The 144179-nt window shown below is 45.4% G+C and overlaps 8 protein-coding genes across 10 annotated transcripts; 3 read left to right on the top strand and 5 right to left on the bottom strand.

Annotated features, from left to right (window-relative positions):
* Positions 1 to 2553: 2553 nt before the first annotated feature.
* On the top strand, positions 2554 to 8831 carry LOC115133667 (grpE protein homolog 1, mitochondrial). Its single transcript, XM_029667150.2, has 4 exons — positions 2554 to 2661; positions 3711 to 3855; positions 5170 to 5251; positions 6398 to 8831. Exons 1-4 carry the CDS (start codon positions 2594 to 2596, stop codon positions 6748 to 6750), a joined length of 648 nt encoding a protein of 215 aa, XP_029523010.1. The 5' UTR covers positions 2554 to 2593; the 3' UTR covers positions 6751 to 8831.
* A 132-nt stretch (positions 8832 to 8963) lies between these two features.
* LOC115133662 (transcriptional adapter 2-beta) lies at positions 8964 to 13087 on the bottom strand. Its single transcript, XM_029667146.2, is given in 3 exon segments — positions 8964 to 12205; positions 12726 to 13009; positions 13012 to 13087. Coding segments are annotated over 3 exon segments (1515 nt in total). The 3' UTR covers positions 8964 to 11050.
* Positions 13088 to 13171: 84 nt separating this feature from the next.
* On the top strand, positions 13172 to 16247 carry cfap184 (cilia and flagella associated protein 184). The gene has a single exon (XM_029667145.2). The coding sequence runs from the start codon at positions 13337 to 13339 to the stop codon at positions 14861 to 14863; it is 1527 nt and encodes a 508-aa protein (XP_029523005.1). The 5' UTR covers positions 13172 to 13336; the 3' UTR covers positions 14864 to 16247.
* LOC115133666 (protein piccolo-like) lies at positions 16003 to 20625 on the bottom strand. The gene is made up of 8 exons (XM_029667149.1): positions 20388 to 20625; positions 19285 to 19458; positions 18737 to 18796; positions 18199 to 18349; positions 17955 to 18026; positions 17368 to 17667; positions 16832 to 16945; positions 16003 to 16466 (listed from the first exon to the last, which is right to left on the bottom strand). Exons 1-8 carry the CDS (start codon positions 20455 to 20457, stop codon positions 16346 to 16348), a joined length of 1062 nt encoding a protein of 353 aa, XP_029523009.1. The 5' UTR covers positions 20458 to 20625; the 3' UTR covers positions 16003 to 16345.
* A 6966-nt stretch (positions 20626 to 27591) lies between these two features.
* LOC115133664 (pepsin A-like) lies at positions 27592 to 32483 on the top strand. Its single transcript, XM_029667148.2, has 9 exons — positions 27592 to 27699; positions 27839 to 27980; positions 29140 to 29257; positions 29969 to 30087; positions 30415 to 30611; positions 30733 to 30849; positions 31101 to 31245; positions 31680 to 31778; positions 31998 to 32483. Exons 1-9 carry the CDS (start codon positions 27641 to 27643, stop codon positions 32133 to 32135), a joined length of 1134 nt encoding a protein of 377 aa, XP_029523008.1. The 5' UTR covers positions 27592 to 27640; the 3' UTR covers positions 32136 to 32483.
* A 17765-nt stretch (positions 32484 to 50248) lies between these two features.
* Positions 50249 to 52166, bottom strand: LOC115133669 (C-C motif chemokine 14-like). Its single transcript, XM_029667153.2, has 3 exons — positions 52018 to 52166; positions 50961 to 51072; positions 50249 to 50843 (listed from the first exon to the last, which is right to left on the bottom strand). The coding sequence occupies exons 1-3, from the start codon at positions 52085 to 52087 to the stop codon at positions 50750 to 50752; spliced, it is 276 nt and encodes a 91-aa protein (XP_029523013.1). The 5' UTR covers positions 52088 to 52166; the 3' UTR covers positions 50249 to 50749.
* A 364-nt stretch (positions 52167 to 52530) lies between these two features.
* On the bottom strand, positions 52531 to 119383 carry LOC115133658 (TBC1 domain family member 14). Its single transcript, XM_065021952.1, is given in 14 exon segments — positions 52531 to 55807; positions 56056 to 56314; positions 56996 to 57105; positions 67496 to 67624; positions 70356 to 70427; positions 74807 to 74901; positions 75146 to 75217; positions 75764 to 75988; positions 76781 to 76863; positions 82242 to 82369; positions 98698 to 98727; positions 98730 to 98835; positions 114264 to 114999; positions 118880 to 119383. Coding segments are annotated over 14 exon segments (2376 nt in total). The 5' UTR covers positions 119154 to 119383; the 3' UTR covers positions 52531 to 55750.
* Positions 119384 to 122366: 2983 nt separating this feature from the next.
* Positions 122367 to 134294, bottom strand: LOC115133655 (uncharacterized protein KIAA0232). Of its 3 annotated transcripts, XM_029667112.2 has the most exons (9): positions 134154 to 134294; positions 133746 to 133844; positions 130262 to 130822; positions 129857 to 129997; positions 127865 to 127934; positions 127697 to 127778; positions 124161 to 127518; positions 123941 to 124049; positions 122367 to 123217 (listed from the first exon to the last, which is right to left on the bottom strand). In XM_029667112.2, the coding sequence occupies exons 3-9, from the start codon at positions 130490 to 130492 to the stop codon at positions 123201 to 123203; spliced, it is 4008 nt and encodes a 1335-aa protein (XP_029522972.1). In that variant the 5' UTR covers positions 130493 to 130822; positions 133746 to 133844; positions 134154 to 134294; the 3' UTR covers positions 122367 to 123200. The 3 variants fall into 3 exon arrangements, with proteins under 3 accessions (XP_029522972.1, XP_029522971.1, XP_029522973.1); XM_029667111.2 differs by lacking the exon at positions 133746 to 133844; XM_029667113.2 differs by lacking the exons at positions 133746 to 133844; positions 134154 to 134294 and adding an exon at positions 132778 to 132904.
* Between the last annotated feature and the right edge of the window lie 9885 nt (positions 134295 to 144179).

Below are 144179 nucleotides of genomic sequence, written 5' to 3' on the forward strand. Positions count from 1 at the left end.
ATATACACATATAACTCGTTTATGGGTGTGTGGTATGTGGGTTGGAGACATGTTTATTTCGACATTACAAAGAATAACGTTTATAAGCAATGGCAACACTATTATGTTGCACTGAGCCCTGCAGTTAGAAAACCACATTAGTGTCCCACTTTCGGCTGTAGCAGATGCACGTCCTCGACTTCACTCCTCGGCTTTCGTCTGCAGTCGGTTGCTTCAGCCTCAAAGGATCTGCGTGGTCAATCCGATATCTAAAGTGGGTGGCCATACGGCCTCTGCAGTTAGGGCATGTATACTTCCTGCGCTTCGCTGAGCAGAGATGTTGTGAAGGAAGTGAGTTTGTGATTGATTATACTGGACCTCCCGCCCCCACCTACCATCAAATAAAATAACATGTTATTTGTCAAATGCGCCGAATACAACGGGTATAGTAGACCTTACCGTGAAATGCTTACTTACAAACCCTTAACCAACAGTGCAGTTCAAGAAATAGAGTTAAGAAAATATTTTCGAAATAAACTAAAGTATAAAATAACAATGTGGGCATCGGTACTGAGTCAATGTGAGGGGGTACAGGTTAGTCGGGGTACTGAGTCAATGTGAGGGGTACAGGTTAGTCGGGTACTGAGTCAATGTGTGTGGGTACAGGTTAGTTGAGTCAATGTGGGGGGTACTGAGTCAATGTGTGGGGGTACAGGTTAGTCGGGGTACTGAGTCAATGTGTGGGGGTACAGGTTAGTCGGGGTACTGAGTCAATGTGTGGGGGTACAGGTTAGTCGGGGTACTGAGTCAATGTGTGGGGGTACAGGTTAGTCGGGGTAATTTGTACATGTAGGTAGAGGTAAAGTGACTATGCATAGATAATAAACAGCAAGTAGCAGCAGTGTAAAAACAAGTGGCCATTTGATTAATTGTTCAGCAGTCTTATGGCTTGGTAGTATTTTGTATTTATTATGATCCCCATTAGTTTATACAATTTAAAAAATATTACAATACATTCACAGATTTCACCTCAGGCTCCTACTCCACCACTACCACATCTCTACAGTACTATATCCATGTGTATGTATAGTGCGTATGTTATCGTGTGTCTGTGTATGCACATGTCTGTGCCATTGTTTGTGTTGCTTCACAGTCCCCGCTGTTCCATAAGGTGTTTTTTAATTTGTTTTTGAAATCTAATTGTACTGTTTGCGTCAGTTACTTGATGTGGAATAGAGTTCCATGTAGTCATGGCTCTATGTAGTACTGTGGAATAGAGTTCCATGTCGTCATGGCTCTATGTAGTACTGTGGAATAGAGTTCCATGTCGTCATGGCTCTATGTAGTACTGTGGAATAGAGTTCCATGTAGTCATGGCTCTATGTAGTACTGTGGAATAGAGTTCCATGTGGGCTCTATGTAGTACTGTGGAATAGAGTTCCATGTCGTCATGGCTCTATGTACTGTGGACCATGTGGGCTCTAATAGTGGAATAGTTCCATGTCGTCATGGCTCTATGTAGTACTGTGGAATAGAGTTCCATGTAGTCATGGCTCTATGTAGTACTGTGTGCCTCCCATAGTCTGTTCTGGACTTGGGGACTGTGAAGAGACCTCTTGTGGCATGTCTTGTGGGGTATGCATGGGTGTGTGAGCTGTGTGCTAGTAGTTTAGACAGACAGCTCGGTGCATTCAACATAAATAAAAGTAGTGATGAAGTCAATCTCTCCTCCACTATCAGCCAGGAGAGATTGACATGCATATTATTAATATTAGCTCTCTGTGTACATCCAAGGGCCAGCCATGCTGCCCTGTTCTGAGCCAATTGCAATTTTCCTAAGTCCTTTTTTGTGGCACCTGACCACACGACTGAACAGTAGTGCGACAAAACTAGGGCCTGTAGGACCTGCCTTGTTGATAGTGTTGTTAAGGCAGAGCATCGCTTTATTAAAAAAGTTATACTGCTGCACATTAACATCTGCACTGTTAAGGAGCCTTTTGGACCTAGACTTGGCGATCCAGTACCGCTTGTCATGCGGTAGCAGAGAGAACAGTCTATGACTTGGGTGGCTGGAGTCTTTGACCATTTTTTGGGACTTCCTCTGACACCGCCTAGTATATAGGTCCTGGATGACAGTAAGCTTGGCCCCAGTGATGTACTGGGCCGTACGCACTACCCTCTGTGTAGCACTTTACGCAAATGGTCTGGATGCTCTAGATGGTGCAGCTGGAGAACTTTTTGAGGATCTGGGGATCTTGTCAGTCTCCTGAGGGGGAAAAAGTGTTGTCGTACCCTCTTCATGACTGTATTGGTGTGTTTGGACCATGATAGTTTGTTGGTGATGTGGACAGAGATGGGTTTGGTGATGATTCAATACTTAAAAAGTTACAAAAGAGAGATAACCTTCAGTTTACAAAAGGCACAAATTCTGTCCTTGGTCACGTGCCCAGTTTTCGACCTTTATCATCACCTCAACCAAACTACAGGAAGACGTCATACTCTATAACATCATTGATTGGACGCGACGACTAGGTGGATCTCTTTCTGATTGGTGATTGGCTCAACCTCCTGCCACTGGGGTACTCTGCTCCTTCAGCGTGTGTTATCAGTGAAAATGGCGAGCTGGTGTGTACGAGCTGTAAAACAGAGTTACTCTGTTGTAGCATCTTCTTCAATAATAAGGTAATACATTACGAGAGTACATGTTAATACGGTTGTTCAGAGCATTGTCTGTAATGTTGTGCCATCACCCTTGGCCGGGTGCTAACGAGTTAGGTAACGTTAGCTTGCTAACTAACGACCTGTCATATAACGTTAGTTATTGTACTGCTTTCGTAATGAGAGTTCAATAGCACATTTCTGATAGCAGAATCCCATTTAATTCAATTTCTATGCGCCTTGTTCAAAGCTGTTAGCCTATCAACTAATCCAATGCGAACTAGCTAACTACGGTACCGCAGGTTTTAATATTAAGCTATTTTGGGTGTAGTTTGTTGGCACACCATAGCAAAGGCAGTTGGCTTCGCTACTAAAATGCCACAATGTAGTTTACCTGTATCTGGGCCAAGGAGAGATTGCAGTCCGAGAGACTCTAATGTGTGTAACGTTACCGTAGATCATTACCTAGCCTCTTCGCTCCGGGAGACCTGTACACATCCGCGTCACCGAAGGCAAATCTGAAATGCCTTATCTGTCGGTACGGGCCAAATGTGTGAACTGTGGTAAAAATAAACGTTGAAATCCACATTTTTCCGACGCACACTTTCTAGTCAGCAATATTCTGTAATTGCCACACGAGCTTACCACGTGTTCCCAGATGGCAGCGCTATTTTATGGAGATTAGGCTATATGGTGTGAATTCTGTAAACTCCTGGAAAGTTTAATGTCAATGTTTCTTTTCACACATTGTATGGCCCGCACCGAAAGGTAAACCATTCTTGATTACATATTTTCTTTAGTTGACTTGGGAAAAGTTGATCTGAAATAGGTCATCCCAGAGGGCTTGTAAATATGTCTTCTGGGTATGGGATGTAGCCTTCAGCAACGGGATACCAGAGGCTGACCATTAACATGGTATTACCATGTTAATAAAATAAAAAAAACATGTACCATATACAAATTAAGTAATCATGTTTGGATACCAGTACAGTGCACTAAAGTGACCAATGCATTAACAGCTAAACCTATGTTGTGTATCTAACCCATTTCTCTGTCTCTCTCTGCTCTGTTAGGGCATCCCCACGGCTCCTATGCACAGCAGCCCAGCAGAAAAGCGGCCAGGGGTCGGAGGAGGACCAGAATGCTGAGCAGAGCGCAGCAGAGAAGGGCCTTGCTGAGGAGAAGGGCCAGCTGGAGGAGCAGCTCAAAGAGGTCACGGTGAGTCTGGCTCCAGGGTGCAGTTTCCATATCAATCAATCACATGTATTTATAAAGCCCTTCTTAGATCAGCTGATGTCACAAAGTGCTGTACAGAAACCCAGCGTAAAACCCCCAAACAGCAAGCAATGCAGGTGTAGAAGCACTGTGGCTAGGAAAAACTCCCTAGAAAGGTCAAAACCTAGGAAGAAACCTAGATAGGAACCAGGCTATGAGGGCTGGCCAGTCCTCTTCTGGCTGTGCCGGGTTGAGATAATAACAGAACATGGCCAAGATGTTAAAATGTCCATAGGTACAGATCTAGGATCACCCTCCCCTCACCCAATCCTAACCTTAACCATTACTAGGGGGAAGAAAAAAAACTGACCCAAGATCAGAATCTAGGGCAGGGTTAGGCAAACTTTTTGTCTCGAGGGCCACGTCAGGATTTTGCAATTCAATGGAGGGCCACATTGTTAGGGGGACAAATTGATTTTAACAAACAATTGTCGGGGGCTTCACAAGTGGTGCAGTGGTCTAAGGCACTGCATCGCAATGCTTGAGGCATCACTACAGACCCGGGTTCCATCCCAGGCTTTGTCAAAGCTGGCAGTGACTGGGAGACCCATGAGGCGGCGCACAATTGGCCCAGCGTTGTCCTGGTTAGCAGAGGGTTTGGCAGGCCGAGATTTCCTTGTCCCATCGCGGTTAGGATTGGGTGAGGGGAGGGTGATCCTAGATCTGTACCTATGGACATTTTAACATCTTGGCCATGTTCTGTTATTATCTCAACCCGTGGCGGGCCAAGCGCATGAACGCTGACACGGTGCCAAGTGTACAGCGTTTCTTCCGACACATTGGTGTGGCTGGCTTCCGGGTTAAGCGGGCATTGTGTCAACAAGCAGTGCGGCTTGGCTGGGTAGTGTTTTGTCTCTTGACCTTCGCCTCTTCTGAGTCCGTACGGGAGTTGCAGCGATGGGACAAGCCTGTAACTACCAGTGGGATACCATGAAATTGGGGAGAAAAAGGTCTTTATTTTTGTAAATATATTTTTTTTATAGCTCTCGGGGGTGCACTTTGCTGCCCCCCTCCCCTTGGTCTAGGGGCAACTTTACCCTAGTCCTAGGTCGCCACACCAGTCACTATAAATCTGTTCCAATATCCAAGCTAGAATACTACCTAGAATGAAACCAGTGTGTTAGGCATGGTTTCCTAGTGGTATACTAGTGTGGAATAGTATCTTGGTTAACCTCACCCTGTCTGAATCTCACTAGTCAGAAGAGCTTTGAGAACAGGATTGTCTCTTGGCCTCAGCTTTTCTGTCTGTGTCTACAGGACAAGTACAAGCGGGCCCTGGCAGACACGGAGAACCTGAGGACGAGGAGTCAAAAGATGGTGGAAGACTCAAAGTTATATGGTAATCTAACATTTGCATATTTATTTGATTCTCACCAGTGAGACAGACATACTTATAGGTGGTTTTTAAAACCATCCTTTTGGTTCATTGATGTCAAGCAACGTGCAATATAAAGTTAATCTGGAGGTACAGTGAGCTCTGTATGTTTTGGGACAGTGAGCTCTGTATGTATTGGTACAGTGAGCTCTGTATGTATTGGTACAGTGAGCTCTGTATGTATTGGTACAGTGAGCTCTGTATGTTTTGGGACAGTGAGCTCTGTATGTATTGGGACAGTGAGCTCTGTATGTATTGGGACAGTGAGCTCTGTATGTATTGGGACAGTGAGCTCTGTATGTATTGGGACAGTGAGCTCTGTATGTATTGGGACAGTGAGCTCTGTATGTATTGGGACAGTGAGCTCTGTATGTATTGGGACAGTGAGCTCTGTATGTATTGGGACAGTGCCATTTATTGTTGTTCTGGCTCTACTCCAGCACTTTGGATTTGAAGTGATACAATGACAGATGTTAAAGTGCAGACTCAGCTTTAATTTGAGGGTATTCTCATCCATGTCGGGGAACCGTTTAGAAATGACAGCACTTGTTGTACGTAGTCCGCCCATTTTAGGGAACAAATTTACTTATGTGTATTAAAGTAGCAAAAAATGTAGTGTTTGGTTCCATATTTCCAGCCACAATGACTACATCAAGGCTGTGACTCTACAAACATGTTGGATGCATTTGCTGTTTGTTTTGGTTTGTTTCAGATTATTTTGTGGCCAATAGAAATTAATGGTAAATAATGTATTGTAATTTTGGAGTCACTTTTATTGTAAATAAGAATAGAATGTGTTTCTAAACACCTCTACATTAACGATGCTACCATGATTATGGATAATCTTGAACTATGTAGAAATATTGCTGTCATTTCTAAACGGTTCATCCGATATGGATAAAAATACCCTGAAATTGAAAGATGACAGTGTGCGCTTTAACCTCCGTCATTGTGTAATTACAAATCCAAAGGGCTTGAGGACAGAGCCGAAACAACAATAAATGTGTCACTCTCCCAATACTTTTGGAACTGCATATTCAATGATGTTGTTCATTCTATGTTTTCTAAAAGAATACAAACTCATCTCTCCTTTATTTTCGCACATTTCAGGAATCCAAAGGTTGTGCAAAGACCTGCTGGAGGTGGCGGACATCTTGGAGAAGGCGACGGAGAGCGTGCCCAGTGAGGAGGTGTCCTCTCAGAAGAACCCCCACCTGAAGAACCTGTACGACGGCCTGGTGATGACAGATAAACAGATGCAGAAGGTGTTCGCCAAGCACGGCCTGGTCAAGCTTAACCCAGACGGAGGGCAGAAGTTCGACCCCTATGAGCACGAGGCTCTATTTCACGCCCCTGTGGAGGGTAAAGAGCCCGGCACGGTCGCCATAGTAACCAAGGTGGGCTACAAACTCCACGGGCGCACCCTCCGGCCGGCATTGGTGGGCGTGGCCAAAGCCCCTTGATTTACAAAAAAAAAAGGTTCAGTATGACCGTGATGTCATTGTTTTTGCCTGGGTGACAGATCACCTTGGCTACTGCAGGCTGGTCAAAGCGCCCCACCCAACCACCTAACATTGCCTCAAAGAGGCGGGAATCCAACTTGAACTAATATTATTACCATGGACGACATCACAGCCTGTTTTGACTTTGCATTCCGATTCTCCACCCTTCTCCCGAAGTGTGCACTTGCTCACTCCCTGTCATAAATTTAAAAGTATTGGATTGGCTGGAGGGAGTTTACGGCATTGTTAAGTCCATGACAGGAAGTGTGCAAGTGCATACTTTGCGGGGAAGGATGTCGAATTGGGACACAGCCCATGTATCTGCCAGGCGCAATTATGTTTGAGCAGAAGCAACACTTGTGATGGCACGTACAGCACAGAACCAGTTTGACAAGTCATTTCTGTCCTATTTCAGTCATCAGGATCAGATTCCTGTCCAGTCATTGTAATTGTTATGGATGGGAGAATGTAATGTACCTCATTATTATATACCAAACTGCTGTCATTGTTTTCATTGGACAAACATAGTACTTTCAATTAATTTAATTGGAATATATTTTCCCCCTGTAAGTAATGCGGTCTTTGGCACAATTTATCCCTGTGTATTGCCGTGTTTGTATAGCTTCCAGTGACAGCTTAACATGTAGTCCAGGCCTCTCCAACCCTCTTCCTGGAGAGCTGCTGTCCTGTAGGTTTTTGCTCCAACCTCTGTTGTAACTAACCTGACTCACCTCAACAACCAGCTAATTGTTATAATCAGGTGCGCTAGATTAAGGTTGGAGTGAAAACCTACAGGTCGGTAGCTCTCCAGGAACATGGTTGGAGTGAACCTACAGAATGGTAGCTCTCCAGGAACATGGTTGGAGTGTGAACCTATAGCTCTCCAGGAACAGGGTTGGAGTGAAAACCTACAGCTCTCCAGGAACAGGGTTGGAGTGAAAACCTACAGCTCTCCAGGAACAGGGTTGGAGTGAAAACCTACAGCTCTCCAGGAACAGGGTTGGAGTGAAAACCTACAGCTCTCCAGGAACAGGGTTGGAGTGAAAACCTACAGCTCTCCAGGAACAGGGTTGGAGTGAAAACCTACAGCTCTCCAGGAACAGGGTTGGAGTGAAAACCTACAGCTCTCCAGGAACAGGGTTGGAGTGAAAACCTACAGCTCTCCAGGAACAGGGTTGGAGTGAAAACCTACAGCTCTCCAGGAACAGGGTTGGAGTGAAAACCTACAGCTCTCCAGGAACAGGGTTGGAGTGAAAACCTACAGCTCTCCAGGAACAGGGTTGGAGTGAAAACCTACAGCTCTCCAGGAACAGGGTTGGAGTGAAAACCTACAGCTCTTCAGGAACAGGTTTGGAGAGCCCTGATGTAGTCTGTTTCATTTTCAGAAATAGTCTGGACAGTTTTAAGGGAATGGAGGTGAAATATGCAATATTACACAATACATTAATGTTGTATGTAAAAATACCTCAGAGGCAACACATAGTGTTCAGCTGCTGCACTACAGTAGGAGCCGGCAGAGAGTATGGTTGTCAAAATGAAAATACGCTCTAGATTCACCGGAGATACGCAATCATGCTGTTGAGGCTCTAATGTAATCATTCCAGACTTCATGACAGCAGAACACTAACTCGCCGCTATGGCAGATGTCGCCCTAGTGGTGTGGGACGTTGACAGTATAATGACGTTAATTAGTCTTAACTACTTAGACTGGATAGTCTGTGTGCCTGTAGCAGCTTCGGAGTCCCCAACAACAGGGGAAGGGGAAAGCGAGCCTGTGACATGTTAACAGAGACGGTACAATATGTTTAGAAACACTGTTAACCAGGAGACACTATAACTCCTCCTCCACATGTACTGGATTGGTTGAACAGTGCAGAAGAGAAACTCCCCCCAACAGTTTGTTTTTCTTCTCATCTAGATCCTCTACATACTGGTCTTGTTTCATGCGTTTCTTTTACGAATGCTATGTTAGATTTAGTGTGCCTGTGGACAGTTGTCCTGTTCAGTGGCACAGCAGCGTCTAATAAACAGATTCACTTGGACTCGCATGTCCATTGTTTTTTAATTGGCCCATTTCCCTGTATGTAGGATCATGAAGTGTAGGACACTGTAGGCAAATATTACCACATACTGAACTCACCAAATGTTGTGAAAATAAAACCAAGGAAGCCATACAGTATAAAGGATTTTCATTTTTAATACAGAACATACTAACACCCTTGAACAGTTGTTTTCGCCTTAAACCAGATAAGGAGATATGTAGTCTTTGATTGTGAACTATGCCAGTTTTTGGGACAAAAATAAAAATCTTCAAGTAGATGATGGGAGAACCAAGGGGCCTTGTCAGTGTCCGGATACTCAGAGGCTTATGGGGAAGAAAAATATAGCATTTTTATTTCCTCTGTGGTATGGTAAATGTACTATTATGGAATGCTAATATTAAGGCCTATACGAATGCAGTCACAACATTATTTCACAGTGTCTAATGTAATACTGTTTCTATACAACCCACCCCACATTTCTACTGAAGTTCACCTCTGTTTTAAACAGGCTAACTGGACATCGGAGGGAGAAGGTGCCACGGGACATTTTAAAGCACCCGTGCTTGGAACAAACACATTTCACATAAATGGAAAACCAGGTCTAAAACCAACTGTGGCAGTCCTTTTTCTCTTCTACCAGAATATTTCTGCCCTTTGATAGTGTTCTTGCAAGGCCATATGTGAACAGTAACCCAGTGGTTCTAAACATCAACAGGTATTTTCCCCATTCGGTTTCACGAGAACCACTTTGAGAACCACTGCACTAGCCTTAATTGAAAGATGTGACTGTAAAACAAGGAACCAGGAAGATAGATGGAGCAAATGTAGGTTTTTTTTTAACGATGACTTCACTCCCTTTGAATAGATGGAACAGTAGCAAACTAAACAGCAAGCAACAAGTCACAATACAATAATCATGCAGCGCGTATCCATGAAGAGGCTAAAACCAGTCTGGCAGGACGACACACCGTTAACCCCACAACGCCCCTCCAAACAAGGGGCAGGCAAACTTAACCGGGGGTGGAAAAAATAGATATGCAACATTTTTGATTTGTGCTTTAGGATCGCATGTCATTGGTTAATGCCGATATTTAAAGCTTTTTATTTTCTTTAGAAGTCGAGTAGAGTGAACCGCCTACTAGAATCAGAAAACGTGCAACAGAATAGTATGGAGGAGTTAGGCTTATCTACTCCCCTCACAGTGCCACATTCTGAGCCTGACAACACCACGAAGCTACAGCGTCATAATGGGGATTACAGCAGTGCTTTATGAAAGCGTTAGCTGCCAAATACTGACCCTTCTATGCTTAGCAGGCCATCTCTTCATGGTAAGAATGATGATGATAACCCCTGCTTTCCAACACAGTGCGGCTGTATTGCTGTTTGAATAGGCACTAACCTGTGCTCTCCAAGACAACATCCTAACCTAAAAGGAAGCTAGCCTGGTCCCAGATCTGTTTGTATCGTCTTGCCAATGACCATAAGAGTTGGCAAGATGGCACCAACTGATCTGGGACCATACTAACAGGAAGCTGAAGACAAACTACACAACTATTTATACTTTGAGAACCGCTTTGAAAAACAGTGTTGTCTGGTTTGCCCAGTAGTATTAGGTGATCCTTCACTGCAATAAAGAGAATGTATCACCTACCCATACATTATCATTCATATGGATGCAAATACAAAAATATAGATTTGTTCCACGTTCTCCAGTAAATGGTATCCAAACTTTTTTTTAAGAAAGAGGAAATCTTTTGCAATGTACATATTCACAAACAGTCCGGTGGTCGACGACTTGGGTCAGAACTTGACAAAAGGTGGTAAAATTCAGCTTGGTCCAATCTGGAACTTACGACATCTCACATTGTTTATAACAAGACACAGAGACGCAACAATCCAACAGAGAACAAGAGTCATTGTCCCTCTGCAATCCCACAAACTCCATACACATTGTTAGGATGTGTCCCAGTCTCTACAAACCCAATGGATTGTTAGGACGTGTCCCAATCCCTACAAACCCAATGGATTGTTAGGACCTGTCCCAATCCCTACAAACCCAATGGATTGTTAGGATGTGTCCCAGACCCTACAAACCCAATGGATTGTTAGGATGTGTCCCAGACCCTACAAACCCAATGGATTGTTAGGACCTGTCCCAGACCCTACAAACCCAATGGATTGTTAGAACGTGTCCCAGTCCCTACAAACCCAATGGATTGTTAGGATGTGTCCCGGGATATCCAGCCGCTCTCTGTGAGGAAGCTGAGGATGCGTTTCTTGAGCACCTTGTCTAGGTAGCTGGGCAGCCGGCTCTTGGAGGGAATGCCCTGGCTCTTCTGCAGGTGGTCCTTGATGATGATTGTCTTGACAGTCAGGTAGCGCGTGGGGCTGAGGTTAAGTGAATTGCACAGCACCTTCTCCCGGTCTGACAGCAGCTCGAAGCCCGCCAGGTTCTCTATGGCCGGGAACTCGCCATCCTTGCCCTCCTCTTTGATGACTCCGCCACCTCCTGTCCCTCCGCCGAGCCCTCCCCCTGTCCCTCCGCCCCGGCCCGTTTTCGAGGTAGCTACGCTCTTGTTCTCCTTGCGTTTCTCCCGTTTGTGCCTCGCCGCCTCGTACTCGGCCGCCTCGTCCAGTCGCGCGATACCGTTGCGGCGGTAGCGCTGCAGCTCCCGTACTTTGGCGCGCAGCACGCGCTCCTTGTGCATGTTGTGGAACAAGTCCTCAAACTCCCGCTGAGCCATGAACTGGCACATCCCCCGTAACTTGATCCGCTGCTCCTTCTCCTCCTTGGGGATCTTACGCTTCGGCACCGTCGGGACGGCTGGAGCTCCCGGCGTCACCGCGGGAGTGGTTGGCGTCGGAAGGCTCCCCACCGCTCCGACAACGACGCCACCACCACCTACAACTCCCAGCGTGCTTTGCTTCTCCTTCTTGTCGCGGCCTAGGAAGACGGGCACCAGGTTGTAGTCGCGGGCCACATTTTTGCGGCGCTGGCGCTCGCGGAGCTTGCGCACGTACATGTCCACGTGCGCGCGCTTCATCTCGATCTCCACGTCTTCATCGTCGTAGTTGACCGACAGGCCACTGATGAGCTTCTCCGCCTCCTGGTCGTACTCCATCTCATAGTCGTCGCGGAGCGGCATATAGCCCAGCTGTTGCTGCTCGCCCAGGGTCACATCCAGGGGAGGCAGGGGGGTGGTGAGGCTGGGGGACAGGGGGCCACCGCTGGGGCAGGTGTGATCCGTCACCCGGTTGGGGATGCTGTCGGGGACGCAGGCCTTTCCCAGGTTGCCATGGATGTACATGCCGATGTAGTGGTCCATGACGTCCTGGGGGGTCCGAGATGCCCCTACATGAGTGGCCATGTCCTCCTGAAAGACCAGCACACACACAGGCCAGTGTTACTGAGAGGGGGATTACATCCCTGCAAGCATTTAGGCTACACAGACACACACATAATGCATGCATTGCTATACGTTCACTATTAGCATAGACGTGTGTTGAATTCCATTGATAGGAGATCAACAGATCCATTGAAACAAGACTAGCCTACATTATACCAAACGTTTCCTGTATGTTCATAATGCATTGCACATTTGCAACATCGTGGATTGTAATGTGCGTTAGCATGGAAAAGTTGCATTCATCACGACTTAGCTAGCTAGCTGTATACAGGACTAAAGTACATTTCAAGTATTGCAGAGTTGATCGATATGGCCAACTCTCGACAGAACCTGGCTGTCAGTCTGAAGTTGTCAAATGTATACGGTCTATATTGCGTTATTTTTCAAGAGAGCAACTTTACTCATTCACATTTAGTCTACATATTTTTATACGCGTGCTTGTATTATATAGCTATCTGAAAAGTAGCTAGGCTATAAAGTGAAATACCCAGTTTCCAAAGCCATATTGCTCGATCGCGTCGAGGAGCGACTGCTCTTCCCTGCTAGTCCATCCTCCCTCCGCTTCGGGACCCCAGAGGGTGAAGCGCCCGCCGTCGACTTGCTGATACCCGTGCCATCGCCGGTGATTACCGATTTCTGCACCCGCGGAGAAGCACTCCGGACAAAGTTCGATATCTGGACAGTCAGTACAGCGAAGCCGCAGATTCGTAACGTCTGCAAGGCAGTTTACGCAGTACTTCTTTCCTAGGTCGGCCATGTTGCTGGCTTCTGCTTGTTGTTGGAAGCAGCAGTGCCGCGGAGGGAGGGCCTGCGTGCTGGAGTGTCTCTGGTCAGACTACTGCGTCTCATTAATATTAATGAACTTGGCGCAAAAGCCTGTGATTGGCTTACATGCCCAGTTTCCAGGACAACTCAAAACACAAATGGTTTCATTAAAGAACAGTTGCTTATGTGTGAAGTTCTCGTTTAGGATTTCTTGACCTCGTTTTATCCTAGAAAACATATATTTGAATGTTGCCTTACAACCGGGGACTTAATTGACACCTGATTTTCTAGCTTGTTTTTAGCCAGAAATACTTAAACTAAATTCCCATTCTCATGGATGGGAATGCAGAGCAGAAAGAGAATGACCCTGGGTCCAATCCCAACATTGAAAACACAGAGCTGAAGAACGATGAGCAACTCCAGCATACACCAGCTGAAGAGCCCTTAGAAGAGGGCAAATCCACTAATGCTGATTACAGTAAGAATAAAGCTGACACGGCTGCAGATGAGGCTGAGGAGGTGGTAGCAGTGGAGCAGAGTGGGCAAGAGTCTGAAAAAGCTTTAGGGGAACAGGCAACAGAGGGTATCTCAGCTGAGACAGAGGGAGGGAACCCAGCCGCTTCTGAGCCAGGAGAGGGCGCTGGAGATGAGTCACCCACAGGACCCAACCTACCAACGAGTGAGACATTCGAAGAGGGAGAGGTCCCGGAGATGAAGCCTCTAATAGGGGAGCGTCTCTCCCGCGAGGGTAGCCTCACACTCGAAGATGTCGACAACAACAATGATGATGAAGACGGACCACCAAAACTAGACCCAGGGACTCCCGAAGGGGAGAGTTCCGTGCAGGTTGAGGAAAAGGGTCCCTCTCTAACCAAAGAGACGGGCCCCAGCATCGACTACAAAGAGTACATGAACTTCCTTTATGAGTTGCAGGCGGAGAAGGACAAACTGAGCCAGGTCAACGGTCAGCTCCAGATCAAGCTGGTGGAGTACTTCCGGAAGAAGACAGGTGATGACGCACGTCCTGAGAAGGAGAAAGCCGTGTCGGACCAGGAGCAGCGCTACCAGAAGTACATGGCCATCATGGAGGACCTGAAGTGGCAGCACCGGCTGGACTCGGAGGCAGCCCAGCAGCAGGCAGAGGAGCTGAGGCAGCAGAGCCAGGAGAAGCTGGGCCAGCTGGAGACCGAGTGGAGCGCTTTCATGGCACTGAAGCGCGACGTGGCCGTGACAGCCCTGAGCCGGCGCCTTGGGAAACAGGCGGCGGCGGTCGAGGTAGAGCAGATCCAGGGGGCCGAGCAGCGGCGCCAGAAAGAGCTGGTCACCGTGCGCCTGGAGAATATCAAGCTAAAGAACAAGACGCGCAAGTTTGAGGCAACACTGCGTGCCAAGGAGATGCTCGCTGAGGGCCTGCACCTCATCGACTTCGAGCAGCTGAAGATAGAGAACCAGACGTATAATGAGAAGATAGAGGAGCGCAACGAGGAGCTCCTTAAACTGCGCAAGAAGATCACCAGCACAGTCCAGGTACTAACCCATGTGAAGGAGAAGCTCCAGTTCGTGCAGATGGAGAACCAGGCCAAGCGGGCCCAGTTGGCTGAGGTGGAGGTGGTGGTGGCCAGGAAGAGGGATGTGCTGACCAGGACCAAGCAGGCCAGGGATGGCCTCCGTATGGACAACCTGAAGCTGCGCCAGCGCTGCGGACTGCTGGGCAACGAGATCCTGCTGAGGGACTTTGAGGAGAAGGTCGACGCCTCAGACGACCTGGTGGAGAGGCTGGAGGGGCTGAAGAGGAGGCACGCAGAGCTCATACTGAAGTGTGCCGGGGTCAAGAAGAAACTGGAGTACACCAAACCCTAACCCAAACCCTAACCCAAACCTTAATCCTAACCCAAACCCTAACCCAAACCCTAATCCTAACCCAGACCCTAAGCCTATCTCAAACCCTAAGCCTATCTCAAACCCTAACCCAAACCCTAATCCTAACCCAGACCCTAAGCCTATCTCAAACCCTAAGCCTATCTCAAACCCTAATCCTAACCCAAACCCTAATCCTAACCCAGACCCTAAGCCTATCTCAAACCCTAAGCCTATCTCAAACCCTAATCCTAACCCAAACCCTAAGCCTATCTCAAACCCTAATCCTAACCCAAACCCTAATCCTATCTCAAACCCTAATCCTAACCCAAACCCTAAGCCTATCTCAAACCCTAATCCTAACCCAAACCCTAATCCTAACCCAGACCCTGAGCCTATCTCAAACCCTAAGCCAAACTGAAGTGTGGAAATCGAGGAGCGGAGGCGAGGAGAGGAAACGTGGAAACAATATGCTTGTAGGAAATGAGACTCCTTCTCCACTCACGCGTCATCAGGCAAATGACATTTACAGCGGTAGAATGAAACGTGTAAAGTGCTAAGGCTAGATGTGCAAGACATGTTATAGATTAAAAGAAAAGTAGCGTGTTGTTTTGAAATGTGTGCATGTAAGCAACAGTTGATTCAAAGGGGGAGTGGCAGATTTCAAAACTCCTCTGCAGAGCATACACAGAGGAGGCACTTCAGTATCCAACGCGAGAGGAGTTTAGAGGCAGGTAGGAGTCTTTGCGAAGTCTGGTGACATGATAAGTGAGGGTAGTAACCAAGGGGATGGAACTCGGAGGCAGGGTTGGAGGCGGGGACTACTTGGGGCAACTTCACGTCTGGTTGGCTGGGGGTTACTCCTCGGTTCACCTACTAACAAATTGACACTCTCCTCGACCACTTATTGGTTTCCGGGTCACGGAGGAAAGAAGGACTGAGGAGTCAAGGAGAGGACAGACCCTCCCAATTGAGAATCTCCCAAGGTCTATATGATCAGTCAGAAATCACCAACTGGTCATAGACGGAAAACATATGTATAATAAGTAGTCTGTTATTTTATTTGCTGACATGTTTTAGTTGTTTTGCATTTACAACCCCTGATAATATAATAACAGTTGTCATGAAGGAAATTGTCATACTCAAGGTTGGTGAGCGGTTTATTTGCAACTAGTTTAAGTTGTCATTAAAATGTGAAATTCAAATTACATTAGCAAATTTCCCTTTTCTCTCAGTGGTTTAGTTGTCCAGATAGCAGAAATCAGATGCCAAAAAAAACATTTCAATTTCCTGTCAAATCAAGTACAGGCCAGGGTGGAAAGAATTAGTCACTTATCAAACATCCTTATCAAAAAAGAAGTGTCAAACTGCTGACACATTTAGCACTTTGATAATCAGCAACATCTACTTACTAACAACTGTTGGGCCAAAGCAATACTGTGCTGAGCACACATCTTTCATGAAATATTTATTATCAGCCTAGCGTCATTCAGGAGGATGTGTTGAAGGGGAGTCTGGTTGTACTTTTAATTTCTCCAGGATTTTGCGTACCCAGAGTGCAGTGGCATCCAAGCAAAGCTGTTGACCTGACGTCTTCAGAGTTGCACTGTGCATAGGACAACAGGGGAGAGTCATAAGAAACAGCTATGTTAACTCAAAACATTCACAACAGGAAGTCGATGTTTTACCGTAAGAAGAAAATGTAAGTTTGGGCATAGATTAGGTTTAGGAACGAGGGTTATGGTTGGGGATAGATTTAAGATGTTAAAGTAGGGAAAGGCATGAAAGTTAACAATGTTTAGTGTACATTTATTTTCTGCCGGTTAAATATACACTGTCTTCACAATAATTCTCTCTCTCTCTCTCGGTGTGGTTGTAAAGCAAAACTACAAAAAAAGTACTGTGAAACAAAGAGTGTGGTGAGTAAATTATGTCCAATAATACAGTATAAAGTACAACAGTGAAGCTTACATAATCTCCACAACGTTGCAGCGTGAAGAGGGTGCGTTAAACTGTATTTTAGAGATGAACCTTCCTATCCTTCTGGCCTCCTTTTCGATGCACATGCATCTCTGCAGACCAGGCCTGCATGAGACAGAAACAGAGGAATACACTCGATCAAAGTCACTACTGATATACACTGAGTGAACAATACATTCAAAACACCTGCTCTTTCCATGACAGTCTGACCAGGTGAGTCCAGGTGAAAGCTATGATCCATTGTTGATGTCACTTGTTAAATCCACTTCAATTAGTGTAGATGAAGGAGAGGAGACACGTTTAAAATGGATTTTTAACACATTAAAGATGTGTTTTTACTGTAAATACTTCTTCCAGTATGAAAACAAGGATAAACCTTTAGACATTGAGTTTATTGTTGTTAATAGGTAGGTACAACAAGGCTGGAGGTAAAATAGCTATACTACTACCCACAACCCACCACAGTAAGACATAGAAACATAGTGATTGACCACTGTAAACTGAGAATAACAACTGTAGTTAGTTACCCCTTTTGTCCAAAGCGTCCTTTGGACCCATTGGGTCCTGGGGGTGCTGGGGGTCCCGGGGGTGCTGGGGGTCCCGGGGGTGCTGGGGGTCCCGGGGGTGCTGGGTGTCCCGGGGGTGCTGGGTGTGCTTGTCCCTGTTCACTAACTCCAAAGAAAAAGTCAAAAGAAAAGTCCCTGCTTAATTCCCTTGGTGGTGTCATGCTCATTTGTTCCTCTGTCTGTGTGGTTGGGGACGAGGATACTGCAGAGGTGTTTGGGCTGGGGGTTGTGGTCCCTTCCCAGTCTGGGTCAGTTGAAGGCCTGGGGAATGCGGAAAATATTGAAATATTACGGTTTGTTACATGCTCAGTTAAAATAACCACAAGGACACAGAGGAATAGGATGTCAGATCTTTACCACAATATGCAAGCGATGTAAAAAAACAACTGGAAACGAGTAAGAAAGAACAGTCCCCACTGATATGAGTAAGGATTCACAGCTAAGTGATTTTATCAGATGAAGAAAACAATGCACAAACAAGCTTCAATTGAGAAACTAAAGATGTAACTAAGACCTCATATTGTATTATATCTTACCCACAAACTCACCCAAACAGTGGTGCAAGGTATCTTGTGAGAGAGGTATTCACACAAACCTTCCTACCATCTGCCAGTGTCTCACTAGGAGAGAATAGCAGCAGTGGTTAATGGCTGATAGATACTGACCATTCAACTGGCCTTTGACCATTAACACATTGTCATAACCCTTTCACACGCACGCACGCACGCACGCACGCACGCACGCACGCACGCACGCACGCACGCACGCACGCACACACACACACACACTCACATGATCTCTGTGGAGTTACACACGTCCGTTGCAGGGAACCTGAAGTCTATGCTCCTGACAAGAGACCGGTCAGTTGTATGTTCTTGCCACGTCTTGCAGTGACACCCTTCCCTCTCTATCGGCCCCAGTTCCAAAAGGTCTGGTGGGATGCCTTAACAGTGACAAAGTCAATCGGTCATTGATAAACTGATAAACCGTTATTTGTATTGCTACTACAGCTTTACAACTACATTCTTAAAAGAACAGGTGCTATCTAGAACAGGTGCTATCTAGAACAGGTGCTATCTAGAGTCTAAAAGGGTTATTCGTTTGTCCCTATAGGAGAACCACTTTGAATAACCTTTTTTTTTAGTTCCAGGTAGAACCCTTTTGGGTTCCATATAGGACCCTTTCCACAGAGGGTTCTACGTGGAACCCAAAAGGGTTCTCCTATGGGGCCAGCCGAAGAACCCTTTTGGATCCCTTTTTTCTAAGAATGTAAACATTCAGCTTGTTGAACCGATTAAAATAGGCCTTTAGAATGAAATATGTAGCTTACCCATGAAGTTTGCCACAAGTGATGAAGAATTGACAGCCGGTTGACGAGTGGAGGTTATATCTGATAAAAGATATTAAAGTAGGATGTGATGGACTTCTCTGACCTGTATTAGCTTGTGATTTATGGATGAAGATGACTTGTGATGTCTTAAAGCTAGGGAGTGGCCTTGTCTTGCAGCGACACCCTTCCCTCTCTACCGGCCCCAGTTCACCACTGTCTGGTGGGAAGCCTTGAATAAGTACATCAGTTATTGATATTGTTGACTCACAACTGTATCACAATTCAGCACGATGAACTGATTAACATAGGCCTATAGTCTAAAATGACCTCAGCGCAAGTGATGAGGAATTGACAGGCATTTCTGACTCTGAGGGAAGAGTTGAGTTTGCAAGATACATGACTCAAATCTGTTATTAAAAGTAGGATGTGATGGATTGAATGTGTATAACCTCTAATCTATACTTTTGGTATGAGGTCTTGGTATGAGGATGGTATGAGGATGAGGATGAAGATATCTTGTTATACGTTTCAAAGCTCGAGTGACCCACCTTCCTTGTCATCCGACGGGGAAGACATTGCCAGTTGTCTGCTCTCAGCTGCCTCCTTGTTGATAACCGTTTGTCTGGGCTCTGGTTCAGCGGTTGTACAGTGCGAATCATCAGAGATTTTCAGACAAAACTCTTCGAATCTCACGGCCTCCACATCTGTATCTGGGCTCTCCACTGTGGTAAGGGCAGTGTGACAAGAACATAATGTACCAACAGCAGCAAATATACACAACATATTCATATGCAGATGGTTGAGAGAATATATTTAAAGCATGTGTCCTCAACAAAGTCAGTATAACAGAAAATGTGAAGTATTATTGCATAAATTCAACGACACACTATAGTATCATTTAACGTCATTAGCAATGTAATGAATGAAGTTGATATTAACAACACAATCAAAAAACAAAGCAGTATATCCACATTTTTATCTAATGAATTGTAACATTTACTCCGAAACAGCTGACATATTTCTATAAACATAGATGGTAAACTTCCTAAACATAGATGGTAAACCTATTAAACATAGATGGTAAACCTATTAAACATAGATGTAAACCTACTAAACATAGATGGTAAACCTACTAAACATAGATGGTAAACCTACTAAACATAGATGGTAAACTTACTAACCATAGATGGTAAACCTACTAAACATAGATGGTAAACTTACTAAACATAGATGGTAAACTTACTAAACATAGATGGTAAACTTACTAAACATAGATGGTAAACTTACTAAACATAATTGGTAAACTTACTAAACATAGATGGTAAACTTACTAAACATAGATGGTAAACTTACTAAACATAGATGTAAACCTACTAAACATAGATGGTAAACCTATTAAACATAGATGGTAAACCTACTAAACATAGATGGTAAACTTACTAAACATAGATGGTAAACTTACTAAACATAGATGGTAAACTTACTAAACATAGATGGTAAACCTATTAAACATAGATGGTGAACTTACTAAACATAGATGGTGAACTTACTAAACATAGATGGTAAACCTACTAAACATAGATGGTGAACTTACTAAACATAGATGTTAAACCTACTAAACATTGATGGTAAACCTACATGGTAAACTTACTCTGAGCTGCTGGAGGATGGAACTGTAGAATCACAAGTAGAACCCCGGTGATCACGAGACAACCCATCATCCACAGTCTCTCTGACTACAGCTTCATGGATAACTGTTGCTTGTCTGGATCCTTATAGTGAGTGATCTTCTCCTGAGAGACAGATGGTAAATAGTTGTGTCTGAAGATGTGTGTGGTGTTTAATGGGCGGATCAACTCATACACCCACTAAAGTGAAGTGAGTCAGAGGTCTATAGTAGTGTTTATCTAAACCTGACAACCCCTAATGTTTCAATGATGATCCTGCAACTGTGTGTCGTACTAGGTACTCGTTCCAGCCAAGCATGAGTAGTGTGTATTAAACCTGTTGGACACACTGGGGCGCTCCAAGACCGGAGATGGCCACACTTGCACTACAGACATACTGTCTGAATGTCAGAGGAGAGAAGTATGGGTAATCAAACATCACACAAATATAAAATAAACTAAATGCGTTCTCTGTTTTTAATTCAGTTGACCCAAACAGATATAAAGCTCCTCTGGGCTCCCGAGTGGTGCAGCAGTCTAAGCCACTGTATCTCAGTGCTAGAGGTGTCACTACAGACCCATGTTCAATTCAAGCCTTGATCATATCCGGCCGTGATTGGGAGTCCCATAGGGCAGTGCACAATTGGCCCATTGTCGTTCTGGTTTGGCCGGGGGTAGGCCGTCATTGTAAATAAGAATTTGTTCTAAACTGACTTTCCTGGTGAAATAAAGGACTACTACAGAATTGTAGACAACAGATGGTGCTATTTGAAAGATATTGCTAAAAGTGCATCCTGTAGTTTCATTTCTGCTTTGAGTGTCTCAGACTGTGGAGGAGGTAGGGTCTTAACCAGGGTAAGACACTGATTAGTTCATATGGAGCTTGGATCACTTTGATTGTTTGTGCAAAAAGTTATGAGCACAAAGTTACACATTGCACCTTTAATAATGAACATTTACATACAGTCTGTTTTCATTTTCTGTCATCTTTTACCCAATAAAACGTTGATGGCCCACTAGCTGCTGGAAGCAAATGTTAACTCGTTTGTTGTCTACAATTCAACATTTGATGTCTAATATTATACTGAACAAAAAAAATATAAAAGCAACATGCAACAGTTTAAAGATTTAGCTGAGTTGCAGCTCATATAAGGGCAGGGGCTCAGCCACGAGGGGGCCTGGAGAGGGCATAGGCCCAGCCAATCAGAAAAAAATGTACCCCACAAAAGGGTTTTATTACAGACAGAAATAATCCTCAGCTCCTCGATTGTTGCCCCCAGCACAAGGTGCACCTGTGTAATTATTATGCTGTTAAAACAGCTTCTTGATATGCCACACCTGTCAAGTGGATGGATTATCTCTACTTTAAAGGATCTTTGATTTGATATGAAACATGGGACCAAGACTTTACATGTTGTGATTATAAACTCAGCAAAAAAAAGAAATGTCCTCTCACTGCCAACTGCGTTTATTTTCAGCAAAAAAAAACATGTGTAAATATTTGTATGAACTTAAACAAGATTCAACAACTGAGACATGAACTGAACAAGTTCCACAGACATGTGACTAACAGAAATGGAATAACGTGTCCCTAAACAAAGGGGGGTTCAAAATCAAAAGTAACAGTCAGTAGCTGTGTGGCCACCAGCTGCATTAAGTACTACAGTGCATCTCCTCCTCATGGACTGCACCAGATTTGCCCGTTCCTGCTGTGAGATGTTGCCCCACTCTTCCACCAAGGCACCCGCAAGTTCCCAGACATTTCTGAGGGGAATGGCCTTAACCCTCACCCTCTGAACCAACAGATCCCAGACGTGCTCAATAGGATTGAGATCCGGGCTCTTTGCTGGCCATGGCAGAACACTGACAAATCTGCCTTGCAACAGCCTCTCTCAGCCTATTGCGGACAGTCTGAGCACTGATGGGGGGATTTTGCGTTCCTGGTGTATCTCGGGCAGTTGTTGTTGACGTCGTGTACCTGTCCCGCAGGTGTGATATTCGGATGTACCGATCCTGTGCAGGTGTTGTTACACGTGGTCTGCCACTGCAAGGGCGATCAGTCCATCCTGTCTCCCTGTAGCACTGTCTTAGGCATCTCACAGTACGGACATTGCAAATTGATTGCCCTGGCCTATCTGCAGTCCTCATGCCTCCTTGCAGCATGCCTAAGACACGTTCACGCAGGTGAGCAGGGACCCTGGGCATTTTTCTTTTGGTGTTATTCAGAGTAAGTAGAAAGGCCTCTTTAGTGTTCTGAAGATTTCATAACTGTGACACTAACAGCTTACAGAAGGTAGGCAATTAGGGTCACAGTTATGAAACCCTAATTGCCTACCATCTGTAAGCTGTTAGTGTGCATGTTCATTAATTCATTAATTGTTTATGGTTCATTGAACAAGCATGGGAAACAGTGTTCAAACCCTTTACAATGAAGATCTGTGAAGTTATTTGGATTTTTACGATTTATCTTTGAAGGACAGGGTCCTGAAAACGGGACATTTCTTTTTTTGCAGAGTTTATTCCCGTTCAGTACAAATCCTCTTTGTTTTACTTGAGTATCACGGGGCTGTAATCAGCCTCTTCAAAATTCTCCTGATGCCCTTGCCCTTTCTATGACTAAAATATGTTAAAATCAATGCCATATGAGGCCACAACAAAAGTTGTATTCAATATACAGTACCAGTCAAAAGTTTGGACACACCTACTGATTTTAGGGTTTTTCTTTATTTGTACTATTTTTTAGATTCTTCAAAGTAGCCACCCTTTGCCTGGGATAAAAATTGGGATAAAAATTCTCATGACATTGGCTCAAATGCATTAAGAAGGAAAGAAATTCCACGTATTAGCTTTTAACAAGGCACATCTGTTAATTTAAATGCATCCCAATTTACAGTAGCTATTACAGTGAAATATCACCATTCTATTGTTTGAGGAGGGTGCACAGTTATCATGAAAAGTTATTAATAAACAAATTAGGCAGTCTTTTTATTTATTTATTTTACTAGGCAAGTCAGTTAAGAACAAATTCTTATTTTCAATGACGGCCTAGGAACGACAGATTTTTACCTTGTCAGCTGGGGGATTTGATCTTGCAACCATTCAAGTACTAGGCCAACGCTCTAACCACTAGGCTACCTGCCGCCCCAATTGTTCTGAACAAAAATGCAATGGTTCATTGGATCAGTCTAAAACTTTGCTCATACACTGCTGCTATGTAGTGGCCAAAATCTAAATTGCACCTGGGCTGAATAATATATTATGGCCTTTCTCTTTCATTTCAAAGATCATGGTACACAAAAATACAAAGAAAACATCGTTTTTTTTTCAATGTAATATCTTTTACCAGATATATTGTGTTATATTCTACTACATTCCTACTACATTTCCACAAACTTCAAAGTGTATCCTTTCAAATGGTACCAAGAATATGCATATCCTTGCTATAGGGCCTGAGCTACAGGCAGTTAGATTTAATTATGTCATTCTAGGCAAAAATTGAAAATGACGGCCTACCAAAAGGCAAAAAGCCTCCTGCGGGGAGGATATTTAATTTTTTTTTTTTTTTAAATCAATATAAATATAGGATAAAACACACATCACAACAAGCGAGACAACACAACATGACATAAAGAGAGACACAAGACAACAACATAGCATGGCAGGAACACATGACAACACAGCATGGTAGCAACACAACATAACAACAACATGGTAGCAACACAACATATCAACAACATGGTAGCAACACAACATGGTAGCAGCACAACATGGTAGAAACACAACATAACAACAACATGGTAGCAACACAACATGGTAGCAACACAACATAACAACAACATGGTAGCAACACAGCATGGTAGCAACACAACATAACAACAACATGGTAGCAACACAACATAGTAGCAGCACAGCACCTCTTTTTCCTGTAGTCCACAATCATCTCCTTTGTCTTGATCATGAAGCTGGTTGGGAGAATGCCAAGAGTGTGCAAAGCTGTCTTCAAGGCAAAGTGTGGCTACTTAGAGGAAACTCAAATATAAAATATTTTTTGATTTGTTTAACACTGATTCCATATGTGTTATTTCATAGTTTTGATGTCTTTATTATAATTCTACAATGTAGAAAATTGTTCAAATATAGAAAAACCCTGGAATGAGTAGGTGTGTCCAAACTTTTGACTGGTACTGTATGTTGTGGGTATAGAAACACAATTGTGAACAATCTGAATGTAAAAACAAGTCATGACTGACTGAGAAAATAGTTCATAGCTGCCTTCTGATGTTTATTAATCAGTCATTTAGAAACCATCTTAGTGAGCCTTGTACTGTTCCTTATACGTTCATCATCATCATCATCATCATCACCATTATCATCACCATCATCATTATCAACAACATCATCATCAACAATAGCGGAGAGACAGATATTGGCACTCAAATAATGCAACTCAAACCCTATCAGTCTCCTGCAGGAGGAAGAAGACACTCAATCATGAAACTCAAAACCTGTCAGCCGTGTGCAACATTCAAGAGGGCATTGTGACAGATTGTGCTATACAGTGTACCAATATACTTCAGAATGATTTCATTACATAGCGCTGTAAACTCTATCATTCAGAAATAATATATCTACTGATGTTTTCTCATTCAGGTAAAAGATATTCCCAGTTAAATTAAGGTTTTATTTATCTGTATTGTGGAAGGTTCCAAACCGAAGCAGTAGATCTCCTTTCAAGAGTTTGAATTGTGTCCTGCATTGTGTCCTGAATTGTGTCCTGCATTGTGTCCTGAATTGTGTCCTGCATTGTGTCCTGAATTGTGTCCTGAATTGTGTCCTGCATTGTGTCCTGCATTGTGTCCTGCATTGTGTCCTGCATTGTGTCCTGAATTGTGTCCTGAATTGTGTCCTGCATTGTGTCCTGCATTGTGTCCTGCATTGTGTCCTGCATTGTGTCCTGAATTGTGTCCTGCATTGTGTCCTGCATTGTGTCCTGCATTGTGTCCTGCATTGTGTCCTGCATTGTGTCCTGCATTGTGTCCTGAATTGTGTCCTGCATTGTGTCCTGCATTGTGTCCTGCATTGTGTCCTGAATTGTGTCCTGCATCCTGCATTGTGTCCTGCATTGTGTCCTGAATTGTGTCCTGCATTGTGTCCTGCATTGTGTCCTGCATTGTGTCCTGCATTGTGTCCTGCATTGTGTCCTGCATTGTGTCCTGAATTGTGTCCTGCATTGTGTCCTGCATTGTGTCCTGCATTGTGTCCTGAATTGTGTCCTGAATTGTGTCCTGCATTGTGTCCTGCATTGTGTCCTGCATTGTGTCCTGAATTGTGTCCTGCATTGTGTCCTGCATTGTGTCCTGCATTGTGTCCTGCATTGTGTCCTGCAGGTCATCTTTATGTTAGAAAAATACCGGGTTAATAACAGGTTAAAAGACCTACACCTTCAGTCATTCCGTTTAATGTACTGATAAACAGCGCCTGATTACACACCATTTGTTCATTAATAATGTAGATAAACTTGTGTTGGATTGGTATTTAACCTTTTTCTTCATATGTTGCTGATGAATGCTGATATCAAATAACTTTGGCAACGCCACGCTACTCTACTTTCCAAATGGAAACATGGGACATTTTGATAAGATTGTGAAAAGGTACAGCAATGGATAATGCAATGCCATTCATTGAGTACTAGGGGAGAGTGGGGTATGTTGAGCCATTTTTGTACATTCAGCATAACTTAGTCCCAGATAGGTGCAGTGAAATATGTTGTTTTAGAGGGTCACTCATAGTAGTAAGGTGCCCCTGGAGCAAATTAGGGTTAACGGCAGATTAGTCTCCTTGTCTGCTTTTATGTTATTGGCCAATGCTCTAACCGTTAATTATTCTAACGAACAAAGATATCTACATATATTTCAGGATGTTGTGTATCCATGGGAATAATCAGAATTCATGTAAACATACCCTTTTTGAAAACATAGCAAAAAAAAGTGGTCTCTTGGCACAACTTGGCCCAGGTATGAATGGAGCATGTAGACAGGGTGAACACAGGAATACATTTCTAACACTTCGTACTTAAATAAAACCCACTTTTAACATCAGGCCCTGGTGTAACCTCATATCCCAGCGATAATACTTTGCATTACGCCTGGGAAGAAAACACTGGCCCTAGAGGGGGATCGAACCCAACTGAGGAAGACATTTTCCCTCATTTGAACTTGACTAAGCACACACGTGTTTATAAAAAGCAAAATTTTTCCAGTACAAAGAAAGGAGAAGAAACGTCTCTGATTATGCCTACTCAGACATGCTTTGTTTTCTCTAACAGAGATCGAGTTATATTACTAGCCTAAATTATGACTATGCAATCTTACTTATCACATTAGGAACGGTAGCCTATTTGAAATAAGTCTGAAAATGCGATGATAAATGCATGTCATCCTTTACTATAAAGATTTCATTTTATGGTAAAAAAAAAATTGCTTCTACCAACTTTGAAACTCACACTCCGCCTATGGATGTCCACATTTGAAGTCGGCCATGTTGTGACTTGATAGCCTGTTTTATGCATCTATTTCGCGACTCAATATTAGGTAGGTGTTCCTAATGTTTTGAATATGCCGTTCCACAGACCTTTAAACCTGATATTCGTCATTAATGGCTGACATCTTTTTTTGCTGTTGTTTTTTGCTGTTCTCCAAGTAGCATTTTAGAGTTTTTAAATTGTGTAGAAATGCAGTACATGAGCTTCAACTTCCCAATAATGTGTCCTTACCCCACTTTGCCGTACCCTAGGTTTATCTGAACTGACGCCGCAGTGGCACAGACTAGCATCCAGCTAGATTTTGTTTCCAAAGATTAGATAATGACAGACTGTTCAATTAACACTGTTCCAAAGTATATCTACTTTTGTTTCACAGGCATTTTGTATTTCTAACCACATCGCACTTTTCTTATCTGAAGTTGTGTTATCGTCTGTGTTTCAAATGGCACTTTATCCCCTATACAGTGCACTACTTTTGACAAGAGGCATATGGCCTTATTCAAAAGTAGTGCACTATATTGGGGATAGCATGCCATTTTGGGACACACAGATTGCTTGACATTGTATGCTGAAGGAGGGCATGACATGGTCGATTGGATGTGGATTGGGTCCTGGTGTCCAGGGTGACTGTATATAAGGCCTGGGTTCTCCTACTCTAACTTCACTCACTGTGTCCAAGAAGAACCAGAAGCAACCATGATGAAGTGGGCTGTCCTCCTGTGTGCCCTAGTGGCCCTCTCCGAGTGTAATACCAAGTCAGTCATGTTCTTTTCTTCGTTTTTCTTTCTTTTTTTCCGTCATATTCTGCTTATTGTTGTCAGCACCATTTCACCAGGTCAAATTCCTGGTACATGTAATTGGCGAATAATGGTGATTGCGATTGTGTGTTTTCAGAATCTCTCTGATCAAGGGGAAGACTGCCAGAGAGACCCTGATGGAGAAGGGTATATGGGAGGAGACCAGGCTGAAGTTCCCCTACAACCCTATGGCCAAGTTCTACCAGACCGGGGATGAGGCTATGACCAACGATGCTGATGTAAGGCACAGACAGAAGCAGTATGGTAATATACTGCATTAGCCTGGTGACTGATCCCAGATCTGTTTTTTCTATATTGCCAATGAACATGGGAGATGTCTACAGTGCATTCGGAAAGTATTCAGACCCCTTGACTTTTTCTACATTTTGTGACTTTACAGCCTTGTTCTTAAATGGATCATGTCTTTTTTATCATTATGGGATATTGTGTGTAGATTGATGAGGGACAAAAAACAATTTTATCCATTTTAGAATAAGACTAACTTAACAAAATGTGGGAAAAATCAAGGGGTCTGAATACTTTCCTAATGCACTGTAGACAACGCAAACAGACCTGGGACCAGACTATATTGGCTATATGATTATTGTTTCAAAAATGTCATTACATGTTGGATATTGTGACTGCATAGTTTGAACCCATTGGCGCTACTGTTTGTGTTCATGTCTTGCTTGAATTAAATGTACACTGGCATGATCAACTGAATTATGAGCTTAGAGCATATAGCCATGCTTATTGACTTGTAACTAGCTACATAGTTAGACAAATGCCTGTTTCCTCATAGTACTGTGAAATGTTCACCTGTGTGACCCTGACATCCAGTACATTTGGATTTATTTTACCTTTATTTAACTAGGCAAGTCAGTTAAGAACTAATTCTTATTTTCAATGACGGCCTAGGAACAGTGGGTTAACTGCCTGTTCAGGGGCAGAACGACAGATTTTGTACCTTGTCAGCTCAGGGATTTGAACTTGCAACCTTTCGGTTACTAGTCCAATGCTCTAACCACTAGGCTACCCTGCCGCCTCTACACTCTAACCACTAGGCTACCCTGCCACCTCTACACTCTAACCACTAGGCTACCCTGCCGCCCCTCCCCTCTAACCACTAGGCTACCCTGTTTCCCCGCCTCCTTGCAGTTGTCCTACTACGGCGTGATTTCTATTGGAACCCCTCCCCTCTAACCACTAGGCTACCCTGTTTCCCCGCCTCCTTGCAGTTGTCCTACTACGGCGTGATTTCTATTGGAACCCCTCCCCTCTAACCACTAGGCTACCCTGTTTCCCCGCCTCCTTGCAGTTGTCCTACTACGGCGTGATTTCTATTGGAACCCCTCCCCTCTAACCACTAGGCTACCCTGTTTCCCCGCCTCCTTGCAGTTGTCCTACTACGGCGTGATTTCTATTGGAACCCCTCCCCAGTCCTTCAACGTCATCTTTGACACGGGCTCCTCCAACCTGTGGGTTCCCTCTGTCTACTGCTCCAGCCAGGCCTGCCGTGAGTATACCGTAGGGGTATGAAGGATACTGCTGGAATTGAGGAATAGCTATATTTCCAATTGTTTCTGAGTAGTCTCTTGTGACAGAGTTGCAAAAAAAACGTTTCATATTGAGTACCTAGCCAGAGAATGAGAGACTTTGTTGTGGGTTGAGATGAGAGGATGAGGTGAGGATGAGGTGAGGATGAGGTGAGGGTGAGGTGAGGGTGAGGTGAGGGTGAGGTGAGGATGAGTTGAGGGTGAGGTGAGGATGAGGTGAGGATGAGGTGAGGATGAGGTGAGGATGAGGTGAGGGTGAGGTGAGGATGAGGTGAGGGTGAGGTGAGGATGAGGTGAGGATGAGGTGAGGGTGAGGTGAGGGTGAGGTGAGGATGAGGTGAGGGTGAGGTGAGGATGAGGTGAGGATGAGGTGAGGATGAGGTGAGGATGAGGTGAGGATGAGGAGAGGATGAGGTGAGGGTGAGGTGAGGATGAGGTGAGGGTGAGGTGAGGATGAGGTGAGGATGAGGTGAGGGTGAGCACCTTAAGGCTTACAGCATAACGGGATACTCTCAACACAATAAAAACATAGAATAGGATGAATGTGTTTTTATATTGTCCCATTTAGAGTGTGGATTGTAGAGGGTAACTCAATACCAATGAATAAATGAATGTTACATTTTTGCAATGGCACGGTATGTACTTAATGAACACGTTCATGTTTTGAATAGAGAACCATGCCGAGTTCAACCCTTCTCAGTCCAGCACCTTCACGTGGGCCAACAAGCCTGTTTCTATTCAGTACGGAACTGGCAGCATGACTGGGCAGCTGGCATACGACACTGTTTCGGTATGGAAATATAGCTCGCTACACATTATTATAATACATACAATTACATACTGTACATTACATACAATACAACCCCCAAATAATCTTCCAGTCAGCACCCGCCATCCCCTAGCAGTCCCATTTTATAACATCACATGCTAAAAAAATACACAAGTATATTAGTAACTGACTCCGGTGGAGTCAGCAAAGATTTATAATTACTATTTTAGGTACACTCAATATGGCCGCCGGTCCACACATCAACAATCAATTGAATGGGAAAACCTGTTCAAGTAGTTCTATTTCTATGGTGCCCAGTGACTGATGCCTGCTGTTCTGTTTTTCCAGGTGGGCGGTATCTCTGTGACTCAGCAGATCTTTGGTGCCAGTCAGACCGAGGCTCCCTTCATGGCCAACATGGTTGCCGACGGTATCCTGGGCCTGGCTTTCCCCAATCTGGCGGCCTCTGGGGCCACACCAGTCTTTGACAATATGATGAGTCAGGGCCTCGTTTCCCAGAACCTCTTCTCTGTCTACCTGAGCGGGTAACATAGTAACTGCACTGTACAAATATACCTGGATGGGAGGTGGCCTTTTCTCTTAGTTGTGATATTAATATATAAGAATGTAAGAACAACCTTGTTGACCTTTCTCCTCCTCCAATAGAAACTCAGCAGAGGGTAGTGTGGTGTCTTTCGGAGACATTGAGTCTAACTACTACACCGGACAGATCGCCTGGATCCCCCTGTCCTCTGAGACCTACTGGCAGATCAACATGGACAGGTAGGCCTATATCCTGGTCCATATCCATACCAATATTCATGTATCATCCTTTCATGCAATCACCCACAATTCATTGGAGCAGTACATCAAATGAACATAACTACTTCAAGTCTGGAGCCTATGACTACATCTTGCTGTGCACTTAGCAAGTTGAAGTTTATTCGCTAACGACGAAAACACAACAGCAATAAATGTGCATAGAACCAAAGCTAGGAAGAACAGTTAAACTCAACTAGTGTTTGTCTTTCCAGCGTTACCATCAACGGTAACACAGTGGCTTGCAGTGGTGGGTGTCAGGCTATCGTAGATACCGGCACCTCCCTGATCGTTGGGCCAACCACTGACATCAACAACATGAACAGCTGGGTCGGAGCCACCACTGACCAGTATGGAGACGTGAGTCACTCTCTCACACTCTCACACACACACACACACACACACACACACACACACACACACACACACACACACACACACACACACACACACACACACACACACACACACACACACACACACACACACACACACACACACACACACACACACACTCTGACTGGTACAGAGATGTCCAACTATAAGGCTTTTCACACTACTGAGCAGAACCAAGCCGAGCCAAACCAAGCTGCTCTAAGCTGCCCGGCCGTGTTAGTTGTTGGAACGACCGTGCTAAAAAGAATAAGTGGGAAGAGCAAATGTCTGAAACAGCATATTGTGGTTGGGACGGCATTGTAGTGTGAAAAGGGTATAAACCTTTTCTCTTGTTGTTGTTTTCCCCTCTGATTAACCACAGAATAAACTATACCATGATGTTATTGTTCCTCTCCTAGGCCTCCGTGAACTGCAACAACATCCCCAACATGCCCGATGTGACCTTCACCCTCAACGGAAACGCCTTCACCATCTCTGCCTCCGCCTACACCTCCCAGGTAGTCTACTGAAGCACATGTTGTTACATACAACTCATCAGACCTATCTGGCCTTTAATGCTGATGCAAGCTCCTTCTTCAGAGCACCTGTACATCTGAGACTTGACCTTTCTTTTAGATCCTAGGAGCAAAGGGCCACATATAACTGACTTTCCTCCTCTCTGTCTCTATCTCTGTCTTTCTCTCTCTCTATCTCTCTATTTCTCTCTCTCTCTGTAGAACTCCAACGGCTGCATGACTGGTTTTGGTAACGGTGGAACTCAGCAGCTCTGGATCCTTGGAGATGTCTTCATCAGGCAGTACTACGCCATCTTTGACAGGCAGAACAACTATGTCGGTCTGGCCCAGGCCGCGTAAGATATCCACCGAGAGATCCACTCGATCTACAGAGATCCCAAAAGATTCTTAATGGCTAGATTTAATCTGTATCGTGAAAGTACAGTGGGATTGAAATGTTAAAGTAATTTCTGATTGAGCCGACAGATGCAGCATTTACGGTGAATGCAGTCTCTGCAAACAACGGGACCATTGCCTTTAAATTTAAATTGTGCTATAGCACAGATCTTCCAAAGTCTGGATTGAATCGAGGAATAAATCTTCCAGTTATGTTATATAGGTGATTATATCACTTGGTTGGGGAAATTTTGTCAACGTACACAGCTGCCAATGAATAAAATAAAAATGTTGCCTTGCAAACAAACTGTGTTTGGTTGTCAACAGCTGTTTCTCCCTGAAGTGAAACTATTATCTTGTGGAACCTCTTGATGTAAGAAGAAGGATAGGAACAGAATAGAATACTATAGAATATTGACCTGAACATGGTGCAGGCAGGTAGGCCCAGAGTCATAGACCTGAACATGGTGCAGGCAGGTAGGCCCAGAGTCATAGACCTGAACATGGTGCAGGTAGGTAGGCCCAGAGTCATAGACCTGAACATGGTGCAGGTAGGTAGGCCCAGAGTCATAGACCTGAACATGGTGCAGGCAGGTAGGTCCAGAGTCATAGACCTGAACATGGTGCAGGTAGGTAGGCCCAGAGTCATAGACCTGAACATGGTGCAGGCAGGTAGGCCCAGAGTCATAGACCTGAACATGGTGCAGGCAGGTAGGCCCAGAGTCATAGACCTGAACATGGTGGAGGCAGGTAGGCCCAGAGTCATAGACCTGATCATGGTGCAGGCAGGTAGGCCCAGAGTCATAGACCTGAACATGGTGCAGGCAGGTAGGCCCAGAGTCATAGACCTGAACATGGTGCAGGCAGAGTCATAGACCTGAACATGGTGGAGGCAGGTAGGCCCAGAGTCATAGACCTGAACATGGTGCAGGTAGGTAGGCCCAGAGTCATAGACCTGAACATGGTGCAGGCAGGTAGGCCCAGAGTCATAGACCTGAACATGGTGCAGGCAGGTAGGCCCAGAGTCATAGACCTGAACATGGTGCAGGCAGGTAGGCAGGTAGGCCCAGAGTCATAGACCTGAACATGGTGGAGGCAGGTAGGCCCAGAAACATAGACCTGATCATGGTGCAGGCAGGTAGGCCCAGAGTCATAGACCTGAACATGGTGGAGGCAGGTAGGCCCAGAGTCATAGACCTGAGCATGGTGCAGGCAGGTAGGCCCAGAGTCATAGACCTGAACATGGTGCAGGCAGGTAGGCAGGTAGGCCCAGAGTCATAGACCTGAACATGGTGCAGGCAGGTAGGCCCAGAGTCATAGACCTGAACATGGTGCAGGCAGGTAGGCCCAGAGTCATAGACCTGAACATGGTGCAGGCAGGTAGGCCCAGAGTCATAGACCTGAACATGGTGCAGGCAGGTAGGCAGGTAGGCCCAGAGTCATAGACCTGAACATGGTGCAGGCAGGTAGGCCCAGAGTCATAGACCTGAACATGGTGCAGGCAGGTAGGCCCAGAGTCATAGACCTGATCATGGTGCAGGCAGGTAGGCCCAGAGTCATAGACCTGAACATGGTGCAGGCAGGTAGGCAGGTAGGCCCAGAGTCATAGACCTGAACATGGTGCAGGCAGGTAGGCCCAGAGTCATAGACCTGAACATGGTGGAGGCAGGTAGGCCCAGAGTCATAGACCTGAACATGGTGCAGGCAGGTAGGCCCAGAGTCATAGACCTGAACATGGTGGAGGCAGGTAGGCCCAGAGTCATAGACCTGAACATGGTGGAGGCAGGTAGGCAGGTAGGCCCAGAGTCATAGACCTGAACATGGTGCAGGCAGGTAGGCCCAGAGTCATAGACCTGAACATGGTGCAGGCAGGTAGGCCCAGAGTCATAGACCTGAACATGGTGCAGGCAGGTAGGCCCAGAGTCATAGACCTGAACATGGTGCAGGCAGGTAGGCCCAGTGTCATAGACCTGAACATGGTGCAGGCAGGTAGGCCGAGAGTCATAGACCTGAACATGCTGGAGGTAGGTAGGCCCAGAGTCATAGACCTGAACATGGTGCAGGCAGGTAGGCCCAGAGTCATAGACCTGAACATGGTGCAGGCAGGTAGGCCCAGAGTCATAGACCTGAACATGGTGCAGGCAGGTAGGCCCAGAGTCATAGACCTGAACATGGTGCAGGCAGGTAGGCCCAGAGTCATAGACCTGAACATGGTGCAGGCAGGTAGGCCCAGAGTCATAGACCTGAACATGCTGGAGGTAGGTAGGCCCAGAGTCATAGACCTGAACATGGTGCAGGCAGGTAGGCCGAGAGTCATAGACCTGAACATGCTGGAGGTAGGTAGGCCCAGAGTCATAGACCTGAACATGGTGCAGGCAGGTAGGCCCAGAGTCATAGACCTGAACATGGTGCAGGCAGGTAGGCCCAGAGTCATAGACCTGAACATGGTGCAGGCAGGTAGGCCCAGAGTCATAGACCTGAACATGGTGCAGGCAGGTAGGCCCAGAGTCATAGACCTGAACATGGTGCAGGCAGGTAGGCCCAGAGTCATAGACCTGAACATGGTGCAGGCAGGTAGGCCCAGAGTCATAGACCTGAACATGCTGGAGGCAGGTAGGCCCAGAGTCATAGACCTGAACATGCTGGAGGCAGGTAGGCCCAGAGTCATAGACCTGAACATGGTGCAGGCAGGTAGGCCCAGAGTCATAGACCTGAACATGGTGCAGGCAGGTAGGCCGAGAGTCATAGACCTGAACATGGTGGAGGGAGGTAGGCCGAGAGTCATAGACCTGAACATGGTGCAGGCAGGTAGGCCCAGAGTCATAGACCTGAACATGGTGCAGGCAGGTAGGCCCAGAGTCATAGACCTGAACATGGTGCAGGCAGGTAGGCCCAGAGTCATAGACCTGAACATGGTGCAGGCAGGTAGGCCGAGAGTCATAGACCTGAACATGGTGGAGGGAGGTAGGCCGAGAGTCATAGACCTGAACATGCTGGAGGCAGGTAGGCCCAGAGTCATAGACCTGAACATGGTGGAGGGAGGTAGGCCGAGAGTCATAGACCTGAACATGCTGGAGGCAGGTAGGCCCAGAGTCATAGACCTGAACATGGTGGAGGGAGGTAGGCAGGTAGGCCCAGAGTCATGGACCTGAACATGCTGGAGGCAGGTAGGCCGAGAGTCATAGACATGAACACAGTGGAGGGAGGTAGGCAGGTAGGCCCAGAGTCATAGACCTGAACATGGTGGAGGGAGGTAGGCAGGTAGGCCCAGAGTCATAGACCTGAACATGGTGCAGGCAGGTAGGCCCAGAGTCATAGACCTGAACATGGTGCAGGCAGGTAGGCCGAGAGTCATAGACCTGAACATGGTGGAGGGAGGTAGGCCGAGAGTCATAGACCTGAACATGCTGGAGGCAGGTAGGCCCAGAGTCATAGACCTGAACATGGTGGAGGGAGGTAGGCCGAGAGTCATAGACCTGAACATGCTCGAGGCAGGTAGGCCCAGAGTCATAGACCTGAACATGGTGGAGGGAGGTAGGCAGGTAGGCCCAGAGTCATGGACCTGAACATGCTGGAGGCAGGTAGGCCGAGAGTCATAGACATGAACACAGTGGAGGGAGGTAGGCAGGTAGGCCCAGAGTCATAGACCTGAACATGGTGGAGGGAGGTAGGCAGGTAGGCCCAGAGTCATAGACCTGAACATGCTGGAGGCAGGTAGGCCCAGAGTCATAGACCTGAACATGCTGGAGGCAGGTAGGCCCAGAGTCATAGACCTGAACATGCTGGAGGCAGGTAGGCCGAGAGTCATAGACATGAACACGGTAGAGGGAGGTAGGCAGGTAGGCCCAGAGTCATAGACCTGAACATGGTGGAGGGAGGTAGGCCGAGAGTCATAGACCTGAACATGCTGGAGGCAGGTAGGCCCAGAGTCATAGACATGAACACGGTGGAGGGAGGTAGGCAGGTAGGCCCAGAGTCATAGACCTGAACATGGTGGAGGGAGGTAGGCAGGTAGGCCGAGAGTCATAGACCTGAACATGCTGGAGGCAGGTAGGCCCAGAGTCATAGACCTGAACATGGTGTAGGCAGGTAGGCCCAGAGTCATAGACCTGAACATGCTGGAGGCAGGTAGGCCCAGAGTCATAGACCTGAACATGGTGCAGGCAGGTAGGCAGGTAGGCCCAGAGTCATAGACCTGAACATGGTGCAGGCAGGTAGGCCCAGAGTCATAGACCTGAACATGGTGCAGGCAGGTAGGCCCAGAGTCATAGACCTGAACATGGTGGAGGCAGGTAGGCAGGTAGGCCCAGAGTCATAGACCTGAACATGGTGCAGGCAGGTAGGCCCAGAGTCATAGACCTGAACATGGTGGGGGCAGGTAGGCCCAGAGTCATAGACCTGAACATGGTGGGGGCAGACAGGCCAAAATCAAATCAAACCAAATTTATGCTGTACAGAAACCCAGCCTAAAACCCCAAACAGCAAGCAATGCAGGTGTAGAAGCACGGTGGCTAAGAAAAACTCCCTAGAAAGTCCAAAACCTAGGAAGAAACTTAGAGAGGAACCAGGCTATGAGGGGTGGCCCAGAGTAATAGATAGCCATCTCTTATAGGATACTGACTAGTTTCCCAGTTCCTGCCGCTGAAAAACATCCCCACAGCATGATGCGGCCACCACCATGCTTCACCGTGTGGATGGAGCCAGGTTTCCTCCAGACGTGACGCTTGGCATTCAGGCCAAAGAGTTCATTCTTGGTTTCATCAGACCAGAGAATCTTGTTTCTCATGGTCTGAGAGTCCTTTAGATGCCTTTTGGCAAACTCAAAGAGGGCTGTCATGTGCCTTTTACTGAGTGTCTTCCGTCTGGCCACTCCACCATAAATGATTGATTGGTGGAGTGCTGCAGTGTTGTTGATCCATCCTCAGTTTTCTCCTGTCACAGCCATTAATCTCAGTAACTATTTTAAAGTCATCATTGGCCTCATGGTGAAATCCCTGATCGATTTCCTTCCTCTCCCGCAACTGAGTTAGGAAGAATGCCTGTATCTTTGTAGTGACTGGGTGCATTGATAAACTATCCAAAGTGTAATTAATAACTTCACCAGGCTCAAAGGGATATTCAATGTCTGCTATTTTACCAATAGGTGACCTTCTTTGCGAGGCACTGGAAAACCTCCCTGGTCTTTGTGGTTGAATCTGTGTTTGAAATGAACTGCTTGATTGAGGGACCTTAGAGCTAATTGAATGTGTGGTGTACAGAGATGAGGTAGTCATTCAAAAATCATCTTAAACACTATTATTACACACAGAGTGAGTCCATGCAACTTATTATGTGACTTAAGTGTCATCATGTGCCTCCTCAGGTCCTTCTTGTTCTTGGAGGCAAAGCTGACGCTTCCTGTTCTTGTGAGGTCTCAGGAAGGCATGTATGACCATGTGTGTCTGAGAAAGGAATGGGACAACCATGTGACGACATGCTTTGGAAGCAATTGTGGGTCACTACTAGGTCAACGCTGGTAACTGTCAAAGGTATTTTGATGTAGATCTTCTCTGTGTGTATTAGATCGTATGTTTAGAATAATGCTAATATCACTGACAAGTCATTTGGCAGTATGCCCAGAACATTACTCTGGGAACCTAAAGGAGTATCTCAGTTTCAAGGTCCTAGCTTTGACAGAAGAAGCCTCGTGAGGTATCAGTCAGTCACATGCAGTAACCAATGTTAAGAATGAATAATGAATCATGTAAATCATGCTTTTATGACTTGTTTGTGTAGCAGTATATAAGGACTGAAAGAGAAAGCCCTTTGCAGAGTTTTCATCCAGAGTCATTCATCCATTTCATTGCAGAGTTTTCATCCAGAGTCATTCATTCATTTTATTGCAGAGTTTTCATCCAGAGTCATTCATTCATTTTATTGCAGAGTTTTCATCCAGCTTGGATTGAACCTCTCCAGTTAACTGAAAATAAAGTGTACTTCATTTAATATTGACTTCAGGTGTACCTGGTGTTGAATTTCCACCAGTCTTCCTTCATCTCCTAGCCTCCTTCTGCACTCTCCTAGCCTCCTCGTGCCCTCTCCTAGCCTCCTCGTGCACTCTCCTAGCCTCCTCGTGCCCTCTCCTAGCCTCCTCGTGCCCTCTCCTAGCCTCCTCGTGCCCTCTCCTAGCCTTCTCGTGCCCTCTCCTAGCCTCCTCGTGCCCTCTCCTAGCCTCCTCGTGCCCTCTCCTAGCCTCCTCGTGCCCTCTCCTAGCCTCCTCGTGCCCTCTCCTAGCCTCCTCATGCCCTCTCCTAGCCTACCTTGTGCCCTCTCCTAGCCTACCTTGTGCCCTCTCTGCTAGCCTCGTTCTGAAAATGCATTGGAGGAGAACATTTCATCCCCTCTGACCTTCTCCTCAAGGAGGAAAGGAAAGAGGACAAGAGAAAATTGTTGTTGTTTTTCTCTTCGCCATCATAATTTTTGTCTAACATGCTGAGTGCTCATTGGCAGTAGAACTTGAGAGTTCACAGGATTTCACCCCGATCATGAAAATGTGTTTGGGACAGCAAAAACGTTAAAACACACGCACGCACCTGCCACCACCATGCTTCACCGTGTGGATGGAGCCAGGTTTCCTCCAGACGTGACGCTTGGCATTCAGGCCAAAGAGTTCATTCTTGGTTTCATCTGACCAGTTCCAACACACTGAATCCTTCTGCCACCTCGTAGGCCTGGATGGCCAGCTGGGTGATCTCTCCATTCTCATTGGTCCCTGCCTCATAACTCTCCTGCACCTCCTGGACCGAATGGATCATTATTTTGGTGATTTCACACCAATGAACAGCAACAAACAGAACAGACAACAAACCCAGTGAACACCACACAACGTCACATAAAGTAAAGGTTCAGCCCGTGATAAATCAAACACTGAAAAGAATCTGCACCACACCAAATATATAATATTACAAACTGGGTGGTTCGAGCCCTGAAGGCTAATTGGCTGACAGCTGTGGTATATCAGACCGTACATGTATTTTTAATGCTCTAATTACGTTAGTAACCAGTTCATAATAACAATAAGGCACCCCAGGGGTTATATTGCCAATATACCACGGCTAAGGGCTGTATCCAGGCACTCAGCTTTGCGACGTGCCTAAGAACAGCCCTTAACCATGGTAAATTGTCCACATACAGCACCCCCTCGGGCCTCACTGCTTAAATGTACCATAGTAATACATGTACCTCCTGCACCAGGGTCTCGCCAGTCTCAGACACGTGAAAGGTCACAACTTGTTGTTGTGTGAGTTTCCCAACAGCAGATCCAGAGCATTCTGGGCTGACAGGTCTGAGTTTCCCAACAGCAGATCCAGAGCATTCTGGGCTGACAGGTCTGAGTTTCCCAACAGCAGATCCAGAGCATTCTGGGCTGACAGGTCTGAGTTTCCCAACAGCAGATCCAGAGCATTCTGGGCTGACAGGTCTGAGTTTCCCAACAGCAGATCCAGAGCATTCTGGGCTGACAGGTCTGAGTTTCCCAACAGCAGATCCAGAGCATTCTGGGCTGACAGGTCTGAGTTTCCCAACAGCAGATCCAGAGCATTCTGGGCTGACAGGTCTGAGTTTCCGGCTGTGGAGATGTAGAGAGAGAGGCTCAGTTGTGCTTCAATCATGCCTTACACATAATATGCATTATATGTAAATGTTCTTATTGGGTTTGGTGGAGATCAACGGACGAATTTCTGTTGAGACAAACAATTTCATTTGAGCCATAAAAAGGCATGTATTTTTTTCATACATGTGATATCTGTCTGCCCTTTGTATGGCAGGAATCACTGACCCTGGTCGTAGATGATGGTGGTGCTTGGGAGACTGAGGCGTTCTGCATCGTCTGCATGGCTTGTAGTGTATCAGGATCCTGTAATGGCCGTTGGTGGAAGAAGGTGAGGACCAAGGTGCAGTAAGTGTTCATCATTTTAATGGTAAAACTGAACACTATCAAACAAGCAACAAAAGAACAACCGAAACAGCTCCGTCAGGTGCAAAACACACGAAACAGAAAATAATTAACCACAAACACCAGCTGGGAACAGGCTACCTAAGTATGGTTCTCAATCAGAGACAACGGTCGACAGCTGTCTCTGATTGAGAACCATACCAGGCCGAACACAGAAATACAACACAGAACAAAAACTAGAATGCCCACCCCAACTCACGCCCTGACAAAACCAAAAATAGAGACATAAAAAAAGGAACTAAGGTCAGAACGTGACAGATCCACTGCAAGCTAACAGAGTCACAGGCCTGCAGCTTTATAGCTGTATAGCTCTTCAAGCCTGTTTCCAGATCAGTTTGGGATGTCTTTCCAACTGCTATGGTCATTGTCATGCCACAGATCATAGGAGTCATAGGCCAGTCAACCCTAACAGGTCTGGGACCAGGATATGCCTCTAATCAACCCTAACAGGTCTGGGACCAGGCTATGCCTCTAATCAACCCTAACAGGTCTGGGACCAGGCTATGCCTCTAATCAACCCTAACAGGTCTGGGACCAGGCTATGCCTCTAATCAACCCTAACAGATCTGGGACCAGGCTATGCCTCTAATCAACCCTAACAGGTCTGGGACCAGGCTATGCCTCTAATCAACCCTAACAGGTCTGGGACCAGGCTATGCCTCTAATCAACCCTAACAGATCTGGGACCAGGCTATGCCTCTAATCAACCCTAACAGGTCTGGGACCAGGCTATGCCTCTAATCAACCATAACAGGTCTGGGACCAGGCTCTCCAGACGTTCGATGTAGGCCCGATGTGTTGTTGTGTTGCTGTTTGAGTTCCTCTATCTGCTGCTGGGTAAAGAAGGGTCTCCTCCTCTGTCTGATGGGCCTCTCAGGGTGCATTGCGCGCCACTCCTCAAACGCCTCCGGGTGGTGACACTGGCACATCACACAGGAGAACGGTATCTCTCCTGGGAGGAAGAAATATTCAAACACGAAAACACACATTAGCCACTGAGAGGCACAGGGTCAGTCTCAGTGCAACACCTCTGGAGGTAGAGCAATTAAGGGGTTGAGTGCCGTAATCAAAGGCACAATGACAGGATATCAGAGACCAGCAGCTATTTCGTTGCCAGTTCAGTTCCCAATTTGTACGCCAGGTCCGCGGTTTAAACCAGTAACCTTTTGACTGCTTGCTCCGTCTCACTAACCTCTAGGCTACCTACTATCACCAAATCATAGGTGACTCACCTGTGTGTTTGATGGCCAGGTGAGAGACCAGGAAGTCCTCTTTAGAGGTGGAGTATTTACAGTAGTCACGTTTAAAGGGCCCGTAGTTGGTGTGGTACAGCTGGTGGTTGAGCAGGAGCTTCTTGTTGTCACAGTCATAGTCATAGAACTCACACATGAACCTGGAACAAAAACATGCATTAGAATACAGGTCTTGAATCTAAAAATGTTGGCTGGGTCGTGTACGGTAGATAAAAGGTTTTGAAACAAGGTGAATTCGAGGTACTAGAGTTTTTTTCTTTCACGGTGCAAATGTATTTTTCTACAGTGTGTACTGAACACCACCTATCACGTTTCAGGTAAGACCCAAGTGCAGACTGTTTTGAAGTAACAACGTTTATTACAACAACAGGGGCAGACAAACGACAGGTCAAGGCAGGTAGGGGTCGATAATCCAGAGTTGTGGGGCAAAGGTACAGAACGGCAGGCAGACACAGGGTCGGGTAGGCAGGCAGAGTGGTCAGGCAGGCAGGCTCAGAGTCAGGACAGGCAGGCGGGCTCAGAGTCAGGACAGGCAAGGGTCAAAACCAGGAGGGCGATAAAAAGAGAGACTGGGAAAAGCAGAGGCTGAGATCAAAAACACTGGTTGACTTGAAAGACAAGACGAACTGGAAACAGACAAACAGAGAACACAGGTATAAATACACAGGGGATAATGGCGAATATGGGCGACACCTGGATGGGGGTGGACACAAGCACAAGGACAGGTGAAACAGATCAGGGCGTGACACCCCCTTGGCCTCACAAGAATGATGTTTATGTTCTGCTAAGATGCTATGTATGATGAAAACGGCACTGCATCCTGTACTGACCTGCTGTTGTCAACACTCCGGATGTGTGTGAGATGCATCTTGAACGTATATCTCTTCTTGAAGGACTTCTCACAGTGATGGCAAAGCAAAGACAGAGATTTGTAAAGATTTGAAAAGAAAACCTGAGATTTAAACTGGAAACATGATTGATTGAGTGGATTATTGGAATGCTTAATGATGACAATTATTAACCATTCTAATAATACACAGGTCTCCTCCTTCACATTTAAAAACAAATAGTTGATTTGCAAATGATAATTAATAATAATTAATTGAATTTACTTTCTTGTACATGTGTGTGTATATACACTACTGTTCAGAAGTTTTGGGTCACTTAGAAATGTCCTTGTTTTTGAAAGAATTGCATATTTTTTGTTCATTAAAATAACATCAAATTGATCAGAAATACAGTGTAGACATTGCTAATGTTGTAAATGACTATTGTAGCTGTAAACGGCTGATTTTTAATGGAATATCTACATAGGAGTACAGAGGCCCATTATCAGCAACCATCACTTCTGTGTTCCAATGTCATGTTGTGTTAGCTAATCCAAGTTTATCATTTTAAAAGGTTAATTGATCATTAGTAAACTCTTTCACAATTATTATAGCAAAGCTGAAAACTGTTGTCCTGATTAAAGAAGCAATAAAACTGGCCTTCTTTAGACTAGTTGAGTATCTGGAGCATCAGTATTTGTGGGTTCAATTACAGGCTCAAAATGGCCACAAACAAAGCACTTTCTTATGAAACTCGTCAGTCTTTTCTTGTTCTGAGAAACGAAGGCTATTCCATGAGAGAAATTGCCATGTACCTGAAGATCTCGTACAACGCTGTGTACTACTCCCTTCAAAGAACAGCGCAAACTGGCTCTAACCAGAATAGAAAAAGAAGTGGGAGGCCCCGGTGCACAACTGAGCAAGAGGACAAGTACATTAGAGTGTGTCGTTTTCTCAAACTAGACAATCTAATGTACTTGTCCTCTTGCTCAGTTGTGCACCGGGGCCTCCAACTCCTCTTTCTATTCTAGTTAGGGCCAGTTTGCGCTGTTCTGTGAATAGGAACCACAACACCTTAGATACCTGCTGAGAGTCAGAGAGATCACACTGGACATAGGAACCACAACACCTTAGATACCTGCTGAGAGTCAGACAGACCACACTGGACACGGGAACCACAACACCTTAGATACCTGCTGAGAGTCAGACAGACCACACTGGAGATGGAAACAACACCTTAGATACCTGCTGAGAGTCAGACAGACCACACTGGACACGGGAACAACACCTTAGATACCTGCTGAGAGTCAGACAGACCACACTGGACACGGGAACAACACTTTAGATACCTGCTGAGAGTCAGACAGACCACACTGGACACGGGAACAACACCTTAGATACCTGCTGAGAGTCAGACCACACTGGACAGACCACACTGGAGTCAGACAGACCACACTGGGGGAACAACACCTTAGATACCTGCTGAGAGTCAGACAGACCACACTGGACATGGGAACAACACCTTAGATACCTGCTGAGAGTCAGACAGACCACACTGGACATGGGAACAACACCTTAGATACCTGCTGAGAGTCAGACAGACCACACTGGACATGGGAACAACACCTTAGATACCTGCTGAGAGTCAGACAGACCACACTGGACATGGGAACAACACCTTAGATACCTGCTGAGAGTCAGACAGACCACACTGGACATGGGAACAACACCTTAGATACCTGCTGAGAGTCAGACAGACCACACTGGACATGGGAACAACACCTTAGATACCTGCTGAGAGTCAGACAGACCACACTGGACATGGGAACAACACCTTAGATACCTGCTGAGAGTCAGACAGGCCACACTGGACACGGGGACAACAGCCTTTGTCCTATTGTGATTATGTACCCAAAACATATTGTGACATACGATTCTATCGCCCTTATTGATCATCCCCACCAACTCATCTAAAATGACAGTTGAGCTGTAGCGCAAATCAAATGCAGCTGGACGCATCATGACCAAATATGTTTTCTGGCAAGGGATAGTAATGGCAAATATTTTCTAATAATAATTTCTGGTAGAGGAGCAGAACAGGTATGTGTGTGTCAGTGTCTGTGTGGCACACGTATGACTGTCTGATGAGGAACAGTGTGTCTCACCGTAGTGAGCTAGGGTTATAGGACTACATCATGATGGACCAGTCTGTCTCACCGTAGTGAGCTAGGTTATAGGACTACATCATGATGGACCAGTCTGTCTCACCGTAGTGAGCTAGGTTATAGTAGATGAGCTAGGTTACAGGCCTACATCATGATGGACCAGTCTGTCTCACCGTAGTTATAGAGCTGAGGACCAGTTGTCTCACCGTAGTGAGCTAGGACTACATCATGATGGACCAGTCTGTCTCACCGTAGTGAGCTAGGTTATAGGACTACATCATGATGGACCAGTCTGTCTCACCGTAGTGAGCTAGGTTACAGGCCTACATCATGATGGACCAGTCTGTCTCACCGTAGTGAGCTAGGTTATAGGACTACATCATGATGGACCAGTCTGTCTCACCGTAGTGAGCTAGGTTATAGGACTACATCATGATGGACCAGTCTGTCTCACCGTAGTGAGCTAGGTTATAGGACTACATCATGATGGACCAGTCTGTCTCACCGTAGTGAGCTAGGTTATAGGACTACATCATGATGGACCAGTCTGTCTCACCGTAGTGAGCTAGGTTATAGGACTACATCATGATGGACCAGTCTGTCTCACCGTAGTGAGCTAGGTTCATGATGAACCAGGACCGTACATCATGATGGACCAGTCTGTCTCACCGTAGTGAGCTAGGTTATAGGACTACATCATGATGGACCAGTCTGTCTCACCGTAGTGAGCTAGGTTACCGTAGTGAGCCTATAGGACATCATGATGGACCAGTCTGTCTCACCGTAGTGAGCTAGGTTATAGGACTACATCATGATGGACCAGTCTGTCTCACCGTAGTGAGCTAGGTTATAGGACTACATCATGATGGACCAGTCTGTCTCACCGTAGTGAGCTAGGTTATAGGACTACATCATGATGGACCAGTCTGTCTCACCGTAGTGAGCTAGGTTATAGGGTTACTACATCATGATGGACCAGTCTGTCTCACATCATGATGGACCAGTCTGTCTCACCGTAGTGAGCTAGGTTATAGGACTACATCATGATGGACCAGTCTGTCTCACCGTAGTGAGCTAGGTTATAGGACTACATCATGATGGACCAGTCTGTCTCACCGTAGTGAGCTAGGTTATAGGACTACATCATGATGGACCAGTCTGTCTCACTGTAGTGAGCTAGGTTATAGGACTACATCATGATGGACCAGTCTGTCTCACCGTAGTGAGCTAGGTTATAGGACTACATCATGATGAACCAGTCTGTCTCACCGTAGTGAGCTAGGTTACAGGCCTACATCATGATGAGGAACAGGCTGTCTCACCATAGTGAGCTAGGTTATAGGACTACATCATGATGTACCAGTCTGTCTCACCGTAGTGAGCTAGGTTATAGGACTACATCATGATGGACCAGTCTGTCTCACTGTAGTGAGCTAGGTTATAGGACTACATCATGATGGACCAGTCTGTCTCACCGTAGTGAGCTAGGTTATAGGACTACATCATGATGAACCAGTCTGTCTCACCGTAGTGAGCTAGGTTACAGGCCTACATCATGATGAGGAACAGGCTGTCTCACCATAGTGAGCTAGGTTATAGGACTACATCATGGTCTGGATAGAAGCAGTCTACCGTCTTCACAACTGGTTAATAATAGCTTTGCCTCGTAAAATAATAGAAAAATAAATAATCTTGTTTGTTCTATCTGTCATTAAACTGTGATTGAGAATATCTTACGCCTTCTTCTTGTTCTCCTTCTTGTTCTTCTTTTTGTTCTTCTTCTTGTTCTCCTTCTTGTTCTTATTGTTCTTGTTTTTTTTTAACGCCACAACTTTAGGACGACACCTTTGTAGGCTAGAATATTTTGGAAATGAGCTATTGTTGATAACATTATGTTGTATTAAAAATGTTTATGATAGGCCAGTAGGAGGAATGAAGATAGATTATGGGCCATTTGGTTTTCAAGCTCGCATGCGAGGACCCATCCAGCCGCATGGATCATTTCTTTATTTATTTTATTTAACTAGACAAGTCAGTGAAGAATGAATATTATTTACAAAGACGGCCTACCAAAAGGCAAAAGGCCTCCTGCGGGGACGATGGCTGGGATAAAAATAATAATAATAAAAATAAAAAATAAATATATATATAGGACAACACACACACAACTACACACAGAGAGACACCCCAACACTACATAAAGAGAGATACTACAACACTACATAAAGAGAGACACCACAAAACTACACACAGAGAGACAACATAAAGAGAGGCACCATAACACTACATAAAGAGAGACAACACAACACTACATAAAGAGAGACCACACAACATAAGAGACCACACAACATAAAGAGAGACAACACAACATAAAGAGAGGCACCATAACACTACATAAACAGAGACAACACAACACTACATAAAGAGAGACCACACAACACTACATAAAGAGAGACCACACAACACTACATAAAGAGAGACCACACAACATAAGAGACAACACAACACTACATAAATAGAGACAACACAACACTACATAAAGAGAGACCACACAACACTACATAAAGAGAGACAACACAACACAACATAAAGAGAGACCACACAACATAAAGAGAGACAACACTACATAAAGAGGGACAACACTACATAAGAGACAACACTACATAAGAGACAACACTACATAAAGAGAGACAACACAACACTACATAAAGAGAGACCACACAACATAAAGAGAGACAACACAACACTCCATAAAGAGAGACCACACAACACTACATAAAGAGAGACCACACAATATAAGAGACACCACAACACCACATAAATAGAGACAACACAACACCACATAAATAGAGACCACACAACACTACATAAAGAGAGATACTATAACACTACATAAAGAGAGACCACACAACATAAAGAGAGACCACACAACATACGAGACAACACAACACTACATAAAGAGAGACCACACAACATACGAGACAACACAACACTACATAAAGAGAGACAACACAAAGCTACACACAGAGACACTCCAACACAACATAAAGAGAGGCACCATAACACTACATAAAGAGAGACAACACAACACTACATAAAGAGAGACCACACAACATAGAGACAACACAACACTACATAAAGAGACACCCCAACACAACATAAAGAGAGACAACACAACACTATGACCAGGGATAACTCAACACTACATAAAGAGTCCACCAGATCAGACAGTAGAGATGACTAGGTATGTTCTACTGTTTAAGAGAGTCCACCAGATCAGGGGCAACAGGGATGACCAGGGATATTCTCCGTTTAGTGAGTCCACCAGATCAGAGGCAGTAGGGATGACTAGGTATGTTCTCTGTTTAGTGAGTCCACCAGATCAGAGGCAGTAGGGATGACCAGGGATGTTCTCTGTTTAGTGAGTCCACCAGATCAGAGGCAGTAGGGATGACCAGGGATGTTCTCTGTTTAGTGAGTCCACCAGATCAGAGGCAGTAGGGATGACCAGGGATGTTCTCTTGATAAGTGCGTGACTGGACCATTTTCCTGTCCTGCTAAGCATTCAAAATGTAATGAGTACTTTTGGGTCACTGAAAATGTATGGAGTAAAAAAGTACATTATTTTCTTTAGGAATGTAGTGAAATAAGAGTTGTCAGAAATATAAATAGTAAAGTAAAAATACACATATCCCCCGAAGGTCTGGTACTGTTTTATATGGAGATCACAGGGGAATGACCCACATGGTGGAAGGAGAGAACACACTGGTCCTGCTTGTGGACTGCAGAGTATCGGTTCACATTCTCTGTGTCTAAAATACTTATCCTTGGTGTGTATTGCAAAGTGTCTAATGACATCCTGTTTGTGTGTGTACATACTTATCCTTGGTGTGTATTGCAGAGTGTCTAATGACATCCTTGGTGTGTATTGCAAAGTGTCTAATGACATCCTGTGTGTGTGTGTGTACATACTTATCCTTGGTGTGTATTGCAGAGTGTCTCATGACATCCTGTGTGTGTGTGTACATACTTATCCTTGGTGTGTATTGCAGTGTCTAATGACATCCTGTGTGTGTGTGTACATACTTATCCGTGGTGTGTATTGCAGTGTCTCATGACATCCTGTGTGTGTGTGTGTGTATTGCAGTGTCTCATGACATCCTGTGTGTGTGTGTGTGTGTATTGCAGTGTCTAATGACATCCTGTGTGTGTGTGTGTATTGCAGAGTGTCTCATGACATCCTGTGTGTGTGTGTGTATTGCAGAGTGTCTCATGACATCCTGTGTGTGTGTGTGTGTGTGTACATACTTATCCTTGGTGTGTATTGCAGTGTCTCATGACATCCTGTGTGTGTGTGTACATACTTATCCTTGGTGTGTATTGCAGAGTGTCTCATGACATCCTGTGTGTGTGTGTGTGTACATACTTATCCTTGGTGTGTATTGCAGTGTCTCATGACATCCTGTGTGTGTGTGTGTATTGCAGAGTGTCTCATGACATCCTGTGTGTGTGTACATACTTATCCTTGGTGTGTATTGCAGAGTGGCTCATGACATCCTGTGTGTGTGTGTGTGTGTGTGTGTGTGTGTGTGTATTGCAGAGTGTCTCATGACATCCTGTGTGTGTGTGTGTATTGCAGAGTGTCTCATGACATCCTGTGTGTGTGTGTGTGTGTATTGCAGAGTGTCTCATGACATCCTGTGTGTGTGTGTATTGCAGAGTGTCTCATGACATCCTGTGTGTGTGTGTGTATTGCAGAGTGTCTCATGACATCCTGTGTGTGTGTGTGTGTGTTTGCAGTGTCTCATGACATCCTTCGTATACACACTGCTGTAGTCACGCTCCTCACACTTCATGATCGAAGGGTCCAGCTAAAAAGCCTATTGTGTGTTTATTGTCTTTATATGTGTGGTATGACCTAACTAAACAGGGCGGGACTTCGCAGATACTTCAGATGGCACACTAATGGTGGATATAAACAAGAGAAAGAGAACTAACATAACTTAGCCGCCAGTGTCCGTCAAATTGAGCATAGCAGACTGTATAAAAAAACAAGCCCATAAAAGTGGTATTATTTTATTGTTCCAGACAAAAGACAGCCAGTACATGCCGTATTATAATGTTTGTGATAGAAGAAAATGACAGCTTCTAACCAAGGGATGAAGTATAGATAAGAGATCAGGAAGGCTTCTGCCCTACAGCACAACACAAAGGGAGAAGTATAGATACGAGATCAGGAAGGCTTCTGCCCTACAGCACAACACAAAGGGAGAAGTATAGATAAGAGATCAGGAAGGCTTCTGCCCTACAGCACAACACAAAGGGAGAAGTATAGATAAGAGATCAGGAAGGCTTCTGCCCTACAGCACAACACAAAGGGAGAAGTATAGATAAGAGATCAGGAAGGCTTCTGCCCTACAGCACAACACAAAGGGAGAAGTATAGATACGAGATCAGGAAGGCTTCTGCCCTACAGCACAACACAAAGGGAGAAGGGAAGATTGACAATGATGAATAAAACAAATAAAAAAAGGCTTACCAAGAAAAAGTTCCAAAAGGACTCATTTGAGGCAGAAAACATTTGGAAAACTCAACAACAAAAAAAGGCAGAGATTAATTTATTATTTGCTCACTTTAATCTGTTGTTCAGGATGAGTACAGGGGACTGACGTTTCGACGTCAAGTTGACCTCTTACTCAGAGTGACCTGAACATTGCACTTAACTATTACCTATTTATAGCCTAGTCACCTATTGAGAGACAACAGTGTAAAAAAATAACATGATTCAAGGTTTGGGTTTTTCTAAATGTAGTTGCCTTGATTTTTGGGGTCTCTTGTGCCACACTTTCCACAGACACTCAAATACCCCCAAGGTAGATCATTGATTTTTATATGACCGATTGGTCAACAACAAGAAACCGTATTTGTTTTATTATTACTATTATTACTTAGTGCCACTATTTTCCATTGACCTGATTTGTATTTTCATGGTATGCTATAAATAGGAGTTAAGTGAAATTGTCAGGTCACTGAGGTAAACGTCAGTCACCTGTACTCATGCAAGTAAGAAATTCCTCTCTGCCTTTTTTTGTGAAGTGAGTCAAATGAGTCCTTTTATCAGTAAACCCTTTTGTTGAGTGATAAAATGAATTTCCTGTTCATAACATGATCATTATATCTGATACACGTGTTACACATTTACTAAATTATCACTATGATTGCTAGCATATCAATTGACACTTTGTCACTACATGTAAAAAAAAAGCAGTTATTTTACGCAGAGCTGAAAAGGAAGTAGGAGCAGGAGTTGACCGTTTAGCCTTCTTCCTGGGAAGTGGTTCTAGAATTTACTCTCGTCGATGGACTTCATGATCTTCTCAATCGTAGGGTCGTCTGGATTGGCACAGAAGCGGAAGTTCTTTTTTGTGAACAAGCTGGAAGAGAGCAGACAATATCCGAGTAAACATCCCTGTGTGTTTGTGTGTATGTATGTGTGTGTGTGTGTGTGTGTGTGTGTGCGCGAGTGAGTGTGCGTTTAATACTATACTTACATGACTCCCCTCTTAGAGCAGTCAGATCTTGTCATTTCATATTCCCTGATGGATTGTCTGGGGATTTTTCTTGTGTAATACTTGAAACAGCATTCTTCAGGAAGATTTGCATCTGTATAAAGAGACTATCTGTAATTGTTCTATCATTTTTCTGACACACTATGGACCACAGGAGGTTGGTGGCACCTTAATTAGGGAGGACGGACTCGTGGTAATGGCTGGAGCGGAATCAGGGGAATGGCATCTAATACAGTACATCAAAGACATGGTTTCCATGGTTTCCAGGCGTTTGATGCCATTCCATCTGCTCCGTTCCAGTCTTTGTTACGAGCCGTCCTTCCCTCAGCAGCCTCCTGTGCTACAGACGGGTTAGCTGACGTCGTCAGGGGAACAATGGCCGCTCTTCAAAGGGGCCAAAGGCGGTGTGTTATGATTCTGGTGATCAGATGGCAGCAATGACAACAAGCAGCCATGTGGGGTTTCGTAAGTGGCTTGTTTCAGTCAATCTTTAATATATTGTTCTTGACTGATGTCACACGTCTTTGCTAATATGGCAAAAACCATCTAGCTAGCTAACCAATAAGTGTACCAATGCATTTAAAAAAAAACACATTGTTTCACTCGATTGAATAAACATTGGAGACTAAATATAATTTACATGTCAACAACCTAAGCGAACCCCATTGTTGTGCACATGTCGGTCGTGTTGCTAAACAACCAACCTGTCCTGAAGTCAGAAATTAAAACATGGAACCTTTCATTTGAGGTCACAATGCAACAATTCAGAGTAGGAGTGCTGATCTAGAAGCAGTTTTGCTTTTTAGATCACAATGAATAAGATTGCATAAACAAGGGGGGGGGAACTGATCCTAGATCAGTACAGCCCCATATCTCTTCCATACATCCTTAACCCTAATTACTCCTGTAAGTCACTCTGGATAAGAGCGTCTGCCAAATGACTCAAAATGTAAATACGTAACACTCAATATTAAGACAATTTTCTGAAGAGAAGGATCGATAGTAGTTAAGAATCGATTCCGAAGCAGGGATAACTTACTGTTGGCCAACGCGCCGGACCACAGGGCTGCTCCCAGGACGCACAGCAGAAGGATCAGAGCAGACCGCATGATTGGTTGGATGATGAGCAGAGGATGACCAACAGTGTTAACACCTCAGCAACTGTAAAGAGTTCTAAACTCAGGACAGAGTGTTTAGTCCTTTATGATCAGAGGAGGTGTGTGGTTTCGGTGGGGAGAGGGGGGGGGAGCAGAGTGTGTAGGTGACAAATGTTTCCACTTCATCTCAAAAGTAGAGAAGAATAAAAAAAACCTGAGCAATAGCGGGGTGTTCACAGGAAATGCACGTGGGGTTAGCCCACCACAGCGGATGGCTTGCACAGGTCTTTGTAGCATTAACTCAAAAACTAAGCATCAGTGTGAAACATAAATGTCGGACGTTATTGAACCCCCACTCCCTCTTCTTGGAAATGATTTCCTGGAAATGATTTGTTCTACAACTATGGAAAAACAATTGAGAAGTTGAACAGATAAAGATGCGTTCACGCTGTTCATCAGGTTGTATATGTACACGTCTTTATTTAGTAAAACAGTAGCTACACACCGAGTACACAAAACATTAAGAACACCTGCTCCTTCCATCAGACTGACCAGGTCAAAGCTATGATCCCTTATTGATGTCACTTGTTAAATCAAAAATCAGTGTAGATGAAGGGGAGGAGACGGGTTAAAGAAGGATTTTTAAGCCTTGAGACATGTATTGTGTCTGTGTGCCATTCAGAGGGTGAATGGATAAGACAAAAGATTGAAGTGGCCTTGAAGGGGTATGGTAGTAAGTGCCAGGCGCACCGCTTTGTGTCAAGAACTGCAACGCTGCTGGGTTTATCACGCTCAACAGTGTGTATCAAGAATGTTCCACCACCCAAAGGACATCCAGACAACTTGAAAAAAAAAAACTGTGGGAAGCACTGTAGTCAACATGAGCCAGCATCACGCTTTCGACATCCATAACAAATTGTGGCTGTTCTGAGGTCAAAAGGGGTGCAATTCAATTTTTTAGGAAGGTGTTCCTAATGTTTGGTATACTCCGTGTACACTTCAAGTGAGATCCATTTCCAGTTTTGACCCTGATGCCCTCCCACCCATGTAACACTCCAGTTCTCTGCAACCAAAAAGGGTGACTTGGAAATGTCACAGAGACAAATCAAACTGACAATACAAAACAAAGCTTAAAAGAAAATCAGGTAACGTGGAAAGAGTACAAATCATATGGCCTTCATTATTACATTTAATGGTGAGGTCTTTCATTTCTGTATTTAAAATGAATCTACAACAGGAGACCAGTGACATACCGTAATTTATACTTCCCAGGGCGCACTTCTGTGATTAAAGGGGTGAGTCTACTTCCTGTAGTTCTTACTGATTGATTATTGTGGCTGGGTAAGGCCATGTCGGACACACATTCCTCAACCCTGTAACATTCACACAGTCACTAACAGGGGATGTCTTTTTGTTGTTAAGAAATGTCACTTCAAATCACACACACAAACACACGGTCCTCAATCAGTTGTGAGGGACACCAATATAGTGAGAGAATGTACTCAACAAGCCAAAAAAACCCAACAAAAACAAAACTGGTGTGAAACTGCAGATGGTGATAAACAAAAAGAAGGTGATTGTGCAGAATGCAGTACTGTGGTATTCACCACATAGGCAGAGCAGGGGGAAGGAGTGCGTCGGTCTTCATAGTGATCAGAATGACTACGTGCACAGGGGGGGTGAGGAGGTGAAAAGACAAGGGGTATTGTCTGACATCCTGTTGCTACGGCTTCCTGAATAACGCACACTTCTCAGCGTGCACTTCGATGTGTGCCAAACACCCAAAGGGATCACTAAATGCTTGAGGGCTCTGGAGTATGAAGGGTTTTAGTACGGTATCTGCATTTGAAACGAGCATCACATTCAGAACCATCTACTGAGGTCGTCTCTTTTTGGCAGGTGATGGTGGCCGGCAGACATGAAAGTAGTAGTAGAATCTGTGAACTGAACACCAAACCAAAGCCTCTTTCTGAACGACACCCTCCCATTGAGCTCACACATCTAAACCAAGGCTGGTGTGTTCAGAAACATGAAAACAAGAGCAAACATGACTCAGGTCCTTTATCTACATTAATAAAAGCATTATGGGAGAAGAGAAAAAGAGTAACACCTCTGAGCTACACTCTGCTCATCACCATGAAGTATGACAGCTTCTGATTGGGTTACAGCACTTACCGAGTGAGCACATCCAATAGGGAAAGGGCATTCTGAGGACAACAGGGATACCAGCAATGCCTCATTATTGATAGAAGGGATAATAAAATCATCAACAATCTGTTTTCCTTTCTGGAGTCTTCTAAGCAGCTTCTCAACCAAACGGGTACAAATGGTTTGGGGGAGGGGGTGACTGAAGTGGATAATATCAAATGGGACGATACCAGTGAGGTTTGTTGTGTTAGCCTAACTTTTTCTTCTTCATTATAACATAACAACAAATCAAGAGATTGTCTCCATGTTAAGAGATGACACTTAAATGAGAAACAAAGACAACAGAAAATCATTACCATGAAAAATGAAAAAGGAGGCAGGTGATATACTGTAGTATATTGATCCTCCTAATCTACCTTTGCTGTTCCACTTTAACCACCTTTGGGGATGTATAAGACATTAACTATCACTTCATTCATTTTTTTCAGGCAGCTTATTTCCTCTTTGAAGAGTAAAACACTAATTTAAAAAAGTAAACCTTTAACGGCACGACACGCAAAAAATACAATCTGTTGTATTTCAGTTGAATCTTCATAAGAATACACATTTATTGACTACCCCCCCCCTCTCATTTTAAGTCAATGAACCATTCTCCCCAAATCAACAAAACGCCCACGTCTTCTCCCTGGGAGCCTTTCCTTCATTGGATGGTACAGAAACAAAGGGAACCAACTAAGACAAACTAATTAGAAACACACGGAAACCACATCAGTCCAAACAAAACAAAAAAGCCTCATGATAAAAAAATCGCAGCTGACTTGCAGGAATGACCAACGACAACGGAGGCTTGGAGTAGAGGTAGGAGAGAGAGAGAGAGAGTGTAGAGAGAGAGAGAGAGAGAGAGAGAGAGAGAGAGAGAGAGAGAGAGAGAGAGAGAGAGAGAGAAGAGAGAGAGAGAGAGAGAGTAGAGAGAGAGAGAAGAGAGAGATAGAAGAGAGAGATAGAAGAGAGAGATAGAAGAGAGAGATAGAAGAGAGAGATAGAAGAGAGAGATAGAAGAGAGAGATAGAGAGGTAGAAGAGAGAGATAGAGAGGTAGAAGAGAGAAAATAGTGGGAAAGTTATAAAGAGAAAAAGAGGAGTGAGAAAGAGAGGAGGTCCAGTTGGGTAACTAGTATCCCTGCTATAGACATGTGGCAGAATACAGTACATTCGAGAGCATCTTTCTGCCTGGTTTAATTCTGGGACAGGGGGCACAGCATGTATAATAAGGCCTAGTCACCCCTCACCCCAGTCTGTTCCAGACCTCCAGGGTCTCTGCTCCATGACTCACATCTAGGGGGACCACAGTGGCTGGTTGTCCCCAGCCCAGAGTGCTCTGAGCCTGGGGTAGGCTCCATCCCAGGGAGGGCAGCTCCTTCACACAGCCTGACCTGGGCTAGGGTCCAGTGTTTCACGGGGTCAGGTAGAGTACTGTGTTAGAGAATGAGCTACAGTCTGTTGTTTTGCTCCTGGATGACCGTTGTTCTCAGCGCTTTAGAACTGGACTGATCCACTCCTGCTCCTTCTGTAAGGCCTGAAGAACCTGAGGAGAAACAAGGGGCCATGGTATGAAACACAGCATGATCATCATTGGAGTTATATAGTTATACTGTACACAAAGGACCAGGCCAAGATTCTAGTAGTTCCATCACTTGAGCCTTGAGACTTAAGTTGAAAAACCACTGATGCCAACTCTGTTTCCCTCGAACTGAAGAAATGTCTGTTTTCCAAAAAGTAATGTCAGCTGACTTTGGGAGGGGGGGCAGTTACATCCAAACAGTCTCATCTCACCTGTGCCCATTTCCTGTTCTTGCTGGTCATGTGGACAGCGTGGATGTGCGAGAACAGCTGGTCGGGGGGGATGTGATCGGGTAAGCGGGTGAGGAACTGGGCGTTGTGGATGAAGTCCATGCGGGTCAACACGTCCTCGTACAGGCGCAGGATTCCCAGGGCCACCCGGAACAGGAACTCATCTCCGTCACGACAGAACACATCCCACACCCGACATGCCAGGTCCAATGGCAGTGACTTACTGTACAGGGTGAAGATCCTACAGGAATATGAGTGAGTGAGTGAGTGAGTGAGTAGACATTTGGATACAACTTTCCATACTGAAACATTGAGGTACAAAGGATTGAAATGTTTGGGAGATTACAGACGCCTGGTGTTATTTTCACACATCCATGGACGTGCGTAGTCCACGGAGACAAACACACCAAGCATACACAGATAAGCACAGTTATATGCAAAACACTTAACAACGAGCCATAGAGTCTGGTCTGAGAAACAGACTAATGGAATCAGCACATTTCCAAAATATCTGTAACTGTCTCCTGGGACACTTTAGTTTGTATATGGGGTCACTAGATTATGATATTTCTGATGTGCAGGGCTGCTATCTTGACTTCCACCTCCCCTCATCTCTCCATCCGTGTATAAATAACTGATGTGTGAAAACAGGGCGCTCTTCACTGCGCTGTGGTGAGAGTAGAGGGGGTTGAGGTGACCATCTATACAACCCACTTACACATCCTGTCTTCTCAGTAACACGGCAACAATCTAAAGAGCACAAATACAACAGGAAGAAGAGCACCTACAAAGTGTCAATATTGTAATCATATTGTTTTTCACGTTCGTAATTGGTACCAGATCTTTGATTTCATTCAGTCTATACCCATTAGTTACCTGAGAAAAACAATTGAGAGAGGGAGAGAAAGAGAGGGAGGCTCACCAGTCGATTAAATAAATATCGGGGGTCAATTTGTTTTCCTTGAAATGTGCAAACAGCTTAGGTAGGTTTTCATCAAAGAACACATCAAAAGCCGCAAAGTAGGTCAACATCTGAGGAGAGAGAAGAAACAACAGAGTCAGATATAGACCACAATCAGTCAGATATACAGACCACACCGCCCTGACACCACTATCAGCCAGATATATAGACCATACCACTATCAGCCAGATATAGACTACACCACCCTGACACCACTATCAGCCAGATATATAGACCACACCACCCTGACACCACTATCAGCCAGATATATAGACCACTATCAGCCAGATATATAGACCACATCTCCCTGACACCACTATCAGCCAGATATATAGACCACTATCAGCCAGATATATAGACCACACCGCCCTGACACCACTATCAGCCAGATATATAGACCACTATCAGCCAGATATATAGACCACACCGCCCTGACACCACTATCAACCAGATATACAGACCACACCGCCCTGACACCACTATCAGCCAGATATACAGACCACACCGCCCTGACACCACTATCAGCCAGATATATAGACCACACCGCTCTGACACCACTATCAGCCAGATATACAGACCACACCTCCCTGACACCACTATCAACCAGATATATAGACCACACCGCCCTGACACCACTATCAGCCAGATATATAGACCACATCGCCCTGACACCACTATCAGCCAGATATATAGACCACACCGCCCTGACACCACTATCAGCCAGATATATAGACCACTATCAGCCAGATATATAGACCACATCGCCCTGACACCACTATCAGCTAGATATACAGACCACATCGCCCTGACACCACTATCAGCCAGATATATAGACCACTATCAGCCAGATATACAGACCACATCGCCCTGACACAACTATCAACCAGATATACAGACCACACCGACCTGACACCACTATCAGCCAGATATATAGACCACTATCAGCCAGATATATATAGACCACATCGCCCTGACACCACTATCAGCCAGATATATAGACCACATCGCCTTGACACCACTATCAACCAGATATACAGACCACACCGACCTGACACCACTATCAGCCAGATATACAGACCACATTGCCCTGACACCACTATCAGCCAGATATATAGACCACTATCAGCCAGATATATAGACCACTATCAACCAGATATAGACCACACCTCCCTGACACCACTATCAACCAGATATATACAGACCACATCGCCCTGACACCACTATCAGCCAGATATATAGACCACTATCAGCCAGATATACAGACCACATCGACCTGACACCACTATCAGCCAGATATATAGACCACTATCAGCCAGATATATAGACCACACCTCCCTGACACCACTATCAGCCAGATATACAGACCACACCTCCCTGACACCACTATCAGCCAGATATATAGACCACACCGCCCTGACACCACTATCAGCCAGATAGACCACATCGCCCTGACAACACTATCAGCCAGATATATAGACCACACCGCCCTGACACCACTATCAGCCAGATATATAGACCACACCGCCCTGACACCACTATCAGTCAGATATATAGACCACATCGCCCTGACACCACTATCAACCAGATATATAGACCACATCTCCCTGACACCACTATCAGCCAGATATATAGACCACATCGCCCTGACACCACTATCAGCCAGATATATAGACCACATTGCCCTGACACCACTATCAGCCAGATATATAGACCACATCGCCCTGACACCACTATCAGCCAGATATACAGACAACACCTCCCTGACACCACTATCAGCCAGATATACAGACCACACCGCCCTGACACCACTATCAGCCAGATCTATAGACCACACTTCCCTGACACCACTATCAGCCAGATATATAGACCACTATCAGCCAGATATACAGACCACACCTCCCTGACACCACTATCAGCCAGATAGACCACATCGCCCTGACAACACTATCAGCCAGATATATAGACCACACCGCCCTGACACCACTATCAGCCAGATAGACCACATCGCCCTGACAACACTATCAGCCAGATATATAGACCACACCGCCCTGACACCACTATCAGCCAGATATATAGACCACATCGCCCTGACACAACTATCAACCAGATATATAGACCACTATCAGCTAGATATACAGACCACATCGCCCTGACACCACTATCAGCCAGATATATAGACCACTATCAGCCAGATATACAGACCACATCGCCCTGACACAACTATCAACCAGATATACAGACCACACCGACCTGACACCACTATCAGCCAGATATATAGACCACTATCAGCCAGATATAGACCACACCTCCCTGACACCACTATCAGCCAGATATATAGACCACTATCAGCCAGATATATAGACCACATCGCCTTGACACCACTATCAACCAGATATATAGACCACTATCAGCCAGATATATAGACCACACCTCCCTGACACCACTATCAGCCAGATATATAGACCACTATCAGCCAGATATACAGACCACATCGACCTGACACCACTATCAGCCAGATATATAGACCACTATCAGCCAGATATATAGACCACACCTCCCTGACACCACTATCAGCCAGATATATAGACCACATCTCCCTGACACCACTATAAGCTAGATATACAGACCACATCGCCCTAACACCACTATCAGCCAGATATATAGACCACTATCAACCAGATATACAGACCACACCGACCTGACACCACTATCAGCCAGATATATAGACCACTATCAGCCAGATATATATAGACCACATCGCCCTGACACCACTATCAGCCAGATATAGACCACACCTCCCTGACACCACTATCAGCCAGATATATAGACCACTATCAGCCAGATATATAGACCACATCGCCTTGACACCACTATCAACCAGATATACAGACCACACCGACCTGACACCACTATCAGCCAGATATACAGACCACATTGCCCTGACACCACTATCAGCCAGATATATAGACCACTATCAGCCAGAGATATAGACCACTATCAACCAGATATAGACCACACCTCCCTGACACCACTATCAACCAGATATAGACCACCCCTCCCTGACACCACTATCAACCAGATATATAGACCACACCTCCCTGACACCACTATCAGCCAGATATATAGACCACACCTCCCTGACACCTATCAACCAGATATATACAGACCACATCGCCCTGACACCACTATCAGCCAGATATATAGACCACTATCAGCCAGATATACAGACCACATCGACCTGACACCACTATCAGCCAGATATATAGACCACTATCAACCAGATATATAGACCACACCGCCCTGACACCACTATCAGCCAGATATATAGACCACACCTCCCTGACACCTATCAACCAGATATATACAGACCACATCCCCCTGACACCACTATCAGCCAGATATATAGACCACTATCAGCCAGATATACAGACCACATCGACCTGACACCACTATCAGCCAGATATATAGACCACTATCAGCCAGATATATAGACCACACCTCCCTGACACCACTATCAACCAGATATACAGACCACATCGCCCTGACACCACTATCAGCCAGATATATAGACCACACCACTATCAGCCAGATATATAGACCACACCGCCCTGACACCACTATCAGCCAGATATAGACCACACCGCCCTGACACCACTATCAACCAGATATATAGACCACATCTCCCTGACAACACTATCAGCCAGATATATAGACCACATCGCCCTGACACCACTATCAGCCAGATATATAGACCACATTGCCCTGACACCACTATCAGCCAGATATATAGACCACATCGCCCTGACACCACTATCAGCCAGATATACAGACAACACCTCCCTGACACCACTATCAGCCAGATATACAGACCACACCGCCCTGACACCACTATCAGCCAGATATACAGACCACACCGCCCTGACACCACTATCAGCCAGATCTATAGACCACACTGCCCTGACACCACTATCAGCCAGATATATAGACCACACCGCCCTGACACCACTATCAGCCAGATATATAGACCACACTGCCCTGACACCACTATCAGCCAGATATACAGACCACACCTCCCTGACACCACTATAAGCCAGATATATAGACCACTATCAGCCAGATATATATAGACCACATCGCCCTGACACCACTATCAGCCAGATATACAGACCACATCGCCCTGACACAACTATCAACCAGATATATAGACCACTATCAGCTAGATATAAAGACCACATCGCCCTGACACCACTATCAGCCAGATATATAGACCACTATCAGCCAGATATACAGACCACATCGCCCTGACACAACTATCAACCAGATATACAGACCACACCGACCTGACACCACTATCAGCCAGATATATAGACCACTATCAGCCAGATATATAGACCACATCGCCTTGACACCACTATCAACCAGATATATAGACCACTATCAGCCAGATATATAGACCACATCTCCCTGACACCACTATCAGCCAGATATAGACCACATTGCCCTGACACCACTATCAGCCAGATATATAGACCACTATCAGCCAGATATACAGACCACTATCAGCCAGATATACAGACCACATCGCCCTGACACCACTATCAACCAGATATACAGACCACACCGACCTGACACCACTATCAGCCAGATGTATAGACCACTATCAGCCAGATATAGACCACACCTCCCTGACACCACTATCAGCCAGATATACAGACCACACCTCCCTGACACCTATCAACCAGATATACAGACCACATTGCCCTGACACCACTATCAGCCAGATATATAGACCACTATCAGCCAGATATATAGACCACATCGCCCTGACACCACTATCAGCTAGATATACAGACCACATCGCCCTGACACCACTATCAGCCAGATATATAGACCACTATCAGCCAGATATATAGACCACATCGCCCTGACACCACTATCAGCTAGATATACAGACCACATCGCCCTGACACCACTATCAGCCAGATATATAGACCACACCACTATCAGCCAGATATATAGACCACACCGCCCTGACACCACTATCAGCCAGATATATAGACCACACCGCCCTGACACCACTATCAGCCAGATATATAGACCACACCGCCCTGACACCACTATCAACCAGATATATAGACCACATCTCCCTGACACCACTATCAGCCAGATATATAGACCACATCGCCCTGACACCACTATCAGCCAGATATACAGACAACACCTCCCTGACACCACTATCAGCCAGATATACAGACCACACCGCCCTGACACCACTATCAGCCAGATCTATAGACCACACTGCCCTGACACCACTATCAGCCAGATATATAGACCACACCGCCCTGACACCACTATCAGCCAGATATATAGACCACACTGCCCTGACACCACTATCAGCCAGATATACAGACCACACCTCCCTGACACCACTATAAGCCAGATATATAGACCACTATCAGCCAGATATATATAGACCACATCGCCCTGACACCACTATCAGCCAGATATACAGACCACATCGCCCTGACACAACTATCAACCAGATATATAGACCACTATCACACATACACCATTATCAGCCAGATATATAGACCACTATCAGCCAGATATATAGACCACATCGCCTTGACACCACTATCAACCAGATATACAGACCACACCGACCTGACACCACTATCAGCCAGATACATAGACCACTATCAGCCAGATATATAGACCACATCGCCTTGACACCACTATCAACCAGATATATAGACCACTATCAGCCAGATATATAGACCACATCTCCCTGACACCACTATCAGCCAGATATATAGACCACATTGCCCTGACACCACTATCAGCCAGATATATAGACCACTATCAGCCAGATATACAGACCACTATCAGCCAGATATACAGACCACATCGCCCTGACACCACTATCAACCAGATATACAGACCACACCGACCTGACACCACTATCAGCCAGATGTATAGACCACTATCAGCCAGATATAGACCACACCTCCCTGACACCTATCAACCAGATATACAGACCACATTGCCCTGACACCACTATCAGCCAGATATATAGACCACTATCAGCCAGATATATAGACCACACCACTATCAGCTAGATATACAGACCACATCGCCTGACACCACTATCAGCTAGATATACAGACCACATCACACCATCTATCAGCCAGATATATAGACCACTATCAGATATATAGACCACATCGCCCTGACACCACTATCAGCTAGATATACAGACCACACACCACTATCAGCCAGATATATAGACCACTATCAGCCAGATATACAGACCACTATCAGCCAGATATACAGACCACACGCCCCTGACACCACTATCAACCAGATATACAGACCACACCGACCTGACACCACTATCAGCCAGATATATAGACCACTATCAGCCAGATATAGACCACACCTCCCTGACACCACTATCAGCCAGATATATAGACCACACGCCCTGACACCACTATCAGCCAGATATATAGACCACTATCAGCCAGATATATAGACCACATCGCCTGACACCACTATCAGCTCAGACCACATCGCCTGACACCACTATCAGCCAGATATATAGACCACTATCAGCCAGATATACAGACCACATCACCCTGACACCACTATCAACCAGATATACAGACCACACCGACCTGACACCACTATCAGCCAGATATATAGACCACTATCAGCCAGATATAGACCACACCCCCTGACACCACTATCAGCCAGATATATAGACCACATCGCCCTGACACCACTATCAGCCAGATATATAGACCACTATCAGCCAGATATACAGACCACATCGACCTGACACCACTATCAGCCAGATATATAGACCACTATCAGCCAGATATATAGACCACATCGCCCTGACACCACTATCAGCTAGATATACAGACCACATCGCCTGACACCACTATCAGCCAGATATATAGACCACTATCAGCCAGATATATAGACCACATCGCCTGACACCACTATCAGCCAGATATACAGACCACACGCCCTGACACCACTATCAGCCAGATATATAGACCACCCTGACACCACTATCAGCCAGATATATAGAACACATCACCCTGACACCACTATCAGCCAGATATACAGACCACACCTCCCTGACACCACTATCAGCCAGATATACAGACCACACCGCCCTGACACCACTATCAGCCAGATACATAGACCACACCTCCCTGACACCACTATCAGCCAGATATACAGACCACACCGCCTACACCACTATCAGCCAGATCTATAGACCACACTTCCCTGACACCACTATCAGCCAGATATACAGACCACACCTCCCTGACACCACTATCAGCCAGATATATAGACCACACCGCCCTGACACCACTATCAACCAGATATATAGACCACATCTCCCTGACACCACTATCAGCCAGATATATAGACCACACGCCCTGACACCACTATCAGCCAGATATACAGACACACCTCCTGACACCACTATCAGCCAGATATACAGACCACACCGCCCTGACACCACTATCAGCCAGATCTATAGACCACACTGCCCTGACACCACTATCAGCCAGATATATAGACCACACCGCCCTGACACCACTATCAGCCAGATATATAGACCACACTGCCCTGACACCACTATCAGCCAGATATACAGACCACACCTCCCTGACACCACTATAAGCCAGATATATAGACCACTATCAGCCAGATATATATAGACCACATCGCCCTGACACCACTATCAGCCAGATATACAGACCACACTATCAACCAGATATATAGACCACACTGACACCATTATCAGCCAGATATATAGACACTATCAGCCAGATATATAGACCACATCGCCTTGACACCACTATCAACCAGATATACAGACCACACCGACCTGACACCACTATCAGCCAGATACATAGACCACTATCAGCCAGATATATAGACCACATCGCCTGACACCACTATCAACCAGATATATAGACCACTATCAGACCACATCTCCCTGACACCACTATCAGCCAGATATATAGACCACATTGCCCTGACACCACTATCAGCCAGATATATAGACCACTATCAGCCAGATATACAGACCACTATCAGCCAGATATACAGACCACCACACCACTATCAACCAGATATACAGACCACACCGACCTGACACCACTATCAGCCAGATGTATAGACCACTATCAGCCAGATATAGACCACCACTCAACCAGATATACAGACCAGATATCAGCCAGATATATAGACCACTATCAGCCAGATATATAGACCACACCCCTGACACCACTATCAGCTAGATATACACCACACCACTATCAGCCAGATATACAGACCACATCGCCCTGACACCACTATCAGCCAGATATATAGACCACTATCAGCCAGATATATAGACCACACGACACCACTATCAGCTAGATATACAGACCACATCGCCCTGACACCACTATCAGCCAGATATATAGACCACTATCAGCCAGATATACAGACCACTATCAGCCAGATATACAGACCACATCGCCCTGACACCACTATCAACCAGATATACAGACCACACCGACCTGACACCACTATCAGCCAGATATATAGACCACTATCAGCCAGATATAGACCACACCTCCCTGACACCACTATCAGCCAGATATATAGACCACATCGCCCTGACACCACTATCAGCCAGATATATAGACCACTATCAGCCAGATATATAGACCACATCGCCCTGACACCACTATCAGCTAGATATACAGACCACATCGCCCTGACACCACTATCAGCCAGATATATAGACCACTATCAGCCAGATATACAGACCACATCACCCTGACACCACTATCAACCAGATATACAGACCACACCGACCTGACACCACTATCAGCCAGATATATAGACCACTATCAGCCAGATATAGACCACACCCCCCTGACACCACTATCAGCCAGATATATAGACCACATCGCCCTGACACCACTATCAGCCAGATATATAGACCACTATCAGCCAGATATACAGACCACATCGACCTGACACCACTATCAGCCAGATATATAGACCACTATCAGCCAGATATATAGACCACATCGCCCTGACACCACTATCAGCTAGATATACAGACCACATCGCCCTGACACCACTATCAGCCAGATATATAGACCACTATCAGCCAGATATATAGACCACATCGCCCTGACACCACTATCAGCTAGATATACAGACCACATCGCCCTGACACCACTATCAGCCAGATATATAGACCACATTTCCCTGACACCACTATCAGCCAGATATATAGAACACATCGCCCTGACACCACTATCAGCCAGATATACAGACCACACCTCCCTGACACCACTATCAGCCAGATATACAGACCACACCGCCCTGACACCACTATCAGCCAGATACATAGACCACACCTCCCTGACACCACTATCAGCCAGATATACAGACCACACCGCCTTGACACCACTATCAGCCAGATCTATAGACCACACTTCCCTGACACCACTATCAGCCAGATATACAGACCACACCTCCCTGACACCACTATCAGCCAGATATATAGACCACACCTCCCTGACACCACTATCAGCCAGATATACAGACCACATCGACCTGACACCACTATCAGCCAGATATATAGACCACTATCAGCCAGATCTATAGACCACACTTCCCTGACACCACTATCAGCCAGATATACAGACCACACCTCCCTGACAGCACTATCAGCCAGATATATAGACCACACCGCCCTGACACCACTATCAGCCAGATATATAGACCACACCGCCCTGACACCACATCGCCCTGACAACACTATCAGCCAGATATATAGACCACACCGCCCTGACACCACTATCAGCCAGATATATAGACCACATTGCCCTGACACCACTATCAGCCAGATATATAGACCACATCGCCCTGACACCACTATCAGCCAGATATACAGACCACACCTCCCTGACACCACTATCAGCCAGATATATAGACCACACTGCCCTGACACCACTATCAGCCAGATATACAGACCACACCTCCCTGACACCACTATCAGCCAGATATATAGACCACACTTCCCTGACACCACTATCAGCCAGATATACAGACCACACCTCCCTGACACCACTATCAACCAGATATATAGACCACACCGCCCTGACACCACTATCAGCCAGATATACAGACCACACTGACCTGACACCACTATCAGCCAGATATATAGACCACACTGCCCTGACACCACTATGACACCACCAGTCAGATGTTGTAGCAACATAGTAACACATGGTTACAGTTGTGAACAGGGTGCTAAGTGCTATGAGTGCAGTGGTGTATTGTGAAAATCTCTGCTAACAGGGTGTGCAGGCTTTTATTCCAGCACAAACACAAAGAACTGTCTGTCTGTGTCTGTGTCTGCACTGTACTCACAAGGCTGTGGTCCACTCTGAAGAAGGCCATCTGACAGGGCTTGTTCAGGAGGTTGGCGAAAGCTATGAAGGCGTCTGCCGTGTCCAGGTTGAGGATCAGCACCGCCGCGATGAACGACATACCCTGAACCTGAACACACCGGGACTGATGTTAACTATGAAAGTAGTGATGTTAACTGTTACCTGCTACGGTACCCTAGCCGCGTTGACCCCTGCTACGGTACCCTAGCAGCGTTGACCCCTGCTACGGTACCCTAGCCGCGTTGACCCCTGCTACGGTACCCTAGCCGCGTTGACCCCTGCTACGGTACCCTAGCCGCGTTGACCCCTGCTACTGTACCCTAGCCGCGTTGACCCCTGCTACTGTACCCTAGCCGCGTTGACTCCTGCTACTGTACCCTAGCCGCGTTGACTCCTGCTACTGTACCCTAGCCGCGTTGACCCCTGCTACTGTACCCTAGCCGCGTTGACCCCTGCTACGGTACCCTAGCCGCGTTGACCCCTGCTACGGTACCCTAGCCGCGTTGATCAACTGCATGTCAGTACTGTGAACACAAGAGGGAGGAGAGAGAGTGAGTGAGGTTTATTATTAGTAGTGGGGTGGTGTTGGGGGGCATTTACTGGTTACCGGCTGGTGCTACAAGGACGAGTACTGATGCGAAGGGAATTTTGTTTTCCATAATAACACTTACAAAGGTAGACTCCGCGAGATGATGTAGATGCAACGTAAACAGCAGCATTGGGTCAATTTCCATAACTACTAAGAGCGTTGAAGCACGAGGCTAAACTGTTTTGGTCGGGTAGCTACCACGTAGCAGGGTGAAGCACGAGGCTAAACTGTTTTGGTTGGGTAGCTACCACGTTGTAGTAGGGTGAAGCACGAGGCTAAACTGTTTTGGTTGGGTAGCTACCACGTTGTAGCAGGGTGAAGCACGAGGCTAAACTGTTTTGGTCGGGTAGCTACCACGTTGTAGCAGGGTGAAGCACGAGGCTAAACTGTTTTGGTCGGGTAGCTACCACGTTGTAGCAGGGTGAAGCACGAGGCTAAACTGTTTTGGTTGGGTAGCTACCACGTTGTAGCAGGGTGAAGCACGAGGCTAAACTGTTTTGGTTGGGTAGCTACCACGTTGTAGCAGGGTGAAGCACGAGGCTAAACTGTTTTGGTCGGGTAGCTACCACGTTGTAGCAGGGTGAAGCACACCTGTGCACACGTTAGAATACTCTGTGACTGTTAGAGAGCAAAGTCATGCATCGCGCTCATCTCAATATCTGTGGTGCTTCCTGCTGCAACGTCATTTCTCAGTCTACCTTTTACTCTCCATCTGTCAGTATTCCTTGGTTAGTCCAGGAAGTGGAGACATTTCTCTATAAACACACTGTGGGCTGTTTCTCAGCATGGCTGTGGTGAGGTGGAGGTGTAAAAGCCACAGTATATCTCCAGCAGAGCACACTGACACCACATCCTGGAAATTCATTTCATCAGACTCAAAGATGATAATCAAACCAGCCAAAGTGGATGTTAGTAATGCAGTAGTTGTACTGTGTTCAAGGTTCAGAGAGAATGAAGACGGATGGAAGCAAAAGAGAAAACTGGTTACGTCAGTGCTGCATTGGAATACACAGAAGTAAGCACACAAACACCCACAAAAACACCCCCACACACACAAACACACAAACACCCACACACAAGCACCCACACACACACAGACACCCACAAACACAAACACCCACAAACCAGCAAAAGTGCCAGGTGGGGTGGTCAAATGTATGAGTCATCCTGATGGAGTAATGGAGGCCTGCCGCCAGTCTCTCTCCCCCTGCCCGGAGGCCGGGCAGGGGGAGAGGCCTGCCCGGCCTATGGAGGCCTGCCGCCCGTCTCTCTATGGAGGCCTGCCGCCCGCCGTCTCTCCCCCTCTATGGAGGCCTGCCGCCCGCCGTCTCTCCCCCTCTATGGAGGCCTGCCGCCCGCCGTCTCTCCCCCTCTATGGAGGCCTGCCGCCCGCCGTCTCTCCCCCTCTATGGAGGCCTGCCGCCCGTCTCTCCCCCTCTATGGAGGCCTGCCGCCCGTCTCTCCCCCTCTATGGAGGCCTGCCGCCCGTCTCTCCCCCTCTATGGAGGCCTGCCGCCCGTCTCTCCCCTCTATGGAGGCCTGCCGCCCGTCTCTCCCCTCTATGGAGGCCTGCCGCCCGTCCTCTCCCCCTCTATGGAGGCCTGCCGCCCCCTCCCCCCCTCTATGGAGGCCTGCCGCCCGTCTCTCCCCCTCTCCCCCTGGAGGCCTGCCGCCCGTCTCTCCCCCCCTCTATGGAGGCCTGCCGCCCGTCTCTCCCCCTCTATGGAGGCCTGCCGCCCGTCTCTCCCCCTCTATGGAGGCCTACCGCCCGTCTCTCCCTCTCTATGGAGGCCTGCTGCTCGTCTCTCCCACACTACACATAATGGCTGTTTACATAGAGCAGTGTCCCAAATGGCATTCTATTCCCTAGACAGTGCACTACTTTGACCAGTACCCATATGGCTCTAGATGAAAGTAGTGCACTGTCTAGGGAATAGGGCACCATTTGGAACTCACACCGTAGACTAACGTAGGACTCCGAGCCAGTCCGTTTATAGCTTAAGGTCCAATGTGTTTCTATCACCTTCCACCATAGGACAGAGAGAAGCAATGGTTTCTGATAAAACGGTCATCATTCGGCCTTAAGGACCCTTGTGCTTCCAAAGAAAAGCACCAATATACATCACTATTCAGGGCCATTACCACTGATACACTATACAGATACACACGAAGGCTGACGAGGAATTCATCATCAAGTGTGTGAGCTTATGTTATGAAGTAGGAACGTACGTGTCTGTGTGCTACTACTTACGTAGCCCACGTCTGGCCTATAGCAGGTGTATGCTCCTAGAATGCTGTGCAGCACGTCGTAGTACGGACCTCCCTGTCGAAACACAGGTGATACTTTAACTATTACAACACGTACATTTTAGTCATTTAGCAGACGTTCTTATCCAGGGCCACTTACAGTTGGTGCATCTTAAGACAGCTAGGTGAGACAACCACATATCAGTCATAAAAAGTACATGTTCCCTCTAAATAGCTATCAGCAAAGTCAGTGCAAGTAGGAAAAGACAAGTGCATATATATATATATATATATATATATATATATATATACACACTGCTCAAAAAAATAAAGGGAACACTAAAATAACATCCTAGATCTGAATGAATGAAATAATCTTAAATACTTTTTTCTTTACATAGTTGAATGTGCCGACAACAAAATCACACAAAAATTATCAATGGAAATCAAATTTATCAACCCATGGAGTTCTGGATTTGGAGTCACACTCAAAATTAAAGTGGAAAACCACACTACAGGCTGATCCAACTTTGATGTAATGTCCTTAAAACAAGTCAATATGAGGCTCAGTAGTGTGTGTGGCCTCCACGTGCCTGTATGACCTCCCTACAACGCCTGGGCATGCTCCTGATGAGGTGGCGGATGGTCTCCTGAGGGATCTCCTCCCAGACCTGGACTAAAGCATCCGCCAACTCCTGGACAGTCTGTGGTGCAACGTGGCGTTGGTGGATGGAGCGAGACATGATGTCCCAGATGTGCTCAATTGGATTCAGGTCTGGGGAACGGGCGGGCCAGTCCATAGCATCAATGCCTTCCTCTTGCAGGAACTGCTGACACACTCCAGCCACATGAGGTCTAGCATTGTCTTGCATTAGGAGGAACCCAGGGCCAACCGCACCAGCATATGGTCTCACAAGGGGTCTCATCTCCGTACCTAATGGCAGTCAGGCTACCTCTGGCGAGCACATGGAGGGCTGTGCAGCCCCCCAAAGAAATGCCACCCCACACCATGACTGACCCACCGCCAAACCGGTCATGCTGGAGGATGTTGCAGGCAGCAGAACGTTCTCCACGGCATCTCCAGACTCTGTCACGTCTGTCACATGCTCAGTGTGAACCTGCTTTCATCTGTGAAGAGCACAGGGCGCCAGTGGCGAATTTGCCAATCAAACGTCCTGCACGGTGTTGGGCTGTAAGCACAAACCCCACCTGTGGACGTCGGGCCCTCATACCAACCTCATGGAGTCTGTTTCTGACCGTTTCTGACCGTTTGAGCATAGGCCCTTTGTGCACGATACAAGTAATTTTCCCAACAATTGTTTACAGAGAGATTATTTCACTGTATCACAATTCCAGTGGGTCAGAAGTTTACATACACTATGTTGACTGTGCCTTTAAACAGCTTGGAAAATTCCAGAAAATGATGTCATGGCTTTAGAAGCTTCTGATAGGATAATTTACATCATTTCAGTCAATTGGAGGTGTACCTGTGGATGTATTTCAAGGACTCCCTTCAAACTCAGTGCCTCTTTCCTTGACATCATGGGAAAATCAAAAGAAGTCGGCCAAGACCTCAGAAAAAAATTGTAGACCCCCACAAGCCTGGTTCATCCTTGGGAGCAATTTCCAAACGCCTGAAGGTACCACGTTCATCTGTACAAACAATAGTATGCAAGTATAAACACCATGGGACCATGCAGCCGTCATACCGCTCAGGAAGGGGACACGTTCTGTCTCCTAGAGATGAACGTACTTTGGTGCGAAAAGTGCAACTCAATCCCAGAACAACAGCAAAGGAATTTGTGAAGATGCTGGAGGAAACGGGTACAAAAGTATCTATATCCACAGTAAAATGAGTCTTATATGGACATAACCTGGGCGGTGTGTCACAGCATCATCAGACAGAGCTTGCAGGCAATCTCAACGCTGTGCGTTACAAGGAAGACATCCTCCTCCCTCATGTGGTACCCTTCTTGCAGGCTCATCCTGACATGACCCTCCAGCATGACAATGCCACCAGCCATACTGCTCGTTCTGTGTGTGATTTCCTAAAAGACAGGAATTCACGGTGGAAACTACACATGCAGAGATCATCCGTTCAACTACTCAGTGTCGAACAAAGACATGGCGGTTGGAACCAAAAAAAATCTAATTTGAACCCATCCGACCAACGGACATATTTATACTGGTCTAATGTCCATTGCTCGTGTTTCTTGGCCCGAGCAAGTGACTTCTTATTATTGGTGTCCTTTAGTAGTGGTTTCTTTGCAGCAATTCGACCATGGAGGCCTGATTTACTCAGTCTCCTCTGAACAGTTGATGTTGAGATGTGTCTGTTACTTGATCTCTGAAGAATGTATTTGGTCTGCAATTTATGAGGCTGGTAACTCTAATGAACGTATCCTCTGCAGCAGAGGTAACTCTGGGTCTTCCTTTCCTGTGGCGGTCCTCATGAGAGACAGTTAACTCTAATGAACGTATCCTCTGCAGCAGAGGTAACTCTGGGTCTTCCTTTCCTGTGGCAGTCCTCATGAGAGCCAGTTTCATCATCACTTGATGGTTTTTGCGACTGCATTTGAAGAAACTTTTAAAGTTGTTAATGTTCTGGATTGACTGACCTTAAAAGTAATGATGACTGTCATTTCTCTTTGCTAATTTGAGCTGTTCTTGCCATAATGTGAACTTGGTATTTTACCAAATAAGGCTATCTTCTGTATAACACCCCTACCTTGTCACAACACAATTGATCGGCTCAAACACATTAAGAAGGAAATAAATTCCATAAATTAACTTTTCACAAGGTACAGCTGTTAATTGAAATGCATTCCAGGTGACTAACTCATGAAGCTGGTTGAGAGAATGTCAAGAGTGTGCAAAGCTGTCAAGGAAAAGGGTGGCTACTTTGAAGAATCTCAAATATAAAATGTTTAGATTTTTGTAATACTTTTTTGGTTACTACATTATTCCATATGTGTTATTTCATAGTTTTGATGTCTTCACTATTATTCTACAATGTAGAAAATAGTAAGAATAAAGAAAAACCTTTGAATGAGTAGGTGTGTTCAAACTTTTGACTGGTACTTTGAGATACCGGAGTTGGCAGAACGAAGTACTCTGGTTGGGATGTAGGGTTTGAGCCTGAAGGTGAGGAGGGGAAGTTCCCCTACATTGACTGTTGCAACACAACAACAGTCCCACCCACACACCGAGATATGTGAACTTCACCTAACCACTTACGAGAGGAAGGTATACTGACCAAAAATATAAAACGCAACAATTTCAACAATTTTACTGAATTAGTTGCTAAAAGGAAATCAGTCAATTGAAATAAATGAATTTGGCCCTTATCTTAATACACTGCATATAGACTTTTCTATTGTTATTTGACTGTACGTTTGTTTATTCCACGTGTAACTCAGTGTTGTTTTTTGTCGCACTGCTTTGCTTTATCTTGGCCAGGTCGCAGTTGTAAATGAGATCTTGTTCTCAACTGACTTACCTGGTTAAATAAAAAATGTTTAAAAAAAATCTTTGGATTTCACATGATTGGGCATTGGTGCAGCCATGGGTGAGCCTGGGAGGGCATAGGCCCACCAACTTGGGAGCCAGGGCCAGCCAATCAGAACGAGTTTTTCCCCTACAAAATGATTTTTTTTTTTATTACAGACAGAAATACTACTCAGTTTCATCAGCTGTCCGGATGGCCGGGCTCAGACGATCCCACAGGTGAAGAATCCGGATGTGGTGTCCTTGGCTGGCATGGTAACACGTGGTCTGCGGTTGTGAGGCCGTTAGACGCACTGCCAAATTCTCTAAAACAACATTGGAGGCGGCTTATGGTAGAGAAATGAATATGACATTTTCTGGCAACAGTTCTGGTGGACATCCCTGCAGTCAGCATGCCAATGGAATGCCCCCTCAAAATGTGAGATGTCTGTGGCATTGTGTTGTGACAAAAAACTGCACATTTTAGAGTGGCCTTTTATTGTCCCCAGCACAAGGTGCACCTGTGTAATGATCATGCGGTGTAATCAACTTCTTGATATGCCACAACTGTCATGTGGATGGGGAAATGCTCACTAACAGGGATGTAAACAAATTTGTGCACAAAATTTGAAAGAAATATTCGTGGGAGCTTCGATTTGAGCTCATGAAACATGGGACCAACACTTTACATGTTGCGTTTTATATATATTTTTTGTTCAGTATAGAGATAGATTCATTTAGTCGACTATATTAATAATAAAAACCATTTAGCAAATGCTTTTATCCAAAAGTAATTTACAGTTATGCGTGCATACAGTTTATGTACAGGTGGTCCCGGGAATTGAACTCACTACCCTGGTGTTGCAAGCGCCATGCTCACCAACTGAGCTACAGAGGACCACAACTGAATTCAGAGTGGACACAGAGATCCTCGATGATGTCGTAAATAGTTGTTGTCCTGCCACTGACCTGTTGGAAGATACAGAGATGGGGAAAGGTTCTGGAGATGTCCAGCTTGATCAGCTCCAGACTGGCCTCTCTGTCCGCCAGCGATGAACCTGCATCTACACACACACACACACACACACACAAAACATTAGAAACAATCAACATCACACACTTCCTTTAGCCAACTCTCATGTTTCCAAACCTTCTGTAGGATTTATTTTTTTGATTCAAAGCGATTCGGATTTCAATTCTCACCCCTTTGTGAGTGAGGTCAAACGTTTTCAATAGCACTTCAGAGAAAGAAGGGGATAAAGATGGAGAGACGAAGGGAGACGAAAGAGAAGAGAGTCTGTCCTCTACCTTCAGTCACTGGTTCTGTAGGCATAGACTTCCACTTGTCCCTGGCCCTGGCCAGACAGATGTTGTAGAGCTCTGTGGAAGAATACATCACAACACTGATCACCATGTGCACGCACACACACACACACACACACACAAACAAAAACCTGCCATTGAACACTCCGTTGCGACAATTAACATGGAAGTAAACCACAGCATTACTGTCATAGTCCCTCTATCTAAAAGCCTTCCACTGCAGCACATCAGGCCTGGACAGCCTCAAGGTCTTCTCTCCAGTACCAACGAGCTATTCAGTGTCTCAGTGGTGCTGTGCTTATCTACCAGCCTTGTCCTAGACCCTGCTGCTCTCTAGTGAGAATAACTGAGGAGAGAGAGAGAGGTGTGTGTGAGATACATGATCCCATTTGGTTTGGATGTAACTGGCAAAATGGGCCACCAGGGGGGGGTGTTTTTTCGCTGAGTCATGCTGAAATTGAGACCTCTGGTATCTACAGTCCTCTTTTTCCCCCACACACACACACACACACACACACACACACACACACACACACACACACACACACAATGGGGTGTGTATAATTCAGTAGTCTCAGACCTACAGTGAGGTGTGTGTCCTACCGTGAGTGATGTTGAGCTCGTTGCCCACCGCCAGGCTCCAGACCTTGCCCCTGACGCTAGGGGGCACGCCCTGCCACCAGAGGTCCCTGACCCGCCGAGAGTTACACATGGTGCTCCAGTTGGGCAGAATCTCCTGGTTCCAGGTCTGGGCGGCGTTGCCAATGCTCTCTTCCACCTTACACCTGAGCTCCAGCTGCTTCCTCCTCTTCTGGGCCTCCTTGAGCTCTACGGAGGCAGGGAGGGGAGCGAGGCAGGCCGGGAGGGGAGCGAGGCAGGCAGGGAGGGGAGCGAGGCAGGCCGGGAGGGGAGCGAGGCAGGCCGGGAGGGGAGCGAGGCAGGCGGGGAGGGGAGCGAGGCAGGCGGGGAGGGGAGCGAGGCAGGCGGGGAGGGGAGCGAGGCAGGCGGGGAGGGGAGCGAGGCAGGCAGGGAGGGGAGCGAGGCAGGCAGGGAGGGGAGCGAGGCAGAGAGGGGAGCGAGGCAGAGAGGGGAGCGAGGCAGAGGGGGGAGCGAGGCAGGGAGGGGAGCGAGGCAGAGGGGGGAGCGAGGCGAGGCAGAGGGGGGAGCGAGGCGAGGCAGAGGGGGGAGCGAGGCAGAGAGAAGAGACCGTTAGATGACAATATCTATTACATTACAATGATATAGTGCCCTTCTAGGACCACTGATCTGCAGGGATGTCATGGCTGTGAAACAGTAGTTGGAACCAATACAGTCAGTTTTAATGACGGAACGAGGACAATAAATGGCAGCGATTATAAAAGTATCCAAGGCTGCTTTTACACAGGCAGCCCAATTTGGATCATTTCTCTACTTTTTTTCCAATCACATCAGCTCTTTTGGCAAAAGATCAGAATTGGGCTGCCTGTGTAAACGTAGTCTAAAGAGCTGGAGAAGTGGAAAGGCGTTCATTTTGACTATAAGTGGTCATGACAGATAGGAGGACTTCTCGAGCCCTGGGAGAGGGAATGTCCCTATGAAAAAGGTATGATCCAGATGAATGAATAAATCATGAACAGTCACCTCTCTTCTTGGCCTGGGCCACCATCTCCTCATACTGTTGTCTGTGTTTCTGGGCCTCCTCCGCAGGCTTGGCTGGCAGATTACTGCAACACACACACATTGTAGTGAGTGACTGTGTGCGTGCGTGGTTTGAACTTGGTGCCTTACATTATTCATGGTGGTTGAGCTGCTGGTGTATTAGTGGAGAAGGCAGGCAATGGAAAGAGTGAGGGAGGGAGGGATGGAGAGGGGGAGGGGGGGTGGAGAGAGACCTTGAGTGACCTTGGCCTGGTCTCAGATGATTGCTTCACTAAGCCAATTCTCCTGTTGATCTGACACACCCTAACCCACACCGTACACTTCTAAATATTCCATATGTTTACCATTTGTTTGCATAACATGCTTTCACTCGGAAAAATGTGTGTTCACAGCAGGGAGGCCCACTCGAAGCTGCGAGACAGAGCGAGACACAGAGGGAGCGCGAGACACAGAGGGAGCGCGAGACACAGAGCGAGCGCGACAGACACAGAGGGAGCGCGAGACACAGAGGGAGCGCGAGACACAGAGGGAGCGCGAGACACAGAGGGAGCGCGAGACACAGAGCGAGCGCGAGACACAGAGCGAGCGCGAGACACAGAGCGAGCGCGAGACACAGAGCGAGCGCGAGACACAGAGCGAGCGCGAGACACAGAGCGAGCGCGAGACACAGAGCGAGCGCGAGACAAAGAGCGAGCGCGAGACACAGAGCGAGCGCGAGACACAGAGCGAGCGCGAGACACAGAGCGAGCGCGAGACACAGAGCGAGCGCGAGACACAGAGCGAGCGCGAGACACAGAGCGAGCGCGAGACACAGAGCGAGCGCGAGACACAGAGCGAGCGCGAGACAAAGAGCGAGCGCGAGACAAAGAGCGAGCGCGAGACACAGAGCGAGCGCGAGACACAGAGCGAGCGCGAGAGACAGAGCGCGAGACACAGCGCGAGCGCGAGACACAGCGCGAGCGCGAGACAGAGCGAGCGCGAGACAGAGCGAGCGCGAGACAGAGCGAGAGACAGACACAGAGCGAGCGCGACAGACACAGAGCGAGCGCGACAGACACAGAGCGAGCGCGACAGACACAGAGCGAGCGCGACAGACACAGAGCGAGCGCGACAGACACAGAGCGAGCGCGACAGACACAGAGCGAGCGCGACAGACACAGAGCGAGCGCGAGACACAGAGCGAGCGCGAGACACAGAGCGAGCGCGACAGACACAGAGCGAGCGAGACACAGAGCGAGCGCGAGACACAGAGCGAGCGAGACACAGAGCGAGCGCGAGACACAGAGCGAGCGCGAGACACAGAGCGAGCGCGAGACACAGAGCGAGCGCGAGACACAGAGCGAGCGCGAGACACAGAGCGAGCGCGAGACACAGAGCGAGCGCGAGACACAGAGCGAGCGCGAGACACAGAGCGAGCGCGAGACACAGAGCGAGCGCGAGACACAGAGCGAGCGCGAGACACAGAGCGAGCGCGACAGACACAGCGAGCGAGAATAGAGAGACAGGAGAGACAGAGGAGAGACAGGAGAGAGAAGAGAGAGACAGGAGAGAGAAGAGAGAGACAGGAGAGACAGAGGAGAGACAGAGAGAGACAGAGAGAGACAAGAGAGACAGGAGAGAGAAGAGAGACAGGAGAGAGAATAGAGACAGGAGAGAGAATAGAGAGACAGGAGAGAGAATAGAGAGACAGGAGAGAGAATAGAGAGAGAGAGAAGCGAGAACCAGAGACACACTAAACTGTCAGCAGCCTCTAACTAAACTAGCTCTCATAAGAGTTAGGAAACCACATGGGTTAGTTAGTCTGGCATGAAGGAGACATAATGAAGCAGGGAAGAGAAATGAGGAGAGACAGAGACAAAGTACAGAATCAGTGAGCACAGCCTTGCCATTGAGAAGGGTAGACACAGGAAAACCTGGCTCCCTGTAGAGGAAAGGCTGTGAAACCACTGCACAACAGCAGAACCTGAGACAGAGCTGCATTTCCTGACAAAATGTCAAAAATATAAAACAATTAGAGTGTCATTTCCCCAAATTTGAAACCCTTATTCAAGGTGAAACACACACACACACACACAAAATCCATGTCTCACAACTTAAAAATCCTTCTTTAACCCGTCTCCTCCCCTTCATCTACACTGACTGAAATTGGATTTAACAAGTGACGGCAATAAGGGATCATAGCTTTCACCTGGTCATGGAATACTCAGTAGACTCACCTGGACTCACCTGGTCAGTTCTATCTCATGGTAGAAACTGGGTGGTTGGAGCCCTGAATGCTGATTGGCTGAAAGTATTTTATTTTATTTAAACCTTTATTTAACTAGGCAAGTCAGTCAAAAACAAATTCTTATTTACAATGACGGCCAACACTGGCCAAACCTGGACGACGCTGGGCCAGATGTGCGCCGCCCTATGGGACTCCAAATGCCGGCCGGTTGTGATACAGCCTGGAATCGAACCAGGGTCTGTAGTGATGCCTTAACCCGCCGCGCCACTCGTGACTAAATCAGACCGTATACCACGGGTATGACAAAACATTTATTTTTACTGCTCTAATTACGTTGGTAACCAGTTTATAACAGCAATAAGGCACCTTGGAGGTTTGTGGTACATGGCCAATATACCACAGCTAAGGGCTGAGTCCAGGCACTCAGGGTCTGTAGTGATGCCTTAACCCGCCGCGCCACTCGTGACTAAATCAGACCGTATACCACGGGTATGACAAAACATTTATTTTTACTGCTCTAATTACGTTGGTAACCAGTTTATAACAGCAATAATCACCTTGGGCAGTTTGTGAGACATGGCCAATAACCACAGCTAAGGGCAAGAATAAGAGCTGGGCCGCCGTGGTATAGAGCCATATAAGAGCTGGGCAGGCCTTATTACTTAAATATACTCAGTGTATATTTGCTGTATGTGTGAAAGAGAAAAAGAAAGAGCCCCAGCCAAGTGATCCACTACAGGGCAGCCCTGTAGAGAGCAGGGATAAGAGCTGGGCAGCCCTGTAGAGAGCAGGGATAAGAGCTGGGCCGCCCTGTAGAGAGCAGGGATAAGAGCTGGGCAGCCCTGTAGAGAGCAGGGATAAGAGCTGGGCAGCCCTGTAGAGAGCAGGGATAAGAGCTGGGCAGCCCTGTAGAGAGCAGGGATAAGAGCTGGGCAGCCCTGTAGAGAACAGGGATAAGAGCTGGGCAGCCCTGTAGAGAACAGGGATAAGAGCTGGGCAGCCCTGTAGAGAGCAGGGAAGAGCTGGGCAGCCCTGTAGAGAGCAGGGATAAGAGCTGGGCAGCCCTGTAGAGAGCAGGGATAAGAGCTGGGCCGCCCTGTAGAGAGCAGGGATAAGAGCTGGGCCGCCCTGTAGAGAGCAGGGATAAGAGCTGGGCCCTGTAGAGAACAGGGATAAGAGCTGGGCCCTGTAGAGAACAGGGATAAGAGCTGGGCCCTGTAGAGAGCAGGGATAAGAGCTGGGCCCTGTAGAGAGCAGGGATAAGAGCTGGGCTGGCGTCATGTTGATCATGATTAGACAGGCAATCCTCCAAAAGGGGAATGAAATCTGATCCATGACTCAACAGTATAAACTCTACAGTCTCCTGCAGAGCTGCTCCATCACCCTCTGAATGGCACACTATGTCTCAATCGTCTCCGGCCTTAAAAATCCTTCTTATAAACCTGTCTCCTCCCCTTCATCTACACTGATTGAACGTGGATTTAACAAGTGACGACAATAAGGGATCATAGCTTTCACCTGGTCATGGAATACTCAGTGAATATACTCCTGCTGTGGTTGTATGACTGTACAGAATCAATGAACAGTTTGTTGAAAGCCCCCCCCCCCCCCCATCTTTCCTTCAATAATGCCCAGAGCCAGGTAATACCAGGTAATACCAGACAAGGACACAAGACTGTATAAGAGGGTCCTGTGTGTGTAAACCCTGTCTAGTATAAGTGTGTGTGTGTAAACCCTGTCAAGAATAAGTGTGTGTGTGTGTCCTGTCTAGTATAAGTGTGTGTGTGTACCCTGTCTAGTATAAGTGTGTGTGTGTACCCTGTCTAGTATAAGTGTGTGTGTGTACCCTGTCTAGTATAAGTGTGTGTGTGTACCCTGTCTAGTATAAGTGTGTGTGTGTGTGTGTGTGTGTGTGTGTGTGTGTGTTACGTACGCAGGGCGAGCCTCCAGTATAAGTGTGTGTGTGTGTGAACCCTGTCTAATATAAGTATGTGTGTGTGTGTGTGTGAACCCTGTCTAATATAAGTATGTGTGTGTGTGTGAACCCTGTCTAATATAAGTGTGTGTGTGTGTGTGTGTGAACCCTGTCTAATATAAGTGTGTGTGTGTGTGTGTGTGTGTGTGTGTGTGTGAACCCTGTCTAATATAAGTGTGTGTGTGTGTGTGTGTGTGTGTGTGTGAACCCTGTCTAATATAAGTGTGTGTGTGTGTGTGTGTGTGTGAACCCTGTCTAATATAAGTGTGTGTGTGTGTGTGTGTGAACCCTGTCTAATATAAGTGTGTGTGTGTGTGTGTGTGTGTGTGTGTGTGTGTGAACCCTGTCTAATATAAGTGTGTGTGTGTGTGTGTGTGTGTGAACCCTGTCTAATATAAGTGTGTGTGTGTGTGTGTGTGTCTGAACCCTGTCTAATATAAGTGTGTGTGTGTGTGTGTGTGTGTGTGTGTGTGTGTGTGTGTGTGAACCCTGTCTAATATAAGTGTGTGTGTGTGTGAACCCTGTCTAATATACGTGTGTGTGTGTGTGTGGTGTGTACCCTGTCTAATATAAGTGTGTGTGTGTGTACCCAGTCTAATATAAGTATGTGTGTGTGTGTGTGTGTGTGTGTGAACCCTGTCTAATATAAGTATGTGTGTGTGTGTGTGTGTGAACCCTGTCTAATATAAGTATGTGTGTGTGTGTGTGTGTGTGTGTACCCTGTCTAATATAAGTATGTGTGTGTGTGTGTGAACCCTGTCTAATATAAGTATGTGTGTGTGTGTGTGTACCCTGTCTAATATAAGTGTGTGTGTGTATGTGTGTGTGAACCCTGTCTAATATAAGTGTGTGTGAACCCTGTCTAATATAAGTGTGTGTGTGTGTGTGTGAACCCTGTCTAATATAAGTGTGTGTGTGTGTGTGTGTGTGTGTGAACCCTGTCTAATATAAGTGTGTGTGTGTGTGTGTGAACCCTGTCTAATATAAGTGTGTGTGTGTGTGTGTGTGTGTCTAATATAAGTGTGTGTGTGTGTGTGTGTGTGTGTGTGAACCCTGTCTAATATAAGTGTGTGTGTGTGTGTGTGTGTGTGTGTGTGTGTGTGTGTGTGTGTGAACCCTGTCTAATATAAGTGTGTGTGTGTGTGTGTGTGTGAACCCTGTCTAATATAAGTTTGTGTGTGTGTGTGTTACGTACGCCGGGCAGCCTCCAGTATAAGTGTGTGTGTGTGTGTGTTACGTACGCAGGGCGAGCCTCCAGTATAAGTGCTGTGGTGGAGTTGGGCTCAAAGTCCAGGTTCTTCCTGACACTCTGTCTAGGAGACGAGGGACTGTGTCCAGGTCCAGCTCTGCTAGTGTTACTTTCACATTCCTAGAACAGACACAAAAACACACACTCAAAACATAGTGTACACACACACACACACACACACACTTACCTCACACGTACAATGCAAATATCAGATTTCAGGAGAGAAACAGGTTTTATTTGCCAAGGTCCTACCTGTCAATTTGAGTCTCATATTCCTTTAGGAAAACTGCACAGACACCCAAAGGATATAGTCAAAAGATACAATGAAATATCAAGACAACAAGTGGCTTTATTCACCCGACTGAACAACCAGGAAATCCTTGAAATGTAACGGCTCTGTAGACGTGACGAGCTGAATCCTCAACGGGATTTGTTGACAGATCCATGGTCTGGTAAAACTACATTTAAACTAAAAACAGGGATATGTTGACAGATCCATGGTCTGGTAAAACTACATTTAAAAAAACTAAAAACAGGGATATGTTGACAGATCCATGGTCTGGTAAAACTACATTTAAAAAACAGGGATATGTTGACAGATCCATGGTCTGGTAAAACTACATTTAAAAACTAAAAACAGGGATGTGTTGACAGATCCATGGTCTGGTAAAACTACATTTAAACTAAAAACAGGGATGTGTTGACAGATCCATGGTCTGGTAAAACTACATTTAAAAAAACTAAAAACAGGGATATGTTGACAGATCCATGGTCTGGTAAAACTACATTTAAAAAAACAGGGATATGTTGACAGATCCATGGTCTGGTAAAACTACATTTAAACTAAAAACAGGGATGTGTTGACAGATCCATGGTCTGGTAAAACTACATTTAAAAAACTAAAAACAGGGATATGTTGACAGATCCATGGTCTGGTAAATCTACATTTAAACTAAAAACAGGGATTTGTTGACAGATCCATGGTCTGGTAAAACTACATTTAAAAAACTAAAAACTGGGAGCATCTTATGAAAGCTCAGTCTGGATCAGACTCAGCTCATAGAGAAAAGCTTCATTTCCACTGAAGACTTATTTTATCCCTCGGCCCACTTTCTCTCTCTCACACACACACACACACACACACTTATACTGGAGGCTCGCCCTGCGTACGTAACACACACACTTATACTGGAGGCTCGCCCTGCGTACGTAACACACACACTTATACTGGAGGCTCGCCCTGCGTACGTAACACACACTTATACTGGAGGCTCGCCCTGCGTATGTAACACACACACACACTTATACTGGAAGCGCGCCCTGCGTACGTCACACACACACACACCACACATACTTATACTGGAGGCTCGCCCTGCGTACGTAACACACCCCTCCCCCCCTGGACCTTAGTGTCCCCTATCTAATGAGTGCGTCCCTCTGTGTGTCACAGAGCTGGGCGCGTGACGCCCTGGCCATTGGGGCGCGTGACGCCCTGGCCATTGGGGCGCGTGACGCCCTGGCCATTGGGGCGCGTGACGCCCTGGCCATTGGGGCGCGTGACGCCCTGGCCATTGGGGCGCGTGACGCCCTGGCCATTGGACCTCCGGCCACAGGAGCAGTTAAACAATGACAGAGAGTTGACTCACTCACAGGGGGGTGTGTGTGTGTGTGTGTGTGTGTGTGTGTGTGCGGCACAAAGAGGCCACAGCCTGAGTCAACAGAGAGATGGGCCTGTACTGTAAGATGTAGAGGCAGAGTGATCCGTGTGTGATGGAGGATCAGTACAGTGGCTGGTTGAGAGATGGGGCTGTACTGTAAGATGTAGAGGCAGAGTGATCCGTGTGTGATGGAGGATCAGTACAGTGGCTGGTTGAGAGATGGGGCTGTACTGTAAGATGGAGAGGCAGAGTGATCCGTGTGTGATGGAGGATCAGTACAGTGGCTGGTTGAGAGATGGGGCTGTACTGTAAGATGGAGAGGCAGAGTGATCCGTGTGTGATGGAGGATCAGTACAGTGGCTGGTTGAGAGATGGGGCTGTACTGTAAGATGTAGAGGCAGAGTGATCCGTGTGTGATGGAGGATCAGTACAGTGGCTGGTTGAGAGATGGGGCTGTACTGTAAGATGTAGAGGCAGAGTGATCCGTGTGTGATGGAGGATCAGTACAGTGGCTGGTTGAGAGATGGGGCTGTACTGTAAGATGTAGAGGCAGAGTGATCCGTGTGTGATGGAGGATCAGTACAGTGGCTGGTTGAGAGATGGGGCTGTACTGTAAGATGGAGAGGCAGAGTGATCCGTGTGTGATGGAGGATCAGTACAGTGGCTGGTTGAGAGATGGGGCTGTACTGTAAGATGGAGAGGCAGAGTGATCCGTGTGTGATGGAGGATCAGTACAGTGGCTGGTTGAGAGATGGGGCTGTACTGTAAGATGTGATATCACCATATTGTTATTATGAGCCGTGCATGGTCCTGAAACGGGATCATTCATTCTAAAGGTTTTCTCCACTCCGACGGTTTTACACTCAAACAAACTAGGACAAAACTGACAAAGTTATTGATGATGTTATTGATGATGTTATTGATGATGTTATTGATGATGTTATTGATCATGTCTATTTATGTTGTCTGAAAAGGTCACGCTCAGGCCAGCTACTATTCTATGAATGCTTAATGAATAAGAAGCAACTGATTCTAGTATAAATATGTGTTTGTAGGAACAGTTTCCAAGGTCGCGTAGTGTCGCTGTAAAGGGCCCTACTGGGCAATGTGCACATTGGGGTCATCTTAAAGGAGGAAGCCAGGCGTGAGGCACAACCTACTGCGATGGTTCCCCCTGTCACTGCCAACAAAGGAGGGCCACTGCACTTGGGGAAATCAGGAGGTGAGATTCTCTGAGTGCTGTCTCCTATGTTGTAGAGGAGAGAGAGACAGAGAGAGAGACAGAGAGCGCCAGAGACAGAGAGAGACAGAGAGAGCGAGAGACAGAGAGAGCGAGAGACAGAGAGAGCGAGAGACAGAGAGAGCGAGAGACAGAGAGAGCGAGAGACAGAGAGAGACAGAGAGAGGGAGACACAGAGAGCGTGACACAGAGAGCGTGACACAGAGAGCGTGACACAGAGAGCGTGACACAGAGCTGCTTCAGTTTCAACTGAACAGAGCGCTAGGACCATTCCCCAGGACTACCTGACATGATGACTCCTTGCTGTCCCCAGTCCACCTGGCCGTGCTGCTGCTTCAGTTTCAACTGTTCTGCCTTATTATTATTCGACCATGCTGGTCATTTATGAACATTTGAACATCTTGGCCATGTTCTGTTATAATCTCCACCCGGCACAGCCAGAAGAGGACTGGCCACCCCACATAGCCTGGTTCCTCTCTAGGTTTCTTCCTAGGTTTTGGCCTTTCTAGGGAGTTTTTCCTAGCCACCGTGCTTCTACACCTGCATTGCTTGCTGTTTGGGGTTTTAGGCTGGGTTTCTGTACAGCACTATGTGACATCAGCTGATGTAAGAAGGGCTATATAAATACATTTGATTTGATTTTGATTTGAGAGAGGGAGAGAGAGAGGGAGCGATAGAGAGAGAGAGGGAGACAGAGAGCGATGGATAACAAAAGTGAGATGGATTGGTGGAGGAGGAAGAGGTCAGAGACACTATTGAGTGATGGAAACCCATGTGATGTATGATGGAGATATGTGAGCTGGTGATTCAGAGAGACAAGCATGTGGCTGCAGACAGGCTGGGCTAGGCAGGACTGCTGCTCAGAGCACAGGGCTGAAAGAGACAGAGCTGTTACTACACCGTGTTGAGTCACTGATTGAAGCGCGAGAGAAAGAATTCACATTTTTATTTACATTTTTTAAATGTAACCTTTATTTAACTAAGTAAGTCAGTTAAGAACAAATTCTTATTTACAAGGATGACCTACACCGGCCAAACCCGGACGACGCACTCCCAATCACAGCCGGTTGTGAAACATCCTGGAATCGAACCGGGGTGTCTGTAGTGATGCCTCTAGCACTGTGAGGCCTTAGACCGTTGCGCCACTCGGGAGCCCCCACATTGCAGGATCAGAGCCACTACTCTCAAACTCTTTCCATGCTCACTTTCTCTCTCTCTAATGTAAAGCATTATCACCCCACTGCAGAGACCCAGATTCAGCAGACAGTACTTAGAGCTTACTAAGCCAGAGTTGGCATACCATTCAGATTCTTCCAAGGGCCTGTTTCCTTGCCACACACGCAGTACTTTCCCGTGCTGAAATTATGCTTTTACAGATACTGCATTACAACTATGGAACAACATTTTAACTTAAATTAAACAGAGTCCAGAGCCGTATATAACCACATATCACACTGCTCTGGCTGAGTCCATGCTTGAGTCCTGTCAGCATATAGGTCAAGTGAACTAAAGGGGACTGGTGACAGACAGTACAATGTTCTAAAGACTGTAGTGAATGGGGGTGAGCAACCGGGGAGGAAGCCTTCCCAGCTAGCCAGGGGATTGGGGGGGGGAGCACTACTGACCGAAGGGGAGCAGAAATCTGGCACCTCTGCAACGACATTGCAGGTGCCTCAAGCAAGGTGAAAGGAAACACAGGCTGTCTGAGCGTGAGAGAGAAAACGAGAGAGGGAAGAGGAAAATGAGTGTGTGTGTGTTACATAAATGGTAAGGAATATTCTGCCCCACCACACAAAAAAGGGTTCTCCCATTCTGCCCTACCACGCAAAAAGGGTTCTCCCATTCTGCCCTACCACGCAAAAAGGGTTCTCCCATTCTGCCCTACCACGCAAAAAGGGTTCTCCCATTCTGCCCTACCACGCAAAAAGGGTTCTCCCATTCTGCCCCACCACGCAAAAAGGGTTCTCCCATTCTGCCCCACCACGCAGAAAGGGTTCTCCTATTCTGCCCCACCACGCAAAAAGGGTTCTCCCATTCTGCCCTACCACGCAAAAAGGGTTCTCCCATTCTGCCCTACCACGCAAAAAGGGTTCTCCCATTCTGCCCTACCACGCAAAAAGGGTTCTCCCATTCTGCCCAACCACGCAAAAAGGGTTCTCCCATTCTGCCCTACCAAGCAAAAAGGGGTCTCCCATTCTGCCCTACCACGCAAAAAAGGGTTCTCCTATTCTGACTTTTATTTACTTTGGTTTAACTTTATGCAGTTACTGCTAACATCACCCCCCATTCTCTCTAAAACACAGAGCGTTACCTGTCTCGAGGGGAACATGCATAGTTACGACAAGGCCAGTATTTCATTAACTTACGCTAATTTCCTGGTGATCTGTCTGTCTGCCTGCCGCCGTTGGCACAGCGTTCTGATGGCAGGATACTTGTCCACGTGATTAAACATGTATTTAATGGTCGCAAAAATTACAACTAATTTTCTACCAAATGAGCAGTTGGTGCCTTTTTGCTTTGTAGGGCAGTACAGTCACGATAGCCAACTGCTTCCCCTTCCTCACTAGTCACAGGCTGAGAGAGCAGTTTATTGCATGGCCTCGGATTAGTAGCGTAGTAAACACATCTACCAAACAGACGGTTGGCGTCTCACCCATCCCCTCACCCCGACGGCAGAATCCTATTTCAGCGACCACAAACACATGGAACTAACAGCCTCTGTGTGAATGAGCCTTTCACTGCTACTGCTAGGATGTCATAACATTGACTTGGTGTTTGTTCGGCGTCGAGGCTGGCCACGTAATCAAATAGTGAGATGGGCTTTAGTGCTTTTAGCGACTCCAGTGGCAACGGTATCCCAGGGTTACCCGTCTCGAGGGGAACATGCATAGTTACGACAAGGCCAGTGTTTCATTAACTTACTCTCATTTCCTGGTGATGTAAGAGGTTCTCTTAGGGCCTGTCTGTCTGTCTGCCTGCCGCCGTTGGCACAGCGTTCCGATGGCGTTGGAGAGGACAAACAGGCTTAGCAATAAGCACAGCGACAGTACAGGGTATAGTCGAGGGGTTACCTGTAGAAGCAATGCCTTACTGACATTAAAATTGCCACTAAAAAGAGGCTGATTAAGTTGTATTGTAATAGTCTACTGCTAGACAGGGCAGACTGACAACAAAATGGAAGAAATTTGGGTTTTTTCTATGAACCATGTGAAGACCACTAGCAAGGGGCCAAAACCACTGCAGAAGCACAGCTCCTTCCAATCCACTACTTTTAATGGTGTTGAACATACGCTCGTCTAGTGCACAGCCAGGAAATGTTTGGAAAGTCCATTTCCAGCACTGGGTCAGGACCGAGCAGTCCACATCTCGTTCCTTCTCTCCCGCAATATATACATATAGATATATGAGTGAGTGAGTGAACAAACACCAGACACTTCCACAGGGAAAACATTAGGGCTCGGAACTGCCAGGGACCTCACGATACAATATTATCATGATACTTAGGTGCCGATACGATACATATTGCGATTCTATATGTATCGCAATTCGATACTGTGATTTTATTGCGTTTCAAATGTTACAAACATATTGCTCACCATATGTCTGCGTCAGTCATGGAAATAAAAGTGCTGAAAACAAAATTGTCTTCCTATTTCAAAAAGAAAAGGAGAACAAGCTATGAAGGAAGAACACTGGAGTTTGTTCAGGTGCAGCCAACTAGGGCAAAAATATTAAAATATTGTCAAAACGATACGATATATAGTCAAAAATAATATCCCGATATTTAACTGTACTCACCCCCCCATCATTACTAGAATGCATGAGTCTACCGCAAAACAACACTTCTACAGGGAAAACAGCAGCCTGTTGTGTTTCATAGACAGCTCGTATTACAACAGATACACGAATGGACAAATCTAATACAAGTACATTGGTCATCAGAAGCTGGCAAAATACCTTTAAAAAAAAAAAAAGAAATTCACACACACTTCACCTCAGAGAGATGAGCTGAAAGAGGATGTGTAAAAGCTAAGCCCTTGCTGTCCTCTACCTCCCGCTGTCTCTCCATCATCCCATCTCTTTCTACTCCCTCATTTTTCCTTCTGTCAGACAGGGGGAGAGAGAACGAGAGAGGAGAGACTGTAGACTGCTGTGATCGCCCCCTCATCGCATCGAGCTGACACAAACACACAGACAAAACACACACACACACACACTCACCATGGACGCTACAGTTTCCGTACAGACACCCAGAACAACCAAGAGGGTTTAAACTCCACAAACCGTCATGGCTGCTCCCGTTGGCCCAGCTACAGCCCACACAGAGGACGAAGTGGTCAGGGTGACAGCGGGCCTGTCGATAGGACACACCCCCTGCTGGAGGTGATGCATGATACCGCCTCCTCTCCCTCTGTCACTCAATCCCTCTCTCTCTCCACCCTCTCAGCGTGCAGACGCAACACTGAGGCACTGAATCAGTGAGGAACCTAGAGGATCAGTGTGTGTGAGAGAGAGTGTCTGCAGCGTCTCGCTCTATTAGTCGCTGGGCTGAAAAAGGAGCCAGCCACTTTAAATCAACCCCAGAGTGATGAATACAGCATCCATTTCTCATCCACTCGGCACTCTGACAGCGATGCCTTGGGGTCAGCTTTTTATTCTCTCCCTACATTTCCCTCCCCGTCTCTCTGAATTATAGCCTGCTTGGTCTTGAAGATGGTGACGTCAGTGAGTCTTTGTTCTTCCGTGTCCAGCAACTCTGTTTAGCCTCAGAGGGGAGGGCCTAAGCTAACGGGGAACAGGGATTGGTTGATTTCCAGGTGATTGACGGGTAAGTACCGGTGGGACAAGGGGGGCTATGAAACAACTACATTTCCTGCAGGTAACGGGGGGCTCGATAATTGAATTCCGGCCGAGCACTCTCACAGGGCTAAAAGTTATTGATGAAAGAAAAAGGGCTTATAGTGTTATGGTGAAATGAAAGCAGGAGAAAAACAGCAGCAAACTAAGAAAACACAGACTTATTGCCCACCGGACATTGGCCACACCCCCTGCCATCAGCCAGCGGTTGCCATGGCGAGACAAGTGTCCAGACAGGTGCTGAAAATCTAGCCTTGCCATCCGAGCCCAGGCACCAGGGATAGGGTTACCACCGGAGGTGAAAATGCTTTACGCTAGACCAGGTTAACAGTGGAGGGGATAGGTGTTGTAGCCCGCCCGGGTTAGAAAAACGACTCTGTCCACACTGAAAGGATAAAATGGTAGAGAAAGGCGTGACTTGTTGGCCTCTTTAAATCGGAGGACCCTGGTTAATGCTTTCACGTCAAGGTTCACACTATCACTGTAGTCGGATACAACGATGGCAAATGTGTGATGGTTATAGGCAGGTTATATATACACACACACACACAGTACCAGTCAAAATTTTGGACACACAAAGGGTTTTTCTTTATTTTTACTATTTTCTACATTGTAGAATAATCCTGAATACATAATAACACATATAGAATCATGTAGTAACAAACAAAAAAAGTTAAATAAAACTAAATATATTTTATATTCTTCTGTAAATTAAGTAGCCACAATTTTCCTTGATGACAGCTTTGCACACTCTTGGCATTCTCTCAACCAGCTTCACCTGGAATGCTTTTTGATGTGCTAAGCACTTGTTGGCTACTTTTCCTTCACTCTGTGGTACAACCCATCCCAAACCACCTCAATTGGGTTGAGGTCATCTGATGCAGTACTCCATCACTCTCCTTGGTCAAATAGCTCTTACAGAGACTGGAGTTGTGTTGGGTCATTGTCCTGATGAAAAACAAATGAGTGGGATAAAGCGCAAACCAGGTGGGATGGCGTATCACTGCAGAATGCTGGTTAAGTGTGACTTGAATTATAAATAGATTTACCGAAAGTGTCACTAGCAAAGCACCCCCACACCACCTCCTCCATGCTTCACAGCGGGAACTACACATGCGGAGATCATCCATTTACCAAACTAAGGCAAAGGGTGGATACTTTGATGAATCTCAAATATATATTTTTTTATTTGTTTTTGATAACTACATGATTCAATGTTTTGATGTAGTAAAATAGAAATCCTTGAATGAGTAGGTATCCAAAACTTTGACTGGTACTGTGTGTATGTACAGTTGAAGTCGGAAGTTTACATACACCTTAGCCAAATACGTTTATTAGTTTACATACCCTACATTACTCATCTCATATGTATATACTGTACTCTTATCATCTACCGCATCTCGCCTATGCCGTTCTGTACCATCACTCATTCATATATCTTTATGTACATATTCTTTATCCCTTTACACTTGTGTGTGTATAAGGTAGTAGTTTTGGAATTGTTAGGTTAGGTTACTCGTTAGTTATTACTGCATTGTCGGAACTAGAAGCACAAGCATTTCGCTACACTCGCATTAACATCTGCTAACCATGTGCATGTGACAAAAAAAATTGATTTGATTTTGAACTCAGTTTTTCACAATTCCTGAGATTTAATCTTAGTAAAAATTCCCTGTCTTAGATCAGTTAGGATCACCACTTTATTTTAAGAATGTGAAATGTCAGAATAATAGTAGAGAGAATGATTTATTTCAGCTTGTATTTCTTTCATCACATTCCCAGTGGGTCAGAAGTTTACATACAATCAAATAGTATATGGTAGCATTGCCTTTAAATTGTTTAACTTAGGTAAAACGTTTCGGGTAGCCTTCCACAAGCTTCCCAAAATAAGTTGGGCGAAATTTGACCAATTCCTCCTGACAGACCTGGTGTAACGGAGTCCGGTTTGTAGGCCTCCTTGCTAGCACATGCTTTTTCAGGTCTGCCCACAAATGTTCTATGGGATTGAGGTCAGGGCTTTGTGATGGCCACTCCAATACCTTGACTTTGTTGTCCTTAAGCCATAACTGTGGAAGTATGCTTGGGGTCATTGTCCATTTGGAAGACCCATTTGCGACCAAGCTTTAACTTGATGTCTTGAGAAGTTGCTTCAATATATCCACATAATTTTCCTACATCATGATGCTATCTATTTTGTGAAGTGCACCAGTCCCCCTTGCAGCAAAGCACCCCCACAACATGATACTGCCACCAATGTGCTTCACGGTTGGGATGGTGTTCTTCGGCTTGCAAGCCTCCCCCTTTTTCCTCCAAACGTAACGATGGTCATTATGGCCAAACGGTTCTATTTTTGTTTCATCAGACCAGAGGACATTTCTCCAGAAAGTACTATCTTTGTCCCCATGTGCAGTTGCAAACCGTAGTCTGGCTTTTTTAATGGTGGTTTTGGAGCAGTGGCCTCTTCCTTGCTCAGGGGCCTTTCAGGTTATGTCGATATAAGACTTGTTTTACTGTGGATATAGATACTGTTGTACCTGTTCCCTCTAGCCTCTTCACAAGGTCCTTTACTGTTGTTCTGGGACTGATTTGCACTTTTCGCACCAAAGTACGTTAATCTCTAGGAGACAAGAACGCGTCTCCTTCCTGAGCAGTATGACAGCTGCGAGGTCCCATGGTGTTTATACTTGCGTACTATTGTTTGTACAGATGAACGTGGTACATTCAGGCATTTGGAAGTTGCTCCCAAGGATGAACCAGAATTGTGGAGGGTGACAATTTTCTTTCTGCAAGCAAAGACATAAAATGATGTCAATTAGCCTATCAGAAGCTGCTAAAGCCATGACATTATTTTCGGGGATTTTCCAAGTTGTTTAAAGGGCACAGTCAACTTAGTGTATGTAAACTTCTGACCCACTGGAATTGTGATACAGTGATATATAAGTGAAATAATCTGTCTCAACAATTGTTGGAAAAATTACTTGGACTCCTTGTTCCTCTTTACGCCGAAGATAGTTCGTAATGACTTTCCCTGTATGTTTGGGGTCGTTGTCATGCTGAAGAATAAATTTGGGGCCAATCAGATGCCTCCCTGATGGTATTGCATGATGGATAAGTATCTGCCCGTACTTCTCAGCATTGAGGAGACCATTAAATCTGACCAAATACCCAACTCCATTTGCAGAAATGCAGCCCCAAACTTGCAAGGAACCTCCACCATGCTTCACTGTTGAACCTCCACCATGCTTCACTGTTGACCGCAGGCCTTCATTCGTGTACCGCTCTCCGGCCCTTCGGCGAACAAACTGCCTTCTGCTACAGCCAAATATCTGACTCATCAGTCCAGAGCACCTGCTGACATTTTTCTGCGTTTTTGTGCATAGTTGAGTCGCTTGGCCTTGTTTCCACATCGGAGGTATGGCCTTTAGACCGCAAGTCTTCCATGAAGGCCACTTCGGACCCGACTTCTCCGGACAGTAGATGGGTGTTCCAGGGTCCCACTGTTTTCTGACAATTCTGAGCTGATGGCACTGCTGGACATCTTCCGGTTGCGAAGGGAAGTAGGCATGATGTGTCTTTCATCTGCTGCAGTAAGTTTCCTTAGCCACGGCGTCAACGGTCCTCAACGCTGCCCGTTTCTCTGTGCTTCTTCTTCAAAAAAAGAGCTTGGACAGCACATCTGGAAACCCCTGTCTGCCTGGGAGAGACCTTACTGATGCAGTATAACTCCCTCATGTCTTGTTGCTGGGCTCAGTCTTGCCATGTGTATGACTTTTGACAGTAAACGGTCTTCAGCAACCTCACCTTGTTAGCTGAGTTTGGCTGTTCCTCACAGTGTTATTCCTCCTACACAGCTGTTTCAGTTCATGATTGTGTTTCAACCTACATATTGAATTGATGATCATTAGCACCTGTTTGGTATAATTGTTTAATCATACACTGGACTATATGCCTACCACATCCCTGACTTTGTGCGTGTGTACCTACAATAATTAATGCTGTTTTGAAGGCAAAGGGTGGTCACAACAAATATGGATTTGATTTAGATGTTTCTTCTGTTCACTCACTTTGTATTTTTGTTCATTGATAAAACTTGAATATTAAACATGTCTATTTTTTGAAAGCATTCTTACTTTATAGCATTTTTTCACACCTGCCTAAAACTCTTGCAAGGTACTGTATATAAATAAATAAACAAACATAGGCCCTTCAGCGGACGCTTTTATCCAAAGCGACTTACAGTCGTACATTTTAGAATTGGTGGTCCTGGGAGTTGAACCCATTATCGTGGTATTGCAAGCGCCATGCCCTACCAACTGAGCTACAGAGGTAAGTGGGTACAAGGGCAGACATGGGTCATCTCTGGCCCCACTGCCTATAGTCAAGCGGTGTTCCTGAAGGGCTTCTAATCCAAGCTAACAATCAACCCTAGCAGCAGCAGGTAAAGTTAGAGGATGAAGAGGTCCAGAAAAGACCTATATATAGAGTGAAGCTACTGCTCGTCCAGTTGTAGTCAGACATAATGTCAGGGCTCTGAGGAAGTATAGGCCTTTTTGTTAGGCTTTCTAGCATGGATTAAATTTGCTATAATTTTACATCTCGGCCACCTTGGTGTTTTTTACTTTTCATGGGGTCAGTGCGAGTACCTATGTAATTGTACAACAGGAAGTCGGTGGCACCTTAATTGGGGAGGATGGGCTCGTGGTAATGACTGGAGTGGAATGGTATCAAATATATCAAACACATGGTTTCCATGGTTTCAATGTGTTTGATGCCGTTCCATTCGCTCCGTTCCAGACATTATTATGAGCCGTCCTCCCCTCAGCAGCCTCCACTGAATTGTACAGATATTTGTTCTTCCATACAACAGCCACCATTCATAGTAGCCTGAGGACAGACCCGCATACTGCCGTTCTAAGTAAAGGCCTACCACAGGTATGTCAACACCGTGAGGGGGATGTCCTTAGACACAGAGCAGGTAACAGACCCGCATACTGCCCTTCTAAGTAAAGGCCTACCACAGGTATGTCAACACCGTGAGGGGGATGTCCTTAGACACAGAGCAGGTAACAGACCCGCATACTGCCCTTCTAAGTAAAGTAAATATTTCAGTGTTTGATCTAAGCAATCCGACGCTTGATTGACTTCATGATATTTATGGGTCTAAAACGCATGAATGCATTTAGCTCGATATAACTGTACCGCTTGACCTTTGAACCACAGCTGTGAAGATGTGATATCACTTTAGTACACTAACACTTTGTGTGAGTTTGTGTGTGAGTGTGAGACACAGGGGAACAGGATGCGAGTCCAGCAGCAAACAGAGACCAACTTCCCCCCTGACCAGTCCAAAGCATCACCGGGGGGGGCACACTGCCTGCCCTCCAGGACGTTGACAGCACCCGGTGTCACAAGAAAGCCAAGAAGCTCGACCTCGGCCACCCGGGCCACCATCTGCTCACGCAGCTACCATCTGGAAGGCGGAAATAGTACAGGTGCATAAAAGCTGGGACTGAGAGAGACTGAGAAAGAGCTTCTATCTCCAGGCCATCAGACTGTTAAACAGCCATCACTGGCCGGTCTCCACCCAGTACCCTGCCCAGAACCTTAGAGGCTGCTGCCCTATGTACATAGAGTCATTGAACTTTAAATCATGTTTACATACTGTTTCACCCACTTTATGTGTAGGGTGTTCACTCACTGCTCTAGAATGTAGTGAAATACTGGTCAATTCAAGAGGGTGATAAATAAATGAATGTCTAGACCTATTTTTGTTTAGCCTATGCCATTATGAATCACATTCAACTAATCATTAGATTGTACTCGACAATGTTATAACATGAATATGTTAACAGTGTTGATTAAATAACAACCATACATACATCCATACATACAACCATACATACAACCAACCATACATACAACCAACCATACATACAACCAACCATACATACAACCAACCATACATACAACCATACAACATACATACAACCAACCATACATACATACATACAACCATACATACAACCAACCAACCATACATACAACCAACCATACATACATACATACATACATACATACATACATACATCCATACAACCATACATACATACAACCATACATACATACAACCATACATACAACCATACATACATACATACATACAACCATACATACATACATACATACATACAACCATACAACCATACAACCATACATACATACATACATACCATACATACATACAACCATACATACAACCATACAACCATACAACCATACAACCATACATACAACCATACATACATACATACATACATACAACCATACATACATACAACCATACATACAACAACATACATACAACCATACATACATACAACCATACATACAACCATACATACATACAACCATACATACATACATACAACCATACATACATACATACAACCATACATACATACATACATACATACAACCATACATACAACCATACAACCATACATACAACCATACATACATACATACAACCATACAACCATACATACATACAACCATACATACAACCATACAACCATACATACAACCATACATACATACATACAACCATACATACAACCATACATACATACATACAACCATACATACATACAACCATACATACATACATACATACTGCTCAAAAAAAATAAAGGGAACACTAAAATAACATCCTAGATCTGAATGAATGAAATATTCCTATTAAATACTTTTTTCTTTACATAGTTGAATGTGCTGACAACAAAATCACACAAAAATTATCAATGGAAATCAAATTTATCAACCCATGGAGGTCTGGATTTGGAGTCACACTCAAAATTAAAGTGGAAAACCACACTACAGGCTGATCCAACTTTGATGTAATGTCCTTAAAACAAGTCAAAATGAGGCTCAGTAGTGTGTGTGGCCTCCACGTGCCTGTATGACCTCCCTACAACGCCTGGGCATGCTCCTGATGAGGTGGCGGATGGTCTCCTGAGGGATCTCCTCCCAGACCTGGACTAAAGCATCCGCCAACTCCTGGACAGTCTGTGGTGCAACATGGCGTTGGTGGATGGAGCGAGACATGATGTCCCAGATGTGCTCAATTGGATTCAGGTCTGGGGAACGGGCGGGCCAGTCCATAGCATCAATGCCTTCCTCTTGCAGGAACTGCTGACACACTCCAGCCACATGAGGTCTAGCATTGTCTTGCATTAGGAGGAACCCAGGGCCAACCGCACCAGCATATGGTCTCACAAGGGGTCTGAGGATCTCATCTCCGTACCTAATGGCAGTCAGGCTACCTCTGGCGAGCACATGGAGGGCTGTGCGGCCCCCCAAAGAAATGCCACCCCACACCATGACTGACCCACCGCCAAACCGGTCATGCTGAAGGATGTTGCAGGCAGCAGAACGTTCTCCACGGCATCTCCAGACTCAGTCACGTCTGTCACATGTGCTCAGTGTGAACCTGCTTTCATCTGTGAAGAGCACAGGGCGCCAGTGGCGAATTTGCCAATCTTGGTGTTCTCTGGCAAATGCCAAACGTCCTGCACGGTGTTGGGCTGTAAGCACAACCCCCACCTGTGGACGTCGGGCCCTCATACCACCCTCATGGAGTCTGTTTCTGACCGTTTGAGCAGACACATGCACATTTGTGGCCTGTTGGAGGTCATTTTGCAGGGCTCTGGCAGTGCTCCTCCTTGCACAAAGGCGGAGGTAGCAGTCCTGCTGCTGGGTTGTTGCCCTCCTACGGCCTCCTCCACGTCTCCTGATGTACTGGCCTGTCTCCTGGTAGCGTCGCCATGCTCTGGACACTACGCTGACAGACACAGCAAACCTTCTTGCCACAGCTCGCATTGATGTGCCATCCTGGATGAGCTGCACTACCTGAGCCACTTGTGTGGGTTGTAGACTCTGTCTCATGCTACCACTAGAGTGAAAGCACCGCCAGCATTCAAAAGTGACCAAAACATCAGCCAGGAAGCATAGGAACTGAGAAGTGGTCTGTGGTCACCACCTGCAGAACCACTCCTTTATTGGGGGTCTTGCTAATTGCCTATAATTTCCACCTGTTGTCTATTCCATTTGTACAACAGCATGTGAAATGTATTGTCAATCAGTGTTGCTTCCTAAGTGGACAGTTTGATTTCACAGAAGTGTGATTGACTTGGGAGTTACATTGTGTTGTTTAAGTGTTCCCTTTATTTTTTTGAGCAGTATATATATATATATATATTTTATTTTTTTCGGGTCTCTGACATTGCTCGTTCTGATATTAATTTCTATTTAATTTGTTATTGTTAGGTATTACTGCAATGTTGGACCTATAAACACAAGAATTTCTCAGCGATAACATCTGCAGATCTGTGAATGCGAGCAGGTCATGATTTGATTTTGACCCTCAGGTCACAGGGCCCCCCCATTAGGTTACATTTACCAAAGCTCTAGGAAGATTTGAGATCCTAATCAAATCTAAATCAACGCTGACCTTTTGCCCCCAGCTGTCTCAGCTGAGCCACAGTGTCAGTGTGATCCATATTACTGAGGGTAGTGGCTTGTATTAGGAATCAATGGCAACTTACAGATAACATGGATTAACAAATGAGGTAATGTTGTGAAGTAGGCCACAGTGAAGAGTGTAAAGGTTCATTTCATGGTGTGTGTGTGTGTACCTTGTGTATTTTCTGGGGTCCCTCCCATCTCTAGGGGGGTCCCTCCCATCTCTAGGGGGGACCCTACCAAACAGCTTCCAGCCTGGGTCCTTCTGCTCCACTGGCACAGTGTCCTTCACTTTCTTAGCAAACAGACTCCTGAGAGAGAGAGACAGAACATAGAAATTAGGACATAAAACCCAGAGCCAAAGCTGCACACACACACACACTCCCTCCACTACTAGGTCAACCCTGAGGCTAAGAACAACGATAATACAATGGCTGATGTGTGTGTGTGTGTGTGTGTGTGTGTGTGTGTGTGTGTGTGGTGCATGAGTGAGACAAGCACACTAGCAGAATTCATGGATTTAAACAAAGCCACACAACGAACCAGTGGAATGTTAAAAGACCCAGCTAAACCATACGAGGACTGGAGCAGGACAGGACAGGGTCAGTGAGATCAGGACAAGACAGGGTCAGTGACAGATCAGGACAGGACAGGGTCAGTGACAGATCACAACAGGACAGGGTCAGTGACAGATCAGGACAGGGTCAGTGACAGATCAGGACAAGACAGGGTCAGTGACAGATCAGGACAGGGTCAGATCAGGACAAGACAGGGTCAGTGACAGATCAGGACAGGACAGGGTCAGTGACAGATCAGGACAGGACAGGGTCAGTGACAGATCAGGACAGGACAGGGTCAGTGACAGGGTCAGCGGCAGATCGCGACAGGGTCAGTGACAGGACAGGGTCAGCGACAAATCGCGACAGGACAGGGTCAGCGACAGGGTCAGTGACAGGGTCAGCGGCAGATCGCGACAGGACAGGGTCAGCGACAGATCAGGACAGGGTCAGCGACAGATCGCGACAGGACAGGGTCAGCGACAGATCAGGACAAGACAGGGTCAGCGACAGATCAGGACAAGACAGGGTCAGCGACAGATCAGGACAAGACAGGGTCAGCGACAGATCAGGACAGGACAGGGTCAGCGACAGATCAGGACAGGACAGGGTCAGCGACAGACCAGGACAGGACAGGGTCAGCGGCAGACCAGGACAGGACAGGGTCAGCGGCAGACCAGGACAGGACAGGGTCAGCGGCAGACCACGACAGGGTCAGCGGCAGACCACGACAGGGTCAGCGGCAGACCACGACAGGGTCAGCGGCAGACCACGACAGGGTCAGCGGCAGACCACGACAGGGTCAGCGGCAGACCACGACAGGGTCAGCGGCAGACCACGACAGGACAAGGTCAGCGACAGGGTCAGCGACAGATCACGACAGGACAAGGTCAGCGACAGGGTCAGCGACAGATCAGGACAGGGTCAGCGACAGATCACGACAGGGTCAGCGACAGATCACGACAGGACAGGGTCAGCGACAGATCACGACAGGGTCAGCGACAGATCACGACAGGACAGGTTCAGTGACAGGGTCAGCGGCAGATCACGACAGGACAAGGTCAGCGACAGGATCAGCGACAGATCACGACAGGACAGGGTCAGCGACAGATCACGACAGGGTCAGCGACAGATCACGACAGGACAAGGTCAGCGACAGGGTCAGCGACAGATCACGACAGGACAAGGTCAGCAGGGTCACGACAGGGACAGCGACAGATCACGACAGGACAAGGTCAGCGACAGGGTCAGCGACAGATCACGACAGGGTCAGCGACAGATCACGACAGGATCAGCGAAAGATCACGACAGGACAGGGTCAGCGACAGATCACGACAGGACAGGGTCAGCGACAGATCACGACAGGACAGGGTCAGCGGCAGATCACGACAGGGTCAGCGGCAGATCACGACAGGACAAGGTCAGGACAGGGTCAGCGACAGATCACGACAGGACAGGGTCAGGTCAGCAGGACAGGGTCAGCGACAGATCACGACAGGACAGGGTCAGCGGCAGACCACGACAGGACAGGGTCAGCGGCAGACCACGACAGGGTCAGCGGCAGATCACGACAGGACAGGGTCAGCGGCAGATCACGACAGGACAGGGTCAGCGACAGATCACGACAGGACAGGGTCAGCGGCAGACCACGACAGGGTCAGCGACAGACCACGACAGGACAGGGTCAGCGACAGAGCACGACAGGACAGGGTCAGCGACAGAGCACGACAGGACAGTGTCAGCGACAGAGCACGACAGGACAGTGTCAGCGACAGAGCACGACAGGACAGGGTCAGCGACAGAGCACGACAGGACAGGGTCAGCGACAGAGCACGACAGGACAGGGTCAGCGACAGAGCACGACAGGACAGGGTCAGCGACAGACCACGACAGGACAGGGTCAGCGACAGAGCACGACAGGACAGGGTCAGCGACAGAGCACGACAGGACAGGGTCAGCGACAGAGCACTAGGCTACACCTCCATTTAAAATACTGTCTTGACTTAAAGTAGGTAGAGCTAGAGCACAGCGTAAGGAAGATAATAATCTGTGGGGTTGGCATTAAAGAGACAATCCACAGTTGAAATAATAAAGTAGGCATCCTCCCAGTGTTTTGGTAAAAAGCTGAGGGATAGGGCTGGAGAAATGTAACTACTCAAATTCTTAGACAGGGCTTTAGATGCTATGACTACTATCCATGATATCAACATTATCGTATTAACCATGTTGAGGCTTCTACAATGTAGTAAAACAAGATTCTATTTTGGGTTCTGAAGGGGTACAACTGAGCACCCCCCTATCCACATCGCCGGGACAGTAGTGGAGAGGGTAGTAAAGTTAAGTTCCTCGGCGTACACATCACGGACAAACTGAATTGGTCCACCCATACAGACAGCATGGTGAAGAAAGCGCAGCAGCCTCAGGAGGCTGAAGAAATTCGGCTTGTCACCAAAATACTCAAACTTCTACAGATACACGATCGAGAGCATCCTGTCGGGCTGTATCACCGCCTGGTACGGCAACTGCTCCGCCCACAACCGTAAGGCTCTCCAGAGGGTAGTGAGGTCTGCACAACGCATCACCGGGGGCAAATTACCTGCCCTCCATGACACCTACACCATCCGATGTCACAGGAAGGCCATAAAGATCATCAAGGACAACAACCACACGAGCCACTGCCTGTTCACCCCGCTATCATCCAGAAGGCGAGGTCAGTACAGGTGCATCAAAGCTGGGACCGAGAGACTGAAAAACAGCTCCTATCTCAAGGCCATCAGACTGTTAAACAGCCACCACTAACATTGAGTGGCTGCTGCCAACATACTGACTCAAATCCAGCCACTTTAATAATAGAAATTGAATCACTAGCCACTTTAAACAATGCCACTTAATATAATGTTTACATACCCTACATTACTCATCTCATATGTATATACTGTACTATTTAGGGGAGGTAGGGTAGCCTAGTGGTGTTGGACTAGTAACCGAAAGATTGCAAGTTCAAATCCCAGAGCTGACAATATGTCGTTCTGCCCCTGAACAGGCAGTTAACCCACTGTTCCTAGGCAGTCACTGAAAATAAGAATTTGTTCTTAACTGACTTGCCTAGTTAAATAAAAAGGTAAATTATAATCTACTGCATCTTGCCATCTTTATGTAATACATGTATCACTAGCCACTTTAAACAATGCCACTTTTATGTTTACATACCCTACATTACTCATCTCATATGTATATACTGTACTCGATACCATCTACTGCATCTTGCCTATGCCGTTCTGTACCATCACTCATTCATATATCTTTATGTACATATTCTTTATCCCTTTACACGTGTGTGTATAAGGTAGTAGTTTTGGAATTGTTAGTTAGATTACTAGTTGGTTATTACTGCATTGTCAGAACTAGAAGCACAAGCATTTCGCTACACTCACATTAACATCTGCTAACCATGTGTATGTGACAAATAAATTTAATTTGTTGATCTAAGATGAAAAAGGTATAATCTTCAAGAATCAATGGGTACATATCATTCATTTATAAGTCTGGCTAATCATTTACTAGAAATTAAGTCTGGCAATTCAAATCAAAATCAAATCAAATTTATTTATATAGCCCTTCGTACATCAGCTGATATCTCAAAGTGCTGTACAGAAACCCAGCCTAAAACCCCAAACAGCAAGCAATGCAGGTGTAGAAGCACGGTTAAGGTCTTATTCAATAAAAGGAAATGTTCTCACGTGTCCCATTGGATAAAACAGTTTGTACCAAGTACTGGATAAGACCTTCTAATAGTCTAAGAGAAGGACAGTCAGAACAGTAGGTTTAGCTGGGCTAGATGACGTTTAGAACCAAAACGCAAATCTCTATAATAACGCTTCACTTTCAAGTGGTCTTCATATATCCTTTTACAATAGCTTTTTAGCTTTTTCATGTCACCATCAACATAGCGCTTCAGGATACACAAAGAGACCATGGCTGGCTTCAATAAAAATAAAATAAAAAGTGGAACTGAGAGTGAAAAGAGCCAATTTCCTTGTCGTTAATAGAGGTTAGATAACAGCCTATAAAATGGCATGATGCCATCCAGTTCATTTCCTGTTTTCCGGTGGAGTGAGCTTCTCTTTTCCGCTAGCCAACGTGCTATCAGACCGGTAAGGTTACTACCAATGGTTAGAAAGCAGAACCTCTAATCAGAGTGAAAAGCAATTCCGGATAAAACACTGGATAAAAAAATAAGTAATTTGTTAAGTTGGTGACACAAGTCCTTTTAAGTGAAATGGATGCCTAAGTTACTAGGAGCACAAATTACCAACCCAGAAAGTATACTATGAATAAGGAATATTAGGGCAGCAGGTAGCCTAGTGGTTAGATCGTTGGGCCAGTAACCGAAAGGTTGCTAAATCAAATCCCTGAGCTGACAAGGTAAAAATATGTCGTTCTGTTCATGAACAAGGCAGTTAACCCACTGTTCCTAGGCAGTCATTGTAAATAAGAATTTGTTCTTAAATGACTTGCCTAGTTAAATAAAATGTTTAATGAATCATTTTTAAAAAACTAGGCAAGTTAAGCAAGTCAGTTAAGAACAAATTCTTATTTTCAATGACGGCCTAGGAACAGTGGGTTAACTGCCTTGTTCAGGGGCAGAACGACAGATTTGTACCTTGTCAGCTCGGGGATTTGAACTTGCAACCTATCGGTTACCAGTCCAATGCTCGAACCACTAGGCTACCCTACCCTGAATCCACTTCCCATACAGCACCTTAACTCTGGAAAGGGAACGTTAGGCCACACTCAAATTCACTGTAACAAAGCATATTACTTTGTGGCACGTCATTGATCACATATCCAAACATCAATACCTGCTCCCTGACACTCACACAGAGAGAGAAACACAGACAGCTGGCAAACTGTGTCGATGATTGAATCAAAACCGCAGAGTGAGTTACACCTTAACCCGTTGATCAGTTTATCAACCGAGAGACTCTGGAGGATACCGGTGAGAGAATGACGTCCGTTTGATATGACCGGTTTGACCCTGACCCCCCGAAGGATACCGGTGAGAGAATGACGTCTGTTTGATATGACCGGTTTGACCCCTGACCCCCCCCCCCAAGGATACCGGTGAGAGAATGACGTCTGTTTGATATGACCGGTTTGACCCCTGACCCACCCTAATGGAACCAGTCTCAAATGGCTTCGAAACGTAGAGATTCAGGACAGGGGCTTGCTTCTTCCCGTTGTGAAATGTCTCCCTAGTTTTCCAACCTATCGAAGTGTCTAGATGTGTACCCTTCAACCTGCCTAATGGTTGCCAAGATCAACAAGACCGCGGCCAGGAACTAGCCAATGAGTAGTTGGTCTTGCTTCAAACAATCTCAGTCTACTTCAAAGCACACAGGTAAAAAAAATAACTGCACTAGACAAACAGAACTTATAGCCAGTTTAAAGTAACCTACAATTACATTCAGATGTCCTTCAGCGTTACATAAAAGAAGAGGGACCTGCTGCTTCTGAAAAAGGCAGGAGAGAAAAAGCAATGAAGTGGATGAGAGGCAAAGACGTGGATTATCATTGGCACAGGCCATTCTGGCTTTCACAACTAACTCAAAACTGTAGTCTATATGTGAAACGGTCTCTAAAAGCTAGCTTGGTTAGCTTAACTAGACCTACCAGTGGTCACCATTGTTTTGACTTCTCAGTCTGGTTAGTTAACCAGGTTATATAGGAAAGAAAAATGGAAAGAAACCTCTCTGAATCAGGGAGGTGGGGAGGGCTGCCTCCATGTCGTCGGCGCTCAGGGGGTTAACTGCCTTGCTCAGGGGCAGAACGGCATATGTTTATCACCTTTCCAGGTTGGGGATTCGAACCAGCAACCTTTTGGTTACTGGCCAACGCCCTTAACCCCAAGACTTCCTGCTGCCAGGCATGGTTTGAACCTGAGCATTCTGCACCTTTGTGAAATAGGTAACTCCAGTTGCCCAAGTAAAGGTTCATGACCATTATCGGTGATCTGCCTGACCTGTCGATTATTCTGCGCCCAGGGAGCAACATCCAATCAAATTGCAACAAACATGCAACAATTTCAAAGAGTTAAAGTTCATATAAGGAAATCAGTCAATAGAAATGAATTAGGCCCTAATCTATGGACTTCACATGACTGGACAGGAGCCGTGGGTGGGCCTAGGAGGGCATAGGCCAACCCACCAGCTAATCAGAATGAGTTGTTCCCAGGGCCTCCGGGTGGCGCAGTGGTCTAGGGCACTGCATCGCAGTGCTAGCTGTGCCACCAGAGACTCTGGGTTCGCGACCGGGAGGTCCGTGGGGCGACGCACAATTGGCCTAGCGTCGGGACGGGCGCAGTGCACAATATTTTTTTAAAGTTCCCCACAAAACGGATGTGAAGGTCCTGGGCTGGCATGGTCTACGGTTGTGAGGCCGGTTGGATGTAATGCCAAAATCTCTAAAATGACGTTGGAGGTGATTTATGGTAGAGAAATTAAGATAAAACTCTCTGGCAACAGCTCTGATGGACATTCAAAGTCAGCATGCCAATTGCACGCTCCCTCAAAACTTGAGACATCTGTGGTATTGTGCGACAAAATTGCACATTTTAGAGTGAACTTTTATTGTCCCCCAGCACAAGGTGCACCTGTGTAATGATCATGCAGTTGAAATTTAATCAGCTTCTTGATATGCCACACCGTTCAGATGGATGGATTATCTTGGCAAAGGAGAAATGCTCACTAACAGGGATGTAAACAAAATGTGCCAAATATTTGAGAGAAATATGCTTTTTGGAAACTTTCTGGTTATCTTACATTTCAGGTCATGAAACCAACACCTTAGATATTGTGTAAATATTTTTCCAGTGTAGATAAAAGACAGGTGAGGTGCCTATGTGTCGCCAGTATGCACAAAATGTTCCTTCAAACTGATCATGCCTTATCAAGAAACATGTTTTGTGACGCACGAACGCACCTTCACCATGAGGGCACGTGTCACCTTCATGCCAAATACTTCAAACATGTTTTCCCATTCTGCCTCAGTGACAGCAACTGAAGCAATGCAAGCAAGCAATAGAAGAAATTTGACAAGGCGGTCGATGTGATGACAAAATGTGTCCATAAAAACATTTTTACATTTAAAATTAAAAATAATAAATCACAAGAATCAAGAAAGCCTAATGGATGTGTATATTGGATCTGTCTAACTTTTCTTTTCGTTTCTCATCTTGAGGAATATCATTACACAACCCTCTTCTTTTCCTTGCTGGACCTCATCCTTGGTTAAATGTCAGAAAGAGGTGTTGCCGAACAGCAACGTGCACTAGGGGCCGTGTGGACAGAACAGGAACGTGCACTAGGGGCCGTATGGACAGAACAGGAACGTGCACTAGGGGCCATGTGGACAGAACAGGAACGTGCACTAGGGGCCGTGTGGACAGAACAGGAACGTGCACTAGGGGCCGTGTGGACAGAACAGGAACGTGCACACAGTGTGACCGTGCATGTCAGAGCAACAACCAAACCATGAGGTCAAAGGAATTGTCTGTAGAGCTCGGGAACAGGATTGGGTCAAGGCATAGATCTGGCTAAGGGTAGCAAAAAATGTCTGCAGCATTGAAGGTCCCCAAGAACACAGTGGCCTCCATCATTCTTAAAAATGGAACCACCCGGCCAAACTGAGCAATCGCGGGAGAAGGGCATTGATCAGGGATGTAACCAAGAACCCAATGGTCACTCTGACAGAGCTACAGAGTTCCTCTGTGGAGATGGGAGAACCTTCCAGAAGGACAACCATCTCTGCAGCACTCCAACAATCAGACCTTTAATGTCAAGTGGCCAGACGGGAGGAAGCCACATGACAGCCTGCTTGGAGTTTGCCAAAAGGCCCCCAAAGACTCTCAGGCCATGAGGAACAAGATTCTCTGGTCTGATGAGACCAAGATTGAACTATTTGGCCTGAATGCCAAGCATCACGTCTGGAGGAAACGTGGCACCATCCTGATGGTGAAGCATGGCGGTGGCAGCATCATGCTGTGGGGATGTTTTTCAGCAGCAGGGACTGGGAATCTAGTTAGTATTGAGGCAAAGATGAACTGAGCAAAGTACAGAAAGATCCTTGATGAAAACCTGCATCAGAGAGCACAGGACCTCTGACTGGGGGCGAAGGTTCACCTTCCAACAGGACAACAACCCTATGCACACAGCCAAGACAACGCAGGAGTGTCTTCTGGACAAGTCTCGGAATGTCCTTGAATGGCCCAGCCAGAGCCTGGACTTGAACATCTCTGGAGAGACCTGAGCAGAGAAGAATGGGAGAAACTCCCTAAATACAGGTGTGCCAAGCTTGTAGCGTCGTACCCGAGAAGAATCGAGGCTGTAATCGCTGCCAAAGGTTCTTCAACAAAGTACTGAGTAAAGGGTCTGAATACTTATGTAAATGTAATATCAGTTTTTTTGTTTTGTTTTTTAGCAAAAATGTAAAACATTTTTTGCTCTGTCACTCATTTTAGATGAGTATAGCTCTAGACACCCATTTCCTCAGCTGTTAGGGAACCCGTATGGCAACGTGATGCAGGAACTCTCTCAAAAATCAACCCAAACACTGCGACCGGCACACACACACACAATCATTTGACTAAAGAAATTAAAAAATAAACATTGCCCCGGCATGCTGCATCTAAGGCTAGATTAGATTAGAATCCAGTCTGCAACACATCCGGCCGTGATTGGGAGTCCCATAGGGCAGCGCACAACTGGCCCAGCGTCGTCCGGGTTTGGCCGGGGTAGGCCGTCATTGTAAATAATAATTTGTTCTTAATTGACTTGCCTAGTTAAATAAAAGGTTAAATTAAAAAATATATATTATATTTTAAATATAATTTGTTCTCAATCACCTGCCTACCTTCCTGAAGGGAAAATAAATCAATTAGTAAAGAAGGGAGCTAAGCACTACACCAAGTCTTGAACTGCAGTAACCCCATCATACTACTGCAGTAACCCCATCATACTACTGCAGTAACCCCATCATACTACTGCAGTAACCCCATCATACTACTGCAGTAACCCCATCATACTACTGCTGTGATGAAAGAGCTTGAGAGGCTGGAGTGCAGAGCTGGGTGCTGACAGAAACATCTTCACAGAGCAACCTTGACACTGTTCTATTAGGGATTTTTTTTTTTTTTACCTTTATTTAACTAGGCGAGTGAGTTAAGAACAAATTCTTATTTTCAATGACGGCCTAGGAACAGTGGGTTAACTGCCTGTTCAGGGGCAGAACGACAGATTTGTGCCTTGTCAGCTCGGGGATTTGAACTTGCAACCTTGCGGTTACTAGTCCAATGCTCTAACCACCAGGCCACCCTGCCGCCCCAATGGGGGCGATTCTGTAGAGCAGGGAGAGGCAACATGTTCATGGAGTGCCTCGCAGGTCCTGCAGGCACCACACCTGACCAACTGGGCTAATTTCCTAAATTCAACCCTCGTGGTCGGTTCAATCCAAAACATGACGTGGCTGTGGCCCTCCAGGACCAAGGTTGCCTGCCCTTCCGGGACCAAGGTTGCCTGCCCTTCCGGGACCAAGGTTGCCTGCACCTCCGGGGCCAAGGTTGCCTGCCCTTCCGGGACCAAGGTTGCCTGCCCCTCCGGGGCCAAGGTTGCCTGCACCTCCGGGGCCAAGGTTGCCTGCACCTCCGGGGCCAAGGTTGCCTGCACCTCCGGGGCCAAGGTTGCCTGCACCTCCGGGACCAAGGTTGCCTGCACCTCCGGGACCAAGGTTTCCTGCACCTCCAGGACCAAGGTTTCCTGCACCTCCAGGACCAAGGTTTCCTGCACCTCCAGGACCAAGGTTGCCTACCCTTGTACTAGAGTATCAGAATATTACTTCTGACATTATATCGATTCTATGACTCAAAGTATCGATTCTCAAAAAAAAGTTATTTTTGCTAGGTAGTTAACGTTAGCTAGTGATAGTCGGCTGTGCCTGCGCCAAAACTTCAGTATTTCTCCTCCTATAGCTTGGCCACAATCGTCTTTCAATGGTGAGCCAACAACAGCACTTACAACATCACTGATCAAAACTAGTTTTTAATATGGCTCTCTCGTAACTGCACTAAACAACCAAACAGATGACAGTCAATAACATATCACAGAGTAGTAAGAGAATATTCAGGACTTTCTCTGCGGGCCATGTTCAACAATGACACCAGGTACACAGAATCACACTTTGCCTCAACTAAACCCCTGGTTAAGTGTTCTTTCCAAATCGAGTGGCAAACAAATGTGTAGAAAACAGAAGTCTAGGATAGACCACTTTAAAGCCAATATGTATACACTATAAACAAGCAGGGAAGGTCAGAAAAACCCTCTCATACATACAGACCTGTCAATGAAAAGAAGCAGTGAAGGGGAAGCCATCCTGTCCGTGAGTTCATCCACAACAAACACAATCCTCAATGCCAAAGCAGAACAACCTGTCCACTGTCCAGTGAGAAGCTGTTCAGATCCCCAGTAAGGGCAGGACAGTTCTCTTTCACAAACCCAGAGAGAAAGAGAACTCTTTGATATGGAGCAGTTCCTCTCATTCAGTCAAGCTTGACGTTCATAGTCGTATCCAGCAGAATAAAGAGACAGCGGGATAGAGACAGCCACATCTGAGACGTAACCCGTGTTGAGAGTGTTCCGTGTCAGAGATGCTTAACCACAGCCCACTCTGCCACCACGCTGCCTTCAGAGTAAAGGAGTTTGCCTGAGCAAAGGGGAGGGATAAGAAAGAATGTGCCAGCCTAAACAGAGAGTTTATTATTTATTTCACTTGTTTTGGCAATGTGAACATATGTTTCCCATGCCAACAAAGCCCTTTGAATTGAGAGAGAGAGCGAGAGAGCGCGCGAGAGAGAGCGAGCAAGAGAGAGAGAGAGAGAGAGGAGTAAATGATCTGAGGGAGCGGCAGAGCAAAGGAAATCTCCCCAGTAGAGAAGAGGGCTACTCAGAGAGCTGAGGAAAACAAGTCTGTGGAGAGAAGGGGAACCAGCAACAGAGTGAGAGGAAGTGAAAATAACAAACTGACTGCACTAAACAGACCTGTTGTGATCGAGAGGAGTGTGAAACCAGCCGTTTAACCACTTAAACATTGTAATACACTTCAGACTAGGTTTTTATGATAATGCAATCAATGGCCGTAGGACCATACACAGAGTCATTTTAACTAAGTCTAAAAACCCATCATTACACTACAGAGGGAGGCATACAAAACAAACTGAATGTAAATTCATCTGTTCACACTTGGCAGGCAGTGAATTGTTGGCACATGGGGAGATCTCATTTAAATTTGCTGAATGGATTAGAATGGGATAGGCTGGGATACAGCTGTGTGTGTGTGTGTGTGTGTGTGTCTCTCAATTGGCTGGGGAAACATGTGTTTACATTGCCAAAGCAAGTGAAGTAGATAATAAAAATTACTCAAAAGTTTAAGGAATTATGGCTATATACACAGTGTTGTAATGACGTGCAAATAGTTTAAGTAAAAAAAGGGAAAATAAAATAATATAGTCTAGGTCCAAAAGGCTTAACAGCTTCTATCCCCCCAAGCTATAAGACTCCTGAACAGCTATTCAAATGGCAACCCAGATTACTTGCATTCTCCCGCCCTCTTTTACACTGCTGCTACTCTCTTTGTTACCATCTACGCATAGTCACTTTAAATCTACCTACATATTACCTCGACAAACCGGTGTCCCCGCACATTAACTCTGTACCGGTACCCCCTGTATATAGCCTTGCAACTGTTATTTTACTGCTGTTCTTTAATTATTTGTTATTTTTATTACTTATTTATTTTTTACATAACACTTATTTTTCTTAAAACTGCATTGTTGGCACGTGCCAAATAAAATTGTATTTCATATTTACAATGGTGTTTGTTCTTCACTAGGTTATACATCTTGCTGCTGTGATGGCACACAATGGTATTTCACCCAATAGATACGAGTTGATCAAAATTGGATTTGTTGTCTGTGTGTAATCTGAGGGAAATATGAGTCTCTAATATGGTCATACATTTCCCAGGAGGTTAGGAAGTGCAGCTCAGTTTCCACCTCATTTTGGGGGCAGTGTGTTCAGCCTGTCTTCTCGAGAGCCAGGTCTGCCTACGGCGGCCTCTCTCAATAAATAGTCAAAGCTTTCCTTAATTTTCAGTCAGTCACAGTGGGCAGGTATTCTGCCACTGTGTAGTCTCTGTTTAGGGCCAAATAGCATTCTAGTTTGCTCTGTTTTTTTGTTGATTCTTTCCAATGTGTCAAGTAATTATCTTTTTGTTTTCTCATGATTTGGTTGGGTCTAATTGTGTTGCTGTCCTGGGGCTCTGTGGGGTCTGCTAGTGAACAGAGCCCTAGGTCCAGCTTGCTTAGGGGACTCTTCTCCAGGTTCATCTCTCTGTAGGTGATTGCTTTATGGAAGGTTTGGGAATCGCTTCCTTTTAGGTGGTAGAATTTAAAGTCTCTTTTCTGGATTTTCATAATTAGCGGGTGTCGGCCTAATTCTGTTCTGTATGCATTATTTGGTGTTCTACATGAAGGATATTTTTTGCAGAATTATGCATGCAGACCCAATTTGGAGGATCCAGTGAGTTCTGGTAGTCTTTAATAGTTGATTCTAAGATTAGTTTTTGACCCTGTATATATTTTTGCTGTTTGTTATAGAGCCAAAAAGATTGGAGAAGTGGTTTATCCATCTACATTTTGGATAGATAACTCTGTTTGTTTAGAGTTCTCCAATTTACCCAGAGTCGGTTGATTATACGGATTCTTCATTTTACATTGAGCCGATTTCTGACATGCTGTTCCTTATGTTTCCATAGTGTATTTCTCTCTCTCTCACACACCTTCTATTGAGAGAATCACAGGATGAAGTGTGAGATGTGATGAATGGGAGAGAGTGAGTAGAGGAAACTACCTTTTCCCCTCTGAGCTCCAGAAATAGATGAAGCCAAAAACCCACACACTTGGTTCATCTGAGCCTAAAGCACCTGCTGAGTGTTTGATGACTGCATTTACATTTAAGTCATTTAGCAGACGCTCTTATCCAGAGCGACTTACAAATTGGTGCATTCACCTTATGACCTCCAGTGGAACAGTAGTGCATCTAAATCTTTTCAGGGGGAGGGGGGGTGAGAGGGATTACTTTATCCTATCCTAGGTATTCCTTAAAGAGGTGGGGTTTCAGGTGTCTCCGGAAGGTGGTGATTGACTCCGCTGTCCTGGCGTCGTGAGGGAGTTTGTTCCACCATTGGGGGGCCAGAGCAGCGAACAGTTTTGACTGGGCTGAGCGGGAACTGTACTTCCTCAGTGGTAGGGAGGCGAGCAGGCCAGAGGTGGATGAACGCAGTGCCCTTGTTTGGGTGTAGGGCCTGATCAGAGCCTGGAGGTACTGAGGTGCCGTTCCCCTCACAGCTCCGTAGGCAAGCACCATGGTCTTGACTGCGATGTGGAAAGGAAGCAGTGCGGTGACTGGGGTCTAGCGGCGGGAGCTAAATGTGGGACCTGTTTAGTTTAACCGGATTGATTCATCAAATCCTACTGTGTGATCTAAAATGAGTATTTTATTTCTCGGAGAAATTCCCACACTGTAACAAGTAGGTTTGCAAAGCTACCGGTTATTTACCAAATTTACTGAAATCTTCAGTAATCTATGGCAATCCATGGTAGCTTTGGTAATTTATTCTTGGTTGATATATATAAAATTCTTTTTTTTATATCTGTGTTCATATTGTCCATGAGTTTGTAGTAGATAGAACATATGGTTCATGAGAAAATAATGAAATGAATGAAAATAAAAGCATCTAATCAACAATGACATTATTTTTCAATGACATCTGCAACTCATCCAGCTATGGACTTTTTTTTCACAACTGCCACCAGTCTGACCCCAAAACATTGCCAAAGACATATTGATTTATTATATTTTACTAAGTGTATAAAGGATATTATTTCATGCTGAAACTCTCATGAAACGCCAATGATATTCACTACATTGACGTTTATAATTTAGGATAATGTTTTACAGCTTTGCCAATCTATTTATTTATTTTTTTAAAACGTATTTAATTTGTTTTATTAATTTGACATGCGATATGGCCACACAGAGGAACAGAGTTAATTAGAACACCTGTGATAATCTGAAGTACCCCAAAAGGCCACTAGATGTCTTCTGCTAAATGACTAAAAATGTAAAAATGTACATTTTGGTAACTTTCAAGAAACATTTGATCAGAAGCTCTTATCCAGAGCGACTTACAGGTAGTTTACTGGTAACCATAGTGACAAGGTTCATCACAGTGTGCAGGCTTTTAATCCAACCCTACCAACACACCTGGTACAATGAACGGTTTGTACAGATAAACCAAAGGTCCTTCAAACATCAACAGAGGACTATGTAGATATTGGGTGTGTGTGTGTTCGCTTCTATGCTTAGAGTGCCTAGCTACGATAATTTATTTTTAAAACGTGACTGAACAATTACGGGGTGTGTTTAGGTGTAGGTAAACAGGTTCCCCATGACTCCAATGCCATCACCTGTCAAGCACAATTTCACGGGGCGTACGGGGAGAATAGGTTATTCATAGTAAAGCTGAACCAGCTCAGTTCACGTTGGAGGCTTCAAGCCTGAATGCATTCAATCAGCAAATGTTACATAGGTCATAGGTCAGGACAAGTTGACTGTACTGGACTCGGAGTGTGGAGAGGTGTGTACACGTTTTGTGAGTTTTTCACAGTAATCTTGAGCAATGTCTTCTTTTGTCACAGTGTGGTATAGTGTGGTATAGTGTGGTGTAGTGTGGTGTGGTGTAGTGTGGTATAGTATAGTGTGGTATAGTGTGGTGTGGTATAGTATAGTGTGGTATAGTGTGGTATAGTGTGGTGTAGTATAGTGTGGTATAGTGTGGTATAGTGTGGTATAGTGTGGTGTAGTGTGGTGTAGTATAGTGTGGTATAGTGTGGTGTAGTATAGTGTGGTATAGTGTGGTGTAGTGTGCACTGAATCCTATGTACACTTGCAACTAAAATCTCTCCTAAATCGAGCCTTATGTCAATGGGAGACCTGAGCTTAAAATTGAGTTATGGACACAGACCTAAATAGACTGTCAAAGATCACACAGAGTGATAACTTCCATCGTACCTGTTGAAGAAGCTAGCCAGTGGCCCCAGCCTCTTGGGCCTGCCCTCCTCTGACCCCAGCGGTCTCCGTCGTGGGCTCCACAGATCCCCTCCGATGTCACCGCCCGGCGACGACGACAGAGTGACGTCCGAGAATTGGGCGGCGTCGCCCTCGTCCGTCTCCAGGGTGACGATGGCGCTGGAGTCGGAGGTGACCATGAAGTCCGGGATGTCCTCGTTGGACGCCGACAGTGTGGCCGAGAGCTCCGTGCTCAAGCTCGACACGCTGCACACCGAAATGTCGTCACTGCGGTTAAGGTTTCCCCCTCCTATGCCGCCCATCCCCGTGGTGACAACTCCCACGCCGCCAGCTCCGGACCTTGGGGCGGGGCTGAAGAGGCGCACCGAGTCGTAGCCACTGCGGGGGAAGGTGGAGGACTTGCGGAGACCAGCGCTGTCTCCAGACTGGTCTAGAGAGAGGGTAGCAGGGCCCTGGTCGTTGTGGTTGGAACCCAGGGTAAGGCCACAGTCTCCTGGTTGGGAGTGGATGTGCTCGGGGTGGTTGATCTCCAGGGTAGGGATGCCAGAGTCCTGGGAGGCTAGGCTGTCTTGGTCCAGGTCCTGCTCATCGGATCCCTGCTGGGGGTTGCCATAGTGCAGGGAGTGCTGGATGAGGGGGGGCTTGCTGTGTTCATGGTGGTGGTTATGGTTGTCGGAGCTGACCGTGCCGTTCTCCATTAAGGTACCTCCAGCCGCACCTGAAACCAACAAGGAATTATAGACAAGAGTCACTACTAGTAGTGATAATAATATTATGTGATATGGTACAGTGATAGTTGACGGCCTGTAATAAATCTTTTTACATTTCAAAAATACCATTAATATTCACATATTCTCTTTCAGTACAACATTGTCGAATAACATTTGCCATGGATAGTCAACTCTTACTCTACGAAGTCCAGAGCATGCTGGTTCTCTGTTCTACATGATAATTAATTGCACACACCTGGTGCCCCAGGTCTAAATCAGTCCCTGATTAGAGGGGAACGATTAAATAAAATGCAGTGGAACTAGCTTTGGTTTGACAGGTCAGTAGAGCTAAAAAGTCAAGCGCAAGTCTAAGACAGGGATTAGGTTCTCCACAGACCAATCACTGACCCAGAACAGTTTATTACCCATGAAAGACACCTCCCATGCCCCTCCTTCCTCACCACCTCATCAGGACATCAGATAACAGGAACAATGGAGCAGAAACACACAGGGAGAGGATCCGGCCAGTAACCAGGCTGAAACTGGATCCACAAACGTGGCCTAAAATGTGAACGAGCCTCCTGTACCGTGTGCCTGCCTGGGTCCCTGCAATTAGGCTAAGGCCGTATGGGAGTCAACGGTCTAAGGGACCTTACTGTTGAGGTCCAGGAGAGGGAAATAAAAGGGTGAAATGAAGACCCCTGGGGAGGGAGACTGTCAGAAAACCATTGCATCATCACATTTAATGGGAGTCTTAGAAATAATCAAAAATTGCATTTGCCCCAAAAAAGTGAGTGAATTTGTTCTGACAGTGCTTTGCTTGTATTGCATTGACACACGCTTCTAGAAACCCTTTGACTGACCACAGTCAGTCAAACTACAATTACATTGGAAAGGGCATGTAAGTAAGCATTTCACTCTAAGGTCTACACCGGTTGTATTTGGCGCATGTGACAAATAAAATGATTTGATTTGAAAGAGACATGCAAAGTTCCCGTGCTGCCGAGTCAGTGTGTGGAGCTTCCCGACCGGCTGCACCACATGCTGCTTGGAGACGGACCTGATGGAAACTGTCAGTTCAGAGGAGAGCTCAAGGTCTCTGGGAAGAACTGGAAGAGATACTATGCTGCTGTGTGTGTGTGGAGAGAGCATGTGTAGATAGATACACTGCCTCTGGCACAAAGCAATAGTCACCAAGTGCTACCAGAGAAGAGGAAAAACATGGGAGAATACTGGGAAAAAAATATTCAACATGTAAAGTGTTGGTCCCATGAATCATGAGCTGAAGTAAAAGATCCCAGGAATGTTCCATACGCACAAAAAGCTTATTTCTCTCAAATTTTGAACACACCTGTTTACATCCCTGTTAGTGAGCATTTCTCCTTTGCCAAGAATATCCATCCACCGGATTATACACCTAGTGTATAATATCAAGAAGCTGATTAAACCACATGATCATTACACAGGTGCACCTTGTGCTGGGGACAATAAAAAGACACTCTAAAATGTGCAGTTTTCTCACACAACACAATGCCACAGATGTCTCAAGTTTTGAGGGAGCATGAAATTGGCATGCTGACTGCAGGAATGTCCACCAGGGTTGGTGCCAGAGAATTGTCGCAATGATCTGTACACAATTCCTGGAAGCTGAAACTGTCCCAGTTCTTCCATTGCCTGCATACTCACCAGACATGTCACTCATGTTTGGGATGCTCTGAATCAGCGTGTACGACAGCATGTTCCAGTTCCCGCCAATATCCAGTAACTTCGTACAGCCATTGAAGAGGAGTGGGACAACATTCCACAGGCCACAATCAACAGCCTGATCAACTCAATGTGAAGGAGATCTGTCGCACTGCTTGAGGCAAATGGTGGTCACACCAGATACTGACTGGTTTTCTGATCCACTCCCTACTTTTCTTAAGGTATTTGTGACCAACAAATGCATATCCGTTTTCCCAGTCATGTGAAATCCATAGATTAGGAAATAATGAAATTATTTTAATTGACTGATTTCCTTATATGAACTGTAACTCAGTAAAATTGTAGAAATTATTGCATGCGTTTATTTTAGTTCAGTAAATGTATAAAACCCAATTTAACAGTGATTTCCCACAGACTAAACCCACCTAAATCCCCAGTAACAGTCCCGGTGCAGCTGTAACCTGATCAAGAGGTTGTCATGCGAATCACTACTGAAGCATGTGCTTATTTTAATATCTAAACCTCTCAGCCACTGGAAAAAAAGAAATATTATATATATTTTTTAAATAGATAAAATCAACATCCGTTGCCATGACAACATTGATCCTCATTATTCCCGATAATGGTTTGTTTAGCCAGCCGGACGGTTCACCGAGCGGTAATTCATTTTCATATGTATGAAAATTACACCATCATCCTTATTCTCTGGTAAGAAACTGAAATGACATTGCACTTCTTTCTCATTTCATCACGGTAGTATTATTTTTATATATTTTTTTAAAGATGTGTTTGGTGAGGCCTCCAGAGTGGCGCAGTGGTCTAAGGCTGGGCCACTAGAGATTCTTGGTTCAAGTCCAGGCTTTGTCGCAACCGACAGAGACCCATGGGGCGGCGCACATTTGGCCCAGCGTCCGGGTTAGGGGAGGGTTTGGCCAGCCAGAACGTCCTCGTCCCATCGCGCACTAGCGACTCCTGTGGCGGGCCGGGCGCAGTGCACGCTGACATGGTAGTCAGGTGTACGGTGTTTCCTCCAACACACTGGTACGGCTGGCTTCAAGGTTAAGTGGGCATTGTGTCAAGAAGCAGTGCGGCTTGCTTGGGTTGTTTCGGGGGATGCATGGCTCTTGACCGTCGCCTCTCCCGAGTCCGTACGGGAGTTGCAGCAATGAGACAAGACTGTAACTACCAACTGGATACCACGAAATTGGGGAGAAAATGGGGTAAAAGTAACAAAAAATAAAAGATGTCTTCGGTCATTTCTACTACTGGTGGCCTGCATGTGAATGATTACGACAGTTCCTGAAAGCAGTATGAGTGTGTTTCCTGTGTTGGTTATAGCTTCACAGTAAGACATTGACATTGCATGCTTATGAATAGGATAATCCTTTGTCGCTCAGTTGGTAGAGCATGGCACTTGTAATGCCAGGGTAGTGGGTTCGATTCCCGGGACCACCCATACGTAAAATGGATGCACGCATGACTAAGTCACTTTAGATTTTTTTAAAAGCTTCTGCTAAATGGCATATATGTGAACACTATCAATGACCAGGCTACACAAATAACAATGCTTGAGATAGAATACAGACTAGATGCTACACTTCCTCATCACCATGCAAAATTATGCAAATCTACTAGAGAACAAAATACTGTAATTATAATACATACCCATGAAAAAGGGGCTCTCTGGTACACACAACACTGACAGTGTGACTGCACTGAAGGTGACAATCTGAAGACTAACATATCTCAGTGAAACTGAATGAGTCTAGGCCTGTTCATTTTGACAAGTGTGAATCCTCAACACACCCTGAACACACCTAGTGCAAAATTGCATTGTTCTTTCACCTCATTATCAATGGAGATGTAATGAGTAGAGACTAGAGTCTAGACAATCCTGTTCAGTAACACAGTGACTGTAGGCAGCAGGCTATGCAAAATTAGGCTGGTCCAAACACCTTGTATTCATTTGAATGCATGCATCGCTAGTGTCAAGGAGTGGCAATCATTATGAATTTCAGATCATTTGCAACTGCACTGTCATTGCCTAGTTCAGCAATTGTGTGTCATAGGCAATAATAATGCCTATTTATTAAATATGCTACTCATTTGCGTAACCCGCTACATCAGCCACCTGTTGCTCAAGCTCCACTTCTAGCCGAAATAAAATGCCAACAGACTACGTACCACTTTCGCTTCCTCTCCGGTCTTTGGTCCCCTCCGTGGAATGTGCCATGTTGATGCTACAGATGGGCTGTCGACGCGGCTGGTTGCTGTTGGCTCCTCGGGTGGTCCATGATGCGCTGCTGCAACCCACCCTCACCTCCGCTCTCAGCGTAGCTTGGCGTTCACAGAGGAAATGGTCTCCGTTAAGTGCGCTTTTAGAGGACTCAATGGTACACACACAAAACATCTCATTCGACAGCAACAGGTCAAGATTCGAGCGGTACGAGTGTGGCATTTTTGTGGCTTAAAAGTGTCACAAATGTCAACTTGGCTAACGACTCGCTAGCGCACTTGCCAAAAGTGTCTTTGATACGTCGGTTTTATATGCTTCCCTTTTCCTATATTCAAGCAAAATGGAACAGTTGATAGTTTTGCTCAATTGTTACAACAGAGCACTAAAGAACTACACAATTTGTATAAGTAAAAAAATTAAATACACTAGGCAAGTTTATCCAATCTTTGTAATAACATACCTGTCTTGGTGCTTCAGCCGCCATTTTAAAATAAACTTACCGACTAGAGTGCAATGTAATCGAGCCAAGAAAGACTACAGCATCGATGGATTCACCTGTCAGTCGTCAAGGCGTAAATAATCGTCTCCATCCAATATCCCCACCGATCCATGAAACAATACAAGAGTTTCAAAGTAGTCTAGTCCGAGGAACCTTATTGCATGATTCTTTGTTTAAATTAAACTAGGAAGCCAGGTGACAATGAAACAGGTTTGTTAAGATGTATCTGCATGAGTATTGTTTGATTACAGTTCGCTATTCTGTAATCGAAAATACCATAATAGGTTTTCCATTCACTTAATCTTTTACAAATATCCAGAACTTAAGGGTCAACATCACTTCATGACCAAATCATGCGTCTACATCAGTTTAAAAATTCAAGAACATATATATTTTCTAAATATATTTGCCCATACTGTAAGCAAGGCTGTAACATTGGGACTACTGCATCGGTCAGCCCTCTATTGTAAATGTGGAACCAGGAAGGACTTTAATTTCTGCAGAATCCTGCCTCCTTGAGAAAGGGTCTGTCTTTACACCAATATCAAATCCCTTAGAGCAGGGTTACTCAGCTCTTACCCTACGAGGCCTGCTTTTTTCCTGTTCTAGCTGATAATTGCACACAGTAAATCAGTCTCTGATTAGAGGGGAACTGGGTTTGAGGTGCAGAGTTGTTTGATGGCCTAGATAGTTATTCACAACAACTTACTTTAGTATTATGCCCATTTAAAACACTGAACTCCTGGCAGAGCCCTCTGACACAGTGAACATGGTGCAAATACAGAAATAAGAAACCAGAACAGAACCTGGGGTGATTTGGTTTATTCCTTTATTAGATGTTAAGAAACTCCACAATGAAACAAAATAATTTACTCAGGGTGTACATGAAATTAGAACAATACAACCACTTGAGACAGATGGGAGTTGAGGATGAGGGACAAAGGGATGGGAGGGTGTCATCTAGTAGGAATGAAGAGACTAGGAAAACTCTGGTTCTCAGTGCCGGATATGCTATGTCCTTCAGACCAAGCAAAACTCAATGTTAAACTTTGTCAATGTAGTTTTAAAATGCATATTCGCCCTCGATGCATTCTCAAAACTTCCCCTCGATATATAAACAGAAAAACAAATGAATGCATTTCCTTCAAACTCCCATGTAGGTGCTGTGACTCGGTCTCGCACACATCTACACACAAAGTAAAAATTAAATTGAAAAAAATAAATAAGTCACTGCTTTATCCTGGCCCGTACTTAGTCATATACAAAAACCGGTTTAACTTAACTTAGATGGAGTGTGGTGTTGACATGCTGCTCTTATTTGTAAAGACACTCCATAACAGTTCTTTATCTCAGCTCTCCTGTACTGAAAAATAAGTCATGCAAAATAAACCGGAGTGACTTTCCTCCACGTACACTTGGATGTTTAAAAGATTGCATGCGCCAAGATTGCATATGACCGAGGACCATGAAAGGTCCCCCTCACATTGCTTAAGCAATCTCAAAACGGCTCGGTCAGGCTTAGCTCTAAAACTATGGTGCTGTACAATTAACTCTGTAGGAAACTTGGGATTAATAAAAGCCTGTTTATTTTTTCCTCAAATAAAGTTTCAGTAATAAATTAATGCTTGAATGAATGTACTGATGCACTGCCACAGAATTAAGTGTTTTCCACCTACTTTGACAAAAACATTTAGTATTTAAGGATTCCTGAGTGACTGACAACTGTCTAAATAAATTACAATTGAAAGTAGCCTGACATTTTTCAGAGCAGTCTTTCATTCAAGTTTCAATCGGTTTAACACAAGTGAAGAACAAACACCACAATTATGGGGCAGACTGAGGCCCTGGCATATTGAAATGGATTGTTATCGACTTTGCCATTTTCCAAACCAACTCAAGATACGGCTATCCATTAAGGGGTCGATGAATAATAACAAAAAAAACAACAAAAAAAAACTTAGGATCAATGACTGTGCTCACAATGGAGACCCTGTGCCCTGTGACAGTGCATTAGAACCAGTGTGCACACATTGTTGGCGGACATAGTTTGGACTGCATAACAGATACGTTACAAGAGAACATGGAGGGATGGTAACTGTGCTTCAATTCCTCGGTTTTCTGAGGACGAAAACAAAATATTTTTAAGTGGAAGGAGGGAACCAAAACCCGAAATAAACCACTGCAGTGATAAAGGTAAACAACGCACATGGAAAACAAAATGCATTTCGTGTGCGTTAACTCAGGATTTAATAGTCAATGCACAGGCGACAGAAACAATCACTCAAACGTCGTCGGGCCTCTGATTAAACCTAGTTTATGCAATTTAATTATTATTTTGGGTTGATCACCTTTTCCTTGAATGTTTAATATTACGCTCTTTTAAGTTAAGTAGTGTCTGGATAGAGATACATTGCCTTTAAAATCCTGCTTCTACTGTAGACCTTACAATAGGATGAACACACTGACACTATTATCTGTAATAGACTCAATCTGATAAGATTTAAATCAAATAACTATTTATTCCCATTGTTATTACAGGCCAGTTAACTTACTAGTTAAAAGTTCTTAAAAACTTAACTCTTCTTTTAAAAATGAAAACCAAGTCAAAGCGAGGACTATCAAAATCACAATTATTTTCTCCAAAAGATCAACCGATTTCTCCACTCTGCAACGACAAACAAACTACAGGATCTACATTACACAGCCACAATATCGAAACTGCTACGGAACTGTCAACATATTCATAGCGCCAATTGTTTGGACTATGGAGTTCACAAAAAAAAACCTTTCAATTGCTGCAAATCGGTGCCTCTGTAGAAATGGCTATAATTAAATATTTTTGTAAAGGGCCATTACACCCCAAATTGAGCTGAACCATGTTTTGTTTTTTTGTGCTTTTTGCATTGAACAGCAGTTTTGTACTTTTAACATATATTTTTTTTTGGGGGGTTGGTTTTACTTTTTTACCTTACAAACCATTTCTACTGTGTCTACTACTAAGGTTCTGAAAATCAGACAATCACCCAAAATCATACTCATTTAGAGCAACTTTGCACACTGTGTGTGTGTAAGTGTGTGGGGGGGGGGGTGTCTTTAATACAGATTTGAGAGGTAAGCGGCACACATTCTTTCCTTCAGTCAGAAAAGGCACACACGCTACTCAAAAATCTCCACATTCTTTCTAAATGATCGGGATGAAGAGAAACAAAGACACAAACGCAGTGCTTTCATACGTTATGAAGAGAGGCATCCCAGTCAGATGAAGGAAACTGCAGCAGTTACACTAGAAAATAAGGAGTGAGACTATTAGGACAGGAACATGCTCAACCAGTCGGAAACCATAACTACCAGTATCCTAGGTCAAAAGCTAAAAAATAAAGAATTGTGAAAAACCAATGGAAGGAAAAAACAAGACTGTCCCTAATATCTAACTGACTCTTTAATTAAGACGGAATTGTGTCTGGAAGAATCAACTAAAACCCAAATCTAAAATGCATACGTCTTCAGATATGGCATCACATGAAGACATGTAGAACATATTCGAGTGTTTCCTACTTGCGGCCTTTTTTGTTGTTGTCGATTTACACAAGACTCTAGTAAAATGAAAATCAGCAGGGTTAAGGGTGGGATGTAGAAGGGTTCCTCTGTCCAGAAGCCTATTGTTTCTAAGTCGCGAGCCCCCCCCATATCTTTGCAAGTAGAGGTGCAGTCAAAGGAGAAGAGGCCAAATCTTCCTGACGATGGGCTTCCTCGCCACAGAGCTGGACTCCTCAGATGTTGCTGCTCCCTGCGAGAATAAAGACAGTGGCTGAGAAACATGAGTTGGTAAACAGGGCATGTGTTCATTTATCCTGAGTTCAAAACAAAACTGAAATGGTTTGCATTTGATTAAATGTGTGTTAACTGGAACCTGTTTCAAGATCGTGTCACTGGCACGTAGGGCAGTATACAGACCAGCATTTTCCAAAGGAAAGGGAATACCTCCACAGGCTGGGTCAGAGTATGTATGAGGGGGAGAGAGACACAGCCCCCCCCCCCACGCTCTATGGTGTTAGTATTTATTCTAAAGCATTGTTATCCTACCTCGGTCCTGGGGCCCCCTGGGTGAACCTTCTGGTTTTTGCCCAACACAGCCGAATCAAATATACAAATCTCAATGAGTTGGTTTGATTCAGTTGTGTAGCGCTGGGGCAACATCTTTTACTTGCACCAGAGGGGTACCCTGTTTCACCCTGTGGGTGGAATTTGAACAGCTGACCCTTATTGGAATGACTATGCTGACTGAATGCTGTAGAGTTGTGACTAAGACAATGAAATATTTGTAATTCAGTTTAATACTAAAGTAGCCTAGGTTGTATATAAACAATATATGACCAATTCAACACACATCTGTTTGTCAGGGACGATCAAACAAACATCAAAGTTTCCAGCCGTATATTAAACCAATACCTCAGAAGTAATTTTAGCCGTAGGCCAAAGATAAATAGATTCAATATAACTCTGATCTTACCTGTACACTGAGGTCCAGGGAAAAGTGGGGAACAGATTGTGTTCTGCCACCAGCAATCATCTTGCTGGATACCAGTTAGTCCCTGTCCACTAATATTTAATAGAGGGAACTATAAAGAAAAATGAAATGTATTAGTCTAATGGAGAGAAAACTGTTTCATAGTCAAAATGTAGAGTAACTTCTGATCAAACACAGCTCGACATTCCTATAAGATTCTTACCTCATGCAAATCTTCAACGAAGTCATAGGTTTTCCCATATGTGGGACTCTGACCAGCTACAGCACATTTACAGGTTTCCTTTTCTCTGCAAGATTCTTCCTCCTGAATCTTGTCGACTGGGACATCCATCTGTGCGCTCGCTGTTTCGCAGTCCAAGCAAGTCTCCTGCTCAGCGATTGGCAGGAGGGTGCTAGAGCCCTCCTGAGAATCCAGTGAGGTCTGGGCACTCTTCTCCATGCCCGACTTCTTCAATCTGGGCAGGAATTTCCCAGATTGCAGTTCTGACTTCCCGTAGCACGGGCCCTCGTTTTCTGCATCCTCCTCGAGTGGTTTGAGGTCGGCCTGAGGGTCGTCGGAGACATCCGGCGGGACCAAGACGGGAACACTCATCTCTTCTTTCTCGGACTCAACCTCCGACTCACTCCCTCCGCCGGGCGACAGCTCCGAGGCTGATATTGGTCGGAAGTGAGTCCTGGGGGAGATGCGGATGGCCCTGTACTGGGTGGTCCGGTTGATGCCGTATAGCCGTGGGTGGAAAGCTTCATTCTCCGAGTCCGAGCACAATATAGATTTGGGCTTGAACCCCGGGCTGAACGAAGCCATCTCCTCAGGATTAAAGGAGCACTCGACCTGGAGGACTTGAGAGAACGGATTGTTCAGATCAAAGGACGCAAACGGGTAGTCGATCCCCGGCTCCTCACCACGGAAGCCTGCACAGGATCCGAGTAAATCTTCATGGAAGATAAAAGAAAATCCCTTATTCGATCCATCCTCACCTCCTTTAGTAGCCTGGTCACTCTGCCCGAAGGAGACCAGGGGCCTCCAGAGGGGCTTGTGGCTGGAGGCAAAGCAGCTGCCTGTGTTCATGAACACACGGTCTGTACCAGCAATGGTTACCACGTCTGAGCCAGAGGACGAGGCAGCAGCAGTGGCACACTGTAGAAGGCTGCCTTTCGCGTCGCCTGGTGGCACCACGGCCCAGTCCTGGTCACTGGTGAACGTCTTCAGCTCTCCATACACTCCTCCCAGGATGAACGACGTGTTGTCCTTCTCGGGGTTCACGTCCCAGGGATTGGACGGCGTCATGTAATCCCCGGAAGCATTCATCTTCGAGAGCCGTTTTTTATCCAGGAGGGCCTGCTCTTCATTCTTTCCTTCTTCCCACAGATGGTATTCGGAGCGCTGCACTGCCTTCTTCGGAGGCCCTTGGACGGGATCATCTTCCTTGGTCTGCATGTCGAGACAGCCGCAGTGGTAGCTGCTCGACTCCTGGGAAAACAAGCCCTCGCCTGGATTCTCGTCTCCTAGTGATAGTAGGAGGTCCCCATCTCCGACGGCCGTCCAAATGTCCTTTATTATCCCTGAGCTGTAGTTGTCACTCGGTTGGTTTGAGTCATCTGAAAACATGCCAGCGTCGTACTGCTTGCTCTCGTCCCGTTCTAACGCTATTCCACAAATGGACTCCAATTTAGATTTCTTTGCGATGGTCGGATTGGACACAGGGCCTACATTGGCTTCCTCGCACTGGTGACCATTGTTTTCTTGTAAAAAGTCCAGGATTTCTTCCTCTAGGTATGCACCAGAGATGGGAGGGATTAAACAATTAATCTCTTCATTGCCAATTAGAGCGGACTCCGTTTGAACGTTTATGTGCTCATTGTCTGAACGCGTCTCTTCCGAATGAGACCACGGACTGCAGGTTCGCGTTGAAAGGTTCGAACAGTGTTCAGTTTCATCAAAGGCACTATTTTTGGTCCATATTAACAAACGAGACTGCTTGTTACAATGTGGATCTCGACAGCTACTTGAATCTGTGTTGTTTTCGTGACCAACGGGGAGAAAAGGAAGAGTCGGGCTATCGTACTGCAGCTCAAAAAGAGACAAACAGGAGGAGTTCAGACCAGGAGCTTCACTGGTGGCTTCTGGGAGATGAGGCTCCTCCAGGTTTCCAGGCAGCGTGCCGATGGTGAATGGAACGCCGTCCAAAGCGGGGGAGAGCTGAACGGGAGAGTCCCCTGCAAAGCTTTCTCCATCTATATCTTCAGAGCTAGAGGATGAATAACATGCCCAGAACTGAGCCATGTTTTCCAAATCCTGCATGAAGAACCCATCATCTCCCAAAGCATCCAGACAGCCAATCCTTATTGCACTTTCCCCTTGCAGCTCAAGACCATCTAACACTAAACAACATTCTGCCTCAAAGTCTCTTTGCTCTTCACTCTTCTGTCGAATCATGTTCAAGATTCGACTCTCTTGTACCAAGTCTGAGGCACTAGGATCCAATATGGATTGATAAATATCGACTTCATAGAAGTGGGTGAATTCGGACAGATACTCATCATCGAACCCTCTACTATCCTCAGGCGGCGGGCAGCTTGAGGTCCCGTTGAGTTCGGTAGCATCCTCATCTGCGTCACCCGGCACCTCAACAAAGTGCCCGTCGACAAAGGTGCCCGCTGTCAGATACGCCCTCTGGAAGCTTGTGTTGGCAATGCAGATGCCTTGCATTCTCTCAGACAGCCTTCCGAAGTCGGTGGACGTAGTCGAGTCGTCTGGAGAGTCCACCTTGCTCCGGTACTTTGTTTCCAGTTTGCTCCTTCTGCTACCGAAAGGTACTAAATACTCCGTGATGGGCTCCGTGTACCACAGGGGCTCCTCCATGTACTCCTTTTTGTTGCTGGCCTCAGCTCCAGACTCCTTTTCTTCCCACCAGCCTGGATCTTTTCCAATTTCCTTCAGCTGTCTTCTCCCCTTTTTGTAGAGCTGCGTTTGCCTCCCAGGGCCTCCAGTGGCGCTGCTGCTGCTGCCTCCAGCATTCCGCCGCTCCTCTTTGTCGACGGCCTTCAGAGGCAGCTTCACTTGTCCACTGTGGCACCCCCTCTTACTCCTGCTGAACACCTCCTTGGACCTGTGCCTGATCCTGCCCGCCTTGCTGCTGGAAGTCTTGGAGTCGCCCTGGTTCCCGCTGGAGCTCGAGCCAGCCTCACTAGAACCAGAGGACCAGGAACGAGGGCGATACTTGCCCTCTGACCTGTGCCTCACCTGCTTCTTGCCATGGACGGTGGCTCGGTCCTCTGCTGTTGCGCCCCCATGGAATCGTTTCTCTTTCTCCTTCTTGCTGCGTCTCTGCAGGGTTCTCTGGCTGGTTGGGTTAGTGCTGCATGCCTCAGGGGTTTTCTCCTTAGCAGCTTCACCGTCACTGTTGCAATCTTTCGGGGAGGAGGTGTCGGTGCTGGTCTGCGGGGCCGCGGAAGACGAGGAACCGGAGTAAGCAATGGCTCTAGCCTTGTTCCACACAGTCATGATCTCTTGGAGACAAACAGATTTCTCTGACAAAGGAGGAAAGGCTTCATAATACCTGCAACAACGAGAGAAAACGTTGTCAATTAAGTTCAATACATAAAATACAACAAAGCATATCAAATTAATTACCACATATTTTAATGGGCATACAACAAAATCAAATATGAATAGTTGTGACGGCTGGTCAGGACATTATTATGAACAGTATTATTGCGGTTTTGGGTCAAACTTACATTTCAACCTGGTCCTTTGAGGAAGGGGACTCAACTCCTTCAGGAGACTGAGATCCATCCGATTTCTTGAGCTGTTTATCTTCTGTGAAGAGATAATATGATAAGGTGTGTCATATTTACTAGTTTGTTATAAAAATGGCAGAGAATGTATAAACACAAGATGCAAACCTTTCTGTTTGTTCTGGATGTCCTTGAGTTTGGAGCAAAGCTCCTCAACCAGGCTCTCAATTCCAGAGGTCTTTGGGGGTAAAAGAAAGGAGAACGGTCACATTAAGAATTAATCTAGCAAAGAATCCATTGAAGAGAATCTAAACAGAATAATCAAATGAGCCCAAATTGCTTCCTTCAGACCAGTCATGAAGTGATTGGATGTATCCAACATTATAAAAAAGGATAGTTCGAGCCGTGACTGCTGATTGGCTGACAGCCATGGTATACCACAGGTATGACAAAACATTTATTTTTACTGCTTTAATTACATTGGTAACCAGTTTATAATAGCAATAAGGCACCTCTGGGGTTTGTGGTATATGGACAATATAACACAGCTAAGGGCTGTGTCCAGGCACTCTGCGTTGCAGATAATAGCCCTTAACCTGGTACATTGATCATGTTAAATTGTGCCTTATTGCCTAAATAACACTTGAGGATTGGAACAATTTTATTGAAGGCAACTTTATAACACTGACTAGAGGGTATTAACATGGGCCAGACAAAAGACAAACCAGCTGACTGTCAGAGGCCAGACCTCCTGTACCATGACTGTTCAATTTAGCTATGAGGGAGAAATGACTAAGCATAGCCAAAACAACCACCTCCTGTCTTTCAATCAAAACACTTACAAAACATCAGGCATCAGCCAACATAAGATCTCTGTCGCCCACTTCTTCCTTATACCCACTGATATCCTACTCTGTCAACAAAGATGTAGTAATCAGTTTTCTGTAAACAAGGCCTGCAACGAGCCGGTCTATTTAAACAGACAGCCATGTCGACAGACCAGTAGGCAATAGGCACCGACAGAAAAGCAACAGCATTTAGTGAGGACAGAAATAGCCAGCACAATAAACAGGGTGGAAGTAGTTCAAATCTTTTTCACTCACACTCTCTAACAGAAAGTAACATTCCTTACCATGCCGGCCCAAGTTTCTACCCTGGCCGTGTGTATCTTCTTGTATCATTGTGCTAACGCTGGTCAGCTGACAGGCAACGCACTCTGCTTTCTATGCTGCAATCCCGTGCAGTGTGCGCTGGTTAAAAAAATATATTTAAAAAAATAAAAAAATGGACTGCAGAGTCCAGTACCTAGAGAGCAGCTCACTCAGCCTTGCAGACCCTTCCCCCAACACAACCTCCAGCTCTACCCCAGGCCGTCACACTCCCTCTCCACTACTGGCTACCTCCGGTACTATACTACTGCCAAACCAACAGATCAGTAAAGAAAAGCAGCAGCAAATGCATTCAGATTTTGCTTTAAAAAAAAGAAAAAAAAAGTGTAATATAACAGCACAGAAAGAATATAATGCAGGCGTATTAAACTGTGAACGTAGACGTAATGACACCGCTGCAAGGTCACCCCATAATATAATCTCAATGTGTTTTAAAGTGTGAGAGCTGAAATGGAGTCTTTCACCGTGTCACAATTCTTTCCTCTACTGAAATCAATTCAACCTTTTGCCAGTAAACTCTCATTATATCACACGACGGACCGAGAGTGATCACAAAATGAGCCTGGCCAATGCCAAGTATCACATGACGATAGTGGCGGTTATTTAATGGTGTACCCCCCTTCTCACAGGGAATTTGCTTTCTGCAATGACTGTTCACCATGATTTATGCCTGACTGAAGTTCAACAGGCAAAGGCGCAGAATTACAGTAATAAATTCCTGACAGACACGGATCATTAAACAATTTACACACATAGATGGTTCCTGCTTTCTTCATCGATTCAACACGTTCAGCTTTGTAGCTTACAGGCTGCTGTATTTCAAAAGAAACACTCAACTGATGTACCAACTATCAGTCTATGTTCTGCTCCCGAACACTCAAGCTTCAAAAGAGTGCATGAGCGATGCTGGGAGGAGACCACATGGGTGCACAAAAAACACCGGGTGAAGAGAACCCATTTGTTGCTACACCGGGGCGGAACAGGCACTTACTTCATCAGATGCTGAACGCAGGCATTGCACCGCAGCTTGTTTCTTTATCTCTTCCAGACTCAGATCCGTCCCTCCTTTCTTCTTACACTTGGCCCATCTCTTCCCAGTTCCCTTCTCCCAGCCCAACAAGATGTCGTTCTCCTGCACACAACATCCACATCAGTTATTTAACCAGATAGCTGGTATAAACAGGAAAGGGAAATGCATGTTTTAAAATATTGACAGTGCAAGAAATGAAATAGGTGGGTTTAATCATTAGGTTCTCGCTTAAACCACAAAACAAACTGACTCAAATCAATACTAAACAGAGCCTGTTCTTCATTGACTAGGTGCATGTTTAACTAAGTGGGGGTTACTAGATACCATCATGTTCGTAACAAGACATTGCCGCTGCTGAACACCTACCTGATCCTGCAGGTCGTAATTATCGTGCAGGAGCAGGCTGAGGACGTAGCGGGTGTAGATCATGGCATCGATCCCGCACTTCTCCAGCTCCTGGCCCAGCCAGCTCTGCACTGGGCCCAGCGAGTGAAGCAGGGACATCTCTGCGGCAGGCAGGGGGTCCACTGGGGTTAGGGGGCACGAGAAGCTTTCAAGAGGAGCAGGACCGTCCGACTCGTCGCTCACTGGACGCATGGGAATCTTCAGGTGTTGGCCATTCTGAGGTGGAGCGGCATTGTGACAGGTGGATACGGAGGGGCGGTGGTGTGGAGAGGGGACAGGGCAGTAGAGCCTATCTGGAAGGCGTGGAGGAGGGGGGGTTACTCCAGCAGGATGCACAGGGAGGAAGCTACATGGAGAGACATGTAGGGTGCTGTTGTTTTTCTGTGAGCAAATAGCTAACTTCACTCGTCAGGCATGGCTTTAACTGATGAAAGCTATCAGCTGTTGGGCAAAACACTAGACGTGCTTGCGTCTCAGTCAGAGGGGCTCATGCTGGGCTACGGCTCACTTCACCGGCACAACCTGAAAGACGAGGGGGGGGAATACTTGAGTCACATCTCTGTTGCATTTAAATGTTACACAAGGTAGGTCTATTCTTTTACACCATGATATACGGAGTGTACAAAACATTAGGAACATAGTGTGTCGCACCCCTTTCGCCCCCAGAACAGCCTCAAATCGCCGGGGAATGGGACAGAGGTGTCAAAGCGTACCACCAGGATGCTGGCCCAATGCTTCCCAGTTGTGTCAAGTTGGCTGGATGTCCTTTGGGTGGTGGACTATTTTTTTGATACACGCGGGAAACAGTTGAGCGTGAAGAACCCCGTTCAAAGCCACCTAAATCGTTGGTCTTGCCCAGTCACCCTCTGAATGGCACATATGCACAATAAATGCCTCAATTGTGTCCAGGCTTAAAATCCACCTTTAAACCCTACTCCTCTTCATCTACACTGATTGAAGTGGATTTAACAAGTGGCATCAATAAGGGATAACAGTTTTCACCTGGTCAGTCTGTCATGTAAAGAGCAGGGGTTCCTAATGTTTTGCACACTCTGTAAGCCCTAGGCTTAGAAGAATGACAAAGAATACACAGCAATTCCTTGCAACACAGCTGATACGCCATTTATGCTAATTTTGTTGACCTGGTTCAATCTGATTTCAAAGATCTGACCCAGGTGACTTCAGTTGCTTTGAGACCCCATTAATTTAAAAGAATATTAAGACAAACAGAAAATATTATTCATATTTCAAATGTAACAGAATAGATTAGCTCGCTGTGCAAACGTATAGGAATAATGAGGATTATAAAATCGACATGAGGGTGTGCTGAAGTGAACACCCTGTAATGAACCAAAGCAAATTATTTATTGGTTACTACGTGCTGCCTCAACCCACACCAGTAGATCTACAGCCTTTTTGTCCCCACGGATGGTTTTTAATGGCTGTTTATAGTCCTGGTCTCAGACACCAGTTTGTTAATAGGCTCCTAAGAGAGCCTGCACTCTTAACCCATGCAGACAGCAACCCAGGGAATGACAAGAACCTAAATGAGTTACATTATGGAGATCCTGTAATGGTGTGTGTGGTTTAAGGTCCCGTACGGCCTCCAACCGTCACACTTAAGGGCAGTCAGGTCTAATGAATAATCTGCTGAGTAAACTCAAAGCAAGGAATTTACACCTAGGCTAGACTCCTGACCCAAGGGTCAAAAGTCCTAATGAATCTTGATTTTAGGCTAGTCAAATGTGTAAGCAAATTCCAAGATTTGTGTCTGAGTAATATACAAAACATGCACGCTATGCGAGTCATCCTATGTAAGGGCGTCTGCTAGGAACATTGATGTCAAACAGGGTGGTTAAGGTGCGATGTTGTGGAACAGGTCCCACTGTGGAGTGACTCAGGTCAGGCTGACTAACCCTATGATCAAGGCAATTTGTCTGTATTCAACATCAGCCAGAGTTCTGGCCCATAGAAAGTCTCTCACATGACAGTGATCACCCCCACAACTGTTAAGCATGTAAGGCCACAAAATCACCAAGTTATAAAGAATGACCTAACGCCCTTTGAAATCATAAATCCTATACCAACAGTATACCAGGAAAACAGATTTAATTTGTATCGCAGGAATGCAAACTAGTCAAGCATATTAATCGATAGCATGGCAGATTATAATTTGATATGTTGTATTATGTTTCTCTTTATGTAGTGTTGTCGTGTGTTTTGTCCTATATATTTTTTATTTAAATGCATTTGTGTTTTTAATCCTAGCCCTCATCCCTGCAGGAGGCCTTTCGCTAGGCCTGTAAATAATAATTTGTTCTTAACTTACTTGCCTAGTTAAGTAAAAGGTTTAATAAAAATAAATTAAGATCTAAACATTTCAGTAGCCTTGTTATGCAGTCAGGCGCTCAAAAGAGGAAGCCCAGCCGCTGCCAAATGCATCTGTTTCATATGGCAGCATACACACCGGCACTCACCACTCGTTTTTGTGGCCTGATAGTGGATTAACCCGGGGAATGACGAAGAGCAAATGGAAGCTGAACCGATATGATAGGTTGGCCTTCTTGTCACTCAATAACGGCGGCATGTTATGGGTTACCAGTTATAGGCAGCAAAAGGGTAAAGAGATAGAGCTTTACAGTAGGTGGCCATAGTAGGCATTCCCGTGCAAATATTTCGTACAGCAACACAATTGGTAAATTCAGTACAAAAAAATATCACGCTAACGTTTGCAACATATTGCTATGGCCAACACCTGATCAAATGAAATGTGGTCGAACATCGGGTTTGCACCCTATAATATACGTCCCTGTAGATTACAATCTAGCTAGCTAGCTAACTAACAAATGTCAGGAGACGGCTTCAGCACACTTCCTTGACACTGGCAGCTGCCCGGCAGGCTAGCCAACCTACGATAGTCATGGATTATTCTGCATGATCTATAACGTTAACTAACTAACCAGCGTTCACCAATGTGAGATAGTCAATAAGCACAACTAGCGCTAGCTAGCGGTGCATGACTTCTCTTTGCGAGCTAACCATTTCATACTCGACACTAGCTAACGTTAGATAGCTAACCATAGCTAGCAGTATCACACACAAGCACTCGACTAGCCAGGGTTATGGCAAACAGTCAACTAGTGTTTGGTTAACGTTGCGTTTGTAAGTAATTAGCTTACTAAATGAAATGAACGAGCAAATGTAATCATAGCCTGTTTAACAGCAAGTGCCGACCTTTCAGTGAGATAGCGAAAGCTAACAGAAGCTAACGTTAGATAGGAGAATAACTACTATTAGCTTAGTCGTCCACATCCGGTAATAAAATATATATAATATATATATATAAAATGATTGATCTGCTGCCTATGATATATACACATGGGGATAACTATAATATGAAACATTATTGAATGACATTGTCAGTATGAGCCTGACGCAGTTGTACCGTTAGCAGTAGACGTGTGGGCAGGTGACCGTCGACTGACTGCTACTAATACGGTGGAATTACAAAACCCGGTTTTCCCGATAAAACGCCGTCTTTTCCCTATAAAAGTTAAAAACGAAACATTGGTAATCCATACAATTTCGGGAAACAAAATGAAACTGTAGAAGTCCCATCAAATCAGCTCAAAGTACAATAACATTCCGACAAAAAGTTGTTGTGAAACGATAGAGAAAGAGGCTGCCCTAACCGGGAGCGGAGACGTTTCGAATCAAAAATAAAAACATGCGCCACGAATTCTCACTAACAGGAATGCAAGTTGAAAAACCGATGCAATTACGCTTTTTTCACCCTTCTTTTTTTTGGTAAACAATATTATTAAAGTACACTGCAAAATATAGTTTTATTTACCCGCCGTTACTTGAAGTGTAGAAGGGGGAGCATTTACTTCTCTCCCGCTGCCGCTCCGAGCTCCGGAATCCTCTGCAGAAGCGTCACATATCATGGACGCCGAGCGGCAAACGCGACGCACGACTGCGCTGTTTTCAAAAGAGAGCAATAGGAATAATGGCGTCTTTTTGTAGGCACTAACTCCACCATGGATCGTTGTACAAAGCCTATCGGGAAATGTATTTCGTTTTTGCAAGGGGGTGGCTAAATGTCGAAAATAAGGTGTGGCTAGTCACTTTTTGTGAATTCTGAGAAATGTATGTAAGCACATAAAGGCTTCATAGTTTATAAAGGTCATGTTAACTGACTGATATTATCTCATAGAACAAAATGTATAAAAAAATATTCTAAACCTGTGTTAACCTCAGACCTTATTTTTGGCGTGTATCCCAAAACTAAATTATTTCCCCATTTCCGGTTTATGACTACAGGCTGGCGAGCTGAAGATTTTCACAAATGAACCAAGATAGACAAGAGCGTGTCGTTTTTTAAAATGTATTTGTATTAACTAGGAAAGCCAGTTAAGAACAAATGATTATTTACAATTAATGGCCTACCCCGGCCAAACCCTAACGGCGCTAACCCTAACGGCGCTGGGCCAATTGTGCGCTGCCCTATGGGACTCCCAATCACAGCCAGTTGTGATACGGCTTGGAATCGAACCAGGGTCTGTAGTGAAGCCTCTAGCACAGTTCCTTAGACCGCTGTGCCATTCGGGAGCCCATCATTTTTTCTATTGTGTTATTTGACTGTACGTTTGTTTATTCCATGTGTAACTGTGTTGTTTGTGTCGCACTGCTTTGCTTTATCTTGGCCAGGTCGCAGTTGTAAATGAGAACTTGTTCTCAACTGGCCTATCTGGTTAATTTAAAAATAAAATACAAAATAAATAAACATTTCCAATGCGAGCAAAATAATCAGAGGGCAGAACAAGCAAGGTGGGCAGAGCCAAGCACGAGTTGGTGAGATCCTATTGGCGCGTTTTAGCATTTATTTGCACATTTCCGTTAGGGGATGCCTACGAGTGTGCATTAACTAAATTCGCCCTTGCACTCCTTCTAAACAAAGCCATTTTTAGAAACTTTGGCAAAGGGCAAAGTCTACTAAACGTAGTCCATTCTGTTTTTTTCTCTCTTCAGATTCTAATTTTGTTTACAGAAAACTGTAAGGATAATAAATATTTAATCAATGATAAAATTTGAAGAATATCGGACAACGTCCATTTCGCTCCATCTTCTCCTACTGCCGGCCACTTGGCTTCCTCTCGTCACCATATTTGGTATTGAATAGAAACGCCAAACGGATGCTTCACATTTTTACATCCGGTGAAATATCTGTCTCGTTGTTCTAGCTGTGGGCGAGCTCTGTCACTCGTCTCCAGGCAACAAGGCGAATCTCTACCGTCCTATTACTATTAGGATTTATTCATCCGCTCACGATTGCATCAGATGGCCAAATAGTCTCTCAAAATGTGAGGTTAAATTCTTGTAAACCAGAAATAAGCCAATATCCAACAGGACAAATCCAATCCACTGCTTTTGTTTGTATTTGTAAAAGTTTGTTTTGTTTAAGATGGTATTCTAACCAGTTATGTGTCCAACTTAATTGCTTTAACATTTAAAGTAGGTGTGCTTAATAGTTTGCAGTAGCCTATTTCTCTGTAAACCAGACATGCTGAAAACAAAGTCATTATGTTGCAAATTTCATTCTCATATTAGTTTTTTTATTATTCATTTTTGACATTTTATATTAAAACTTGGCCGAAATGTTCATCCATATCCTGCTGTCTCCACCCATAAATAATTGTGTTCAGCTCATTTTTTAGTATAAAATGAGATTCCCATTCTGAATCATATTCAACATTATGACTAATTTATTGCTCCAACTGTGACTAGAGTACTTTCTCCAACCCAGTAATAAAGCTAAGCTTATAGTCAAATGGACATATACTGCCTTTATACAAGAGATTCTTGACATCTGTTACTGTTCTGCTGGGGGATGGAGGATTAGGCAGCTGACAGGTGTAAGACATGGCATACCCCTCCCCACACACACACACACACACACACACACACACACACACACACACACACACACACATACATACACATACACACACACACTATCCACTGTTTCATGCTTGGGTAGCTGGATCCATTCTGTCGCACACTTCATCTGCTCTCTGACCCCCAGGTTCGTGATCTTTGGGAATGAGGTGATGACAGGCCTGTTATCCCACAGGTCACTGCCTCATACTGCTACACCTGCTGTGTTAGAGGTTAACTCATAATGCCAACCAGCTGTGTTAGAGGGTAACTCACACTGCCAACCTGCTGTGTTAGAGGGTAACTCACACTGCCAACCTGCTGTGTTAGAGGGTAACTCACACTGCCAACCTGCTGTGTTAGAGGGTAACTCACACTGACACCCTGCTGTGTTAGAGGGTAACTCACACTGCCAACCTGCTGTGTTAGAGGGTAACTCACACTGCCAACCTGCTGTGTTAGAGGGTAACTCACACTGCCAACCTGCTGTGTTAGAGGGTAACTCACACTGCCAACCTGCTGTGTTAGAGGGTAACTCACACTGCCAACCTGCTGTGTTAGAGGGTAACTCACACTGCCAACCTGCTGTGTTAGAGGGGTAATTATCTTATTGATGACCAAGGTCTTAAAGGTAGATTCAGCGATATGACGTAGGTGCACAAAGTAAACAGCATAGTGGGTCAATTTCCGCAACAACAAAGAGCATTGATGCGAATGGTTCAACTTCTCTGCTGTTTTGGGCCGTACCTAACACAATGTAAAGGGAACCCGGGCACATGCACAAATACTGTGTGTGACTGTGTGAGAGCGAAGTCTTGCATCTCACTCATCGTAATATCTGCGGTGCTGCTCGTGGCAACATCATTAGATATTGACTGTACAAGGGGTCAATGAGGCTAATCGATGAGGAAGTTGTGGCTTTTCTGCATCGATAAACCAATGTTTCTCTCCCCCTGCCCTGCAGTGAAAGAGAAGTGTTGTATGTTTGTACTGTCCTGATGATCGCTTAAATCACAATCTGCCGTTCGTTACAAGAGCAAACTTGTACCAATCAAATTACACATTATTGAGCCACCATAATGACATTGATAGAAGACACAGTCTATTTGCAATATTAAAGCTGATCCACCCCCTACAAAAATGAAATAATATGTACCCACACATTTTAGAATATTCCTGTAGAGGGAGAATAGTATAATTTTTCCTATGTATTTAAAAATAAAACATACATTGAAATGTTTTCCCCTCTTGTCACTACAGTAATTCAATAGTAATTGGGAGACAATTTGTTAAATAGATGGCATAGTTTAAAGACCCCTTATAATCCTGGAGGTCCGATAGTATCTCCTCAGAAGACTCAGTACCAAAACGGCAACAGGCAACATGTCCCTGACCCCTGATGTCTAAATCTACACCCTCACGTCACAACATGTCCCTGACCCCTGATGTCTAAATCTACACCCTCACGTCACAACATGTCCCTGACCCCTGATGTCTAAATCTACACCCTCACGTCACAACATGTCCCAGACCCCTGATGTCTAAATCTACACCCTCACGTCACAACATGTCCCTGACCCCTGATGTCTAAATCTACACCCTCACGTCACTGCATGTTCTTGTTCTTCTTGCTCTCTCTCTCATTTCATGCATATTTGTCGGGTTTCCCCGGGCAAACGTCGTTATCGTCAGCTGAATTGCTTGACGTGTGAACCAACCCGTTCGCATCATTTTAATGAAGGTTTTTTGTCCAGGCCATTAATCACATGTATCACCCTAAATAAAGAGCAATCCTTGCCATTACGTCATTGGTGTGTTTATGTTATGACATCATAGGTCCAACTCTATTGACAGTAAGTGTTGGTTCCGGCAGGCAAGCTGCAGGTGTCTTGTATCCATGCACTTGTTTATGTGACACGTTTAAGTGACACTAATCCATCCACAGCATTTAAAATGACTGCCACTCTCAAATGACCAATGGGAGACCCGAGCTTCTCGTCATTATGGCTACAGTCAACCAATCCCGACGTCCCCTTGAAAGGTCTCTGGAGAAAGATCCCTCCTCCCCACAAATCCATATGTTGTGCTGCTGTCCTAACTGCTGTGGGTGAAGTGGTTTTAATGGTTTGACGTTTCTCTCTTTCATTTAGCGTGTTGTATTATCTCTTCTCTCCACCTCTTTCTTCCCTCTCTCTTTTAGCACCCCCAGCCTTTATAAACAATCAATGACATGTAGGTATTCATATTTAATTAACTATTATGTAAGAGTAAAATTAGACTAGGTGATTAATTACCTCTTTAGTACCTCACCTAATGGCACGATTTTGTTAAAAACAAGACCATTTCAACATAACCAAATGATGGTATATGTATAGTCGGAAACGTTTCAGTTGTTGCTGTTGCACATGGACTTGCTTAGCACGTCTCCTACCTAGCAGACAGGGTGTATTTTAAAACCGTACCTCAGGGCATTAAGAAAAAAATGCACATGCTAACTCACCCTTCCACATTCTTTTTTCGTATTCAAGCTATGGCTTGCTGAGGTGTACCTGGTTCCTGATGCATAAACACCTACTCTCAAATACACAGGAAGGCAGAAAACCCTGTGGTCTGCTATAAGACAGTTCACTCCTGATTTCAGTGCAATACAATTTACTATTATATAAATGTACAATTTAATGCCAATTGACAAGTCCCAATCCAAATACATTCCCTAAATATGTACATGCATGCGCTGGTTTAATGTATATATTCCCTAAATATGTACATACATGCGCTGGTTTAATGTATATATTCTATAAATATGTACATACATGCGCTGGTTTAATGTATATATTCTCTAAATATGTACATACATGCGCTGGTTTAATGTTTATTCCCTAAATATGTACATACATAATGTATATATTCCCTAAATATGTACATACATGCGCTGGTTTAATGTATATATTCTATAAATATGTACATACATGCGCTGGTTTAATGTATATATTCTCTAAATATGTACATACATGCGCTGGTTTAATGTATATATTCCCTAAATATGTACAGACATGCGCTGGTTTAATGTATATATTCACAACAATCTCAAGCCCCTCAGTAGTTGTGTTTCCTCTGGCCCCTTTGATATGAATGATGTTTCATTCTGCTCTGTTTGTCTTCAGAGGTGCTCACTGACACCCATAGAAAAACAAGCAATCCCACTGTGTGTGCTGGAAGGGGTGCCACTGTGCTCCGTCCCGTTCCTCATCATGTGACCCTCTTATAAAGATGCTCCACAGGGATCCGTCCGTCACCGCGAGTCCCCACAGATGCCAGATCTGTGTTAATAATCCATTCTAGGCCAATCGGGAACTGTCGCCTATAGTTCACTTGAGGTCATCAAGTGCATTGAGAACAACGACAATACCTAGGGACATTAAATAAACTTGAGTTCCAAATGTTTTGATTTCATTCGTATGACATAGAGAGCATTGAGATGTTTGTCATTGACATCCTGTACCCAGGGCTGGGCAATATGGCTAGGATACTGTATCATATCACAATATTAATGGTGGTATGATGGTAGTTGACAGTATTTTATGTTTCTGAATAATACAAGTTTTAAATATGTTTTGTGACTAGTGAAACTAGCATGGCAACAAATGAATTCTAAGTGCCTGTAATGGTTTTTCCCTTCTGATGTTTATACATTCAACCAAACTAGGTCAAAATTGACAGTGAAGTAGTCAATTTTATTGAACTTTTCATTTAGATCTTTTTCAAAATATTGTTATATTGTAAAAATCCATACCGGTTCATGATATATCGCCCAGCCTAGCTGGTATTACTAGAATAGATAGATGATTGATTATCTAAGGTTTCAACTGAGATTGTCATAGCAGGCTTTCTCCTCACACAGTAACCTTGCCTTGGTCAATGTGGCGCTTTCTCAACACAAATGCAATTTTAACCACACTCACCCTTAACCTAACCCTAAACCTAAACTAAGCACAGATTATACATAAATACGCGCAACAGTTTTGTCCTTTTGAGGATTGCCATCTGATGCCATCTGTGTGAACCTGCACCTCCTCACCCTTGAGACTCTAGCACACCGTAGACATGTCCCAAATAACGAAACATCTCACTCAGACATTACACACAACCTCTTTGGCCTGTCACAGCTGTGAACTATCGCAGTCATAATGAAGCCAAATGGTTTTGACAAGCTGCTCACAACTACACGTGAAAAGTTCTACATGGCCATTATTTAACTAGGCAAATCAGTTAATAACAAATTCTTATTTACAATGACAGCCTAGGAACAGTGGGTTGATCAGGGACAGAACGACAGATTTTTACCTTGTCAGCTCTGGGATTCGATCCAGCAACCTTTTGGTTACTGGCCCACCACGCTAACCACTAGGCTACCTGCCGCCCCTCCACTCTAACCACTAGGCTACCTGCCGCCCCTCCACTCTAACCACTAGGCTACCTGCCGCCCCTCCACTCTAACCACTAGGCTACCTGCCGCCCCTCCACTCTAACCACTAGGCTACCTGCCGCCCCTCCACTCTAACCACTAGGCTACCTGCCGCCCCTACACTCTAACCACTAGGCTACCTGCCGCCCCTCCACTCTAACCACTAGGCTACCTGCCGCCCCTAATTATGATTATACCCCAGGGTTAGAATGGAGGGCTTTTCGCATGTAGTTTCAACCTCAAACGTATTCGTTTTTTTTAAACTCAAAAGGTAATCAGACATAGAGATATGGACTCTGCCCTGTACAACGCTGTGGCTAAGTTGAAATACTGATGTCATGATGGCTGTGTTATCTTGGACATGTAAATGTAGTCTGTTTGTAAAGGTGTGATAAAGGAGGCCAAAGTCTCTACTATTGTCACATGTTGTTTCTCTTTGTTTCTGTCTCGATTACATCACAATGTAGAACAGTGAGTTGGATTACATCACTCACTGCTCACAGCCCCTTCAATGTATCTCCAGACTGACTGTGGTCAACACGACTGAGGAAGGAATAGCTACCCTACTGGTCTGTGTGACAACTACTGTGTTGTTTGGTGTCTGCTAGAAGGTCAACGTAATAGATTGTTCCCACCCACTCAGGAACTGACCTGTTAGTGTTGAACTGTGCTCTTCTTCTGTTTGTTTCAGAAAGACACAGAACGTTTCCATGTTATTTGTGTCCCCACACCTCATGCATGCAAACCAGGGTTCTTGGCGAGCATGGTTCAGGCAGTATGCTTACATTGTATGGGTCAAAGTTCAAAATAGATCATGGTGAGCGGCTGGAGGTTGGGACTAACTGGGACCCTGTGTATAGTTAGCTTTACTCGCTCTGCATTATTGGTTGAGGACTTGGGTCTGATGACAGTCCAAGGCAGGCTAGGATCCTGTTTGACAAGAATGTTCGGTACAGGGTGAGACAGTATAAAATGGAATGTATGTCATGGTTGGGGTGGGTGTGGTTCTGGCCTGTTATGTTGTCTGCAGCTCTCTCCCACCACACTTCAGACTGCACAATTTACCGTCAGACTCAATTCAATGAAATCCGCGTTGCAGTTAGGGCTGTTACCGTGACTGTATTAACGCCACACCGGCGGTCACGAGTCATGACGGCAGTTAAATTCCACATGACCGTTTAGTCACGTTAACTAGGCTTCTCCAAGCTCTGATGCTGCTGATGGTCATTAGCAGTCTACCAAACTTGCTAACTGCCTGGTACTCAGCACTCGATTGTCCCTCTAATCACTCTGACATCAATGCAAATGTTTTGAAACACTTCATGAGAACTCATGTTGCGTAACATTTCTACAGGCTATGCAATCACACGAGAAAACAGAGTGATGGCCTCCATCAAAAAGAGGATGATCCCCATCAGCTTTCTATAGGCTAAGTCTACTATATTTATCTCAGCTACACCAATATTAAGCGCATTGCTTATATTTACAACAGGAGTATAGCCTACCTGGCTGGCATGAAAACGAACCACTGGGAAAAGCGTCCTCCATTGGTTATTTAAGTGCATAGATGACATGTATTTCCCCCGCTGTCCCTGTTCGGTATTAAGTGCTGTAATAATAGACTACTACTCTTAGGAAAAAGGGTTCCAAAATGGCTATTCGTCTGTCCCCATAGGATAACCTTTTGGTTCCAGGTAGAACCCTTTTTGGCAGTGGTGGAAAAAGTACCCAATTGTCATACTTGAGTAAAAGTCTAAAAGTATTTGGTCTTAAATATACTTAAGTATCAAAAGTAAACGTAATTGCTAAAATATACTTAAGTATCAACAGTACAAGTATAAATCATTTTAAATTCCTTATATTAAGCAAACCGGCCCTCATCATTTTCTTGTTTCTTGTTTTGTTTACAGATAGCCAGGTAGGCAACACTCAGACATAATTTACAAATGAAGCATGTGTTTAGTGAGTTCATCAGATCAGAAGCAGTAGGGATGACCAGGTATGTTCTCTGTTTAGTGAGTCCTCCAGATCAGAGGTAGTAGATGACCAGGGATGTTCTCTGTTTAGTGAGTCCACCAGATCAGAGGCAGTAGGGATGACCAGGGATGTTCTCTGTTTAGTGAGTCCTCCAGGTCAGAGGCAGTAGGGATGACCAGGTATGTTCTCTGTTTAGTGAGTCCTCCAGATCAGAAGCAGTAGGGATGACCAGGTATGTTCTCTGTTTAGTGAGTCCTCCAGATCAGAAGCAGTAGGGATGACCAGGTATGTTCTCTGTTTAGTGAGTCCACCAGATCAGAGGTAGTAGATGACCAGGGATGTTCTCTGTTTAGTGAGTCCACCAGATCAGAGGCAGTAGGGATGACCAGGGATGTTCTCTGTTTAGTGAGTCCTCCAGGTCAGAGGCAGTAGGGATGTTCTCTGTTTAGTGAGTCCTCCAGATCAGAAGCAGTAGGGATGACCAGGTATGTTCTCTGTTTAGTGAGTCCACCAGATCAGAGGCAGTAGATGACCAGGGATGTTCTCTGTTTAGTGAGTCCTCCAGGTCAGAGGCAGTAGGGATGACCAGGGATGTTCTCTGTTTAGTGAGTTCACCAGATCAGAGGCAGTAGGGATGACCAGGCATGTTCTCTTGATAAGTGTGGGACCATAAGACCATTTTCATGTTCTGCTAAGCATTCAAAATATAACGAGTACTTTTTGTGCCAGGGAAATGTATGGAGTAAAAAGTACATCATTTTCTTTAGGAATGTAGTGAAGTAAAAGTAAAAGTCGTAAAAAATATAAATAGTAAAGTAAATGACATATACCCTAAAAAACTACTGAAGTAGTACTTTCAATTATTTTTACTTAAGTGCTTTACACCACTGCTTTTGGGTTCCGTGCAGAACTCTATAGGGAAAGAGTTCTACATGGAACCCATTAGGGTTCTACCTGGAATCTAAAGGGGTTCTTCAAAGGGGTCTCCTATATGGACAGCCGAATAACCGTTTTAAGTTCCAGATAGCACCTTTTGTTTTCTATGAGTGTAGTGCCAGTAATACTAAAACTCTCCTTACAGGTAGATTTATGCTGCCCCTTTCACTTGTGTATACGGGCAGAAGATTGTTAACATAGTCAGCTAATAATGGCTAGCCTATTTTTACATTTTATTTCACCTTTATTTAAGCAGGTAAGCTAGTTGAGAACAAGTTCTCATTTGCAACTGCGACCTGGCCAAGATAAAGCATAGCAGTTCGACACATACAACACAGAGTTACACATGGAATGAACAAAACATAGTCAATAATAAAGTAGAAAAAAAGAAAACAAAGTCTATATACAGTGAGTGCAAGTTAGGTCAAATAAGGGAGTTAAGGCAATAAATAGGCCATGGTGGCGAAGTAATTACAATATGGCAATTAAACACTGGAATGGTAGATGTGCAAAAGATGGATGTGCAAGTAGAGGTACTGGGGTGCAAAAGGAGCTAAATAAATA

This window comes from Oncorhynchus nerka, linkage group LG8, assembly GCF_034236695.1.
Source record: "Oncorhynchus nerka isolate Pitt River linkage group LG8, Oner_Uvic_2.0, whole genome shotgun sequence".
NCBI classification, from domain to species: Eukaryota; Metazoa; Chordata; class Actinopteri; order Salmoniformes; family Salmonidae; genus Oncorhynchus; species Oncorhynchus nerka.

Coding starts and splice junctions, on each gene's coding strand:
- LOC115133669 (XM_029667153.2), bottom strand. CDS start 52,087: ATGCGGTCTGCTCTGATCCTTCTGCTGTGCGTCCTGGGAGCAGCCCTG. Junction 51,073..52,017: donor GTCCGGCGCGTTGGCCAACA/GTAAGTTATCCC, acceptor CTCTTTATACAG/ATGCAAATCTTCCTGAAGAA. Junction 50,844..50,960: donor TGCTCTAAGAGGGGAGTCAT/GTAAGTATAGTA, acceptor GCTCTCTTCCAG/CTTGTTCACAAAAAAGAACT.
- LOC115133664 (XM_029667148.2), top strand. CDS start 27,641: ATGATGAAGTGGGCTGTCCTCCTGTGTGCCCTAGTGGCCCTCTCCGAG. Junction 29,258..29,968: donor CTGCTCCAGCCAGGCCTGCC/GTGAGTATACCG, acceptor TGTTTTGAATAG/AGAACCATGCCGAGTTCAAC. Junction 30,850..31,100: donor TGGCAGATCAACATGGACAG/GTAGGCCTATAT, acceptor TTGTCTTTCCAG/CGTTACCATCAACGGTAACA.
- cfap184 (XM_029667145.2), top strand. CDS start 13,337: ATGGATGGGAATGCAGAGCAGAAAGAGAATGACCCTGGGTCCAATCCC.
- LOC115133666 (XM_029667149.1), bottom strand. CDS start 20,457: ATGATGGGTTGTCTCGTGATCACCGGGGTTCTACTTGTGATTCTACAG. Junction 17,668..17,954: donor TACCTTGCACCACTGTTTGG/GTGAGTTTGTGG, acceptor CGCATTCCCCAG/GCCTTCAACTGACCCAGACT. Junction 16,946..17,367: donor GGACGCTTTGGACAAAAGGG/GTAACTAACTAC, acceptor TGTCTCATGCAG/GCCTGGTCTGCAGAGATGCA.
- LOC115133667 (XM_029667150.2), top strand. CDS start 2,594: ATGGCGAGCTGGTGTGTACGAGCTGTAAAACAGAGTTACTCTGTTGTA. Junction 3,856..5,169: donor AGCAGCTCAAAGAGGTCACG/GTGAGTCTGGCT, acceptor CTGTGTCTACAG/GACAAGTACAAGCGGGCCCT. Junction 5,252..6,397: donor GGAAGACTCAAAGTTATATG/GTAATCTAACAT, acceptor CGCACATTTCAG/GAATCCAAAGGTTGTGCAAA.
- LOC115133655 (XM_029667111.2), bottom strand. CDS start 130,492: ATGCGTCCAGTGAGCGACGAGTCGGACGGTCCTGCTCCTCTTGAAAGC. Junction 127,935..129,856: donor TGCGTTCAGCATCTGATGAA/GTAAGTGCCTGT, acceptor TTACCCCCAAAG/ACCTCTGGAATTGAGAGCCT. Junction 127,779..127,864: donor CATCCAGAACAAACAGAAAG/GTTTGCATCTTG, acceptor ATCTCTTCACAG/AAGATAAACAGCTCAAGAAA.